The following is a 104,822-nucleotide window of genomic DNA, read 5'->3' as shown; positions in this document are numbered from 1 at the left end:
GTACATGTAATAAAATGAAAAGAAAACCGAAGTAGATAAAACCTACCAAAACAAACCAAAAATGCTGCTCTTTCCTCAGTTCAAGCCATGTTTTTTGGCCCATCTGGCACTTAAAGCCACCTTTACACTTCCACAACCCAAGGTCATGTGAGCGAGATTATATCTCAGGATGAAAATGAACAGCTTCAGACTGCAAAAGCTAGATTAAACCATTTGACATTCGCTTCATCCCCGTCCTGTCAACATGAAACACAGCAGCAAGCAGGCCCTTTCTGGCAATAGAGCCCATTTATTTTATCACTAACCCACCACATGCTTCAGTTCCTGTCCAGGTTTCTTATATTAACGCTGATGTTCTCTCATAGCTTGATCACATTCAGCTTTAGCGTCGTGGTGGGACACTCAGTGACTGATAGCTGACCACATTAGTGTTCATACAGCTTGGACCATCACTAGTTTTACCTCTATGACTGCAGCCAACTAGTTTTAAAAGCAGTTACCTTGTACCCAATCAGAATTGTAATACAGAGCACAAATTGCAGTAGATGTAGGAAAAATGCATCCAAAAAGCTGGGTAGGAGGATCCAGCCTCTCAGACTGGCTACTTTAAAACATCAGCTGCAGCAACAGAGAAAACCATTTGTAGATTCTCACCAAGTAATTCATTAGAGCATGTAGCTCACAACTAACGAGCAATACTCTACTAGATTTACAATATCTGAAGCCTAAGCATACATGATACCAAAACAATGAGCTTGTGACTGTACCACGGTAACTAAATTTCTGTATTACCTTGCCACAAAGCCTGACACCATCCCCCCTGGCCAAAATGCTAATATAGGCAAAAGCTAGCAGGCTGACAGTGAGTCTTACATATCTTTTCTTTCCCTGACCAGGTGGGAATCTTCCCTTTTTTCAGCAAGCAGCTAGAATAGATGTGACTGCTCTGATCTGAGAAAAGGTAAAGGAGGAATTCTGTTCATATCAGGGGCATCGGGGGGTGGGGCAGAGCGGGACACAAACTGTCACAGCCAGCACCATCTCATTTTGCAATCTCCCTGGCATAGGTTCCGGCATTCCAGCAGCCAGATTAACACCTCCCACCCCACATTAACCTACACACTCCTCTATTTACCACCCCAGAAAACCATTACGCCTTTGCACAACAGGTTTAATAGTAGCACAACTGCAAAGGATACAACAATACCGAAGAGAAGCATCAGTACTGTGAAAGATACAAGAAACGTGTTCCAAAGTTTAACAACATGGTAGGCAATGCAAGTCTAAAAAGTAAGACACATTGTAATAAAAATTTAGGGACACAGAAATACAAGTGGACTCTTCATGTCTGAAGCTGCAAGTACCAAGTGAAACAAAAAATTTCTTTCCCTGGCAACTCTATCAGAAATCCCATGTCGCCCAAAACTTCAGCACTAAATCCCAACTTTCAATGCTTTGTTCTAACCGCTCACCCCAGCCAGGACCTCTCCACGTGCCTCCTCCAGAGCACACAGAGCATCGCAGTGCTCAGCTCAACAAGAGTGAAGAGAAAGTCACGACTGACACTGTAAAATGTTTGTTCCACATATGGCTGGAGCTCACACTTCATCAGTGCCTGTTCCTAAACGACGTGTTTATTGGCTGCTTTTGACACTAGCTGGCTCACACCTGCCTAACCATATTGCAAGCAACACGACTAACCCAACAGCACTTTGGTTCCAAGAAATTCCACATTCCATGTAATTTACTTATCTGGTGAAAAATCATACAGTGGTATAACCCTTTCTAAGGCTTCCATAGCAAATGAGATGTCTGCTGAGGTCTGTACTGTTGCTAATCAAACACTAATGGCTGACACCACTGGATGTTGATACAAGCCTGTAAGTCTCCCTCCCACTCGCCAGGTCAGTGGGCCCAAAGGGACACTCTCTGTGGGCAGTCACAGGCCTTTCACAGGCAGAACACCTTGGGAACTCAGATATTTTTTTCCTAGTGTAATTTATTGCCAGTTAACACCAACTTCCAATCACTCGAGCGCTGGGAGGGTGGGAGAGCATAAACACCTCCATGATCAGCTCTCCACCCCCTTTCTAGTCTCAACTTCTCATGGGTCAAGGGCCAGTTACAGCCAGCCCATCCCACTGCCCTGTCGAGGTAATGGATGAGGGAGGCGGTTGGGGTTGCATGATAACAGCCTCATCTGCTGTTCTTTCCTTTTCACCGGTTTTCCATTGCCACCCTGTGTCTTTATGTCTCCAACTCAGTGGTGCATTCACAGTCACTGTTCCTTAGATGTGCCCTCACCCTGGCATGGGGTGCCCACGGACCCCTCCTTCGGCGTGGGTCATCTCCTTCCAAGAGCAGCCACGCTCTCAGTGTGGTCCCTCTGGCCCCTCGCAGCTGCTGCTCTCGCCCAAAGGCATCAGTGCTGGTGGCCACGGGCTGCCCGTACCCACCTGCCAGCGAGGCAGCCCACAGCCCCCCACTGTCCACACACAGCGACCAGCTGCTCTGCATCACACAGCTTAGAAAAAAAAAGGCAATTCAGTCTACCCTTGCTCTTACACCACTAGATAAGTCAAAATATTGAAATAATATTAAAGTAGAACAGCACTAATACTTTAGCAGTCTTTGATATAGAATTGTGGAAAATCCTCTTTTGATTTACTTCGGATTTGTTTATCTGTTCTAGATTTGGGGTATTTTTCCCCCTGCAGATTTCCATTTGTTTTAGCATATATACCAAAACTGGACTGCTATTGCTATGCAAATTGTTTCATTCAGATTTCTTTTTATAGTTGCTTTTGTTTCAAAGGCTTGCATAACTTGCTAAGGAACTCATGCTTTAAAAATACACATACTGAAAACAAATTAACATTTTCTGCAGGAAGTTTCAAATAACTCTACAAAGGGCAGCTAAAAAGGAAAAAATCAATTATCCTTTTAAGTGTTGTATCAGAAGCGAGACTTTTTAAGTTACTTGAAGGGTATAATGGAGGGGTTTGTTCAGACAGAGAATGCAATTTCAAACACAATGCAATTTCAGCACAAAAGTATCCTTGGTTCCAACTATGCACTTTCCTGAAAAGAGACTTTATTTTGGGCACACAGATACACGTACATTCTGCTTTTCCAAAGAAGCTTCATTAACGCCCACACTGAACTGCATCATCAATGTCCTGCTTTGGCCTTCAAAGCTCCAGCCTCAGAGCAGCACTTGGACACAACATGTGCCCCGCAGCCGCACCACAGGCTGTCCATGATGGTGCTGCATGTTCTGCAGTGCAGAGCCTGAAACTGGGGAGGTGAATGTGGCAGGCAAGACATCACACCCAGACATGGCATACGGGCACTGAGTTGGGTTTGTATGACAAAGAATTGGTCTTCATTAACATTAGCCACATCAATTTTTATTTCTGGCCAACTTGTATCACAAACTCTGAAGTTACTTATTGTAGCAATGGATGTTTGGAAAGAGTCCTGCCAAAGATGGACTGATGAAGCAGAAGTTTTTAATGTTGTCTAAACTCATGTTAAGAGGGCTCTTTACAGAGCCACTGCGTTTTCCCCTATACCTCCACTGTAAATCCCTTATCTCTCGGGCCAGAGTGTCCTGGGAAGATGTCCCAAGGTGTTTCCATTGGTCGCTTGTTAACCCCTCCCTTATTGGCTGTGAACCCCTCACCTTGATTGTGACCCCTCACCTGTGATTGGTCCCCAAGGGCTATATAAGCCCCCTCCCACAATTAAACCTCCTCTTTCGTCCTCTCTCCCCTGGTGGTCTGGTGAGTGCTCCGTCTTGGGGTCCAGGGGCCACGTGGTGGGGGGAGGGTGGGAGAGCATACTCCTTCCAGGTTATGGACTAAAACGAGGCCTGAAGGATCTCCCCTTCCCAAATATCCACCGTTAACTTATATTGGGAATTCTTTTCAAACACATGAAAAGCACAGAGGAGGTGTTGGCACTGAAATTCTTCACTTACTTCCATCTGACTGTAGCAGGAGAATGTACTTTTCATCTCTGAACTACCAATGCCTTCTACCATATTCTTTTAATGATGTGGCTAGTAGTAACCAGCCAAGAAAATTCTGAAATGAATTATTTCTACAGCTTCAGGATACGATGAAAAGTGCTTGAAAAAATCTAGAATCTCCTTGATATTTTATCATTCAAGACAGCAACATTATCATTAAGAGTGCAATATTCTGAAAAGACAGTGGTGGTTTTAACAGTTTTGCACACCAAATTTCACCAAAAGTCATGGAAAATGAGACATGTTTTTTACTCCTAGAAAAACACAACCAAGGGAAAGATTTCTTGGTTCAAACACTGAATGACAGAGTCTTTGTAACTTCCACAAATTTTGTGTCTGTATTATTGGGATGTTTATTCCATGCACTAGTTTAATCAGAGAGCAAGGTTAAACAACAAGCAGCAATGCAGGGGCAGACAATTTCTATTAGCCTAATATCCCGTTTTTCGACTGAAGAATTCAAATCAAGGGCATCCTTGCCCCATACAGGCATCCATACTCCCCAAAGCAACTCCTCCCTCAATTAACAGTCAATACGTCACAAGTGTTATGTCATTTTCACAAGCTGAAAACCTAGAAAAGTGGAAACAACAAAGCATTAAGTTGAGTGAGTTCATAGAAAAGACAAAAAGCAGAGCTGCTGAATGTCCCAAATAAAGCAATGAGGTGTGCGAAAATGCCAGAAGGTAAGAAACTGTAAACTGGAGTAAGAAATTCAAGTATGCTGCTTTAATGTACTCTTCTCTTGAGCTTAGACTCCCTACAGGGAAAAAAAAGGCATTTAAAACAACCACCCATCCACTGTATCCATGAATAAACAGAGACTCCTAAGGGGAAGAAATACACAGAAAACTCAGGAGACCTGGTGCAGAAACCCAGTTGATATCAAGGGAAGATCTCAAATTCTCATGTTCCAAATCACATCCTCCAGTTTCCACAGGCAGCAAAGGAACACTAGGCTCCTTTTACCTGGTGTTAGTAAAAGAGTAACTGCTCTTCTATCCACACACCACAGCAGATCATAGAGTGGAAGACTTGTAGACATCCAATGAAGAGAACAGAAAAAACCCCAGTGCTCGAGGAGCCAGTTATACTAAAGCAGACTATTATAAACATACATCACAAATAGGGTGAAGCTGATGATGCAGAAAGTAATTCATAGGTATATGCCACAGGACATAGACAACCAAGCAGGAATCTGCCTGTCTTCACCACTTCCATCTTTCCCCCCTTGTCTTCCTGAAGCAGACCATTTTGTAAACTGTAGATAGATGCCCAATCAGACTAGATATTAGAGGTGCCTTGCTAGCTAAATTTTAGCTGCCTGCATAGAGACATAAGCTACTTATCAACTCCAGGGCTACAAATTTGCTAGGCAATGTAAAAAAAACCCTTGTAGTCAAAGCCAAGCAGTTGACTTTCAAAATAATGTAAATAATTCAAAATCATACAGACTAACACTTTGACCAGTGACATGGGAGTGCTGCATATATTTAAAAGTTTATGAATAGACAAGAAATAAGAGTCTTGTAACTTCTTGTTGTTGTCAACCCAGTATCAGTTGGTAAGGCATAAGTTATCAAGAATAACTTATGATTTGCCTTCAGTGCTGTACTCCGTTTGTATTATCAATACCAAACCTCATTTTTACTTCTTTCACCACGAGACTGTACAAAATTTAAATTTGTAACCCTGGTGCCCCTAACCCTTTCCTTGGCCATAACCTAAACTATAAATCACAGAACACTTCTTAAGCAAATTCCAGCCATCAAACCTAGACATGCAAACTCTGCTGTGTGATCCCTGAATTTAGCTCTTTCTGATGCTGTTCATAATCCTAACCTAATCTCATCCTGGAGAAAAACATACACCATTATTTTCTTCTGACACGACAGGCTTGCAGACACTGAAAAATCAGCCACTAAAACTTTCCAAGTCTTAAACTCATGCTTAATTCTATGGGGAATAGTTGACAAGACATCCATAACCCTCTCAAGCAAAGCAGAACATCATCTCCACAGAAAAGTCATCACAATTTTGGTTATTTCTCCTTCCTTCCATGTTGACTGAAGCTCTTTCTTCACTCCATCTGTACCTTATTTCCAAACCAAGAATACCAAGTCAGATATCCTTCCTCAGTCTCAAAGAAATGCTCAGCTTGAAAGAAAATGTATTGCCCCATAACTGGAGGAGTTATTTTAGAACCATTTCAACATTATTAGTGCCCATGTTCTGACAAGGAAAGGAAAATTCCATTCAGAGATCAAAAAATTAACTGTGTAATTTGGAAGCTATTTGTTTCTTAGAAAACAGTCAGCTGAATAGTCCTGCAAGTGCAGGAGTAAAATCACCAGAAATGTGAAGCACCGAAGTGCTGAACCCTTAGGTATGTAACTATTGACTCTTGTATATCCAGCTCACACAAGGCAGTTTCTAGCTGCTTTTGAGACCATGCACTAGACATGCATTAGAAATATAATCTTCAATTTTGTATTTTTTAAAAAATCATGTAAATTACCCCTTTCCGTACATGGACATAAAAGCACTCGTTTTTGTATGTAAATAGCAGCAAGACTACTAGTCAAATAGTCAGTCTTCCTAACGGGCTCCTTGAACACAAAGTTGATTATTTCCTTTATGATATATTCTAATACCTCAATCACCAGCAGACTTTTCTTTTTTTTTTTTTTCTGGTAAGCTGGCTTTTTGCAGCAAGCTGTCAGCTATGACATGAAACTCGTGTATGTATGAAAACAGGACTACACATTGTAACTGACCAAAGGCAATGCACAATATTGCAGGAAATAAAGTCATTCATATGTGATGACATGACTTTATCACTTTTTTATAATAATTAAGTTGCTCAAACAGTAAGATCAGGCTATACAGAATGAATAAACAGGTGCAGTTTTGCAGGATGAGGCTGTCATGCAGGTATTTTACAGCTATTCAGTTTGGAAGGTGTAGACTACATACATGTTTTCTACTTTTTCCAGTTAAACATTTCTTTTTCTTTTTGCTTCTCCATACAAGAACCAGAAGAATTTAACATAAGGAAAATATTAACAGTCCTGTCCTCCCAACCAATGGAGCAGCAGCCTATGAGCTACTCAAATCACATTTTAAAAAGTCAAGCATTAATGAAAACAATGCCCAAAAGTAATTAAAATACTATTTTACAACCAAGGTAGTATTTTGACACTTCTGGAAGAGAAATCAGAACTATGAAAAGTCACCACTGAATTTGTATGGTAAATATGATGCTAACTATTCAAGTCATCAACACACAGAAACACAAAAGCTGTGCTGAAGAACTGTTACCATTGACTCCAAGAGGAAGCAGATTAGGATCATGGTTTGAAATACCAGACTGGTTTTTGACTGCAACAGAAACTAAATTTAGACCCAGTTACATAAAAAATACTAATAGCCTTAACACTTTTAATCAGCATAAGAGGTTTAGAGATACACAAATGATTTCAAGTCTGTTGACTAGTTTTATAGTGCTTTTGCAATATTGTGCATTAGTAAAATCAGGGAGATTATGAAAGAAATACTGAAGCATAATAAAATTACATAAAACATTTTGAAAAGCAGGCTATATAGAGTGACTCCAAATGTTGATTCTGATAGAAATTTCACCAGAATACATCATAAACATAACTTCTCTTTAGTTTCCTGCAGCATGGATGCTAATCTAACCAGGTAATGCAACCCGAGTACCTGGTAGGTTCAGAAAATAGGTTGGACTCTTCACAAATGCAGTATTAACTTGTGTGATCCTACAAAGGGCAAAGAATAAAACCCTTACTATCTTCATACTGCTGCAAACTGCTGATCCATAGCTCGCACAACAGCACAAAGCAATCTGGCAGGCTTTCAAATGCCAAGTCTGGCACGATGACGGGCAATATGCTCTGCCAGCTGTGCAACTCCTTCAGGAGCTGCAAAACGGCAGAAAAAATAATTCCCTGATGATTTTAAGGACAGTTCACTGTTATGTCTTGGAGAGCACCTGCCAATAATTTATGAAGTAAAGATTACATCATGCTCGGACCTTTTTCTCCATGGAAGCTAAACAAGTTCTCTGAAAACAATAGGAAACACCACAATATTGTTCTAATACAAGTAATTACTTGGATAAGCTATACCTGTTGCCCCAGGCACGTGGTAAAATTACAAAATAGGTGACAATGTTATCACACATGCCATCTCACACTTTTTTATAAGTAAACATTTTCAGGTTCACATATTGAAGCATATGCAACAGGCTAGTTAGTTAAATGTGGGTAATCTTTTTTTTTTTTTTTGCTGACCAGTTCATAGCAGTCTCATCAGAAAGCATTCCCTAGAAGCCTGTTCCTATCATGGTGTACTAAGCAGATACAGAAATTGAACAGTCTGACAGTGCTACCAAGTTTTAGTGATGATTAAGTTCTATCTACATCCCATTTTTTCCTTTCAAGGATCTTTCAAAATCATCCTGTACAAGTTTCCTGTACAATTTGAGCGTTATCGCTGATACAAGGACATATTAGCTACCCACTTCAGAATTATTTCTGAGAAACACTGGTAGTAACAGCAGAGATAAGCATACTCTAAAACTTATCCAGATGGACTTAAAAGAGAAAAAAACCCACACTTTGAAGCAACTAGCGTAAAATACACCTTAAGGCAAGTGTTATTACTGATACCTGGCCAGTCACGTTTTTGTGCTTTCTACAAAAATATAAACGTGGAGAGGAAGCAGTAGTTTCTCCAGATTAGGTTAACTGCAATGGCTTTACTTAAAACTACAACCTTAAACCCCAATAGAAGTCTAGATTCCAACCTCTGAGCTATTAATAATTTTTTCTTTGCTAGCACTTGTTCCAGTGATTTAAACTGCCTCACTCCAAATAACAGTTCTTGTTCTGATTCACAGAGCTGTAAACCAGTCAAGCAAATGACTGTGCTGTGTGTCACAGTCTAGAACCGGTGAGACAACTAAACGAGATTTCTCCCAGACAAGACAACCAAATTAAGTGACAACTTTAAGAAGGCATTGATGAAACCACCAGCTTGAGAAACAGCAACTCCAAGAGTAGTTGCTTAACAATGGTGTTGCTAAGAGTTCACTCTTCATAACTGACACTTAAATATTCCTATAAACTAATTAGCCACAAAGGAAAAAATAATTTTGGTTGTATCTAAAAATAAAAACCTTCAACATTTTGGAGACGGAGTTGTTATTTACTTGCAGAAGTTCTGATATTGTTATTGACATTAAATATTATGGTTTATTTTCTACTTTTTAAATACCAGGAAGGGCATGATAGCCTCTACTAAACAACACAGACTCTTTTCATTGGTTTCCCCATGTAATCTTCCAAAGTCAATTCTACAAAAACTGGTATTAGCCTTTGAACCAAGTTTGACAGAAAGCTTGTGGTTTGACCACCATTGCGAATTTCTTTAAGAGTGTTTGTCAAAAGCAGCTTTTAGGGAAGTTTTTATCACTTCCGAAAAACTACACTGAAAATGAAAACTCCTTAAGAAAAGCCTACACAACTGAAATAATGTATTTGCTCATTATCAAAATTGGTGACTTCCAGATTGCACTTACAAACTATACTTTTTGGCAGATGCTTAGCTCATTATCATTCAGCTACTGAACCACAGATCCAGCTTGTATCACCTAAGAGGATTATGCAACAACAGGCAGGTTATTACTGCTTAAAGCTCATATAGCAAACTTGCTTCGTCCTAATGTTCAGAGTTTCTGTGGATCCTTCTCTTCCAGGAAAACAGTTACAGGGCTTATTGGAAGTTCTACTAAAAAATGCAGGAGTGAGGTTAGGTTTTTTTTACTTCCTATCACAGTGGTAATACATAACCTATCACAGACAGTAAAGTCTGAAGTGCACTGCATGAAGCAATCTAGTTCTTCCATATCTTTGTATCTATGCTCCTCTTCTACCAAGGTGAGGAATTGTTACTGAGTTGAAAGGATCAGTTCACTTACCACTGAACTGCAACCACTGCTCAGAACTCCTCTGCCAGAAAACACTAAGACAGCCTTAATGACACAGAATTAAGAATTTTACTAACGTAGTTAATTAGTGTAGTTGATCTGAAACTACCTGCTTTTTCATGCCTTGGTTAATACTGGTCAAAGCAGTGTGATGTACACTAACAGTTCACCACATGTACTGCTTAGCATGCAGGGAGGATGCCATTTTAGACCACGCAAACCATTCAACAAAATATTTGCCCTTCTGGTAAACTTAATGGAAATGAGTTTCTACAAAAGCCGGTGTTGTTATAAAGTTGTGTTTCAACTTTACTGGAAATAATATAAGTACTCTTAAAGATTAATACTGTTCGCTCCAACTCTGGCTAACTACCCTGTTCTGTACTTGCAGGAAACAAGGCCCTCAAGAGACTCCCAAAATAAATGCTAGTTATGCAGGATGGACATGAGCTGGCACTGTACTCTTGCAGCACAGAGTACTTTCTTGCAGAAAGCCAACTGTATCCCAGGCTACATCCAAAGCGAGGCCAGAAGGTTGAGGGAGGGGATTCTACCCCTCTACTCTGCTCTGGTGAGACCCCTCCTGGAGTGCTGCATCCAGCTCTGGGGTCCCCAGAATAGGAAGGACATTGACCTGTTGGAGCGAGTCCAGAGAAGGGCTGTGAAGATGATCAGGGGGCTGGAGCATTTCTCCTATGAAGACAGGCTGAAAGAGTTGGGGTGGTTCAGCCTGGGGAAGAGAAGGCTCTGGGGAGACCTTAGAGCACCTTCTAGTACCTAAAGGGTGCCTACAAGAGAGCTGGAGAGAAGCTTTTTACAAGGGCATGTAGGAATAGGACAATGAGGAATGGCTTCAACCTGAAAGAGGGCAGGTTTAGATGAAATATTAGGAAGAAATTTTCCCTACAAATGATGTGATGTACTGGAACAGGTAGCCCAGAGAAGTTGTGGATGCCCCATCCCTGGAACTGTTCAAGGCCAGGTTGCCTGGGACTTTGAGCAACCAGGACTAATGAAAGGTGTCCCTGTCCATGGCAGGGAGGCTGGAATGAGATGATTTTTAAGGTCCCTTCCAATCCAAACCAATCTGTGATTCTATGAAATTTTGATCTCTGTATCGTATGTTATCCAATCGGAAAAAGTCTCAAGCAAAGACAAGACTTAGGACTGTTTGAAGTATTTTTAAAAATATATTTCAACAAGCAATTTTATAGATCCTTTGATCTAGTTTCATTATGCCATTTTGAACTACCACTGATTTCTTATGGAGTTTTCTGACCTAAGATTCTGTTTACTGGAAAAATCTCTTTATCAGATTTGACTGCGAGAACACCTTCCCCCAACACCCTCTTTTTAAAACCATGAAAACATCTGTAAAAGCCATGAAACAGAGTATCATACAGCATTCAGATCCTCAGTTAGCTGTTTTGCTCATACTTGAGCCTTTTCCTCAGTGATGGCACTAATTTGGGGTTCTCTGTCAGCAAACACAATTTAGTGACTGATAACACTAAAATTTGTTGATCTTAGCTTAACTTGTATCAATAGGTTAGAAAACCACACAAAACTGATAGAAAGGTTTATGATCACACTGCACTGTCTTTGTCCTTTTCTTAAAAACAGCACTATTTTTAGTTCGATTTTCTAAGGGTTTTTTTCTTTATTAGCATATTCTGTGCAGGCATGTGTTATCTCTTCCCATCCTAAGCCCTTAAGTTAAAAGTCCTAAGGCCAATATGATTATGTACAAAGGAACTCACTTTATAAAAGTTCATTAGCATCAGTAACAATAGTAATACAATAGTATTCACCAACAAGTATCCAACATCATGTAGATTTACATAACTTTGCTACAAAACCAGAGCATTTCTACAAACTTCTGGCTGTCAATACAAGGCAAATAACCATTTTTCTAGACTGTTAAGGAAAAAAACGCACTATTGAGCCATTTAGTCATTCCTAGCCAAGATTTTCTTTGTGTAACAAAATACATTCTCACTCAGCATTACAAGTTTTTTACAGTTTTAATATATTGTTCTAGCAGATGGGGTTTTTTTGTTCAACATGGTCTTCAGTTTTAAGTTACTATTTCAAACAGGATAAGTACTCTGTAGATCAGATAGAAAACTTTTGTCAAGAATGAATTGCAAAGTAAATTATCCTTCCACTGAGCCCACATGGCTATTTTTTGCCACTTTTTCCAAAGGTTTTATTTAAACATACACAACAAGAACACATTGCTGTTTTATGTGAAAAGCAAGCAACCCTCCACTGCCAAAGCTGGTGTTTCACACATGGACAGGGGAAAAAAGAATTAAATAAACTCTTGAGAGGCCATTTGTTTGCATAAGTTAATGTCTGAGAAATTAATACACTCAAAACTGTGCTCATCTTCACCTAAAAAGTAAGGTCAATTCTCAGCATCAGCAGGTCCAGTAAGTCTCACTGTCAATTAGAATGGAACATGGCAAAAAACCATTAAATACATCACATGAACTCAAGATTTCAAGATAAAGGATCTTCCTGAACTAGACTCATGGCACTCTGAACGAACAGCAGTGCATGGATAAAGGCTCTAGACTTTGAAAAGTATTAAAAACAGAACTCAGAAACTATTTTATAGTTGCATAATATTGCAAAAGCTAGGAGTTAGCAAATTCTGTGAGTTTGTACAGAAGTTATTCTGAAACACAATTACTGGATTTTAAACTGACTGAAAATATTATTCAATCTTCTTAGAGATTACTCTCCTAAGTAATTTTTTCATCCTGCAGATTAATACTTTACATAGAATACAAAATGCAGTTTGAGAACAAATCAGTAAGATGGAGCAGATACAACATTAAGATGGAGCCAGATTACCACTAGGGGAAAGTTTAGGTAGTCTAGCTTTAAGTGGGCTACTAATAACGTACTTCAACTAACCTCCATTTAAAAAAAAAAAGGACTGTTCTCTAAATCAAACTTGTTAAAAAAAACCAAACAACCCAAAACAAAAACAACCACATAGAAAACAAAATGAACAAAACCCATACTTGCCTATCTTATCTTATTTTAGAACAAAAGAATGACTTTTACATATTTTGTATTCTTTGGCAGGGAATCTATGAAACCAGAACACGTCCTGACAAACTGAACCTTTGCTGAGAAGTGTTCATAGTCGTAAACTCATTTATAATGTGTTATGTGGGAGATGCCAAGTCGCAACAATTTGAAAATCAACAACATGGAATGTACCAACAGATTTATGAAGGAAAACTGCAGCAGTTATTTACACGTTCAGGGTAGCTAACTGCTCTTTATGAATTAGGTTTCCCTGTATAAATTAGAAAACTACAAAATGTCAGAACTGGGAGAAATCTCCATTTTCTGTAAAAGTTCAAGTGAAAACACCTTTGCAGCACTTTCCTTAGACAATTGCGTATTGCTCGTATAAAAGGTCTCTTATCCTATAGAAGTCCTGACAGAGACAGCCTTCCAATCCAATGCGTCCTGTTTCAGTCTGCAACAAAAGACATGTTTTATTATCTTTACACTGAGAAACTTAATTTTCATTTAGAATATTATTTACCAAAGAGTTTAAGACACAGAACACCTACCCTGCGAACAGCCACCAGATTGTTGCACACAAGCACTCCTCCCACAAATTCAGCTTGTATACCTTCTCGCAAGAGAACCTGCTTGAAGTCAGACAGTCTTGGCTCATTCATAAACACAGACTGATGTCCAAGAACCTTGAAAACAACACAAACGATTTTAATACTTCTATTAATACCTTCCATTTTTACAAAGATCTCATTATTGCGTAGGCAGCAGTGCGGCCTAGACTACACGACTAAAAATTACTGAAGACAAATGGAAAGCTGACAATGAAGATCTCTCTTCCAAGTCATGCCCTGCCAGGACCAGAGCTGCAGTAAGCTGTACTGCTGATCAGTGCATACTTCTGTGATGATTGTCATGAATCTGAACAGACTTTGGAGTTGTCTCCATAATCATCTAGCTCCTAGAAAAGACTACACTTGGGACTGCGAAACAGTATCTTAAAAAGCAACTCTAGGATTAAAAAGCATTGGAATCATTCAACAAAAAGATAAAATGACATCTCCTCACACGCAAAGTATTTTAAGAGCAAAGACAAATTTATAGAAAAGCTAAATTCAATGAACTCTCAAATCATTACTGTAGAAGCAGATGTATCAATGTCAAAGATACATACCTCAAGTATATAAAGTATTTTCCACACCATCAACAAAACATAATAAAATCCAGAAGTGACTAAACACCAAATAATATGCTAATTAAAATCTTTCCTTCATAAATAGATGGCAGTGTATGCTAGGCACTGTTAGTGATGTGAAAGACCATCCTCACTGATAAGCATTAAAATCTGAACAGAGAACAGCACCAGGTTTAACAAAGAGAAAACCAAACACGAAAACCCAGTTTCAGTTAGGCTTCCAGTTGAGTTAACATCAGTATCCACTTCTAAGCACTAGAAAAACACAAATGAATGCAGAGCTCTTCATAAAAGAAATTCAGATCAGCATCATTTCTGTACCTCATGAGGTGGCAGAGGTTCCAAAGTAGGGATGATTTCACTCTCCTCACACATCTCCTTGTCATCGTCACCAAAGAGGCTTTTCATGGCCTTCTGCTGTGCAATCACACTCGAGTCTGAAGAAGGCACGTCCACTTGCATCTCTAAGTCTTCGTCTTCCCTCAACTCTCCCTCTTCCAAAATAACTCCTGTATCCACTTTTGAAACCCGCATATCCAGAACACCATCTATCCAAGCCAACTCAGCATCCTTGGCTTTACAGAATTGAAGGGAGCTGACAAGAGAGTCTTTTAACCTGACCTGGGTTGCACAAAAATAAAAGCAGCAGAGATCAGTACCTTTCTTGTCTTTGTTAAAATATAAAAGAATATATATGACTGCAAGCCTGAGCTAAATTACAGCAAGAGCAATAATTTCCTTTTAAAAAAACAGAAACCTTTTTTTGCAGTCATAGAGTTCCTTAGTTGGTCTTAGCAAATCCGTGAAAAGTTTCTATAGATACATTTAGGTTATTGAAGAGCAGTTCCAAATTTCAACCCTCCAAAAAATGATAATTAATATTTTATTGTAAGAAAGGATTTGGTAAATATCAGACTTTAGAGTGACCTTACTCTGACTCCTCTGGTGCACTCTAGGACTTTAAGCCCTACTCTTAGAGACTGTTCTCCACATAAGGCGGCACACGATTCCCATAGTGGAATCAAGGCTGCAACTGTTTGAAAGATACAGCAACTATCTAGCCATCTGCAGCACAGTCCACTCAAAAAACACTGCAATTCTGATGCTTCACTCATATCTATTATTTTCAAATTCAATGTCTCCACTGTACTTCTCCTGTGTCATTTCTAACACACTAGTAATTCCCATAGCTTTAAAAAAACCCCAAAAAACCCATCAACAACTAACAGACAAAATGCAGAAAACAAACTGTTTCAAGTCTGAATTTTCTGCTTCCAACAGGGTAAGAGATTTTTCTCTCGAAAGAAGCAAAAGTACCTTTTTCAACAATTCCACCAGTGTTTTTCTATCAACTTTAAAAGGATAAAGGAATAAAGGACTAATGCAAAAAGTTCCTCTGGAGACACTTCCCTCTAAACAATTTCAAAAACTGAACTGGGACCACACACAATTTTTACAAAACTCACACAAGTTATCCAAGTTTCCTCATTTAGGACTCAATATATTGTATTTAATTGTCATGGCTAGCACAGAGCAATACATTATCACAACCTCACTTTTCAAGTTTCATCATATAAGCTGTTTTTTGAGGGTATGAGTGTCTTATTTATTTTTATTGTTAACTTGCTCCTAACTTTACATATTTATTCTTAGGTACTGTTTAAGTATGAAGGATTTTTTTTCTCTTTGCTCTCTAAGGCTCCCTTTCAGATTTCAAAGAGAATCCTGGATTGCAACTAGTATACAACGGTACTCTAAATAAAGGCATTATAAATTTATTAATACTTCAATAAACTGATGTTCCCATGGACACCAGCCTTGCCTTTTGCACTACATGTAAAGACACACTGATCGCACGTTTAAGCTTTCAAACACTAATGAATAATAAGCATCAGAAGAACGTTTACCTAGAACACAGAAAAACACTAATGCCTTGATCACACAAAACCAATTGTACACACAGGTAGTTCCTCCTCTCCTTTTCCAAGGAAGTGAGGGCCAAATCGGAGTCTGCCAATACAGCTCTACTACAATCCACAGCAGTCACACAGCCAGCAAATTCCAGTACCTTACCTGGTAAATGTGAGTTTCGCTGGTTGCATCTACAGTTTCATGAAGTTTGGGCATGTAAACTTTAATATCTTTTCCACCAAAAGCTCTGCAACATTCTGCAAGGTCCTGACTGGCCTCAGGTGGTCCATGGACAATGACCAGTTGTCTTGGTTTCATTTGGTTAATAATTTTTTTAATTGAGTCCCCATCTGAGCGTCCTTCATAGTCAATGTATGTAACTCTGGCTCTAGTTTGAATTAAAAATCATTATTTTTTAGTTTAAAAGATTAAACCTTTGAGTGCTCCAAAATACTTAGTCTAAAGACAGAAGATATTTTTAAACTATTCTACATCAGCAAAAGCTGTCAGCGCAAGGTACATAATAGATGAGTAAAATACAGAATTGTGAAATATCAGCATGTATTGTGTATTTAACACTATAAATTCAAAAAATTCAATCACAGAGTTATCCAGAACATGAGATAAGCACATTTGAATATGTTACCCTTTTAACAAAATATGTTTTAGTATCTATGCTTACATACTATTGTATCATTTGTTCTACCTCTTCCAGTTGTCTCCATCAGACAAACCAAATTTCTTAAGAGTGGGAAACCGTAAGAGTCCATCCTGTGCTCCCAGAAAGACTAGTAAAAAACTTGGCTCAGGGAAAAAACAATCAAAAAGCAAGTCCTTTCCCACTTTCTTAAATCCAAGCTATCCTTTTACCCAGTTCACACTGTACCCATGCCACGATTCTAGCAGAACGGACAAGAACAGTCACTCACTTAATTTCCATGGATTCTGTTGCAGAAATACATTTTGTAGGAACATCTGATAAATCCTGGTCCATAGGCTCCTCTCCATTTGTCAAACCAGACTCTAATTTGCTTTTTTCTTCTTCTGTTGCTTGAAGTTCTGGAACTAGAAAATCCTCAGGTCTAGAGAATGAAAGGCATTTTGCTTTTAATAGTCTTAGAGTAAAACCAAAGCACTATATAATATAAAAACAAACAATGCTGACTACTCCTACTGAGATTTTTTATAACTGTTATTGCCAACAATTTTATTAAGCTTGCCTTCACTATTTCCATACTTGAACAGGGCTCATTTGGGAAATATCAACTTCCTATCTTAAAAAAGAACTTTAATAACTTGGGAAATACTAGCAAGTCAAGAATTTCTAGCAAGTATTCCTTATGCAGAGAGGACAAATATCACTAGATTTTTTGAGGACGAACAGTGTTTTTTCCCCTTATACATTTATCAACATATGTGTAATTTAAAGCAGAAAAAAGTCAGGTTAAAAAAATTTTAAATCTTCTGTGTTATACAATTAAAAAAAAGGCCTGGAGTGAAAATACATCCTAAGAGGTGTGAACACAGATCAAGGATCAGCACTCTGCAGCTTCAATCCTATCATAAGCTTCCTGTGAGGCTTAGCAGTTGGAAAGAGTATATAACAGTGCTGCAAAAGAGACAAAGTGATGATTTTTTTTAATTATTTCTCTTTTTTAATTATTTCATAGCTACTACATGTTAGTATACATTGTCACCACACACTTGATAATCTCGCCGTATTCATCCCATTTAATTCTTTCTTCAGGGGCTGGAAACATTGGATAAGATTTCTTTGCCTGTTTGAAGAAGCTTCCTTTTCGGCTACCTTCGCCTTTCATCATCAAATCGTGTTTGGTTTTATGTACAGTTGGCTGATCAATATCCTCTTCAGCATCACTCTCATCACTGGAATCGATATCTGCCCTGAAATGACATTCCAAAAAAAAACCAAGTCTAGCACTTCTTTTTTAATTCGGGTTTCATATTACGTAAACACACTGACTGGAAAACAACAGCTGACATAACACTAACCCAGACCAAGGGCAGTTTATGTATCGGAGAGAGAGCTCACAGTCAAAGGGCAGATGAAACAGGCCTATCAGAACAACAGACTGAAGACAACCACAACCCTCAGTGTCCCCAGACAAGTCTACTAAAACTATAATTTTTATTTATCCCTGTAAACAGTATAAGGAGCAGAATGATCACACAGAAATCCCAACTCGAATCGCACCAGCAGAATGCAAGAACACCAAATACACTTACTCTTTAGACTGCTCTAACTTCTTAGCTGCTTCTTTCTTTAGCTTCTCCTTTTCTAGGTAATCTTCAAGTTCTTTTCCTTCCAACTTGACACGTTTTCTCAACTTCAGATAGAATTAAAATTAATGTTATTGTGAGTAGCTGACATGATTTTAATACTTCTCCTACATACTGCTGCTAAGAATATTTGTACTTAGGTACCAAGGGCAAGTACAACTTGTATGTCACATACAAGACACGATTATGCAAATGTGCAGCACATCAGCAAGGGAACATTGTGATATTATCAATCAACAAAGTCTACGTTAACAGAAAAGCATTTCTAAAAATATTAAAATCAATTAAGCGTTACAAAAAGTTCTTGAAACACCTTCAGGAAATCTCTCTCCAATAAGTGAAGGCAAATACTCTGAGATGACCAGTGGTTTTTAATTTTTCTATCAGTAACATCAAACCAGAAGAACCTGGCAAAGTCATACTAGTTGGCAAAACAATGGTAAGTTTTTTTTCTTGTTTTCTGAAAATCAAATTAGAATATAGGTCACTTTGAATTAAACTAAATTCTAGTAATAATCTAACACTGTAATTCAATGCTTCCAGTCAAATCTAAATCTAAAATAAAGCTGCTTCATCAGGATTGAAATTATCACTGCAATCTCAGGGGACTCTCACAAATCAACAACATCTACCAGAGTAGATACAGGTATATAAATTATTGAAAACAAGAACAAAAATTGTGTTATAATTTCTACAGTTTACTTAGTTTCCTAATCCTGGTGGGATATATTATACTAATTTGACTTGGTTCTCCCCTCATCCAAACCAGGACTATTTTCCAGCAAGATTAATCCATCGTATATGGCGATCTGTACATCAACTGCAAGCAGATTTTTTCTATTATAACAAAAACAGGAAGGGAAGTGTTGCCTAAAGATAAATATGTAGAAGGAACTTCATGCTCAGTTCAATGGACTATTAATTTTGCCACACCACCAAAAATTTCCCAATATGAGACATATTTTTATGTACGTTTATCCACAACTGATTAAATATGCACCAAGACTGGTTTCAGATTTCTCTCCATCACTAGACGTGTTCTCAGATCAAAAACGAAACTTAAGCTCAGTTTTGCCCATATTCCCCCAGATGGCCAACAATAAAAAACTTTGAGACATAGAGACAATTCTTACCTCAATATCTATAACTTTTTCAGAGGGATTATCAATCAGGAATCGTGCTAATGTTCCAGGTGTAGTGCGGTAAGTTAAAATTATAGAGTTTTTGGAATCCTGGCACCACTGAATGAAAAGATCTCTAGAAAACCCACACTCCAAGTCAGGCTGACTGGCAAGAACAACTTTTGGACTAGGCACTCGAGCCAGATCAGACAGACTGTGACATAAGGAGAGATGGCGGAACTGAAAAGGGTTGTTTCTCTTGTCTTCAAAGCACCTCATCAACTTGTCACTCATCCACTCAACCTAAAATATGTAGTAACAAAACGTTATCTGTAAGAATACAAGTTCTACAGTTAATGTACAAACACGATGTGAAGTACAGGATGCAATATGCTCATGATTACACCAATGCTTCTCAGTAACTATAGAAATAATGCTAAGCATAAACAACATCTACAAATACTCTACAACAAACAAATACTTTAAGTCCTCCTTTTTAACAGCTATAAACTTGCTAACAAGTCTTGTGATAAAAAGAGAAACAAGTATCAACAAACCCATAGCCATGACTGGACTGTTATTTGATCAAAAGAATTGAGACACAAATATGCGCTACAGAATAAAGACACTCCCCCAGTATTTTGCCATTTTTTACTGTTAAAAAGCTTTTACATACACATTCCATTCCTCTTCATAGTTGCATTTCAAAACCAAAACAAACCTGTGACTTAGAGAATTCCACTACATTGTAGCTGACATTATTCAGAAGTGCTAGAGAGTAGACTCCCAACCCTGCATCTTTTGTTCTCCAGATCTGATCAAGGAGCTGAGCAAGTTCCAGAACTCTGCCTGCTGTATCCACGGCTATCAATACATTTCCATCACCTCGTAATGTCTCCAAAACATTAGCTGAGAAGAATTAAAAACAAAATAAAAGCCTACTTATACTTTGAACCAAAGTTAGAATGTTTGTGGTGTAGCTTGGGGTTTTTTGTTTGTTATACCACTCTAGCAATCATAATCAAAAGCATACTCAACACAGAAATAAACTGAACTTCAAAAGACATCCAAAGCCACATTTCCATCAAAATTAAAGGGAGCTGGAGCTTTCTCTATCTGAAGATCTCACTGCCTTGATACTTTTTCTTTCCATTTTTTTTTTTTATTAAAAAAGTCAGTAAAATGGAGTTTAAAAAAAGAATATGCTGAGGAAGGTAATTTAAAAATCCCTGAAGTGATTTACCAATACTGGGTAAAATGTACTGCTTTCAAATATGGTTCATTGTTTTTAGGAAAACATTTAACTCACAGGATCAGTACCATCAGAAAAGAGTAATTCAAAATTTGTCAAATTTTGATAAGGGTTCTTAGTTTAGATGCTGATGAATTTTGCACAGAAAAATAAACTGCAGTGGCTAATAAACCACATTACTGCTATTTTTCAAGCCCAAACAATACATACTCAGCAGCTGTTCATCCCTTTGCTTCCTCCTGGGTTGCACATAAGTAGCATTAAATGAATCTGTAATAAGCAACGAAGGCCTGCTCAACATTTCCAAGGAACATCCGTTCAGATGGCTGTGGAAAAAAGGCAATAATCTCACTTTTTGCATTTCTACTTTATGAGAAAAAATAAGACAGCTAGCTTCCAGATATTTGCATGTACAGAAATCAAACTCCTCAGCTGCTGAATGCTTCCTGCTTCAAACTTACAAAAAAAAAAAAAGTTAATGGAATAAAGAAACCCAGAGCTAATGTTTGTTTCAAACCAATTAATTTGGATGCAAGCAAAATTAGTGGTCTTACTAGAACTGGAAATGCACTTCTGCTTCCATACCTCTTTATCACACACTAAATGATGAATACCTAACATAATATATAAGAAACATTGCTATCTTGAACTTACATCTCCCTCTTGTGGTTGAAATCAACTGCGTAAACAATTTCTTCCTCTCCATCCTTGACAATCTTCCAAATTGTGCCCCCTATCATGTGACCAGCTGGCAATGGTGTGATTGACAAACCATGTCCTTTGCCTACAAAAGTTTTCAGTATTTTAGATACATTACATGTATTGAAACCCATTACTCCGAACAAGAGAGATAGTAACTTTAAACAACTGAATACCTAAATTATTAGTCAGACAAAAAAGTCAACTGAAGTATGAAAAAGCAGTAATATCTGTCCTTGCCATCTAACCAGTAACTTCAAAATTTGTTGCAATTCACTTCTCTGTTTCCTCCAGAATAAAGAAACTAAAGTGAAGATCACTTCCTCCCTTCACCTCCCACCAATACTCAAGGCACTGCAGAGCTGCTGTGACTACAGACCTAAACAACAGTAGATTATATGGCAAACATATCACATGAAAGCAAGTGCCCTGGTGAAACTCAGATCCCTCTCTGGAGCAACACTGAATGTTTACTGTATCATTCAATGTTGAGGTACTTAGAGAAACTTATATAAATTATACAAACTAGAAGTTTTCCAGAATGACAAACACACAAGTCAAACCATATCAGGAAAGGTGTTCAGGTGCTGTAGTCAGGGATTACAGAACTTTTCAGCACCTGATGCATTTTTTTAATGTGCTGTTGTTCCTTGTCACTGATACTAGCCTACATCTTTGTCAGATTAAAACTAGACCACCCATGACCATTACTCACTGACTGCTGCATGAAATGCACAGTAATAGTTAATAATTAAACATAATCTTCTCAAATATCTCCATTGAGTCTTTTCAAATCATCTCCATTAAATATGAAAAAAGTTAGTTGTTTAAAAAAAGTTAGACACTAAAATTACTCTTTAGATGTAAAAATTGGCAGCACAGACATAGCCTTGCTACAAATATCTTGAAAAGAGGCCAGCACTCTTTCAAGGATAACATCCTATTTTTATTTTTCAAAGAACAAATTAAGTATTTTGGCAAGCACCATTCCATGAACTGTGAGATACTGCATTTCAGAGATAAAGTGCTGGTGGTCAGCTTGTATGTGTCCCTGTTCAAGAAGAGGGTTTCCATTTCATTCTGATCTTTACATTCAATAAAAGTGAAAAGCTGCTGATTCTCCAGCTGCCACAGTTCCCAGGAATCAACTACACTGAGTACAGTTGAGTCAGTGAAGACTCCTCATTAAATCAACCACATGCTGTAATTTCATCTCTGCAACATATCCCTGCTCTAGAAAGCTTTCCTCTGTGTTACTGGTTATGAAAAGTTCTGAGGTATCTACCACTAGACATAAGTAAACGCTTTTGACAGACAGGAGCAAATTCCAAGAAAAGTTACAAAAACATAAAAGAGAAACAAATGTCTCCCAACATGCTTTGACAGGATCTCCTCCACATTAAGTGAAAATTATACCCATTTCTACATATAATTACTGAGGCAAACATTCAGCTGATACAGACCAAGAGAGGGCTAACTCAATCAGCACTGCAAGATACATATTGCAGAACTTACTGCCTTTAAAAATGTTACTTTAACTCTTAACAACTCTGTTGCCTTTAAATAAAAGTAATTTCTTGAGGCTTTGGTGACAACTTTACCTTTCAAATTCACAATCTGAGAAAACTTCAGCTGCTGTATCTTATCAAAGGCTGCATCTACATCATCCAATGTAAAGAGTGTGAAATCTTCAGTATTATGGCGGGACTAAAATAAAAAAGAGGTACAGAGCATTCAAACACTCCACTATATCAAAGATGTTGTGTATGAAAGTATCAACTTAAATGTACCTGGTAGAGATCATACATAAACATCTGTCCCATTTTATATACAGGAATAGTTGCATAAATGGCACAATTCAACCCCATTTTTCCAACTGCATATGGAAGTGCACCAAGGTGTAGAGGATCGGGATGAGAAAGAAGAACAGCATCAACCTGGTGTACATGCCTATAAAGAAAAGGACAACAAAAGCCATTGAAAGGATTTCCATATGGCGTTATATACCTCCTATAAGAGCTATTTAGAGAATACATATACAGTCTGAATGCCAAACAACAAAACTGAAACCCTTCAAGGCTTGAAAAAGCTTCAAAAATCATAATTAAAAGTTATGGGTATTTCCTAACGTTCAAGTACTTAAAAGTGCAAGTGATTTTTGAAAACATAACTTCAAAGTCTGAAAGATCTAAGTTTCACATCAAATTCCTAATTAAAAAGACCTTAATATATATGTGGATACTAGAAAGTAAATTTACTGAGAGACCAAAAACATTTTCAGTGCAGGTGTGCTACAAATTGTTTATACACCTAAAAACAGACCACAACTTATCTTCTGATAAGAAAGACCAACTAAAAGGACCAAAGACACAACAATTCTTAAATTGATAAGGATCAAACCAAAATCTATTTCTTTAAAAAAAGGTCAAATATATCATTTAAGAAAAGTGGTACATCATTTGGGAGGATTTTATGAATTTTAAAAACAGATTCTTTCTTTCTTGTAAAGTGTTGCATAAAATAAGAACTCATATTAATAACTTTCTGCATTTCATAACTGAAAAACTTGAGGGCATAAAACATATGTAACAAATGAAAATACAACTTGACTTGAAAGCTTTTTATTCCCTTGTATAGTAACTCGGGCACATACATTCTTCTCGATGGCTGTTATGAAAAAGTGAATTTTATCTAATTGCTTCTCAGATAATCAAAAAATTTTATAAATTATCCTTAGCACCTAATAATGCTCCATTAAAAGACTTCAAACACTGCAAGACTGTCAACGCTAGAAAAGTGAATCTACAAAACCAGCATCATAAAGCTCAGTTTTTAATTTCAGTCCTAACTTGGTAATCAGCAAAGCTCCTTGGTGCACATCTGTAGAAGTTCAGTACTAAAGTCTAGATAGGTTTTCGTTTGTCGGCTGTTTTATTCCCTTTGCAGGGCTGGAGAACTGACAGAAGCCGTTTTCCTGACTGTCTGTTCAACTGAAACAAAAGGCAAGAGTCGAACCACTGTGTATTCAGCCTACACACGCTTAGGCTTCTTCCATTTAAAACTTAGTTAACCATTCTAAATCAGTTTAGAGCCAAGGTCAGTCTCCCATAAACTCTGCTGTGTCACATTTAGGAAAAAAACCAAAACATCCAAGCCAAAACAAGCACAGAACAGTTTAAGAATTACAGTTAATAGATGTAACTAATTGGACAAGAAAAAATCCCAAGTTTTTACTGGAAAGGCTTCAGCAGCGTAATTTCTTTCACATAAAACACACGTCAAACAAAAAATAAAAGAACAATTTTGGATTTAACACCACATACACATATCATTGCATGGAATTTTGAAAACGTTCAAGACAGGTCAAGGCCTATTAAAAAAAAAAAGGTGTATGAACTGAACTACTTACTTCCTCAGAGAATCAATAATATCCATAGAAAAGTTTTCATCCCAGCCACAGTCCAAAAGAAAACGAAATTCATCTACTTGCAACAGATAACAAAGGGCAGATTCCTCCTGCACCCCTGAAAGTGTAGTTAACTTGATAATCGATGTCATTTTCCTCTCCAAGTGTTTAATCTCCAAAAGAAGTAATCTGAAGAGGGCAGAACAAAATGTCTCATTTACTAACACAAAGAAAAAAGTCTATTTACTTAGATCTAGCTTCATATGTTCCTGAAAATATGCAGGGTAATGGTGTTAACAGCGTTCAATACAGCTGCTGGATACCAACTAAGTCTCAAATAGTAACGTTCGACCGTTATAGGTCTTCTGTTATAGAAAGAGGGTTTGTTGTTTGGGTTTGTTTTTTTTACAATATATAACTGTACAAAGCTTTAAAAAAAACAAACAAAAACGATCGCTAGAAGTAGCGCAGTTAAGAGCAGCTTCCCGCGGCCGGACGGGGGCACTCGGAGATGGCGCATCCAGGGCTGCGACCCCTCCAAAGCCCCGAGCAGGGACACAGAGCCCGCGCTCCGCATGGGGGTCCGAGGCTCCACCGCCCGCCGGGCCCCGTCCTCCAGGCCGGGCCTGACGGGGCGAGTTTCGCCGGGTGGGAACGGCGTTTCGTGTGCGAGCCCTGCGCCCACTGCAGTCGGTGAAGAAGAGGACGAGGAGGAAGCGGAGGACGAGAAGGAACAGCCGCTACCTGAGGCGCTCAGCCCGGCCCGGCACGCACCATACCCGCCGCCATCTTGCGGAAGGCGGGGAGGACGGGGCAGGCAGGCGGAAGAGTGGCGAGCGGCACCATCGCGAGCCCGCCGGGGGGGGGAAACGTGCCCCCCCGCCCCTACGCGGCCCATGGTCGCTCCCGGCCCGCCCGTTCCCAGTGCCCTTGGTGCGGCCGCAGCGGGGCCCGGCGGCGCGAGCGGCGGTAACGGCGGGGTCGCGCGGGGGGCAGGAGCGCTGGGGGTGGTTCTGTGGGACCGATGTCACACTTCCGCGGGAGCCCCTCGCTCCCTCCCCAGCCCCTTCGGCCGGAACACGGCGCCTCAGCCTAGGAGCTTTATGACGCTCTCGCACCTGCGGCCAGGGCCGTGCGGGAGCGGTCAGGGTCCCAGGCGGGCGGGGGCAACGGAGGCCGGGCGGTGGCGGGGCCCTGTCGCGGGGGAGCGCGGCCCAGGCCGCTCCCAGGGCCGGGGCCGGGGCCGGTGCGGGGGTAGTGCCTCTCGCCCGCTCCGCAGAGGGTGGGTGCACTGCCGCCCCACAGCGGGAGCGGCGGCGCCGGTGTCCGACCGCGGGGCCCGGCTCTGGGGGACACTGCTGTGGTGTTGAGCTTAACTCCCTAACGTGGAAGGGCTTGGTTGGGTTGGAAAGGTTTGCTGTGCCTGTTTATTCTGAAGAAGAAAAGACTGAGAGGGGGTCTCGTTAGTGCATATAAATATCACAAAGGCGGGTGCCAAGTGCATGGTGACAGACTCTTTTCAGTGGTGCCCAGCGACAGGACAAGGAGCAGTGGCCATAAACTGAAACACAAGAAGTTCCACCTCAACATGAGGAAGAACTTTATGTTAAGTTTGGCAGAACTTAACGGGCAGCCCGGGGAGGTCATGGAGTCTCTCTCTTTGGAAGCATTCCATACCCACCTGGACACGTTCCTGTGTCACCTGCTCTGGGTGACCCTGCCTTGGCAGGCAGGTTGGACTCGATGATCTCCAGAGGTCCCTTCCAACCCTGACGATTCTGTGATTTTAGAAATGTCCTTTCTTATCTGTCAGCTCCCTGCTGAATGTGCAGCTTGTCTTTCAGTCTTGATACAGGTAATAAGGCATCCATCTACAGGAGTTTAAATTATAGATGTCTTTGTTTTACACGGATGTGTTCTGTTTTACAGAACAGCAAACTTGTGTTTTACAGAACAGCAAACGGGTAGATGGCTCTTTAAAAATGGAACTATTTCATCAGGGATAGATAACTTAAAAGAGATGTTCTATTTCTCTCTCTGTTTTAGGATGAAATCCTCTTTCCCAGGGTGAAGAGTTAATTAGGATTATTTCTAGGAAACATAGGTATGGGTTTGAGAACAGCACATGTCTCTTAGGAAGTGTGTGATGGCCTTCATGTTTATTATGTGGTTGTAGAATCCTAGTAAGTGAGAGTAAAGGTGCCAAGTACGCAACAGTTTCCATGTGCAGATTTATTAGTAATTCTTACCCGTTATGCTTTTCTTTCTAGCAGTCATGGTGAATTTACCACAAGTTGTGCGTGATCACTGGGTCCACATCTTTGTTCCCTTGGGATTTGTGATTGGATGCTATTTGGACAGATGGAATGATGAAAAACTGTCAACCTTCAGAAACAAGAGCTTATTATATAGAAGGTCTGCTTTATGATGCTTCTTAAATATATATATGTAGTTATTTTGCAAAGTGCTTCTCTGTTCTTTTTGAGAGTTTTAAGTATGACTGAAAACCCCAACAGTCAAAATATTAAAGGAAAGAAATCCCTAAAAATTTCATCAAGCATTCATGAAGTGTTTTAGGTCACTAAATTGGGTGTTTAGGAAAGAAAGGATTATTAGCTGCTATATATTTCCTAGTCATGAAATGTGTAAAACACTATTTTCTCTCTCTCTAAAAGTTCAGTGGGACACACTGTGCTTGAATTTTAGTTTTCTGTCTTAAATTATCACATCACTTTTTAACTAAATACTTGTATAAATGTATGTTATTTAAAAATAATAACCAAGGTTTTCAAAATTAACTTCTTTTGGCAACTGCTGTATCTTCACTGAATGATGTGATTATATTATCATCATCATGGCTAGGCTTCACAAACGAAGATTTGGGAAGGGCTCTACCCGCATTTGCTACAAGCGTGCTGGTGGCTAAAAAGGCCAATACGAGATAGACAAGTCCGGTTGGAAAAGGCACAGCAGAAGGACTCCTTAGGTGGTATATTCTGCAAGACATGATTCTTTCTGTGTTGTCTTTTCTCCTCGAGAGTGACCCTGCGTGCGTTCTCAAAAGAAGCAGCAGCGTTATAGATGGTGTGTCTCCAGACCTTCCGATTGGAGGCCAGAGTAGACCAGTTATGTTGATCAATATGGCAAAGGCTGAGATGTTGTTTCAGGGAGTCCTTGTATCTTCTCTTCGGGGCTCCTCTCATGCAGCAGCCGGTGGCAAGTTCACCATAAAGCAGGATCTTAGGGAGGCGGTGGTCCTTCATCCTTGAGACGTGCCCTGCCCAGCGCAGCTGTGTTCTCAGCAACATGGCCCCAATACTTGTGACTGCTGCCTGCTCTAGAACAGATGTATTAGTCCCATTGTAATTATAATATACTGACGAGTTTGAGTTTACTGGCTGTGACTTCTCAGGGAGAATTTAGATTAGAGAACTTCAGGCATTGCCTCATTTATGTCAGTTCTAATTCTGTATTAGATCATAGGGTTAACAAAACGAGAAAAAAAATCGTGTTGCATAGTATGGATTAATAATAGGAATGTTAACAGTTTGCAGATGATTTTTTTTTCAACTCTGGTCTCACCTAAATTTTTGAGTAAGAAAGAAAACTTATGACACAGTCCACCCCACAGGTACCTTAGTACTTGTCTTACAGCAGTTGCTGTGAACTTGGGATGCTGTTTAAGCATCTTGCAAAAATACCCTCTGATTTCACACCTACCTCTCTTCCCACTAAAGTAATGAATTATTGTATTTAAAAGAAATAGAATTTTTCATTATGGGTCCGATTAAAAGTGTGTTAACTCCTTAGAGGTCAGGTGTTCTGTGCTACCATTTAAATGAATGGAAATAAGAGGACTCTGTTCAAGCTTTGGAAAGAAACAAGGAAGTTTATCAGTATTGAAAGATTTTTAACTGACAACTATTGCAAGGAAAGTTGAATTTATACATATGTCTCAAAATTAAGCTATTGTAGAAAAATTAATTACATTTATTAGTAACTATTCTATCAAAAAAATCCTAATTTTAGTCTCTTCCCTCTGTTTTTCTTATTTCTACACAGGGAGTTGAAGCCTGGTGAAGAAGTGACATGGAGATAAGAGCTGCCGATGAAATGGAAGACATTTTTGTTTGATTTATCATCTTATCTCACATGTTGAAAGAACAGGATTATGGTTTTTACCCTGAGAGCATACCACAGAAAAGGACACCTGCAATTACTCAGTGCTAGTTTAATTTCCAATGTTACTTTTTGAAGTTGATTTAATTACATGAATAATAGATGTCCAGGAATTCCACTAGTCCATAAGTGTTGAGAACATTTTGTCCTGTACTCTGGAAGTGAGACAGAAGAGTTATGTAATAAAGAAAAACTATGCAAAAATACTTTATGCTGTTATTTATCTGTATGGTATGGAATCCGTGTATTAAAATGGATTTTATATGGCCAGCTGCCTGGCACCTTCCATCAGCAGCGGCTCATCCCCTAATTTATGAACTAGCCATCAAGGGAATACTTCACATAGACCCAGAATGTGGGTTGGCAGTTACTTGGGTTTTTTAATTGAATGTGGACAAGTTTCTTTTCGGATTTCCTCTGTAGGCTTCTTTAGAACAGTGGCAAGTGGGTACTGGGGCTTTGAGACGGGAATGGGAAGGTGTGAGGGATGGGCAGCTGGTGAGCACAAGGAACCGGCGGCGCTGAGCCCTGGGACATAGGGGGAGCAGGCGTTCCCGGGGCAGCAGGGGATCGAGGTTCCCGGAGGCCCGGGGCGGTGTAGGACACGCCAATGGATGGGCGGGACGGGCGGTGCATGTGGGCCTCCCGCCGCGCGGGGGCGCTCGTGGCCCGTGACCCGCCCGCCGGCCTCCCGCCCGGCAGGGGGCGCCCCCGCGGCGGCGGGGAGGGCACGGCGGGCCGTGCGCGGATGGGCGGTGGCGCGGGGCGCCGTGATTGGGCGGTCGGGTCACGTGGGGCGGGGGCTGCGGGCTGGCTCAGTAAACATGGAGTCGATCTTCCACGAGCGGGTGAGTGCGGGACGGAGCGGGGGCCGGGTGGGACCCGCTACCTCCGCACGGCCGGGCTGGACACACCGCCCGCGGCTGTGTGTGAGTGAGTAGCTGCCGGGCTGGGCGCCGGGCAGCTCCCTGTGCCCCCTGCCCGGCACCTTCCGGTGGCAGCGGCTCGTCCCCTCCGCTCTATGGGGACCCGCGGCCCTCCCGCGCGGCGGTGCCGGTGCCTGGGCCCGTTCTGGCTGGACCGTACCGGTTCTGCGGTAAAGGGAATGTCGTTACTGCAGATCAGAATGAGTCAGGGCTGACCCCCATCGGCCCCTTTGGCGCGGGGACCGCCCTTCTGGGGGCTGTAGAAATGGACCTCAGGTGCTGGAAGGTGCGGGCTGCACCTGCTTGTGTTTCTTGAGGGAGAGCTCCCATGGCTAAAAAATGAGTCTGAAGGTGAGCGGGGCTGTCTCTGTGCCCTCAGACCCATCTCTTCACCGAGCCTGGCTTGTCTGAGGTTGTGTAGTGAGCAGGAAGAGAGAGAACTGTTAAAGAAATCCTGATTCATATACTGTGCTTCTGTGTGCTGATGAATAGTATTTCCTGTTGTGGATGAGAAATGCTTCTATGAACTGCTGGGATTTTTCTAGGTTCCCAAATATGAACTTCTCCTGTTTAAATGCTGTTCAAATATAATTGTCTTTTTTCATGTACTTTGCCAGTGTCTCTTCAGCTTTATTGTGTTAATCTTCACACTAGTTCTGTTACATTGTTCTCATGTGTAATGGTTGGTTTATTTAGGAAATTAAACAAAACAGTGGTATAACTTCCTTAAAAAAATAAAACTACTGGTCTGAAGTACATAGAAACTGAGGAGTGTTCTTTAAAACTCGGTTTGGGTTGCAAAATTTGGCAAGTGCTGTGGTGTTAAGCAGCTGCTGTTCAGAGGATAAGTGTTGGATTTCAGCCATTATGGCCCCTGCTACAATGACCTTGAGTTTCAGTCCAGATTTGAAGATAGTTTAAGAGAAGTGTACCCTTCTCTTATCTATCCTTCCCTATCACATAATGAAATGATAACTTTTCTTAATGACTAAGTTGTTTTCTAGTTTAATAACAAAACTCTGCTGAAATTGAAGTGACAGAGCATAATACATTCAAAGTTACAAGATGATAGTATTTTTTAGTTGCTACAGGTTTTGGGGAAGGGGAAGTGTACAATCTTGGGTCTCCCACATGTGAAACATAACTGCTCCCTGGTTAGTTACCCAGTTAAAAAGTTCCACCTTAATGCCTGTTTTAAATTGGAATACCTCATGTTTTCATCCTGTTATTCTATGGAAAATGTAACTGAATCTCTGCCTTTTTTTCTTAAGGGGTATTTCCCCCCCTGCCGTTAACTGCTGTCAATATACTTTGAAGTGCTGCATATACAGGCACGTTTGAATCTGCACACCTCAGGTGTTTCCATCAAAAGGCAGGAGAAACATGGTATTTATAAAGGAAATTTAACAAAATAAGGAAGTAAGCAATGCGTCACTTTTAAGACTGAGATGACAGCTGCAGAAAGTAGGATTTAAGGATGGTGCTTCAGGAGCCCCCATCTTAGAAGTTTGTCCTTTCCTTAATAAGATATGTGATTGAGAAGACTGAAAGCAGGGCAGCAGTTTGTATCAGGAGAGGTTTCAACAGGAGGATTTCAGGTTAGGGGAAGTGAAATGTTCTCTGCACAAAACAACAGAAGTTGATGTCTGTAAAAATCGTATGATCGGTTTTCTGCATTTTGCACTTGATATGTATAACATTTCCATATGAAAATTAAGGTTTATTATTTTTAAGCTAAAACTGTACAAATACAGAAAAGTCCTTTTAGTGAAATTAAGATGTAAGTCTGTAGAACAACTAATTTTTAGAGGTATTTTGTTATGTCTAATGGAGAAACCTGTGATTGTTGGGCAGGTTCTGCTGTTACAGTTTGTCATATGACCAGCAGTAGGGATGTGGTCCAGAGGGACAGGAGCTGGTGTTCAGTCTTGAGTTTCTTGTTACAGGAGGGGCGTGAGCCAAGAGGAGGTTTCTGGATTTCATTGAAGCCTGGCTGTACAGCCAGTCTGGTTTTAATAACTCATTGCTCAATTAAGTGATGAAGCCCTTGGAAGATTCTGTAATCTGGAGTAAAGGGAAATTTCGAGGATTCTCCTTCAAGGGAGATCATGAGAGTGTTCTACGTGGGATTTGTGTGAAGCTTTCATGGAAGTTTAAAGAATATTCCTCAGAGGCATTCTCTTGTATTCTCAGTTTCTATGTGTCTGGCATGAGGGAGGGGTGTTCTGTATTTTTGTTAAGGGGTTCTGGTTTTATTCTTAATAGAGGACATGGACATTAGAGTTCTTAATGTAAATAAAAGTGAAGAGTGATTAAAGAGAAAAGCAGGATTTTAAAACTGATGCTACTTGTCTTGCACTTGGAGTTTAGTTATTTGTAAAAAGAGAAAGGTTGCTTTTGCATGCGAAACTCTAATTTGGTTGTTTTGTGTTGTTTTGTTGGGTTTTTTTTGACATGGCAGTAATTTATCTGCACGTAGGAAAATAATGGAGCCTGACACGCATTCATTCCAATTAGATATTTTTTATTTTGTCCTACAAAATCATGACTGACACTTCTAATTGACTTACTTTAAATTTGTGTTGACATTCTAAAAATGTTACATTACATTTCTATTATCTGCAATGCACTGGATATGTAATAAAGTATCTAAAACATTTTTTATTTAAATGGTTTATCAACAAAATATATTTTCATTGTTTAATATGCTGAATTCAAGAAGTTTTTTTCTTGTCCTCTCGTCATTGTCATCAGGGTTCTAGAACTAGTGGAGCTTCTTTTACCTACTTCCTATATATAAATTTCACAGAGAAAATGAGCTTTACTGCTCCTCCAGCTCCAAATCACTTCCTCAGCGATAATGCAGAGAGCAGATTTCAACAGCCACACCTGTCAGGGAAGAAAAGTTAAAAAAGAATGAGTGCCTGTTAACAGAAAACATTAGTTACTGAGAAGTAGAAATCTAAACTGTTTTGTTTTCATGTGGTGGTGATTTGGAAGAGGACAGAATCCATTGGTTGCAGAGTCCCTGTGTGATTCAGTTGGATCATTGGCAATTTTTATGGTGTTTTCAAAAACATTTTATACATGAAATTAATTTCCTTTGAGGAAAGTGTGCCTGTTCATTTTTTGTTTGGTTGGTTTTTTCCATAAAGTTGATGGGAGGGTTGTATTCTATAGCTTGCAGTGTAATACCTTCAAGGAATACGCGGTATTCTGGATGAGTAGGGAGGGCAGAAAGTTTGCCAGAATGAAATGGTTGAGTCATTTTGCAGAGTTTATGTAAACCTGATTTTCTTGTTGTCTTTGGTATTTTATTCTCTTCCAATATTAGCAAGAAGGCTCATTGTGTGCTCAACACTGTCTGAATAATTTGCTGCAAGGGGAATACTTTAGTCCTGTGGAGTTATCCTCTATTGCACAGCAGTTGGATGAGGAAGAAAGGATGAGAATGGCAGAGGGAGGAGTATCTAGCGAAGAATATAGAACATTTTTACAGGTAAAATCATCTTAATTTGGGGTTGCTTGTATTTGCCTGAAATGTAATATTGTTTAGCACAGACCTGCTGTTTTTGCTAAGCTGGACATGGTTCATTTTCTAGTGCTGAAAGCTCTTAAATTTATAGTCCTTTTCATTCATGCATCTTAGATTTGGGATTTTCAAATGTTATTAGCACAATAATTCTACAGAAAGCTACATTCATCTTACAAGTAGGAAAGGTCAAAGATGGCAAGGAGGATCGGTGATTAGCCTTTTGTTTTTGTAATCCAGTGTCAGATAGGAACAGAAGTGCCCATGCCTGTCTGCCCTTTAAGCACTGAGCATTTCTAATTTAAAGGTTTGAGTTTTAAATTAATATGCCTATTTGGGGCATTGTAATCAGCCTTACCCACAAGGACATAACAAGTTGTTGCTTTAATAATATGCAGTTACATTTATTTTCAAAACTCAATTATTTTTGACCTTGTATGCTTACACCATTTTTCTCTTTTCTCCCTCCCAATCTCACATTGAGCAGCAGCCTTCTGTAAATATGGATGATAGTGGATTCTTCTCAATTCAAGTAAGCACAGCTCTCTTCTTACACAATTTTCTGTTTATGCAGTATATGTTCTCTCATATAATTTAAATGGCATTGAGCTTTTTCGTCTAGTTGCCAATTTATGGGCTTAATGGGATTAAGTGCTGGACTTCCAAATCTTCAGAGTGTTTTCCATTAAGAGCAGTGACTTGCAGTTCTTCAGTTCATGGGCCCTTAAACACATAGAAGCATGGAACTGTGAAATGACACCTGCTGGCAATGAGCTTGATTTCTAAGCTGCTTCTTATGGGCACTTTAGGTGTAAACATTGGCTCCCATGGACAACAGGTGGAAAAGCAGAATTGAGATTGCTTTCTCAAATGATAGACTCTAAAGCTCTTGACAGCGATTACAGGGTTATCACAGTGATCTGCAGAAAGCATCTGCATTCCAGTTTTTATAACTCACTCCAGATGCTTCAGAGCTGGTTTTATTATTTTTCTGTTTGGTTGGGTTTTTTTAAGGGCCGTAGTGGAAAAGTAATCAATAATAAATACTTTAACCAGAAAAACAATAAAAAAGGTTTTGAACACCAAACTGGGGCTTGTGTCTAGACTAGAGCTGTAGGCAATGCTTTGCACCTTTGGCTGTCTCCCAGGCTTTCAGAGGTGTTTTTCCATGTTACAGAATCCCTCAAGAGCCTGTCTTCATTATGGTAAGACAGGGCTGTTTTTCTGTTCAGTGAAAAACCATTTAGTTTGGCTTTCCTTGTCTTCTTGATTGTGTTGCTTCAGTATAGAAGCTGAAAAAAATATGCTTCCCCATTCTACTTTTTTGTCCTGTCATTGCTTTTCTCACTTGCTGCACAGTTGGCTTTCTGAAAGCAAGTTGAATTGTTAATTTAAAATTTCTTAAAGCATTATTTCGTGTAGCCTTAAAGAGTTACTGTAAAAGAGTTTGTGCTCAGTTCAGTGCCTGATTGATCCCATGACAATCCAGTAGTACAGAATTTCCAATAGTTACTGTGGAGAAAGATTGAGTTTGTACTGGGGAGGGAGGGCAGAGCAGTGCATTGAGAGCAGAGATGACAACTACTCAAATGTGTGTGGGAGGTGAAGTTACAGCTTTGTTTTTGATTTAACACATCTCAGTTAAATCCTAGTTTTGTTACTTTCCCTTAGATAAGGTGTAAGTGTTATGTTTGCATGCAAGTTCATGACAGCTGCATTTTACATAATGTGATTCCTAGGTTTCCTTTCTATGTTTTGAAATCTAAGTTTTACAAAAACAGTGTAGTTGTTTATAGTAGCTAAGGTGGTTGCATTGCTCAAATTTTGATGGTTTGACTCATGAAAGGTCCTATTTTTTGACAGGTTATAAGCAATGCCTTGAAAGTGTGGGGTTTAGAACTAATCCTCTTCAACAGCCCAGAGTATCAGAGGCTTGGGATCGACCCTATGTAAGACTTCTTTAGCACCCTGCTTTCATTTTACTGTAAAAAATACTTAATTTATGATTTAAATCCTTTAAAATTACCATTTCAAACTCTGTTGCATTCTGATGTTTGTATTATCCCTTGGGGTTTTGTTTTATTTTTTTGGGGGGTACATATGAGCATCTGTCCTCTGTGCCTTCATGATGTCTTAGTATCTCTGATATCACAGGTATATGGAAATTTCAGTGATGTTGACAACTTCCTAAATGTTATAAAAGCAGTTTAAGTATTCTGTAATGTAGCATCAACAGTTGTATTCCTGAAATTTTATTATATAAATTTGAATCAGTGGTTGCAAAGAACTTAAGCATTAACCTGTATTCTGATTTTAGAGTATTTAATTTTATTTATACCTTTTGTTTTTCTTTTTACAGAAATGAAAAATCATTTATTTGTAATTATAAGGAACACTGGTTTACAGTTCGAAAGTTAGGAAAACAGGTGACTGTCTTTTTTTATTTAAATATTGACTTCAGAATGGGTGTGGAAAAGTGGTTGCGAGTAGATCATGTGTTGGCCTTTTGCAAGCTTTTGCTGCAGTTTGCTTTAATAGTATGCCATATTAAAAAAAAATAATTAAATGTTTGTTTTATCACAAAAATGCCAGGCAGCTCATTATAACTGGTAGCCTGGGGAAAGACCAGCAATTCCCTAGTGAACCTGTCCTTTAGGGAGATGCAGCTCTGGTAGAAGCTCTGTGATATTTAAGCTAGGTTGTTGGGTTTTTTTCTGTGTGAAAAATAGCAGAAAAAATTGTATGGGGGAGGAGCAGGGAGTCCTAGACAAGGATTAGGATCCCTATAGAATGCAAACTTTATTTTAATGAACTACATTATTGACAAGAGGTATAAGAAAAAATTCAAAGTTCAAATGAATTAATATTTATAATTGCTAGTATTTAAGAGTATCCTTTAGAATGAGGTTGGGGAAAGTAGAATCACAACTTTGTACTATTTCGGAAAACTTTATGAAAGAATTGTATTCTAATCAGGAAATAGTTATTGAAGGTAAGGGATGGCCATACAAATATTATCTGGTACATATATAATAATAAATATCCACGTCCCTTGCAACATCAATGCAGCATCTCATTTCAGTGGCCAGTCATCCTTCTGGATCATACTTCATAAGCTTTTATGCAACATAAGCTGGTTTGGTGTTTTTTTTTTTTCAGGTGGCTTTTTTCATAGAAAATGTTAATGGAAAACAGCCTTTAGATTCTGTAATAGTGGGGCAGGAGTCTCTTTGCCCATTTGGATCATTTTTGCAAGTGCTGACTACCTATGTTGTCATCCAGATTAAAAAAAAATAGAGAAAAATTACCTATGAGAAAGCAAACTAAAGCAGAACAGTAGAGTTCAGTTTAAAAGTATGGCTAATGCTTATAGGCAATTTTTGTTTATTTGATATCAAAAAGGATGGTCTCTTAAAATTATGGGAATGCTCCTTATTATATATACAGCCATATTGGGTGGAATTTTGTGAGAGAGCATTCTAACCTGAAACATCCTAAGTTGGAGGGGGTATATGTTTTGCTTGTAACCATATGAAGACAACACTGGATAATGAAAAAAGATAGAGAAAATTGGTTGACTTGGATTTATTTAACCTGCTTCTCTTCTGTTACAGTTAAAGCAAAATTAGTTTACCAAAAGTTTCTCCTCCATATTCCCTTTTAAAAGTTTCTGTAGTCTGTACATCGTATTTTTTTCGTAACTTTTTATTCCCCAGTTCTACACTGTTGGTCTTCTTACTCTTTCCCAGTGGCAAAGGGTGTTTTTGGCTAATTAAGTATTGCCAGACAGAGTGGTAGATAGTCACTTATAGTATGAGTCTGGCTGCAGGTGTATGACTGCATATGTGGAAGTTTGGTTAGATCAATGCATTTTTTGTGAGAATGAAGATGGAATTCTCTTTCTGCTATCTCAAATGGTGCTTCCTGGTTAAAATTAGATAATATTGAATGAGTAAGGTGTTAAAAAAGATTCTTCGGTTTCATTGCAATATATGTGGGGGTTTAAGGGTAGAATATTTTATTGCCCATGTCGAATATATTTTCTGTCTAGAAGTTTTATATAATATTGTTTCTCTCTTGAAGTATTATAAATTACTAGTTATCTTCTTCGGGAAACTAGAAATGATCTGTGTATATTTATATCAAGTGTCCCCTGTTGTAATACAGTGCTATACTGTCAGCATATTAAATCTGAGTTAATTGTTCTTAATTTTTAAATTTAAAAATAATCTCAGGGGTAAACAATAGTTTCCCGCATCACCAGCTATTAAAGGCAGAATGTTTAATGAAAGTATTTAATGGAAATAATTTAACATATATTTACGGTATCTATTAATTTCCTAACACACAGCATTAACTTATGAAGGGTTTCTTACTTCATTAGTCTAGCTTTAAAAGTAGGATTAAGCAGAATTTTACAGTGATGCCTGAAATAAATCAAAATACAATGGTAGAAGAATTTATCTGTTTTAATCTGTTTGCCTGGTACCAGTATTCAGTAATGGGAGAGAGCATGCAGTAATTTCCACTCTTCAGATCTCCTGTTAGCTGAAGAGTATTTGAAGATAACCTTTAGCAGTATAGGTATTGTGCTTCAAAAGAATTTTATTTGATAATTTATGTTACTAGATTTATTTGGATATTCCATCATAGAAAATTACCACAATGTACAGAAATGAATTATTGAGTAATCTTTATGCTAATTTGTCTTCTCAACCTCTTTTTTTCTTTAATTACAGTGGTTTAACTTGAACTCTCTCTTGATGGGTCCAGAACTAATATCAGACACATATCTTGCACTTTTCTTGGCTCAATTACAGCAGGAAGGTAATAGAAACTTGCAGATGTTAAATAGTAACTTGCAGATGTTAAATGTCATTAATTAAAAGTAGGTAGTAATTATTATTTCTTAGAACTTACGCATTCAGTCAACTACCCTTAGTTTTAGGATTGAAATAGTGAAATAACTCAAGTCTTTATAGTGAAAGGTAGAGTCTTACGTTGTAATAAATGGCACATCATTGTGTTCCATGTAGTGTGCATTTTAGAGTGTTTATATCTGCACCTTAATGCCATGGACTTATGATTTCTTTTTCTCAGGTTATTCCATATTTGTAGTAAAAGGAGACCTGCCAGACTGTGAGGCTGATCAGCTACTGCAGATGATTCGGGTACAGCAGATGCAGAGACCAAAACTAATTGGAGAAGAGGCAGCACAGTCAAGAGATCAGAGGTAAGGTAAATAGAGATTTCATTTTATTAATGTTCAGTATGATTGGTTTCCATGATTAATGCCACATGGAGACAACCCCCTTGAATAATCAGAATTACCTTTAGTGCATCGTTTACTGCTTTTGCACACAGTAAGAGCAAGTTGGTAGACAAGAAATGGTTTATTTTTAAATGGTGTATTTTTAAGTGGGTAAAAACTGCCTTAATAAGGATTTGAGTTTTCCCATGTGCATAAGGATATTATAGTGCAGATTTTTAACTTCGTGATTAAAATGTGTTAGCAAATCCTACCAAACTACGGTGAATAGTAATTAACCTGTAATTAAGACTAGCTTGTGCATTCTGTCATAAGTAGAAAACAACAAGAAACTCAAATGTGAATTTCACATCATATAAATCATACACCATTTTCTTTTGGAATAATTTCATTCCAGTGTTGTGGTGCTGCTCAGTTTTCATGCATTTTGCTAATATAAAACATCCTTGAAAACGTATAAAGTACTACTTCTGCAATAATTTTATTAAATTTTCATAGTGAATAAATTGCATATTGATAAAAAGGGTTAAGATTTTTCAGAGGAATTCATTATTATTTCTTCCCCTTTGTAAAGTTAAACTGGTGTTGTAAATTGATGGAATAATTGGCAGCAACGTGGAAAGTGTGTACAGTTTACAGAGGATCTTTTGCTTTAGTGTGGTCTTCAAAGCTTCCTGAGAAGGAGACCACATACTCTATTTTCTGCTGTTGTAACTGTTTAAATAGCAGTAGGTTTGAACAGCATGTATTATGGCTTTTTGTAGGATTATAATTTCTGAAGATTTTCCTATCTAACAGCTTCTTGTCAACATGTGCATGACTTTAGAGTCGCAGTGTGCTGTGAATGAGTGTTTAAGGTTGCTTTACAGCTGCTTGCAGCTCTTTTGTGCTTTTTCATGTAGAAAGTAAAATACTTGTTTATGTAACAGACTTTCACAATAGAAACATTTTTTCTAAAGTTAAAAAACCCCAGAGTTAAATCAGCAGAAAATAGTAATTTTAAACCTCACTCTAAAATATAATATAACTTCTGTCTGAATTTTGCTGTAAACATGTGAATTTCACAGGCTACCCAGAAGTGATGTGGACCAAGCAATAGAAGTTAACCATCCTTTTGATGGAACAGGCATGTTAGATGAAGATGAAGAGAATTTTCAGAGAGCCCTGGCTCTAAGTAGGCAGGAAATTGATATGGAGGATGAAGAAGCTGATCTTCGCAGAGCCATTCAGCTCAGCATGCAAGGTGCAGTGTTCATCTAAATTTCTCTGCTAGTGTTTGTGTTGCTTATGCTTTAGGCAGCTACTGGAATCAGTTTGTCAGGCACTTTCCAGCATGCATCAAGCTCTCTGGAAAGATTGGGTTTGAGGCATGGAAGGGTGATCCAGAATTTCCTGTAGCTATCTTTGTTCTGCTTTTTGAAAAGTTATAACTTTCACGTTCCATTGATCATTAGGAAGGAAGAACAAATTGGCTAAGGGTGGCAGGAGGGAAGGGAAACAGTCCTAAGGTGAGGAGGAGAGACAGTACCAAGGGAAGTTGGTCTAGGTGCTTATTTCTCCAACAAGTTTCTTTCTTCCTCTCAAGTTTGAAGACATTTCTTAAGTTGTATGTCATTTACTAACTTCATTTTACTGTAATGAGTAGGATATGGCATGTTCTGGTTTTAGGTAGTCGTCGAAGTGAGGTCTCAGGCTCATTACCGCAGAACGTTCCTCAGTCGTCTCACAGCAGTCAGACAGAATCCCTTTCTTCAGAAGAACTGCGAAGGAGAAGACAAGCGTATTTTGAAAAGTAAAGTATTTGTTAGAAAACTGCATGTGGAAGTACATGTCATATTTTTCAGTGCTTTTGGGGTGTGGATGGATTTCTTACCGAGGTCCAGCTTGACTTTTCTCTCTTAACATGATTTCTTAACAGTACCTAAATTTTACTATTCTCAGGTGGTTCCAATGAAGAAACCTGTAAATAAGAGGGGGTTTGTTACTAATGCAACAGCAGTCTTGTGAAGAAAGAAAATACACATGCTATAGAAGTATTTTAAATGAAATCCTATACATTTCTGTAATTATCTTCCTGACAAAAAATACTACTTCTTTAAGACTTTGCTTCTGGTAGTGATGCTTCTCATGTGCATCATGTGAAAGCACTGTAGATATTTTATGTTGCTGTTATGGTGTACTTTCTTAATACATAGCTGTGTTATTGTTGTAGCTTTTCCTTATCTGTCTTCTAGTGATGGAGGAAATAAAGACCAGGGAGAAATACTATGGATGGGAGGAGTTAGACTTCGCGGGGTAGGATAACAATGCAGAACTTCCCAATGGTGGGAAAATAGTAATGTGGCTTGGACTATAATATTGTGAAGATAGGTGTCTGAAGGTTAGCAGGGTGAAATGATGCAAGAGATTTTAAGTACAGAGATTTGATTGTACCAAACAGCTTCTACCTCTGATTCTTGGCCTTCCTTACAATGAAATGAACTTGACTCAAGTGTCATACTGGTGTTAATCTTAGTCTCTTACAAATTTATGACACTTTCAGACAGCAACAACAGCTACAGCAGCAAGATCAGATGCCAAACCTACATGATAAGGCAACTCTTAGTTCAAGCACTCAAGAAGCTGACCCAGGTATTGTTTTTTGCAGTTACATCCAACACTGAAATATTTGTCTTTTTCCCCTTTGTGTTGTGCTGTTTCCTAACCTTCCATGTCTGCCAACTTCCTCACTCCAGCAGCCATTCAGACTGTCACAGCCATTACTTTTTTGGCAGTGAAGGAAAGGATCGCTTTCCTGAAAAGCCTGTTCCTCTTTGAATCTCAAAATCCTGTTTCAAAGTGAAGAGCATTGCTATTAGATCACTTGAGTTCTGGCTTTGCTTTTTGTTGTTTTGTTTGTCTTCAGCATTACAAATTGGAATCCTTGACAGGATTTGTGCCAATTATTTGTTTCCTAAATTACTTTTAAAGTTGTATGACCACTTGGGTTAATATCTGACAAAATTACTGGAACCAGTTTTCAGTAGAACATAAACGTAGACCTTACCAGTATTAGGTATTGGTGATCCAAAATTGATGTGTATTATGTGTTACAAACAGACTGTTGTCGGTGGAAAACTAAGTTCACAATGTTCAATGATTTTAAAAACAAAACCAACTTTTTGGGTGGGGTGGGAAAAGGTGGGTGTGGACAAAAGGAACAACAAAAGTATTTAACTACAGTTAAGAACTAGCTCTGTGAATTTATTACAGCTTATACACATTTATTGTCTTTAGGAGGTGATATGAGTGAAGAAGACATGCTTCAAGCAGCCATGAATATGTCTCTGGAATCTGTTAAAAACCACTTGAATTCAGAAGAGGAGAAATGACATAATTTTTTTCCCCTCTTATTGTCAAAACGCTAAGTCTCCATTAAAATTCTACTGTGTGAATGTTGCACAAGCAGGGTTCATTTCAGAGTTCTGGAAGCAGGAATGAAAGGGGGGCTGCTGGAGGTCAGAGTTTAGAGGGAATCGGCAAATATGAAAAAGATCACACTAATTTAGAAAACTGTAGCACTCCTACTACCAAACATCTGCTCAAAGTAGTAGTGTTAAAATTACTGAACTATTCACATGAACAAAGTCAGGCGAGAATAGCATCTGTAACTTACATATAAAAAGCAAGTTTAAATTGTTTTGAAGAATTCTGTAGAATATATAAATGGTGCCAAAACCAGCATCTACTGATTTCCTTCAGTACTAATGGAAAAAGAGATACAAGTAATAAGTTGTGCTCATAAATTATTATGTTCCTTTTAATAAATCACTCTAAAATGGGGAAAATAATTAAGTTCTGTTAATCTTAAATTTATTTTGTGAGCTCTGAGTTGATTAGAACAGGGTGCTAATAACGCCAAGGTGATGGGTTCAATCCCTGTATGGGCCATTCACTTTAGGAGGTGGATTTGAGGATCCTTGTGGGTCCCTTCCAACTCAGAATATTCTGTGATTCTGAATGACTTAATATCAACTTTCTGATCCTGCTGTCCACTTTTGAAATGACCCATTCTGTGGGAGAAACAAGAATCCATAAATTTCATACTTACAATTAAAGATAAAATCTTTAGTGGATTGTTGATTATAATGTTACTCATGAATCTTTCAGTGATTTCTGACTTCCTAGCACTTTCTGGTTTTACTTTTAATTCTAACTGTAAAATTTTAGATCCATTTTGGTTTTTGGCAGATAACTTGCCTTATTTGGTTTGGTGAGGTTTTTTATAAATTTTTGTTTGTTATGTTCTTTCTTGTTAAGCCACTGTCTTTACTACAAAAGTAGCACACAATCAATTGGATTGAACAGGTTTTCTTTTCTACCTCTTCCAGAGTCTTTTTTTTCCCCTTCTTCAAGCTCAAACCTTCATTTTGGCCTTTCAGTATGAAAGAGCTGTAACTGAATCTAGGAGAAAGGAGGAGGGGATATAGGTGCCATAAAGTCAGTGCCACACACAAGGTGCATTCCTGCAATCTGAAATGACCCCTGTGCAAGTAGCTCTTTTAAGAATGAATATTTATGCCTGTGTGGATGTTCTTTCTGAAATGCTTTTTATGAGTGTCTGTCAGAATGTTGCAGTTTTTTCAGGAATGGCCTTTATTCACGCACCTTACAAATTTTTATCATGCTGTTTCTGATCCTGAGAAAAATTGGGGAGCAAAGTATGTGAGATATCTTATGCTATTGGTTGTAAGACATTTGTTTTGATATCCAGGATGAATGTGTAAAAGGGTGACCAAACCTGGCTTGGAACTTCAGTGCAACAAAAGAGATATGTTTCATTTTCCTAAATGGTGCTTGAAATACAAATTCTGTTTACATATAAATTATATGGAAATATGTTGTAGATAGAGTATATAAGCTGTAGTCCAATTAAAGCATTAACAGTTAGCACAGGCATTCTAAGAATCATTCAAAGATAACCCCAAATTTCTTTATCAAAATATTCTTAAGTTACATCATTGCACAAAAGTAACATTTAATTAAAATTAGTATGAAATGAATAGTAGCTAGATGGAAATATACATTCAGCATCAAGTAGTACTGTACATGAAAGGGCTCTTACCTCTCAGTAAAGATTTGTTTACAGCAATGGTTTCCTGATAGCTTAGGCTATTATTATATTATACATAACTGGGCTAAATTCTGTTTTCCTTACGTATGTGCTGAATTTTCACCAATGTCACCAGAATCAGGTATGTGTAAGACAATATGGATTTTGACATGAGACTTTTAAAAAACTGATTTTTGTCTTTTTAAAATAATTCTATTATACGCATTATAATTATTTGTAATGTCTCAAATTAATATAGTTAAACAATGGCTTTAAAAGTACATGTATGCATATGCCATTTTGAAATGCTGTATTTTTCAGGATATACTTTTCTGCTTTCAGTTTAAAATTTCTATTAAACTGAAAGCAGGAAAGGTATCTCTAAAGCACTGAATTATTTCTTTGCTCATCTGTACATTAATTGCGGCTTTAATTTCCCTTTTTTTGTTGTGCCATAAACTGATTCTGAAATAAGACTAATTTTTATAAATAGGTATAGACTGGCAATCTGATGCCAATACTTGGACCTTGGACCTTTTATCCTCTATTATAAGAATATAATAAAAATGTAATATTTCTATAACTCTAGCAGCCCTGGATTAAAAAAAAAATCTAAGCCCCTTGAATGGCATTAACTGTAACCCAGGCTGAATACATGTTTTTATAATCTCTGAAACATGGAGGTTTGCCTTTGAACTTTAATGTCACATTGTAAGTCACTTCATCACCCAAATCTTTTAATATGGAAGGAATATAAAGTAACGATGCCTGAAAAGCGCAACTGAGAGAGTCATTACAGGGCTGATGACATTCCTTTCTGTGTAGAAATATTGTCATTCAACAAATACCAGTTTGATTTTCAGCGGAATGTCAAGTTTAATGATGAAGGCATATCTGTCTAGTCAAGCAGTTGAGAGAGCAGTTTAAGCTCATCTGTTAATTCTGAGTCCTGTCACTGGAAAAGACCTGCAAGAGACCAACCATTAACCCAGCACTGCCAAGTCCTCCACTAAACTTAATGTCCCTAAGTACCACATCCACACCTCTTCTAAAAAGCTCCAGGAATGGGGGCTGAACCACTTACTTGTGCAGCCTGTTCCAATGCTGGACAACCCTTTCAGTGAAGAAATATTTCCTGATACCCAAACTAAACCGCCACTGGTGCAGCTTGAGGCTCTTTCCTCTCAAGTTGTCACTTGTAACGTGGGAGATAAGACTGCAACCATCTCACTACAGCCTCCTTCCAGGAGTTGTAGAGAGTGACAAGATCTCCTCTGTGCCTCTCCATTGCACAAGGAAAAGAATAATAGTAATTGCTGACAGTACATATTTTATAACTCAGGCCTCAACTTCACCTGCCAAGAAGCGGTCAATAAAACAGTGATGTCATTTTTTGGTGTGCATTCTTTCAGTGATAAACAGTTCTCACTGTGGCTTAACTATGCTTATGTTTACTAATTTAGAGCCTACTCCCAGTGTTATCTACTCTGTCATGTTGAAGGGTTGGGGTTTTTTCCCACGTTATAGCTTTAGGCCAAAGTCCATTCTAAGGGAGCAGACATAGATTTTTTTTTTTAATTATGATATAATATTTGAGGGAATTTCAGGCTTCATTCATCCAACAGTTTTACTGTTTTGCAGTAAAGGGTCCATGTGACATAATTTATGGTTTGCTGACAGTAGAAATCAGGGGGAATGAGTAATACTTACGTTAAATATGTTCCAGAATTAGTTCTGTAAGTGTAATTCTATAAACTGCTTTCACGGTCTTATGAGGGCAGGAGGAGAAAGAGTTGTAATGCAGTCATGCTTGCATGCAATTCTTGTTAGGCACAGCAGGTATGAATATGAGTTGCTTAAATGCTTACATTTTTCTAGACTTGAAACTAATCTAATATCTGACTTGCTTACTCCAACATTTGGGCTCCCGATACCCTTCAGAGAACTTCAGCAAGTTTAAATTTAATTTTCAGCCAAGGTACACATCTTACTTTTCATACTTTATTACTTTGCAGACTGCTTAAAAATAACCAATACAAATTTAAATCTATGATGTGTTTTAATGTTGGGCTATTGTTTCTATTACAGACTTACAAAGTGGTAGGGGGGTAAAATGGCTTCTGCAGGTGTCTAGTAAACAATTCTGTTTCTGTATCTCAGACAAATACTATCATTTGCAAGCTGCTTTGTTTTATTACAAAACTGACAGGCTTTTAAAAATGAACAAGAACATGTTACAGTTTTAAAACGTATGTGAAATTTTCTAAAATTAATTACTCTTTCAAATAATGATGAAAACATCCAAATGGTGTGCTTTGTACTGAAAAACCCAGTAGAGGGGGATGGGATAGGAGAACTCTAGAACTCAGACTTATACAGAAATAGTATTGTGCAATTCATGTTACCAGCATGTCACTTTTAAAGGAATCAAAGTAGGAATCCAAGGAAAAGAAAAATTGATGTGGAAACTGTCTTCAAGGGCGTAGACAGAAAATTTTGTTGTGCACTTAGTAAGCCATTACTGTCTTGCATAAAAACAAATTTAACTCCTGGTAAATCTTGATAGTTACTCACAAATCATTACCCTAAAAAAAGAGGAAAGAAAGTCTAACCAGTAATACGTATATACCTGTTCCCTCCCCACACAGAATCAGTTGTTCAAGTGAGAATACTACTCGATACATTCAAAGTTGCTAGATCCAAATATTTAGTTCTTCAGTTTCAAGGTGGTTGTAGCTTTGTGTTATATCCAGGTTTTCATCTTAAAAGCATGAGCTGTTTTGCAATAAACCTTTTTAACCTGTATACACACATTTTGCCTTATTTGCATTTCAGACATGGAGGGAATGCTGTAGTATTTAACCTGCCATAGTCATCTCCTTCCCCAATCACTGTTCTTCAGAAAGTTAGTACATGTGACTTTTCAACTGCTTTTACCAAATCAAAATACTTTCACTTTATTTTCTTTGTTAAGAAAAGCAAATAATTGTAACTACACTTTGCTTTTAATCCCCTCCGTCCTCAGTATAGCCACTGTGGGAATTCAGGAGGGGACTTATAAAAGAGTTTGAACAGAAAGGGATGTAATATTTAAATGCCACTGTGCAAAAAAAAAAGAGAGAAAAACCTTGATACTGTCTTTAAAGCATGCAAGCATTGATAAAATTTTATTTTTTGCTACATGAAATCCCCTGTGTACAAATCAGTGTAGAGGATTTTGTAAGGGATTAATTTTTTTCATCTCTTGCCTAATAGTTGTGTATTTTAGAAATCTTATTTCAGTAATAGTTTTTTTTTTTTTTGGTCAAGACTCTGTTTTCAGTATCATGTCCTTGGCTCTGGATTCCTGTATAATTTTTGTCTATTTTGTGTATATAAAGCATAGAATACTGAAAAGATTAAAAAGGGAAAGTGGAAATGCTTTGTCATTGTTTTGACTGGAAAATGGCAGCGCTGTTCGATATTTTGAAAATGCTCTCCAAATAGGCATGAATATATATGGTTGTATTTGATATCACTTTTTTAAATAAATATGATTATAGCTTCTAATGTTTCTCACTTGACTCATGTATTTGTATACTTGCTTTCCCTTATATGCTGATTGGGCACAGGATCATCAAACATTGAAATTTCATCTCAGGTATCAGTGGGCTTTGCACCACATGTGTGTATGCACATCAGCAGAGAGGTAGTTTTCTGTTGCCCGTAACTGACATTTCATCATCTCTGATGTCTTTGCATCTGTTGACACTCTCAAATTTATGTAAAGACACTCCTGTTAGGGAAGAAAGTTGGTGCCCATTATAGTTACGTTACATCTTTAAAAATTATATGCTTTCTGATTTTAAAGTAAGCTACTTTTTCCTGGTTTGATGCCAGAATACACGTTCTTTTTGTGACACAAATGCACTGTTTTTGTAGCTTAGTCAATCCACAGAGTACACTGGATTGTTTCTGTGTACCCTTATCAAAAGTGGATGAAGTCAGCTAAAAAAATTAGTTGTGATGCTAAACAGTCCATTTCTAATTTTTCGAGACCAGTAATTAAAAAGAGTGGGACAAAAAGGCCTGTGTGCTACTTTATTGTCTACTTGCCATACTTGGTACTTAATTGTGAAATTAACCACAGTAAAAGACATTTTTATCATCCTTAAGTATTTTAAAAGTCTGAAGGACACCTGTGATCTTAGTTGAAAAATATTAACAGTTTCCCATAAAAATTAATTAGCCAACCACTACTGGAAAAGATGACACATCTTTACTGTCTTGTGGGCCCAGATGGGTTTTGTTGAACCACGCTCTTTTGAGCATTGTAAACTTTCCATCTTCATTAAACCCAATGCTGTAAATTAATAAAACTGATAAAGATACGTGTTTACATTTCATGCTATATCACAGCACTGAGCCAGCTGCCCTGTATTTTATTTCCAGTATTGGCAATTTTTTTGTATCACTATTGTTCCGACTGATTTAATACTGCATTTTCTGTAACAGTCCGAATACTCCTTGTAGTCCCAAGTAATTTTAAATACCTCATTCGATCAAAACCAAAAAGAACTTCGTAATGGACCAATGTTGGGGTTGTGGCTCGAAATCCAAGCAAGTATCCATTCCATTTACACGCGAAGCAGCGGGGTCTTCAGGAACTTGTGTGTTTTGTAAAAACACATATTCAAACACAAATTGTCTCTGTTCACGTAGCACTCGGACACTGATTTGCTATTGGCATAGGGCCCAGGTCAGTCCCGAGGGGCGGGTTCGCGTTAATCACACGGGCTGTCACCAATCTCGTTAATCGCGACGCACCACCATCCACCGCCTCCTGGCCCCTCCCGCCGCTCCGCCACTGTCCCGGCATCCTCCGCCGCCGCTTACGCCATATCCGCCCCCGCGGAGGCGCTCTAGTCCGAGCCGCCGCTCTCTATGGTGTTTAGGAGGGGTGTCATGGCGGCCGTTGAGGTGGCAGCGGCTGGAGCCGCCGGCAGGAGCCGCTGAGCCGCGACGGGACGAGCCGAGCTGTGCCGGGAGGATGCGCGCGGCGCCGGCGGAGGAGTCGCCGATCCCGGTGTGCTGAGCCCGCAATAAGAGCCGCGACCCACCCCAGCGAGGAGAAGGGAGGCGGAGGCGGCCCCTCGGCCCGCGGGAAGCGGCCGCAGGGCCCGGCCGGCGGGGCCAACCGAGGGCCGGAGCGCTCGGAGCAGCGATGGCGTCGTGGCTGGGCGGGCTGGGCTCGGGGCTGGGCCAGTCCCTGGGGCAGGTGGGCGACAGCCTGTCCTCGCTCACCGGGCAGATCTCCAGCTTCACCAAGGACATCCTGCTGGAGGGCGCCGAGGAAGTGGGCGGTAAGGGGGGCTCGGAGCTGCGGGGCGGGCCTGGTTCCGCCAGGGAGCCTTTCCTCCGGCTGCCGGGCTCCTCTGGGACCCGCCGGCCGGGAGGAGCTGGTTCCAGCTTGGTGCCTTTCAGGAGGGCTGCCGGCTTTGCTGCTTTTGTTTTCGTTTTTGTTCTGCCCCTGTGACCTCAGGATATGGAGAATAAACAAACATATTCCCTGGCTGTAATAGCATAAGTGAACCTGTTCTAGGCTTATTATTCGGAAGTTTCTAATTGTGTGAAGTGTTGTGTTGATCTGTAATGAAAGCACCCAGACAAACACTCTTCTTCCATTCTGCTTGCTTAGTTTATCTAACCCCCCCCAGCTGATTAGCTGCTTTTTGACTGGTTTCATGAAACTGTCGAGTTGTAGCAGTACAGAGGTTATTTTGCCACTGGTGTGATCTAAGTCTGACGTGTCACTCAGGCAAAGGTCCAGTGTTTCTGGTAGTTTTGTTTATATTTCAGTTGGGCCCAGACAAACCTGTCAGGTTCTACAACTCTCCTACAGCCAAGTAGGAGAACATGGCCCGTGTTTTATAGGGATTAGAGACTAGAACGATTTATGTTTAAACCAGAAAGAACAAAAAAGCCAAGACATCAGTGTAAGATATTCAGTAAAGCAATAGTAAATCTAGCCTAGAATATAGTATTTTCCTTATATTTTTAATAATGAGTTTTGTTACAAATTTTTAATACTTTTTTTCTCTTAGGCAGTTCTATAATGTAATAAATAATAATAATAATAATGGCCAGTCTTCGCGAACGAAGATCTGGGGAAAGGTCTTTTACCTTTCCAGCCTGCGCAATGGATTTTTTAGGTGAGACACAGCCTGCGCTGAACTGAGCCCACCCTTTAATCCTAAGGTTCATCTGCCGGGGCCAAGCAAGCTTGGACAATGGCAGTGAGGTCCTCAGGACGTAGGTTTGTTTAGAGTGACCTTCTCATAGATGGATGGCCTCACAGGGCTAACGGGCTCCATCTGCCCGGGGGGACTGGGATTTGAACCTGGGTCGCAGCGGTGAGAGTCCCGCATGCTAACCACTAGGCCACCAGGGGTCCCCAATGTAATAAATATCAGTAGGTTAATACCCCTAGTATTGTTTATCTTCTTGTAACTATAAATTATTTTCAAAACTAGCTTTCTCAAATTGATGGTAAGAATAGCAACCACAAAGAACAGCTAAGACTTCTGAATAGTCCTCTTAAATGTGTGATTAAGCAATTCTACTTCGTTTGCAACCTCTCATCTATGAAGCATTATGAAAGTATATTGTGAAAGTGTGTATTGTATAAATCTTGTTGGCAAGCTGATACTACATGTCTCATGGATGAGTTTTTTGGTAATACAGGTAAAACGCTCAGAAGAGAGAAATTTATTCTTAAAAATGTGAAATTATCTTTTTTTTTTTTCACTTTTCTGAAAGACTTGCTTAGAATTGTTCTAAATTTCACAATCCATATTAGTTTAGTTTGGAAACTTAGCTCCTGAACTACGCAGTCACCTGGCGTGTTTGTTTTGCTTTTATAAAAGATAAATTGTGATTTCAGTTCACATATTTGTGCATGAGTTTGTGCAAAGAGATGTACTGATGCTCAGTAGTTACTTCCAGGTATACTTCATTGCTAGATACTGCTGAGAACAAGTTTGGTGTCCTAAAAATTTCAGATTAATAGATTTGTATGGGTTGCTGGACTTGAGGGTGTAAAAAATGTGGTGGCATTCAAGTACTCATCTGTAGAGACTTTAAAGTACTTTGTGGCCTAAAGAACACTTTTTAAATAGTTCCTTACTTTCCTTTTTGTAATTTCCTAGTTTCTAAAAGTTCCCTAATTTTTAGTATTATCCCTTACATTCAGTGCTTTGACTACCATGAGAACTGAGAACGTTGTTTGTGCATTATAGACTTTGACATCTTTGTTTCATAGTTTTTATGGGTAGATTGTTGCCTCTGCAGTGCTTGAGTTGCATCAGTTTTAAATAGCACATAGGAAATTATGAAATTCAGTATTTACCTGGAAATTATGTTTATTTCAAAATTTGAAAAATTGTCAGGATTGCTTTATAGTCAATTCAGGATGATTTCTCATTGGTAAAATGAAATGTGGTATTTCTGTCCATTAAAAGTGGGACATGGGATCAGTTAACATAGTTTGAGGAAGGTTGATCATTAAACTGTATCCAGGGATGTGCTTTTTGTATGGGATAAACTGGGATGGTAGATGTGTTACCTTTGTAAATGAAAGTGAGTCTTATGGGTTTTGTTGGTTTTTTTTCCTGAAGGTTTAGTCACTGCTGTGTGCATTTAATGGAACTAATTCTTGTTTTGAAACTTCACAAGATATTACAAAGGAACACACAAGTGTCATGTCAGGGGCAAAGTCGTAAATGAGAAACAGATTCAGGAACACAAAATAGTCAAGTAAAATGTTTTCATTTCCCTTATTTTAAAGCTGAAATCTATTCTAATGTGTTAGGGTTTTGATTTGACTTAAAGCCTAGATATGAGTTAACTAAATTTGGTTCGGAAAGACTATCTGACAAATAATTCTGTCGGTGTTCTTATAAAAACAACCTTTGTTGTTTACCTAGGCATGAACATTAAAGCAGCGTAAAGTAACATATGTATTAATAACTGTTCTTAACTGCTGTCTACTTAACAGATTAAAAGGATTTTAATAAAAATGAAAATTTTCACTTTCTTTCAGATGCAGCAACAGAACTCCACGTGTCCAATTCTAGACTCAGAGAAATAGAAAGTATTAATGCAGCACAAAAGTTTGAAGTAAGAAGCTTTGGAACACTATTGTAATTAAAAGCACTACATAACATTTGTTTCGTATAAAGGTGAAATATTGCACTGAAATTGCTTGTCCCTGGGTAAATCTAGAAACCAGGGTGATTGTGATATTAGAATGTGACTCTTTGTGACAAACTGCCATCACAGTCAGGGAGATACATTGTTTTACTGGAGTATGCATGTGGTGCAAGTTTTCACCTTTTATTGCATCCCTGACTATACCTGCCTGTCATGTGGACTTGGACTGCAACAATAGACTGAAAAGCTTGAAAATGCAAAAATTCTTTAAGTTTTCATACGTTTTAGCTCTAGGTCAAGTTTCATATATGACCACAAGTACAAGCAGATGTAGAATGTCTGCTGGTGCAGGGCAGTGTGTCTTTTGCAGCAGCTTCAGGCACAGGGTGGGTGTGTTTCCTGGTGATGTTCTCTCTCTGTGTTGCCCTACCCTGTGGTCATTCTGACATAGCCATGGCTCCTCCTGGTCTTCCAAAACTGTTTACAAATCCCATGTGCCCTTGTGGAAAGTGGCTTTCTGCGCTCTTACAGGACTTGGCCTTGTGGCTTTATTTATGTCTCTAAACCAACAACTTTCTTTTATGTCTTCAGTTCTCAAGAGCACTGTGAAGTTAATGTAGTATTTTGGGGACATAACTGTTCCTGCTTTTCCTTTTTCTAGTTTCTTGCCAGCTGCTGTTGGAGAGAGAACACTGGATATTAGCTCCAATTTGTGCTTTATGGCCATTCTTAAATTCCACCTGTAAATCTTCCTAAGATGTAATTCAGTCCTGATTTTCTTTTTATTCTTGCCATTTACCTCTGGTCATCACAAAACTTTTATCTGAAAGTGAGCCAGAGTCCATGCCATATAAAAACAGAAAGCTTGGACGTGAACCTGATTTTTGGGCCCACACCCGGATATTGCTGTTACTGTGTTTTTTGAATGAAATAACACGAGAAATCTGTACGATTTGTTTCTTTACTCTTCATTACCCTTGTGCTTTTCTGATTCTTTAAGAACTGTGCTGAGCTTACCAATGTTAATTTCTTATTTTTGCTAGAATGATAGACTGAGAAAAGTCTGTAGTGACTTAGAAGAAAAGCATGAAGCAGCAGAGTTGCAAATAAAGCAGTTATCTATAGAGTACCGCAATCAGCTTCAACAGAAAGAGGTAGGATACAGAGTAAAATATCTCAGTACATATGTCCAATATTTATCTGTTGTGGTGTTTAAGTTCTTTGTTATAGTATCTCTTCTCTTCCAGTAGAAATACTGGTCACACCTACGGTTTCTTGTTTTGTTAATGTCAACTAAGACATATATTTCATTGAGTCATGTAATGTAAGCAGAGCTGTCACGAGACAGTTGAGATGAGAAAACACTCTGGGAATGTCGTGCAGCTGTCACAATTTCTGTTGTTTCTGGGATTGCTGTGAGAAATGACACTCAACTGCTTTGTATTTCTGATTCAGTTACCTTTAAAGAAGGCAACAGGAGCAAATTCTTATTTGAAGCAGTTATTTTGTCTGTAGATATCATTATTTATCTTAACATACACAATTAAAGGGAACAGAGCTAGCTTTCCAAATTTGTAAGATGTCCCTCTGTGATGGAAACACCAGCTTTATAACCTACTGTGTAACATGAGATTTCATAGCCTTTTAAATTAAGAAAGTTGCCAGTATGCCTAGAGGTACACAAATGTAGTTTTATTTCTGCTTTATTCATAAATGCATGTGAGAGCTCAAGGAAGCAGAATGAGATGTATAAAATTCTGCTTCTTAAATACAATAAAAGAGTTTTTATGAGAAAATTGCGTGCAGCTAATTTCACTCTCTTGCAAATATGTAGATTTTCAATACACTGAGTTATTAAAAGAAGTAAAATGTAATAAAAATAACTGGGGAGGCGTCATGTATTGCCTGACTTTCATGTCTGAATACCCTCTTTATATATTTAAATTTTTTTATAACCTGTTAGCCTGAGTCTTGTTATAGTACTTGTGTACCTTGGCTGCTAAAAAAAATATACGTGTCCTTTATAACGCATGAGCTAAGACTTTATTTCTCCACTATGAGAGCGTTTGGGCTTTTTGTTCTTTTTTTTTCTTTTCTTTTTTCTTTTTTTTTTTTTTTTGTGAAAGTGATCAGTAATTTGTGCTGGGGGGGAGTTGTTTGGTTTATATTTCATAACGCCCCAAAGAGTAAAGTAAACTGTATTTTGATATTCTTCTTATTCAAACAGTGCATTTTATTTTGTATATTCAGGTGGAAATCAGCCATCTAAAAGCCAGACAGAATGTGCTACAGGAACAACTGCAGAAAGTACAGACAGCTGCTCAGACTGCACAGTTAGGAGCTGGTGTTTTACCACCAGCTACTGCCTCAGCTTCCTATGTTCCAGGGGTCAGACATTCCTCAGGTTTTGAAGGAGATGACATGGACTTTGGAGATATAATCTGGTCACAACAAGAAATAAACAGACTGTCCAATGAAGTTTCAAGGCTCGAATCTGAGGTTGACCACTGGAAGCAGATTGCAGTGGTGAGTGGTTTTTCCTCTACTTTGCCCTTCCCTCTCCCTTCCAAGTTATATCATTTCCATTGCATTTGGTGGTTTTGGAGTGGATGTTTTAAGAGTTCATACTGAAAAATTTCCAGAAGCAGTATATTTCAATGGAAAAGCTGAAACCTCTTGCTGACACGTGACAGGGGACACATTGAGTGACTAACTTCCATATGCTTTTTTGTGATGCTTTTATGCATGATTTGTCAAGTTAGGTAAAGGGTTTCATGACCATTTGCCTAGAATGCTGCTTCAGGGTTTCGTTTTTGTGCAACTTTTCAAAAAAAATTTTCCTTCTTCCTGGCTATGATATTGATGTTATATTGATAGCACAGTACTGTTCAAAGTAATAGTTGGATACTTGCATACTGTTTTTACTTGCTCTTCTCTCAGTCCTTGATATGTCAGTTTTAATTTATGGTCTGTTGAGACAAGAAAGAGTATAATCTTTCAAGCTGTTGGTGATGTGGATCACCATTTTTCAAGGTATAGCCTGATTTCAGAGGTATGCTTTTCCCATGTGGAAATACTCAAAATTAAGCAACCCTGTTGTCTTATTACGTGCAATAATACCTCACACTCCAAACTTTTACACATATGCATGTAATAATAAAAATCCATGGAAAATTAAAATGTTTCCATTATAATGTTTTTTTAAAAAATCAAAATTACTGTGGATTTTGGTTTTGCTTCATGTTAGCTTTGTTGTTTTGTACTTTTGACTATCAATAGAGGAAGCACTTACATGAAAAATACACATATTTATCATAATTTTCATTTGGAAATGTGGTTTTTCTTTTTTCAGTCCTCAAAAGTGCAAGGCACAAATGATGCTGAACAAAGTGAAATATACCAACTACAGAATATTGTTAAGGTAAGATGACAAACTCATCTTCTCTGAAGCCTTTATTCTTCATGGTTTTGCATATGGTCACATGACTTGTAAATATTTTAATTACCACTAGCACTTACATGATTAAAAATGCACGTGGGCATGTAATAGCACAGCAATATTTCAGTCAGCAGTACAATATTTAAAAACAGTTACTCTGAGAAAGGGTGTTTGTATGATTTAATACAGTATGTAAGCTTGAAAAAATTACATTGGTATTTATGAGAGCAAATCACTTTGTGAAGCTGTTGATGAGTTATGAAACTGAAACAGAAAATAATTTCTCCTTTCTTAGAAACATCTTGCCTTTTTTGAAGATGCAAAATACGAATTTGCTGTCATCCCTGAAAGTTACTGGAAATATGTCCTAGTGTATCCACTTTCTTTGTAACACCTGTGATCTCTGTACATTGGTTTAATATTTGCTGTTGTGTAGAGCATACTATTTGTAAAAACATAATTTTTAAAGGAATTTCATTTAACGTTTAAAAAATCCAGATCAACAAAAATCAAGAAACTTGATGTGTCCTGTGAGAGATTCTTTTAATAAATCCTTTAATTTGACTGGGGAAAACATCTTACTTTTTATTACATTGTTTTTTCATAAGATGCTGTCCTATATTTTGCCATTTTGTTTCTCTAATGATATTTTTTAGGAGCTCAAACAGAATTTAAGTCAAGAAATAGATGAACATCAGCATGAACTGTCAGTATTGCAGGATGCACACAGACAAAAGTTAGTAGAGATAAGTCGTCGACACAGAGAAGAACTGAGTGAATATGAAGAGCGAATTGAAGAGCTTGAGAACCGATTGCAGCAAGGTCTTTGTTACCCCATGCTTTCTTTTTCATTTCATGTAGAGTGAATTTTGGTTGTGCATTGAATATGCATGTAGCAGTGTAGTGGATATCAAATACGCGATGTTTAGGAATTTGAATTTCAATTTCACTTCCTGTTTAAGATACTTGTGTCCTGTCCTGCATCTTATATTCACTCTGGTTGGCATGAACATTGGAATGATAGCATTTCATCTCTGACATATATCAGTCTGGGGGGTCATTTTCTATACATATTAGTCATTGTGCTCTAAATTATACACTTTCTAGGTTTTTTTTCAACTTACATTGAATATAGTTGTGGATGAGACATATAGAATTGAAGATAAGAAAATATCAGCACATGACTTTTATGAGAAGTACTCTGTGCCAATTGGGTTACTTTGGAAAGCTCAAGGATTGAGTAGTGAGACACTGGAACAGGTTGCCCAGAGAAGTTGAGGATGCCTCATCTCTGGAAGTGCTCAAGGCCAGGTTGAATAGGGCCCTGAGCAACCTGATCTAGTGGGTGCAACCCTGCCCGTGACACAGGTGTTGAAACTGGATGATCTTTAAAGTCCCTTCCAACACAAACCAAACTATGATTGCTGTAAGGACCACTCCTTAGTCTGTGGTGGGACTAGAACGTAGGAGAAGCTCATTAGTTCCCACAGAGAACTTTTTGTTGTCTTGTAGGTATTTCATATTCCCTAAAAATACTCATGTCAGGTAGGTTTCCTCTAGGGGCTTTGCACAAATATATAAGATTTGCTTGTAAACCTCTACTTTATTATCTGTTAAAACTTGGACTTCTTAAAGAGTATATACTCTCCTGGAATGAGAGATCCATTCCCTTCCTGGTAAGAAGAGAAGTATTCTCACAGCCTCTTTACTTCTAAGATAGTACTGATAAGGAATTTATTTCTAAAATCAGATGCCTGTTAAGATGTAATTGTTTTTTACTCCATGCACATACACCAGCAGACCTAATTTAATGAAGTCAAAGGCAGAAATCCCTTTTTTATTGCATTACCAGTTATCTGCAAAATAAATACTGCCCATGCTTTTGAGGAAGTACAGTATTTTATATTTTTGTTTAGTTCATTCTGTCTGACATCATAATAGGGACTGGGGCAGGGACAAGTGAAGTGAATTCACAAGCAGTGTGCTTTCATTTAATTTTTCTGTTCACTCTTGATGATGCCTTTTTGTACATTCTAACTTACTAGGAAATTACAGAGGATTGTACAGAAATATGGATGTCATGATAGTATGATGGATCTGTAAAAACGTTATTTCTGAAAAATGTTTTTCTTCAGGTGGAAAAATTTTGTGCATCATTTAGCAAATCATTTGTAGCAAATTTTTCTCTATAGCAACCATTTGGCAAACCTTTGAAATTTAATTAAATTATAAATAGATTTTGCATCAATTTGAATTAGGTGGCATTTGATAAATTGTTCTTAGAAAATTGAGGGATTCCAAGTCCTGATAAATTACCTTCTGTCATCTCCTCACCAAGAGAGGTGGGGATCAAGTATATTCTAAATAAATTGTGAACAAAATATGTCTTGCAACCCTTACCTTTTAAAATTATTTTGAGCCAGGCATATCTAAGTATTCAAGAAGCTACTTAACAAACTAGTAACATGTATAGCACAGCCTCAAATGTTAAACCTATTTAAGTAAACTTTCTGTTGATGATGATCATATCTTCATTTTAGGCTATTTCCCTCTGTCAGGAGAAGAGGTGGAAGAAGAGACTTAAGTAAAAGATCTAGAGTGATGGTTTTGGTTAATATTGCAAACAATCTCTTTTGCCTTTTAGATGGTGTGAGCACTGATGCCATGGATGACTCTAAAATTACTGAACAGAAAAGAAATGCTCAGAGTCTACAAGGAGGAAAAGCAGAAGAGTTGCAGGTTGAGGATGAAATAAGAGAGTTAAATCACGAATTGTCTTCTGCCAAAGCAGAAAACAAAAATCTTCTGAAAGAGCAAGAATTGGCAAAGCTAGAAAAAATTCAACTAGCACAAGATTATGAAAAACTTAAATATGAGTTTAGCGTGCTTCAAAGATCTGTGGCAGAGCAAGGTGCTCTCTTGAATGAACAGGAGAAGCTCCAGTCAAAGACATCATTACCACAAGATGTTGTCAGACTACAGCAAGCATTATCGGGTACTAAGATGATGATTTTTTAATTAATGTTTTTTATTTTTAGTATATTTTCACAGGTTTTCACTTTTAAAACTCAATATTTTATAAATTTGGAACAGAATATGAGAATATGTACCTTTTAAATGTTGCTGCTTTAGAAAAGCATTATCTATTGAAGTAAGGCTAAGCAGGAGATGTAGTTAGGGCTATCATGATTATCACAGGGGTTTCTGATAGGGTAAGTAATCATGTCTGCCAACTGTTTGGTAGGGGTTTTTTTTCTTTAAAAGTAAGTAAGCCTCAATAGCAGTTGTTTGTTTAAATTCTGAAAGTACTTCTGTTGTGTGTATAAAGGCACTCAGTTGCTAATATCTTCTCCTTAAGGAAACACTGTCACGTGCCAGTTCAAGAAATATATATGTAGGTAGAAAATACTTTAATATTGCATAACTGATAAGCTGCAGTACCAAAGTCCTCCTAATGTGGAATCAGTTGTAAAAGTAATGCGCTGCTTTGCGGTAGTGACTGTTGGTGCATTTGACAGCACTTGTGCATGTCATCACAAAATGCTGTGAAAAAATTCTCTTCAGAGCAGCAGAGTTCTGTAGGGGCAAGGTGGGAGAATGATTTGGTTTTATCATTGTTTGAAAAGTAGTAAAATTATGTATTTTATTTCATTTTCTTTTATAGAAGCGGAAAACGAAATAGCAAGACTTTCCAGTTTAAATCAGGTAAAGCAGTTTCTAAGTTAGGCCAACAGAAAAGTTCCCAACAGTAGTAACTGATGGAAAACACGTATTTTGGCACTATATGGGAGTTTTTTGAGCATTCACACTTCTACATAAATAACATTGTAATGTAAAAGGAAATAATTGTTGTTTTATTCTATATTTGCACATGGAATTGATGGAAAGAATACATTTTGATTTGTGAAACTCCACAGAGTTCTATGTATCTCGTTGTTTCTTAGACAGCTGTAACATATATTTTTAAAGTATTAATAGTACATTCTGTAAAATGTGTCATTTTCTACTTCTGCTTTAGGATGTTTCAGTTTTGACACTTATCAGTTGTAAAATATCTCTCTTTTTCTATATAGTAGTGTAATAATACTACATTCCGTCTTGCTGATGAAGTTAAGCAGTGGAACACGCTTAATTTTTGTCATGGTTGACTTGGTCCTTTATAAACTCTCAGACTTGAGAGATTTGGTTTAGTTTGCTTTGTATCCAAAGTATCTTTCAACTGAGGTCTTCTGTGTTTTGCATGCATTCAGGGGTTCCCATAGCGTTTTTCATAATGATATTATTCAGGTGCCCTTGATTAAAACTTCCTGTCTCCCCATGCAGTATTCCACATTTAGGGTGTCTCATGCAGATATGGTAGTTGATTATCCCAGCTGTCAATCCATATCTCAGAGGAGGATATAATTTCTTACCGTACCGTGGCTTTTTGTGCGGAAGTTTATAAACTGCACTCCTAAAGGAAGTGATGAGGAAATAAGTGTGTATGTATGAATGGTACAGACAAATAATTCACAATGAAGAATTTTTAACTGGGGTAGTATTCATATAGGCTTACAAATTCTAACATGAAAATGCATGCTTTGTTTTTAGTTGAGGAGGGGAAAGGAAACAATCTCAAATCAAAACAGTTCATAAATTTCACCAAGATAAAGTCTAATATTTATAATTTTTTTTTTTGTCTTGAGGGACTTGAGAAGGAACTGATGAGTGCACAACATAAACATGAGAATATTCTTTCTCCGAATACAGAGGATCAGAATTCAGAATTAAATCAGTTAAGACAAGATTTGGAAAGGAAAGAACATGAATTAGATGAAAGCATTGCGGAAAGAGAAACATTAATAGCGGAGTTGGAAGAACTAGATAAGCAGAATCAAGAAGCTACTCAGGTAATAAATAATGCAACTAATTATTAAACTGCTAAATAAATGTTTAACATTTATTTATGTGAGTTTATCTTTTAAGTTGATCTTTGAACATAGATAGCAGGGAAATAAGTTATCCTCTGAGGCTTAAAAAAATATTGGAACTAGTGTTTCTCCATATCTACCATCTCAGTGCAAAATTCTGAAGTGCAAGGAACCCCCTTGTTATGGACAAAGAAATAGTACAGCATGTCAGCTATCTATAACAGATGTTACTTTACAAAGTCCAGTTAAATAGTACCTGATTTTTCATTGCAAGATTTCTGGTGGAATTTAACCTGCTAATATTCTGATCTGTCTGAATTATATGAATGATTTTTTTAAACTTTTTTCCTTTCATAGTTTTTAATTATGTTGAATATTTAAGTTACTGAATTACAAGTTCTTTATAATGCAAGCATTTGTGGAGTAAAAAAGGTCACCAATTATATGTAATCAGAATTAAATTATACTTTTTTGTTACAGTTCTTATATATTTGACCTGTAAACTTAAGAGTTGCAAGCTATCTGTTTTCAAGATTGGTTTACTACATGGAATTGAACATTTAAAGTTTTTCCTGTGAAATGAATCCAAGCAAATCTTGTTTAAAAATAAGCTCAAACAAGAAGTTGAAAATAGAATGTACAGCTATTTTAAATGTAGTGCCGCCCTTTTTTTAAGCACTGAGTATTTGCTGCATTCGAACTGCCTTGACAAATTCTGACAGTTCTTAATTTTTAGGTAGTCTTTTTTTTATTTTCTTTCATCAGGTGGTTAGATTTCTTTTAGGGGAGATTTTTTTTTTTGTGAAGTGTAATCTGTCCGTATTTGATACTTGGTTTTAGTTAACTTAGCATTGACTAGTTGATACTACTTGCTAACTTACATTGGCAACTAAGAAACATTTTTGGTTTTTCTCAATTTTTTTATTGTTTAGAGGATGAAAATGAAATGCATAGTTCATCTAGTTGTCCTGTCTTAATTAATTCTTTTGTTTATGTTCATTTCAGCATATGATTACACTGAAAGAGCAGCTCTCAAAACAACACACAGAAACTGATAGTATCATCAAACAGCTGAAATTTGACGTTGATTCTGAAAGAAAGAAAGTATCAGAATTAGAAATTGAGAAAATGAAAATTACTAAAGAGTTAGATAGTCAGAAAGAAAAACTAAGCCAATGTTCATATGCACTTAATGATTTGCATATAACTAAGCAGCAGCTACAAGATAATATTAAAAATCTTCAGGAACAATTAAGGAAAGCCCAAGACTATAATTCACATAGTAAAAAAGAAATTGGAGAGTTGCAGCATAGACTAAAAGAAAGAGAGGAGGAACTTCATGTATCCTTGAGCAAGTTAACAGAAAAAAGTAATGAGGAATCTAACTATGCTTGTCAAGGTCTGATTCTGAAAGAAAGAGAAGTAGAAATTGCAAAATTACAGAATGACATTTCAGAAAATAAACAAGTAAATGAACACTTAGAGAAGTCTCTGTCTGATCTCAGAACAGAAAATGGAAAGCTCATAGCAACCATTGAAGAACTAAAACAGGAGTTAAGTGATGCCGTTTCTGAGAAAAATAAAGTTTACTTGGAAAAAGACACTGTTGTGGAGGCTTTGAAAATGGAAAAAAGACAGTTAGAGAGCGAATTAAACCAGACAGAGAAGAGGCTTTTGGAACAAGCACATAAGTATAAGCAAACTATTGAGGAATTAACAAATGCCCGCAGTATGGATACCACTGCACTGCAGCTTGAACATGAGCGCCTGGTTAAGCTCCATCAAGAGAAAGACTTCGAGATTGCTGAACTTAAGAGTAGCATTGAGCAGATGGAAGCTGACCATCAGGAAACAAAAGAGATGTTGACTACTAGCTTAGGTGGGCAAAAGCAGTTGACAGATCTCTTAAAAGAGAAAGAGGTATTTATTGAAAAATACAAAAATGAAGCCTTACAGGTGAAGCAGGAACTTGAGGAATATATGAAAGTGTCAAAAAAGCAGGATGTCTTCAAACAGAACTTGGAGGAAAAAGACAGAAGTCTTGCAGTCATGAAGGAAGAAAATAATCATTTGAAAGAAGAAATTGAACGCCTTAAGGACCAGCAAAGTAGATCCACGCCTGTGGTGGAGCCTAAAACTTTAGATATTATTATTGAACTTGAAAGTGAGGTAACACAGTTAAAAATGATTAGGAATAATCTTGAAGAAGAAATAGAAGTTCACAAAAAGACAATCGAAGATCAGAATCAAACAACAGTGAAACTTCAGCAGTCGTTGCAGGAGCAGCGAAAAGAAATAGATGAGTCCAGATTTCAGTGTGAGCAAATGAATGTCACACATGAAAGACTCTTTTTAGAGAAAGATGAGGAAATTAAAAATTTGCAGAAAACAATTGAACAAATTAAAACTCAGTTGCACAAAGAGAGACAGATTATTCAGACTGATTCTTCTGATCTTTTTCAGGAAACCAAAGTTCAGACTCTTAATGGAGAAAATGGAAATGAAAAACATGACTTATCTAAAGCTGAAATTGAAAGATTGGTAAAAGGTATAAAAGAAAGGGAGATGGAGATTAAGCTTCTAAATGAAAAGAATGTTTCTCTAAGTCAGCAGATTGATCAGTTGTCTAAGGATGAAGTTGGGAAACTTACTCGGATCATTCAAGAGAAGGATTTAGAAATACAAGCTCTCAATGCTAGAGTTTCCTCAGCTTCCTATAGACAGGATGTTCTTGGTCTTCAGCAGCAGCTGCAAGCTTATATTAGGGAAAGAGAACAAGTATTAGCAGTTCTAAGTGAAAAGACAAGAGAAAACAGTCAGTTAAAAACAGAGTATCGTAACATCATGGACATGGTTGCTGCTAAAGAAGCAGCTTTGGTGAGGTTGCAAGAGGAGAATAAAAAGTTATCTAACAGATCTGAAAACAGCAGTCAAGACATGTCTAGAGAAACTATTCAGAATTTATCCCGTATCATTCGCGAAAAAGATATCGAAATAGATGCTCTAAGTCAAAAATGCCAAACCTTATTGACTGTCTTGCAGACATCCAGCACAGGTGCTGATAACGGGTCAGGAGGTGTGAACAGTAACCAGTTTGAGGAACTTCTACAAGAACGTGATAAACTAAAACAGCAAGTAAAGAAAATGGAAGAGTGGAAACAACAAGTAATAACCACAGTTCAGAACATGCAGCATGAGTCAGCTCATCTCCAAGAAGAGTTACACAAGCTTCAAGCACAAATTTCAGTTGAAAGTGATAGTACTTCAAAGCTGCAGGTAGATTATAATGGCTTGATTCAGAGTTATGAACAGAACGAGAAAAAGCTGAAAAGTTTTAGTCAGGAATTAGCACAAGTTCAGCACAGCATAGGACAGCTTTATAACACCAAGGATCTTCTCCTGAGTAAACTTGATTTGGTAACACCATCTCTGGCAGCAGCTTCCACCATTTCACAACTTTCAAGTGTTCAATACAGTCCTCCTGAAGTACTCAGTGATGAGTGTAAACTCCTTCAAGATGAGTTGGAACAACTGAAAAAAAAGTTGCAAGAAAAAGAGTCAACTATTAGGACTCTTCAGGAAAACAATCAGCGATTATCTGATTCTGTTGCTACAGCATCAGAGATTGAAAGAAAGAGTCAAGAAGGGACTGAGTCAGAGATGAGGCAGATCAAAGAAAAACATGATGTCTTGCAGAAATCACTTAGGGAAAAAGACATATTAATTAAATCTAAAAGTGATCAGTTACTTTCTGTGAGTGAAAATCTTAGTAACAAAGAAAATGAAAATGAGCTTTTGAAGCAAGCTGTGACTAATCTAAAAGAAAGAAATTTAATTTTAGAAATGGATATTCGAAAACTGAAAGAAGAAAATGAAAACATAGTTGCAAGGTGTAGGGAAAAAGAAACAGAATTCCGCGCACTTCAGGAAACTAATATGCAATTTTCAATGATGCTGAAAGAGAAAGAGTTTGAGTCTCACTCAATGAAGGAAAAAGCTCTTGCTTTTGAGAAGCTGTTGAAAGAGAAGGAACAGGTATGTCCATTCATATTTATGACTATCTTTTAAAATTAGTCATACGGTAATGTATTTTTGTGTACATGTAGCCCTCAAGTGTTTGCCTGAAATATGTTTGTGAGTCCTTACTGCATTACATTCACCAAAAATCCTCCCTCTGCAAAATTAAAAAATATAAAAATCAGCAGGTGAGTGGTTTACAGTGTTATCTGTTAATTGTGCAACCATAAAGTATGTTTTTCATTTATTTGGAAATTGCTTATTTACTGAACAGCTGCTTAATATTTTACTTTGGCCCCATTCATGAAGTGTGATTTTTTTACTGAATTTATGGTGCTCAAACTTCTGCAGAGCTAGCCAGCACAACTAATTTTCCAATGTACTTTCCTCTAGTGTTTGTTATTCCAATGGGATTGCTTTACAACATCTCAGTGAGATGAATGGGGCGACTCCACTTAAAAAAAAAAAAGATAGGACACACTGATTTAATAGTTTCTTCTCAACAATTTGACATATGGAAAAATTGATACTTTGAAAAAAGTTTGTATTCAGAGAAAAGTTGCAGTGGCTTATTAATTACCATATATGTAATTTGAAGAAGAATTTTTTTTAAAAGAGCAAGAAATTAAGTGGCATCATTGCTACACCATGTTGTATGAACTGCTGCTGGAGTTAATGTATGAATTGGCACTTCTCTTTGAGAAGTAGGCGTTAAGTACAGTGCAAATACAGTCTTCCTGTATTTTTGACAAATACTTGACAGCAGAACTCCAGGGTGCAGATATTTTTGGTTTGCTCTTAGGTTCTGAAAGTGAGTGTGGCCTAGTGGGCAGTTTTTTCTGGTAATTAATCCTAAACAGATAATTTTTTTCTTTCCTCTGTACTGCCCAGGTCTCTTTGTCATGGTGGATCTGGTTGCCATTTGTCAGTCTTGTCCTACAGTTCTATGACTCGATGCATGCTGTGCTTATTCTCCCTGTTGTCCTTGGCAACCCCATTTCATTTTACAAGGTTATGAGCATTACCCATTGTCAGAGAGTGGTATTTATACAAACTCTTTCTGAGTAACTTGGCATTAATTTTTCTCCTGCACTGTAAGTATAAGAAAAAAAGGCATAGAGTCATAGAATTGGTTGAGTTGGAAGGGTGTTTAAAGATAATCTTGTTCCAATCCCCCTGCCATGGACAGGGACACCTTCCACTAGACCAAGTTGCTCAAAGTCCCTGTTGTGGGGCTGTTGTGGTGTCTCACCACCCTCACATCTATCTCTGAAGCATTTTCAAACTAACAGCTATGCTATATTTGCAGTGTAAAGTATTTGGAAAAACAAAATATGAATTACATTTAACAGTGTGTGTCTTTTTTAAATTTATAATTTAGTAAGTCTCAACTTTGCCATAATACATGTGAAAAACTAGGATTTTTTTTTTTTTAAAGAAGTTTGACTTAGGACAGATGTTTAGCTCCATTTGCTCATGGCAAAGGCTTCTTAGGAAATACTGTAAAATTGTGATGAAAAGGTTTATTGTCTCAAAAGTGCAGTTAAATTGTGAAAAATAGCTTTGAGACTTCTTATGTTCAACAGTCTTGCCCATATAAAATACGCTAATATTTTACAAATTGACAGTGTTACTATTTTGGGGTTTTTTATTCTAACTCATGAAAATGTGCAGTGTCTGGCTGGGTTCTTTGTGTTGCATGTCATTGGCCTGCACCCTTCCACTCTCCGGTGAAAAGGCTTCTGGTTTCAGTAGCGTGGAACGTTTGTCTGCACATTTTTATTGCACAAATCGGAGAAGTTCCTGTTACACACTTTGTGTTTGCCATGCAGAACCAGGAAAAGTAATAGTCAAGTAGTTTTGTGTTTTGTGTGTCTGCATGTGTCAAAAGATAGCGTGACATAAAAAGAAGATTTGCCTGAAAGTTCATGGTTCTACTGCAAGAAGAATTTTACTATATTTAGTTTGACTAATAAAAGCTAATAATTGAAGTGCTTAAGTATGAGTAATAAAACCAAAGATTGGTTTACTTCTGTCCAACATACTCGATAAAAATAACTGCTTTCAAAGCAATATATGAAACCAAGTGAAGGAGCAGGCTGAAAAGAAAAGTTTTGAATAACTGAAATTCATTCACATGTACATGTGAATTCTGTAACTGACATAGTCACACTTCTTTATATGCTAGTGTAAACTTGTAGGAAATTTTTTTATTCATGGAAAGTTGACACATGAAAATGTGATGGACATTACTGTGATTCATTGAAGGCTAATCTTTGGAAGTGAGGTCACCTTATGGTTTGTTTTCAAAGATTTCTTTGTGTGTTTAGTCTTCTTAAGTTCAGACAAGTTAACTTACCTAGGATTTACTAGTGCGTGGCCTAAGAAATGAGTATCACAGTTAACAGATTCCAGACACTGGGGGGAAAAGTGAAATTTTCAAGTATCAGGTGTCTGAGACACTTTGTACATAATATATGTCCCTTAATTTAAGAGAGCTGGTATCTGTTCACAGCAGTCAGTTAAGGCAATGCCCTGTATAGTGTCTCCTAGCAACAGCTTTTACTTTGTCATGTAACATGTGAATGAAATAACTTCAAAATAATATTTTTCCTGAATGTTTTTCTGTGTTGTAAGGCCATAGATGTCCTGCCCTTTTCCTTGTTAGATCGGTAGCGTCTTTACACTCTTCAGAGCAAAGATGATGTCTCTTTTGGTAAAACTGTTGGCCATGTTTGAAATGTTTGTTTGTGTCTTCAACAGGGCAAGACAGGAGAATTGAATCAGCTGTTAAATGAAGTTAAGTCAATGCAGGAAAAGGCTGTTACTTTTCAGCAAGAGAGAGACCAAGTCATGGTAGCACTCAAACAGAAGCAAATGGAGAGCAGTGCCCTGCAGAGTGAGGTACATCACTAAATAATTTACGGTTGCAAGAAATAAAGAGTAAGAAATTCCATCTGTGGTATTTTCTGCATTATTTTTAGTAGCACTCACTAGTTAAAAGGTGTTAAAATCGATAACACACGTCCATTGAAGCACATTGCATGTGTATGTTTGCTTACATTATTTTTATGGAAAGTGATAGTACAGGCAACTTAAGGTGTGTTGTACACAGGTGCAGCATCTGCATGAGAAAGAGCAGCGCCTGAATCAGGAGCTGGAGAGGTTACGAAATCACCTTTTAGAAATGGAAGATTCCTACACGAGAGAAGCTTTGGCTGCAGAAGACAGAGAGGTCAAGCTAAGAAAGAAGGTTTTGATTTTGGAGGAAAAACTCGTCTCCTCATCTACTGCGGTGGAAAATGCCAGGTAGCCTTTTAAATATCCTAGTTAGCTAGACTGATGGCTCTGTTTGGCCAAATTGCCATTCCACAACATTCTAAGCACTTGAGAAAATAAAACTCTCATCTGGGAGGCTAGAGCCAGTCATGTGTTCTTGTTTATTTGCCATAAACATGTTTTTCAGCCAGGACAATGAAACACCAAGTATTTAAATTACTCAATGCTTATCTTTACTGCTTTATTATTTTATTTAAACAAATGTTGGCTACTTTAGGCAAAAGAATTCTTTTTTCATGTTATTACAGTTGTCGAAATGAAAAAGTTTTTTTAATTAAAAAATATGTATGTAGCTGCAGTCTTTTTTTTTCTTTAAGTGTCAAAGATGGATTCTGCTCTTAACTTTCTCAGTAAAGAGATTTCTGAGTTGAGCAGAATTCATTGCGAAAAATTGTGGAGAAAGTGGAAGTATTGGGAGATGGTTTTGTGAAATCAGTATTACTTAATTCTTCATAAATTTTTCAAATACCTTTTAAGAAATACTGCCTATTTCCAACCTGATATGCCACTCTCTAAAAAGACTGGCATAGGAGGGGATCAGGTTCATAATATTTCTGCATGATGGAAAGGTAAATGAGATGTTCCGTTGTTAGTATGGAGCAACATCTACAGATACTTTTTTTCTTTTCCTAATGCATTTCAAACAAAAGCAGTTGTTTGGGTGTGGGGTTTTTTTGATTGTCACAATCTTATTGACAGACTTACCAAAAAAACCCCCAATCTAACAACAGATTTTAAGTAGGTTTTTTGTTCATTTGTTTTTAAAGAGGGATCAGGGAAAAAATGCCTTCAATTTTAGAAGTTGAGCTGAAAAATTCATGCGGAGCTGTTTCTGCTGGGATTTAATTTCCTCTGTGATAACTTCTATTGTTGCCTTCCTAAATAATGTATTTTATTTTCATTAAGTCATCAGGCTAACCTGCAAGTTGAATCTTTGCAAGAGCAGTTAAACCTGGTTACCAAGCAGAGAGATGAAACTGTGATGCAGCTGACCATCTCCCAGGACCAAGTGAAGCAGTATGCACTGTCTCTGGCCAACCTGCAGATGGTACTAGAGCAGTTTCAACAGGGTAAGGTTTGTCAAGAAATAGCAAAGATTGCAACAAGCATTTTCCATCTGGGATAGTTAACATATTTTGATGCTTTTGCAACAGTAGTTCCCTGGTTTCCTCTTGGTAGCCTGAATTTCAGAATCTGTTGTCTTTTAAAAAACTTATAAAAACAATTCTGGCCCTGTGAAAGCTGATGATCAGTATCCCATTTATAAAATGTTAATTCCACCTCTACCTTATGAACACCAGATATGATAATGCTGAGGTTTTGCAAATTGCATATCCTAAAAAGAGTTAAATGTTGTTAATTAAGGGGTTTTTTTGTTTCATTTTGTATTTTTAACCCTTTAGAAGAAAAAGCTATGTATTCAGCAGAGCTGGAGAGACACCAAAAACAGAGTGCAGAATGGAAGAAAAAAGCAGAAAACCTAGAAGAAAAAGTTGTATCACTGCAGGTGGGTTGAATAATGAAACTGAACCCTAAGAAACTGAATGCTAGGTCTTGACTGAACAAGCTAAGTACCATTCCTCTGCTGACCATCCATTTTCAGAAGATGTTTACAATCCAGTTATTCAAAAGAACAAGTGATTGAAGTCTCTGCATGTGTTACGTTTGATGTGTGTTGTATTAATGTCATTGTGATGGTGATCTCTCTTGCTTCTCTTTTTGTCCCTTTCTTACCCTCTATTTAGGAAAGTTTAGAAGAGGCAAATGCTGCCCTGGATGCAGCATCCAGGCTTACTGAGCAGCTTGATATCAAAGAGGAGCAGATTGAAGAGCTTAAGAAAGAAGGTAACTACATTTATTTATTTCTGCTTAAAACGTTTCAGGCAGCTGAGGAGACAATATAGTATTCCTAGAAACTTACCAAAATTCATATACTATGAGGAAAAGAGTAATTCTTTGCCACATTTTGAGGACTTCCTTGTTTATAAAGCAGATATGAAAAAGTATGTTTACCTTCTGTTAGGGATCTTTCTCAAAAGAAAGCCTGTAAATACCAAACCCCTTGATTTAGCTCTGTTAGTGTGTTTTTTACAAGTCTGTGGAATACCAAATGTTGTCAGATCTTCCAAAGTAGTTAACTACCATATTTGACATAGACATAGGAATACAGTGAGATAAAGAGTGTGCAATTGGTAAGAGAGGGAACAGCTCTTGCACAGATGTGACTGTCATCTCAGCTGGATGCAGTGGTAACTCTTGCTCTGAACATATACAACTAATTATTGCTATTCATTTTTAAATTATAATTAGTCTTACTCTTGAAATAAGTGATGTTTTCTTGAAGCTTATAATCAGATGGTTGGTGTGAAATATCACTTGGAAGTCTTCTCCAGCAAGAACCCTACAAAAACATATGACTTTTTCACTACATATTTGAATGTGTACTTACTTAAATTTAATTTAGTGTCTAAGTGCAATCTGGCATCCAAGTGGACATCATAGGAGTGCTCCCCGAGTTCAAATTAAATTTCAAGCTACTACATGAATGTACAACTACTGATTATTTTTTAATTGACTGATCTGTCTATCTGTCTCACTGCAGACATTTACAGCAAAAATTCATAGACACTCTGGATTGAAATTAACTTTGGAATAGGCAAATATGGCACTCTTAAATGGGAAGCTCTTCATTACTGTTTAATTTTGATTGCAAACCCTTGCACATAAAAGCAGGAGAGGTTTGAACTCAGAGAGAAAACTAAACCTCAGTATTTTATCAAACTGTGTTGTATTGCCAAGCAATTTACTTGATAAAAAAATTTAAAACGAGATTGTTGCATAAAGGAAACAGCACTTTATTGTTGTTGTAGAATAAATCATAATTTTTATGGGAAAAAAAAGACACCACTTCATTTTCTCTATTTACACAAGAAAACATATAATGTCTTATTGAAAATTGGCCAAATACATTCCCAGACACAGTTTTGTTGGCCAAATCTTTTGAAGGATTTCTTTATGGATTCTTTTGGCAGGAGAAGTGATTTTAGTGGAAAAGTATAAGATGTACCAGATGCAGTTTTCTGGATTGCCATAAATGGTTAACAAATTATTGGAGACTGTTGTAAATGTCTGGTTTACAGCAGTCCATACTGAATTTTGGCTCAGGTCTTTTTTGTTACTAAGGCTTTTCATATACCCAAAGTACGTGTTTAAGTCCTTTTTAGCTGTAAGATTCTATTTTAGTAGGAAATGTTTCATTTAAGAAATACATTTAATGATAGAGTTGCATAGTCACTGTGGATGGAATATAGCTATGTAGTGGTCCTTAAAAGTTGACCCTCTTTCATATAAATCTTTTTGACAGGAAAAAATAAAAAACAGCAGTAACATTTCATTTAAACTATTAATACTTTCATTTTAAAATTCATCACGTGAATAAAACTTGAAAAAGCAACACACTATGGTCTTGCTTTGTAGAGAAATAGCAACAGTGTAAGATTTAATTGAAATTCGTTTTCAAATGCTCTTTGTTTATCTATTTGTGGCATTAGTAGTTTAACTTTTTTTATTCCCTTTTACTCTATGGAGATCGAAATAATTCAGCTTCTATGTATGCTCCTGCAACTCATATCATTCTATAATTATATTATCAATGTTTTCCTTCAATTATTTGGGTCCTATTTAAGCATATTTACAAAGTAGCATAATTTTAAGTAAATTTAAACCGTGAAACCACGGATTAACTCTCCTGTGCCTCACCCTGGTATTTTGAGAAAGGAGTGCTGAAGAGCAGTGACACTATTGGAATGGATTTCAATGCATATGGATGTGGTTGTTACAAGATAATATTGTTATAAAATATATTTTTTTTTGGTTTTTAACTTGCTTTGAATAAGGAGCTTACTCTGTGTGTTCCCAGCACGACACTGATTAGTTCATTCTATTCTATACTGTACAAAATTCATATTTGTGAAGTCAAATGTTTGTGTAAAGATGTGGAGTATTTGAACAGGGCATATTAGGTTGTATCCATTTCACAGCTTGGCTCTTTGATGTGTATAAATACAAAATCTCAATGTGGATTCTCATGGAATTATTGGTGTTAATTGAGAACCATGTTCTGTCAACATAGTTGTGGCATGCACTTACTAATGATTGAAAGTTGTGGAAACGAGAGTGGAATGTTTTTCCTGCATCCCAGATGATTTGAAGGGTGTAAAAATTCATAAAAGTCACTTTTCTTACAAAGATGTGGAGGCTTTTTAGAAATTAACTACAAGATAGATAAAAGTATCTTTTGTTGTTGTTTTTAATTAAGTAATTTTAATTAACATGAGCCCAAGAAGTATTAAAATAGTAGGAAAATTAAATTGATCAGCAGTTTTCCCATTTGGATTTGGATATAAGCATTCAGTCTTATTGGAAAAAAAGTTGATCATGTCAGCTTATACAAATGTAGGATAGAGTTGGTCTTCACATGGACAGTCCATGTTATATTTGTCAAGCTTTTGTGTGTGAATAAGGCTTACTTGTACTTTTATTAGGAAAACAGTGTCTTCAGAGGTAGTATCTTGCCAAACCCTTGTTTGGTGAGAAATTACATTTTTGCTGTCTTGAGGTGAAGCCATTTGGAGTTTATCTTCTAAGAATTCTTTGTACCTTGTATGTAATTATTTGCTTTCTTGTCTGAGAACTTGTGTCATGGTTTGAGACTGCCAATTAAATCCTTCATTTGAAGATTTAAGGGAGATAAGTTTTTCTAGCAAATTACTCTGGGTTTTGTACAAACTGTGCAAACTTGAACAACAGATACTTCTACCCAGTTTCTAATATATCTGCATTTTTATAAAGAGAAAATCTTTTGTCTTGTTTCCTTTACAGTCAGAATGCTGTAAAATATTTATGGCAAATAAAACTTTTAGGAGAATTTTTTTCTTTATTATGAGCTTTACTTTTATGAGCTTCGTGGGAAGTCCAGAAGAAGCCTGAGTTACTGACACAATATGATTGGGGTAATTGGGTGTATTTGAGTTAACAAGTAATTTATGTTAGTGGAGTTGTAGAATTGTAGAGAAGTTGATGCTGTGAAATTGTTGGGCAACAGTGAATATAACGATATCATGCCATGGCTCCTTTTAAAGAAATGGGTTATTACATTTGTATCTCCCTTATTAAAGACTCTGATGCATGAGGCTCAAGTGTGTAGACAGTAGACAGGTCCTTAATAGAGGACAGGAGTTTCAGAAAGCTGAAAAATTACAGCACTGATGAATGCAGAATCTAAACTTCTCTCTTACTCTGCTAATAGTTCCTGTTTCATGTTTCTGATGAGGAAAAATAGAGTGTTTGTCTAGGCTAGGAAGGTCATTATCAGTGTTGTGATATCTAAATGAACAGATTTCATTGCAGCCACTACAGAACAGCATCAGAACTTAGATTCAGCATTGAAAAGGAGACCGAAAATGCATGCAGTGACTCCTAGCATGCTCCTAGACAAGTTCACATTCATTAATGTTTAATACTGGCCTATTCACTCTGTTTGCAGGCCGTGATGCCTGACTAAAGTGTTTGCCATTTTCCTCTCAGTTGTCTTTGGTTCATGGTAACTTGGCATTTCATCTCTCCCATTTTTAACTAAGTGTCTTTGTTCCCAGAAGTGTGGGTAATCTTGCATATATCTGCCTTGCTTGCCAATATGCTGAATGGTGAAGCACAGCGCTGGTTCTGGGGTGCATTAGTGTGTCCCAGCATGCTGTTTTCAGAGCTTGCATCAGTAACAGGAGTGGGAAAGGTCCTAACAGAAGAGACCCACAAGTTGCTGATGTTGCTCTGCTAGCCAGTTGCCCAAGAGTTTCTTTCCAGTTCCATATTTTTTACATAGAACAGAGCAGTTCATCAGATCTTCTGCAATGGGTTTAGTTTCTGTGTGTTGCTGTACTTTAGCATTATCATTCCCAAAATTTTAGCTTATGGTTTCAAATAATAATGACTTACTAAGTCGACGCTTTTTATTAAAAAAAAATCAAATCGATTTTATGGTTTTGCTTTCTGTTTAAAAGCACCATAACAAGATTAGCATAAAAGCACCATAACAATTTTATTACAGAAGTGTAGTGCTATTGGTAAATTTCACAACAGTGTTTCAAAGTTTGAATTTTTGTTTATTTGCTGTGACGTAACAGGTGAGATCAGAAAAGAAATGCTAGAAGATGTACAAAATAAACTAATGAACCTTATGAACAGCACAGAAGGAAAAGTGGACAAGTAAGTCTTTAATGAAAGATTTGCTATAAGTTTTTGGGTTTTATTCCTCTGAATGTACAGATATGTTACTAATACAGTTGAAAGAGTAGTGCAGAACTGGACTTTTGTATGTGATCTTATAATTATACTGTCATTATTTTGACATTTTTCAATTGCTTGGTGGTTGTAAATAGTCATTTGCTCTCCTGAATCAAGATCTTAGAATAAACATTTTCCCTGGTACAGAAGTACATCAAAGCTTGCTCATGTACCGTTTGGTCTCACCTCACTGCCTACAGTATTGCTGAATACTGTCCAAGTTGACACGTACTGTGTAAGAAGTGTGATAACTTGTGGGAGGAGGAAGTGGGTGAGGTACTTTTTTAGTTCTTTGTATTTGATTTGTTTATTTGGATTATTACAAATTAAGCAAAAGTATGAAGAATAAATGCATCAATATTATGGTATCAGCTGTTACATGACAGGAGATTGTATAACAGGCTTCCTTTGTTCTGCAGGCTCCTGATGAGAAATCTCTTTATTGGACACTTTCATACTCCAAAAAATAAACGTCTTGAAGTGTTAAGGTTAATGGGAAGTATCTTGGGAATAAAAAAGGAAGAACTCGATCAGGTAATACTTTGCAGAAAACCAGGCTTCCTTATTTCTTTGTAGTATCCTTACCTGAAAATAGAATTACTTGCTGCTAAACTAAATGTGACTGTCCCTGCACTTCTTGGGGGGGAAGTATTTTTTTTTGGTTTCTTATCTCATGTTTTTTCATGTGGGACATGCTGATCTTAATGGAATCTTTTGATAACATCATTTTAATAGAGTAGATCTCATTTTGATGAGGAATGCTAATGCAGAAAGGGAGGGGTTTAACTTTTGTGCTGGTACGTACAATAGCTGTAATATATCAGTTACAGAAAATTAAGCCAGTTATATATGTACCAGTAGTTATTGTGAAGAATGTGAGGCTTATAATTTTAAATAAAGATCCAGGTTTTTATACTGCCAGTCTTTGGGAGGCAGAGAATGTAGTTTTGACAGTTATTTTAGTTTTTATGTATCTGTAGGATTCTCACATAGTGTTATTGAATAAGTATAACGAGCTGCACTTCTTTTACCTACTGCTTTATATTTTTTGTTTCCTAACTTTGTTTTTTTAAAATACTTTTCTAGTTATTATCTGAAGAACAAAGAGGAGTTACGAGATGGGTGACTGGCTGGCTTGGTGGAGGAGCTGGGTCAAAGAGTGTTCCCACTACACCTTTGAGGCCAACTCAGCAGAACATTTTTAATAGTGTAAGAATTAATTGTGCATTCTTTTTGATTGGAAAAATGGGGCAGTTGCATATTAATGCTGATGTTTGGTTCGTCAGTGTATTGAGCTTAATTTACTGATGCTGCTGTATCTTGCATTATTTGTTTTGTGCAGCTGCTTTGGCAAAAGGTTTTTTCCTGAACGAAGTAAATATGTAGACATTGCAAATCTTTACAATACTAAGTCTTGGGCTAATGGAGAAAACAATTACTGTTCCACTGGTTCCTGTGATCACTGACTCCTTACAGTATGGACTTTATCTTGGAAACTTAACAGTACTGGAACTTAAATACATGTTGAGTCTGGAATTCTGCAATACTCAACAGTATAGAAGACATTGTATTTTGATGACTGTGTTCCCATATGTCCTTTAAATTTAATTTGAAAAGCTTTTTCAGCTGCTGCAGCTAGTGCCTCTTGCTTACAGCATATAAAGTTGATATTTTAAGTTTTCAAATACAGTAAAGCAACAGATCTCATAGCATAATCCATGGGAGCATTTTATGAAACTTTCCATTTTGCAGACCAATAAATAATGCACTGTGGGATTGGGGTTTTTGGATTAACTTCAGTTTTTTGCTCAATTGAGCTAGGAATGTTAAGAATTGATTGCTGTAAATCATCTTGAAGTGTAGGGATTGGTTTTTGCCCTGTAAAATAGTGCAGGCATGTAGGCTGCCAGAGGACTGTGGTCTGATTAACTATAGATATAAAAGAGGAAAATTGGTGCTTTTTTACATATAGTACAGGCTTTACTAAGTAAAATTTTATCTTGCGATGCTACTGACACCTTAATCATTCCATGCTTCCTTTATTCAAGAGTCTCTGTGAAATAAAGCATGCAATGGGCTTTAAGAGAAGTGTTTGGACTTTATGTGTTTCTGGATAAGTGACTGGTTGTGCAAAGAAAATGGAAATACTGTGATGTCAGTAGCAGTGTGGATTTCTTGAAACAATTGGCTTAAATCAATAATGGAACCATGGTGGAAATATATATATTACCTTTAGAGTTTATCAGTTTTACATAAATCCCACTTAGTGAACAAACTGTGTATTTTGAAAATAAATTTCATTGTCACTCAGTAAGGATTACTTAGTACTAAGTACCAGTACAAAATTGATTGGAGGTTGTTGACAGCTTTTTAGTTCATGAATGTATGTATTTTTGACTTAGTGCTTTTCACCAGAGCATCAGTGAAATATAGTAACCAGTAGCTTCTTGCAGTCTTTTTCAGAATTGTTCGTGAAATTCCTTGAAACTGAATCTCGCCCAGGCCTTCCCCCGCCCAAGCTCTCTGTTCATGATATGAAACCTTTAGGACCAGCAGGAACTGGTAAAACTAGCAATACTCCATCCAAGAGTCAAATGCAAGGTAACATTGGAATCTTTTCACAGAATTTAAATAACTAAAGGTAGAATTTTCAAGGGGATTTTAATGATTCTGTGCTTCCTCCCTTGTGAAATATGAATTTGATTTATTCTCCCACAACCATTTCCTACTTTCTCTTTTTTTTTTCAATTCTTTTCCCATCTCTCCTTCCCACTGCTTCTATACCCCACTTTCTAAAATCTCAATACAGAAGATTAGAGGGACCAAATTGTCTTTGATATGAAAAGGCTTTAACGGCACCTGTCAGAGCCAAACAGATGCTGTGCAGACAACTTTGTATGGTGTGTCAGTGAACCCACTCCTGATTTCCAGCATCCCTGTTTGATCAGCTTTGTGTCGAAGCGAGTGAAGAATGCAAGTAATACAACCTTGTAGTGTCTCTCTTTTTTGTAAAACCTGGTTGTTCAGAGAGGACCGAAATAAAATCAGTTAAGTGTATGGCCTTGTATGATATCTCTGTAAGCTGTGCCAGAGTGTTGACTTTGAGTTTCCTAAGGCAGAGAACACGTAGGCTTATATTATGCATGCTAGTGCACTTCTGTGTAAGTAATTTAAGATCCCCATCTTCAGTTTAACTAGTCCAGTTTGTAGTTAATTGTTTTACATGCATTTAAGACTTCATCTTAATATAGGCCTGCTGATTTGCAGAAGCTTGTTTTGTTTGAAACTTTCTACTGTAAACTTGAATGAAAAAAAAAAACCAAACAAACCCCTACATATATATATCTACAGACAGAGATGCTAAAAAATCCTCTTTCAAGTCACCTAAAGTAGTTGGATGTTACAAAGTGTAAATGTCTACTCCAAAATACCAGTTTATCTTTGAAAGCTGTAGTTATTTATTTAAATAAACCTAAATTAAGTTTGATTTTATAAATTCTTTTTTTATTGTAATATAGCAGTAATATAATAGGTGAAGTATCTGTTTTACTTGGCAAAAAAAAAACTTCCTTGTGTGGAACCAATAAATTGTGACTCACTGTCTATGATGTTTATGTGTGGGGGTTTTCTTGGGGCTGACCCTGGGTAAGCTGTGCCAGTGCACCATGTGGTGGGAAACCTACCTGTGCACTGTATTGTAGTGCATGTGCAGGGGCCCTGTGCCTTTACATAGTGCTGGAGCCAGCGTGACAGATACTTCATGTCTGACACTGCATATGAGAAGTGAACTACAAAGGGTGTTCATGTTGCCTGTCAGAGATATGTGGATTTTTTTATTTTTTTTTTTTTGGGTAGCCTGAGGTGTTTTGGAATTTCAGTGGTGGACTCGGCAGTGCTGGGTTAACAGCTGGACTTGATCTTAAGGGTCTTGTCCAACCTAAACGATTCTATGGTTCTATGAGAGAAGACAGGGAGATTGAAAGTCTTTGAGAGTGTTTGCAGTCCACAGCAAGGAGATTTTCAAGGACTGTCATGTTGCAAAAGTGATAGGCAATTTTAGAACTTTCTGTGAACAAATACTGTAAAATTGGGTAGATTCTAACAAAGTACTTTCATTGTTAGTTTAGTTTTTTTGTTGTTTTTTACATTCCAGATTCTGCAGTCTCGGCAGTGGGCAGAAGACCAGATGCAAATCCATTTTTAGCACCTCGATCTGCAGCCGTGCCTCTCATAACACCAGCTAGTACTTCTGGACATCTGCTTATGAAACCTATTTCTGATGCATTGCCTACTTTTACACCACTGCCAGTGTCCCCTGATGCCAGTGCTGGTGCTGTATTAAAGGACCTTCTAAAACAATAGATGATCTTGTATCAGTATGATGATAGTAGCACTTTAAGGAAAATGAGAACACTATGCTGTATATAATTTATCACAATGAGGCCTTCTGTAAAAAGTCATGTACTTGATTGCAATTGTACCTTGCTTTTCTTTTAATTGCAAATTTGTCAGTGCTTGGAAATTCTAATGGTGGTATGAATAACTGCCTTCTCTATAGTAGGCATTCATTTTGGGCATGGGTTAAATATTTAACTGAGAAAAATCTGTCTTGTTGCTAGATTGTCACAAGACGGATTTTTAAACCTTTGTTATGTTGAGTTGTTTCAGTTATGCATAGACAGCATTAACCCTTTGCTGTTGATATCTGTTTTACCATTGAAACAATCTGCTACTGGCAGTGAGCGTTCAAGAACCAGAATTGAAAACAAAAATATGTAAAACACCTCCTTCAGCAGAAATTGATCTGAGGTGTTCAATTAATGACACAAACTTCAAACAATAAGATGGTGAACATGTAGGGATTGATCACTGAGCAGCTGCAGTCTTCCCACACGTGATTTATGGTATTTACTTAATGTACATTAGGACAGGTATCTCTTATTTACAGGTCTGATTGCATTTGGGGGCAATTTGAGGCACATCAGCGTCTTTGCACAATGATTTTATATATCCCCCCAGAATAATAGCTGTTTTCAGCAGTCAAACCCATCAGCACCAAGGAGTTAACTGTGGAAATGAGGGCTTCATGAGATACGCATGTGATGAGGAGTGGGTGATTTAGCAAAAGATAGTTCACATATATAAAGTCACTGTACTCCAGTGGTCCAAGGTGTATATATGAGAGACTTTTTATGTCACAAGACTTTGTAGATTCCAGTATAGGCTTAAAGCTTGAACACATGTATAGAATTAAAAGGGAAGAAGATGCTTGCCTGTCTCAAATGTGTAAATAGGTCTTTGTAAGACCAAGGCCAAAGGCAATTATTCTGTAAATTTTGCTGTGATAACTTGTACACTTTGGCAGGTGAAGAGTGAAGTTACATACTAACAGATAAAAGTCACCTTCATAGTGAGTCTGAGATAAAACATCTTCAGTTTAAAATGTGTAATTTCTAAATCTTTTATATACCATTCCTTGTTAGTCAGTGTTAAGATAACTGTTGTGGAAGTTCTATATTAGAACTGTCAATCTTCTTCATTTTCATTTAAGATCTTGCGTTAAATTGTTGTAAGAGTTATATTTAAATAAAACTAATTACTGAAACTTGTACAGAATCAACAAAATGCAAGAAATCTTTGCATTTATTTATATAGAGGTCAAATAGTGAATTCCTTCTGTTGCCTTGAAACCTAGCAAAGTTTTTTTTAATTATTGTATTTAAGAGCTGTTTGAGTCCCTTTTCTCTGGTATAGTAATGTTTCATGGAAGACTTACGCAGATTTTTAAGTGGATTGACCATACTGGATTTTGATTTTTAAATTTTTTACTCCATTATGGACAGTTTGGCAGTTTGATTTCCAAAAGGGTAGCAGCCACACATTTACCAAAGTAAATTCTGCATTATGTAATAAATGTAATGAGAATTTAAAATTACCTCAGCTGAGAGCATTGCAATTGAGTACTTCAAATGTACATCTTTGTTTAAACTGGGCTGGCATAGGTACCTTTTTTTTCCTGTAGCAATTTTAAAAGTGAAATCAGATGGCTTCTGTGCAATCTCTCTTGTTGTTGTAGTCATGTCTGTTTAATGATATATAGCTGCTTCACAATAAAATTGCCTTTTGGTGAGCCAAAGCAGAAGGAAATGTTTAGTTTTTAAAAATTATGTGACTTACATGTTATAAATTAGAAATGGAGTCATGCTGCTCACTATTCTCTGGGTATACTAACTAAGCAGTTCTTTTTTTGCTCAATTTTTTTTCTTTTAACTGCAGAGAGCCTAATGTGTACACATTTCTCTTTCAGGAAGCTTTATAAATGCCAATAAAGAAAACATAGTAAGACCATTTGTTTCTGCATGCTGTAAATCCCTTCCATTTATACAAGAAGCTATGAGTTTGGAGAGGGAAATCTAATGCTAAGCAAAGTACAGAAGAAATTCAGAGTTCCTCATAAGCTTCTTCAGGGAGAAGAAAATCCTCTACAGGAGATACACAAGAGGCTTCAGTCCTCAAGTCCTAGGAGGTGAGGTCTGTTGAACTGCGGAGGAAATCCCCAGGGCTTAGAGGTTTCTGTTCTAAGGCTTATTCTGCAGTTACATTGGTGGAGTTTGTTGCTTTGTTAGAAATCAGCTGGCCTCTGTGTTCTAGGCAGTACTTCTTTCTTAAAATGTTTCACAGACCATTATAAACCTTCAAGCTTTGTTTTGATTGAAAGATTAGTGGATATATTTTTTCCTCTAATTTTTCTTTTGTGCTTACTTTGTGCTTGATAACTGTTCTGTATATATTTGCTTTACCGGTTTCCCACATGTACATATGTGACTCATATAGTCTGTCCTGTTAATTGTGTGGGCCTTTCACACAGCAGCACAAGGAAAACATTATCTGGAATTTATGAGCAAGGTGCAGTAGTTGAAGATTTTTGTTATTCTCTTTCCTATTGCTTTTGCAAGGGGAAGAAAAAGTGTCTGGTCCTCCTAGTTTTGGTCTAACAAGCTGTCAGTTATCTTTAGTGGTAAGGTAACAGAATTCTAGTGCAGGGATTCATTTTGCAAACTTGATATAAGGGAGGAAAATGAGGGTTAGGATTTTCTGTTCTTCTCTTTAGACTTCCTTTTTTTTTGCTGTTCTTTGCTTATCCTGCATTATGTGCAAAGAGAAGGAAGTAACTGGTTGGTCTAATTGTTACTGTAGAAGAATGTACAGCGTGTGGTTTGGGGGTTTATGGTTTTTTATTTTGTTTTTAATTAAACTCTGCTGCATTAAACCAGTTAGTCACAGTGATATAATGTAATACATTATAGTGACCAGTGGACAAATAACACTTTTTTACCTAATGCCGCTCTCCAGCCTGCATTTTATTATTGTTTCTTATTTTTATGCTTGACCCATTTTCCATAAATAGTTAATAGTAAGGCAGGCGACTTGGACTATGCATAGGAGTGACTGATGGCTAAGTGGAAGAGACCGAATGGAAGATTATTGCCTTGTAAGTATTTCACAGTATCACATACCTCATGAAAGCTTTTCAGTTAATTAATATCTTCTTACTTATGGTTTTGATGGTTTTATTGCCATATTATCATATGAAAGTTCAAGAATAATTTTCTCAACTCAAAACACAAGGCTGCAGCTTTGTTTTCAAAAATAGAAGCTGTGGCTTGAGCTTATCCTTATCTAAGATCATGGAGAAAGAATCCTTCACATCCTTGTGTTTTGATTTCTACTGGGAGACACAATTTGGCCATTTTCTGAAGTGACTGACAGACTTTGGATCATATTGCACAGAGCTAGTCTTCCTCAAACCATCAATCTGCTATCAAATTAGAACTATTGCCCTTTGAATTATGTAGAAATGAGGGTATTAATGTATCTTTTTTTTTCCTATGATCCTAAAACCTGTACAATCTTGGATTGTGGTTCTAATGCCCAGGCAGCTGGAATATACCCAGGAAGGAAACTTGTGTGTACACAGAAGTCCTTAGTCTTCTGTGTTCAGCTTCTAGTTCAGTGTATTTTCATGGAATCAGAATGGTTTAAGTTGGAAGAGACCTTTAAAGATCATCTTGTTCCGACCTTCTGCCAGGGGCAGGGAAACCTTCTACCAGACCAGGGTGCCAAAGTCCTATCCAACTCAGCCTTGAATACTTCGAGGGATGGGGCAGCCACAGCTTCTCTGGGCGGTCTGTTCCGATGTCTCACTACCCTCACAGGCAAAAATTTATTTCTAATATCTAACCTAACCCTACCCTGTTTTAGTTTAGAGCCATTACCCCTTGTCCTATCACTGTGATATCCAGTTTTGCTTTGGCAAGACCCAGCTGATCTTGGGGCTTACAGTCTCTGCTCTGAAGGAACATCTGTGGAATATATTCCCGAATAGTCTTGGGTATTTTTGTGGTTCATTGGCAAGTACATGCAGAGTCAGTGAATACAGAGGAGTTGATGTTTCACTAAGACATGAAAACGACTCAAACTGTCAAGTGGGACAGCACACAGGAGTGAAACCCTGCTATAATGTTCATACAGGGCATGTATTTGAGTAGATCAATCACGTGTGTATTTTAGGGACTGTATGGTTATTGTGTGAGTTAAACTTCAACCTAATCTACTGAAACACAGAGATAGTGCTCACTTCCTGCGAGGGAGAAGATGAAATATATTTGCCAGCATTCACACTCCTTTACTGAACTCTAACTAAAATGTGCATCTGACAGCAGAAAATTTGAAGGGTTTTTTTCCCCCCCAAAAAAAGGTGTTCTTTGCCACCAAGTCTAGAAAATGTCTTTCTGAATGTACTTTGCCATTTGTGAGAATCCTGACAAAATAAAAAATTCCTAAAATTGTTTAGTGTGTGCAAAGTCAGGATTGTCTTCCTGTAACAGCAGTAATTAAATAAATAAAATACTGTATGTCTTGCATCAAAAGCTCCTCAGCTTTGCTTTTGTCAGTACATTTGCCCCTGCTGAAGTGCGTGAGACAGGCTGTGGTCTTCTTCTTATCCCCAGAGAAATACATCTACATACTCAATATTCACTTTTTAACAGCCCTGACTATGCCTCAGGCTCTGAGAAGACCATTCTTGTTACTGAGGAGGCAGGGCTGCAGTTTAGTCTTGGTGCTTCATATGGCTGCTGATATTGTCAGCAGCAGAGAGTTTTGCATGTGTACCAGATGGGAATTGTATTAAAGAATGACTGAAAGCAATTGTGTGCAGTGTTTGACAGGGAACGCACTAGAAATCATATTTCACCATAGCTCAATCTAGTTTTTAATACTTGAAATTAACCATTTGCTTTAATGAGGGAACCATTTAAAAAATAACAATCTGTGGGAAAAGTGGAAAAATATATGAGTCATGGTCAACTATATTAGAGGTTTTTGGCAATGATTGACAGAGTTCAGAATCCCTGTCACATGTGGCATTGCAGCTGACAGACTACAGATCAATAGTATCAAGGAAACAAACTATTTATACCTATTTTTTGTGTTTGTTAAATAAGTGAGCAAGTCTGACCAACAGCCTAGAATGCTGTTCTGTCTCCCCTAGTGTAGAGGAAGCCAAACTTCTCAGAGAGCTGCCTGGATACTGTTTGAATACCAGCCAGTATCATGAAGGTAAAGGTAATCCTGACAGGACTGTGTGGTTAACCCTAAGGTTTTCATTTTCAACATTAGATGCTGCCTGCATTGCCCCCCAGTGAATTTCCAGGTGGTCATGCAAGGTGGATTGAACTGCAGCATGACCAGGTTACAGATTTGAGGCATCTAGGAACTATTAATTTCATATAATTTATGGAATAGTAACTAGTACCCAGCAGTGTGGTACAGCTACTTAATATCTAATGTTTGTTGACAGAATGGTCCAAGGGATTAGAAGAAGGAAGCGTGTAACACACTCCAAGTGGTGCATATTTTGTCGCGTGGCAACTTTCTATGAAGGCAGCTCTATCAGGCGGGCAAAGTCAGATAGTTTATTTTGAGCTAGTAAAAGCAGACCAGTGGTAGCTCCTGACTCCCTAGAATGGGAAATGCTGTTAAACACAACCCTCTGAGAGCAGAAAGTGAAGAGTTATAATTTTTCAAATCCAAATTGTTGTAAATGAGGGAGCAGGGAACTAAGGACATGCTAAGGTTTAAAAAATTTGACCTTTTGAGGCTGCCTAGAGAGTCAGAAGCCCATTTTAACTTTGTCAGAGGCAGCTGGATTTATAGAACTACATAAAGGTACCCTGATTTACACAACTTGTATACCCTGAATCCATGAGTTTCTGAACGTTGTGTAGTGTTATCAGTAAAAATATATTTAACCTAAGCAACAAAGTGCCAACTGGATGTAAATAGAGTAATAAGAGGTAGTAGCAGTTTTGAGCAAATCAGAGGAGTTGGAGAAGAATATTAGCTCCTAAATGGGAGCATGTATAATGCAAACATTATTTCACAGAGTCAATTAGGTTGAAAAGACCTGAGATCATCAAGTCCAACTTGACCATGGCACTAAGTGCCACATCCAGTCATTTCTTGAACAACTCCAAGGATGGTGACTCCACCACCTCCCTGGGCAGTCCATTCCAATGTTTAACAACCCATTATGTGAAGAAATTCCTCCTGATGTCCAACCTAAACCTCCTCTGGCACAGGCTGAGGCCATTTCCTGTTGTCCTGTTGCTAGTTGCCTGGGAGAAGAGGCCAGCACCCACTTGCCTACAACCTCCTTTCAGGCAGTTGTAGAGAGTGATGAGGTCACTTTCTCAGAATAAGTAAAGACCATGAGAGTGATCCCAAACAGTGTTGGGTGCAGGTGTCCAAGAAACTACAAAGGAAGGGAAAAAAGGGATTCAGATTTCAGCTTGTCATGGGGGAAGCCAACCACGTGAAATGTTGGTTGCACAATTAACCTTTATCTTAAAATGTTTTCCCATCTCCTGCAGCAGTTTTCTCTATTGCTATAAGGTATTAAAGTACTTCAGCAATGCTTTTGTTTGTAGTAGAAGGGTGTTTTCAGAATTACAAGCAAATCACCAAGTTGATTTCTCGTTCATCCATAGGTTTTGGTTTACAGGCTGTGCCATGGCTCCAACACTAGATTGTAGCAGGAGGAAAAATACAGTAAAGAAAGTGGCTTGAATGGTAGACTGGAGTACTGAAAAATAGTCATCAAAACTGAAACTTTTTCTGGAAGTAGAATTGGAAAATATTTAGACTGCACGTTGCTCTGTGCTCAAGTAGTGGGTGCCAATAAAAATGAAGGCAAACAGAAGACTGCCTTATTTTTGACAATAGGAGCAGGAACAGATGTGTTTAACAGTTTTCAGCTAACTTAGAGGAGGCTTATTATGAAACTACAAAAATTTGAGGAGTATGGGATTCTAAAGAAAATGAATGAGTCATAACTAGGCTTGCCAGATCTATCTGGACCCAAATGCAGACTGAATAGCACATTGTCTGCAGAGTGCTCAGGAGGAAGGACCTGCAGAGTGCCACTGCAGGCAAAGGTCTTGCAGGTGGTACCTCTGTCCCTCCTGGACTCCGAACAGAACAGTGACTATGGTGTGCTTCCTGGAACCTGCCAAGTAGGCAGGGCTGGGGATTCAGTGAGCCTGCTGCGTTCTGGATGTGATGGTACTGATGCTTTAATAGTCAGATGCTTTGCAGGCAACCTGAAGTTTGCACTGCCCTGGCCAAATGTGACTAGGCAGTCTACTTCGTGAGAGAAAAGATTTTCATTTGAAACTGAAATGGAATAGGGAAACATCAGAAATCACTGCAATTGATCAAAACCGGAAGGGCCAACCCTCCAGTTGTGGAGCTATGAAGGAAACTGGTGAGAGGCCAAACTGAGACATAATTGAGCCTGTGACTCACAGGAAGAAGGTTACGTACTCTATCTCAGTGACGCGGTCTTTGTGCTTAGCACCAAGTCCCCCAGTTACCCAGGGTACTGATGCATCTGTCTGCTGCCAAAAATAGAGTGCAGAGGAGAGGCAATGGGCTTAACGCTGAGAAAAAAGGAGTTTGACTTACCTTCTTGGGTAATTCCTTCTTTCTTTCCCCCTCCTTAGCCTTCTAAAGGTATCTCAGCAGAACTCGTAATGGTTCCCTCCATGTTCCAGTGCGAAGACCCCTCGGAGTTTCAGCCACACCTAACTCAGCTTCAGTGCCCATTCCATGGTCCCTTTCTGGGGTTACCAAGGGTGGCTACAAAGGCTGTAGCTGAAATTATAAACTTAGAAAGAAGTGGCAACTATTATACACAAATTCCCAAGTTTTGCTGAAAAAAAATCATGTTTGCTATTTACATGTGCCAGTTAGGAGTTGGCTGGAGCCACTTTCAATTGCATGGAGTGAGTAAATGTAAGACTAAATCCGTATACCACGAAGCAGAGCTAGTTTTCTGAGATATGTAGTTCTTAAGGATAGTCTCATAGAAAATCTATGCCTAAAAGATCAACACTAAGTCTCCTGTGCAGGGCTACTGATTTCCTAATAAATTGGATTTAGCATTCTGTATTTTATTAACCATTATATGAAAAACTATAAAATACGGTACTGTATTTGGTACATTCTGTTCTTCTAGCACTGAGGCAATTTTGCGAGATATTGCACTTCAGATAAATAATTCAGCTGTTACATACTGTCATATTTAATTCAGTTAACAACAATTTCTAAATGTCAAGTGAGTTCTGACAAATTGTTATTCTTCGTTTTCTTGATTTGTTCTACAGCCTCTCCTGCTGGCACTTCAATTTAGACATCTCCTCCCAAGTAGGTTTTTTTTTTGGTTTTTTTTCTTCTTTCTTTTTCTTTTTTTTTAATTCCACTATGAGAATCTCTTGAAGTTTCTCTAGCAAATGCAGATAAAGAACAATCACTTAATCTTCTACAGTGATTTTATCTTTTTTAAGCTCTATTTTTATACCTTGTTTGTCTGTTGGCTTTGCAGACTGCTTGGCAGTTTTCCTGCTCTCGGTGTGTCTGAAAAAGAATTTATTATTAGCTTTTATGCTTCTTATGATTTGTTTCTCAAACTTTCTTGGCCTGAGTTTCTGTTTTTCACATTTAACCTGTCAGAGTTTCTGTTCCTTTCTGTTTTCTTTAGCTGGCACAACTTCAGCTTCTTGAATTTTGCTCTGAAACAGTCGACAAAATGGGGACTGATTGATTTATCAGGCTCTGGCTTTGGGCTCTGTTAACAGTACAAGTGCCTCTGTTGGAAGAAGGGTTCAGTTCCACTAACCTTTCACATGGCTGCTTCAGGTTCTGGTACCCCATGGCAGCCGAACGGAGGGAGCCCTGGGAACAGCCAGGCTCTACAGGGGGAACTCCTGGTACTCCTGCTGCGGCAACCAGTGCAACTCAGAGCACAGGCCAGCAGATTTAAAGAAGAAAAAAAAAAAGAAACACTGTGTTGTAAACTGCATCCTTTTGCAAGACTTTTTAAGCACTGCAGCACACACAGAGCAAAACCAGCAAACAGGAGTACATCCCTCTCGTTGGAACTGCTACCTTCAGCACTCTAAATCACTGCCTTACAGCAGCCCTTGTTGCTGCAGAGTGAATAATGAGTCTGAAAACAGACTACACACGTCATGTTTACCACACAGTTTCATAGCCAATTTATTTCCAAACAGCATGGTTAGCTTACAAAAGTAAGCAGGTAGTTTGTGAACTGGTGTAACACCAGCTGTGGGAATAAGTAAATTAAGTGTAGTAGTCTTTAAGTCGAAGAAAGGTTTATAAATGTCTCCTGGAGTTAGGAAAGCAGTTGAGTAAATACAAAGCAGTCAAAATTATCCCTTTCCTCATAGGGAAACTTTTTGATACTCCTATATTTGTCTAACATATAACCCTGGAAATCTTAAGTTAAGGAAGAGACTAAAAAATGCGAACGTCTTTGCCAAGTGTCTTATTGGAAAAAGAGACCACAAGTCTCTGGTTATGTGTGCATCTATAGGAGTGAAACATGTTTAGAAAGGGAATGGTTTCCACCACTTGAAAAGAGAGAAGCTCTGGAAGAGAGGGCTGATGTCAAATTTTTTCTACTCTGGATTCATCAGCAGGGTTCTGGCAGGTGCCCTTACAAAAATAGTACACATACTTGTGAACACTCAGACATCCCTGTTGAGAGATGGCATTTCCACAGCTTGTTTGGGTTTGTTCATAACCTGAAGTGTTTTAATGAAAAACACAGAATATGCTTGATGCTACAGAGGGTGATGTTTTGCTCTGGATAAAAACAGAGTGAATGGCCAGAGGAGACTAAAAGGGAGAAAGGATGCTCAACTAAATCTGGAAAAAACAAACAAACAAACAACCAAACCAAAACTAACCCAAATACAAAAACTATCCAAAATATAAATTCTGTGTGATGGAATTAAAGTAGCTGGGAGATGCAGAAGCACAGGTGAAGCTGGTGTTTTACTGGCATTCATGCCCCAGCAGACAGGGAACACTGCCAGGTTAACCAGGAAAGGTGAACCACTCTCTCCAGGCAACTGCTCCAAGGTACCACCTGATGCTGCTGTGCCAGATGTGCCCAATGTGCACAGTGCTGTGCTTGGGTTGGTAAAGGGCTTGGGAAACTGCAAAAGACACTGATGTCTCAAGGCATTTAAGCATAAAATAAATCAGTCCTGATTATATTTAAGGGCGGTTTTAGTACATACTTTGAACTGTCTGGTCATAATTGGAGACCAGTGGTTTATGTATCCCCGGCACTCGCAAAGACTAAATGTTGGCTTGCTCCAACAGTGAAACAGACTTTAGTCTTGGTCCAGGAGTACTAGCAGTTTTAGGTCTTTATTTATGGAAGGTCATTATTAGCTGAAACTGGCCATAAAGATTTTATGCTTGCTATTAAAAGGGGCTGGTAAACATTTTGTCACAAGATTAAAGATCATTGTTTTCAACCACATTGTCTAGACCGTTTGACAAAAATGCAGAGGAGAAAAGGCCACAGCCCTGTTTATGTACATGTCAATCTTATAAAACAAACAAAACCAAACTAAAATATCTGTCTAGTTTCAGGCAAAATGTGAACTGCAATAACCAGAGCTATGCTCAAGGATGAGATTCAACAGTAAAGCAAGTAAAAGTATGAACAGTGGCCAGGACACCATGTTCTCAGATAGAGGAACCAAGGGGAATATATAAGTTCTCAAGTATGTTTTTTGTCTTTGGGTAGAGGATGATGTTCCATATACTCTTTACAGGAAAATAGTTTTAAAAGCATAAATATTGGTCCTTTAAGGATTGAAAACTCAAGAACGTTACAGGCTATTGCAAATTACTAATAATAGGAAGGGACCTGCTGAGAGTTGTCGCATGCACCAAAATGCTGAGAAAGACTCTGTATTTTTCCTGAGAAAGTTATAAAAAGCTTTTAGTTTACTTGCTTATCTTACTTTTATTGGGTTAAAAAAACACTAGACAATACTAAAGCATTCTTTCAAGTATATCAAGTATATTGTTCTTTTTTTTTTTGCCTCAAGCATCTTCCTAGACTGTCCTAGAAAGCACTACAGCTAAACCGGTGATCATGAACATCAAACCTGATCTCACTAAAGGTAATATACCTGAAATAGCTTTGTCCTACAGCAGATGCAGTTCACTGGGCAGAGTTTTAACTGTTTGGGTTTTGGTATGCACCTGCTAGATCCTACTATTCCTCATCTAATGAAATGATTAATATGTTTTCAAAGCAATAAAGTCAAGTCACATCTTAGTCCGTGTTTAGCATTGTTAGATTTCATAATGGATCCAGTGGTGCCTGGGTTTTCCACTGATAACTTTTATCCTAAAGGAAGTTGTGCTGTTAACCAGTATCAGAGTGACCACAGACCTGTAAAGAGAGTAACAGGTGTAAGATTGTTGGGGTTTAACACCAACTGAAACCAGGACAAAGATGTAGAGTTAGATAAAGTAGAACAAAGACTTAAAGTGTTGTAGTTGGGCACTATGTGATTCCATCTGCTACAACACTGCAATGGTGCTCAGCTCACTGCTCTTTCGGAGCAGTGCTATCAGTGGTACCATCATCCCAAAGGAACATACATCTCAGACACACAGGAGGGAAGGAAGGGATGCCATATTGGCTCTTTTTTCCATGGGTATCTCACACAGGTGGTAACGGCAGCACAACAGGAACTGTTACACTTTCTCCTTCCTAAAAACAATATTGTGAGTTGCAGATCAACACACCACAGCATCTCAGGGACTGCACATTCCCAGTACATTTTAATTATCACTAGTGAAGTTTTTACAGTTACATACTATGTTAATTTTCACTGTTAATTCTTGCTTGTGTTATGTTTGGCTAGGAAAGGAAAATATATGTGGGACTGTGCTTTTGAGTTTCTGGTCTGACCCATCTGGAACAGTTTATTGAATCATTCTGTTATGAGATAGTGATTACAATGCATACACTGAATGATACAGACCTCAACTGATAATCTAAGGTAGTCTGTCTTTGAAAAATTATAGGGAACCCTCCCCAGACACCAGGAATTTGCAACTGAGCTTCTTCCCTGGAAGGTGGAAGAAATGAGCCCTTGTCTTTCTCAGGCAGAATTAGGGTTTGAGGCCAAGTTTCCCATAGGCTTGGTGCTATTCATGTGGCAGTAGGGTGAGATGTGTGGATTTCAAACCTCTGCCTGTCATGTGTTATATCAACATGTGATGATATAAAAAGCTTGATTATTTGGCAGTCTCCAAGAACACTTAGATCAATCTCTCAGCCAAGGCAAAAGCCCAACTTGTGAATCTCCTGGACCTTAGATGCTATCAAAATGCAGTTGTTCCTGCAAGTGCCCAGAAGTTGTGCTCTGAGTGTTTTACCATTTTTGCTGCTAAAAAAATTTGGTTCCATAAGATTTGGTAGGAGCAAAATTAATGTTTTTAGCATCTAAATCTCGGACATACAGGGTCTTAAAGTGTCAGTTATTGGCAAATTCCTTTAATGAATTTAGGTCTGTGTGGCTGGGTAAAAGATGTCTGTGACTTGGCACTTAGGATGACTTTGGGCTCACAGACCTACTACCACACAGATTTGTGTGGTTTGACTCTTTCAGTGTTTTGACAGTGTTCTTGAGAATGTTCAGAGAGGGTGGACTTTGAAAAATGACAAGAACATCCAAGAAGGGTGTTTGATAGGTGTAGTTCTGGAGAAATGTAAGAACAATATCAGAATTTAAAAAGGAGATAAAATGTCGTAAAAGTTGGAAACTGATGACTTGTTTTTGTGAGGCAGATTTTCTGTTCAGGAGTGCTGAGTGTAATTAACTCTTCTTAAGTTCCCTGACCTATTTACAGCTTTTGTCTTAGCATTCAGAATATATCAGATTATGTTCTCCAGTGCTAGGGTTCCCATTCATCTGATGCTGTGTATTATCTGCAGGAGCATGGCTCAATTCATACATTCAGTCATCTCGTCCAAGGAGGGTGGTGTTAAAGCTATACAACGCAGTTTATGTGCCCCTTATGATTATATATTACACAATTTTCAAAACTCCAGTCTTAAAAGTAATTGGAGATATAGCTTCAGCCTTAACTATGCACAAAGCAAACTTTTAAGAACATAGTTATTTAACAGAACCCCATTTTATACTGGGGACAGTTCTGCACCTCTTCATGAAGACAAAGAAAGTGTCAAGCTAATCTAAATAAAATAATGGGTTTTATAACGAAGGATAGTTGAGAACATTAAAGTGAGAGTACCACTACACCTGAAATTTAGCTACTATCTTAAGCATAAATGGTGAAGGTGTCAGCACATTGAATTATCCATTTTTATAGGATGAACAAAGGAGGTTTATGTGCCACAAATTCTTCCTTTATGCAACTCAATAGCAAAGGGAGTCGTCAGAAGGCTGTGGCTGCATCTCATCGTTCTGTGTCTGATGGTAGTTACAGAAAGGTACTGCAGAAACTCCACTTAGCCATAACTTCAAGTCCTTTTATTTTGGAAAAAAAACAGTCACCATGCTGTAAACCAGCCCAAGTTGTGGTTTGGTACACTTTTTATACTCTGTTTTTTATCCACTCCAGCTGTCAGATGGAGACAGGAAAAATCAAAACATTTGTACAGTATTTCTTCTTAAGGGAGCCCCTTAGGTGGTCAGATCTGGATTAACCTCCTGTCTCCAGGGCTGGATTACCTCTGCCAGTTGGCTGATGAATCAGAACTCTGAGGCAACAATTTGTGAGCAGACTGGTGCTGCACTCATACAGTGATTCTGGCATGTGTACAATGATTTTACCATGTGATGGTAGAAAAATTCAGTGGATTAGCAAGTGAAGTATCATGATATGAAGCTTTTCATCCACGTGGCTGGATGCTCAGAGCATCTGCTTTGCTGTAAAGCTGTTTCTCATGGTTTCAATACATCTTCACACAGTTAGAATAAAGTAAGCACTGCTAGTCTCAGACCTGTTAGCTCTCCAGATTACTAAGTGTATTGAGAAACACTGGTCTTGTGGGGCAATGAGAATACTCACTGTCAACATTTTGGCGCAATGAAAATCTACCCTGTCTTTTCTTGCTATCATCTCTTGCCTGCTTTCTGACCCATGACAAAATTCCTCTCACAACGTGCCCAGCAGCTTCTTCAGAAGTCCCTTGTGTGAGTTTTTGCTTTTGGGAAGTTTATTTATAATAAGTAAAGTCATTCTTGTTTATCTGCCAATGAATTAACACTGAATAATTCTAGGTGAGAGTTTTAACTTTTAATGCAATGCAAGTGATGCAAACAAGTCACTGAGAGAGAAACGGTCAGAAATGGCACTGAGCCTCTGGTGCTGTCATTTTTGAAAGGTAATTTGTACAATTACAGCCATTTAACATGGTACAGAGCTCCTGGACTTCCCATTGGCTCTAATACAACTTGTGGGACCTCAGCAACCCTGAAGCAACTCAGTTTTTATATCTCAAGCTGGATGTCCATGCTTGGAGGCTAGTTTTATTAATATCTTTTATATCAACTATACTTCTCTGTTTCTTAATCTGTTACAGCGAGATGTATGATAATAGTTTCAGGTTTCTTAGAAATAAGGGGTTTTCTCAAATGGCAGACTCAAAAGAAAGTCAAAGTAGTTGTTTAATTTCCATGTCTGTATTTAATTTCAGTGTTCATCTTTGGATCTAGCATAATCTTTGCAGCATCTGATTGCTTACCTCTCACATCCCATAAATGTTCTGCTTGACCTACTAAAGCTCTGCCTGTGGCAAAGTTGCAAAACACCTGAAAAAGTACTTTATTTCCTTCTTCTTCAATCATAACTGGAGATCTGCAAGTTATGCTTTTCCTGAGAAATATTTTATATCATAAACTGCTCCCTTAAGCATGGGGTCAGTTTAAAAAGGGCCAGTGTTTGCAGACAAGCCATTTGTTTTCCTTTGAACGTTTAATTTGTTTATTCCTGTTTTCAAATAATCCCCAAGCAATATAGTTCCTGTAGCTGTGATCATCATGAATTCGAGTTATTCACCTCCCAGAGGGTCAGACCTTTCATCAGTATGCCATTGGCACAGAGCAGCGAGTGTTGCATATTCATTGTCCAGGACACCGGCTAGAGGGCCTCCAAAAAGCCTGACTTTTTTTTTGTTCTCAGAGCAAGGAAAACAATCCCTTCCCTTCTCCAGTCCCTTGATAAGGGTTTCTGTCCAATAATGGTGCTCTCTGCTCTGAGGCACATTTAACTGTGAAGTTTGCAGTGGGAGAGGCTTTCCTTCAAGCTGTTAGTGTTTTATCCTGGCAGGCTCCTCGAGGTTGTTGTGAGGAGTCTAGCCAGTTGGTGAGCTTTGTAATCTAAACCAGCTGTCCCAGGCTGAGGCCCCCATTTGCATTGTTTAACATACTTAGAAAATGAAGTGTTCATTTTTAACATTCCTCCTCCAATTGGTTTAATGCTGAATTACAGAAGAGAACTAAGCAAAACCAGGTGCTTTCTCTGTATTCTCTCCAGTGTCTGAGGAGGTACAGACGGCTCCCGATCCTCTCCATTACTTGCCATTTCATTCTTTGGACTATAAATGACAGAGGAACTGAAGTGCTAGCAAAGGGTAATGTTTGGAAAAACTTTCTAGTTATTCATCAGCACAGACTCTGGGTTTTTTCCACCTTTCCCCAACGGTTTTGGACATGCAAGGATTAAGAAGGTAAGTGGTATGCATGAAACTTCTTTACTTACTGACGGGAAACCTACTTGTGGAAAATAGCTGTGGCAGGGATTCGGTATGCCAATCCACTTGCTAAAGCCATTTGCAAGGAGACGGGATCTCAGTGGTCAGAGGTGGGGAAAGACGATCTGCCTGTTACTAAAGCTGTGCTGTCTCTGATGAGTTCCTTCTTGATCTGTGCTTACACTCTGCGCATCCGCGGGAGTGCTGAACTGCGACAGCAAATGATCCCACTGGCTACAGTGATTGATTTAAGCTAATTAGTTACTATTGCAGAAGTTTAAAATAGTTTAAAATATTTTGCCTGCTGGGCAAGCTACTGTGACCAGCTGCATATAGTGTTGAGAGGTCGTGCTGCATGTCTGCTAATAATTCTTGAGGGGATTTGAGATCTAAATTAACAAGCAAATTGAGATGATGGTTGCAGACAGAACAAGAGGCAGTAAGGTCATCCCCCCACACCAAGACGAAACTATGTGTCACCTTGTAATAGCAGAAACTAAAGACTATCTAAAAACATTTGAGTTTTGTCTGCCGAGTTTTATAGGGGATTTTTTTAGTGTGCACTGTCCTGCAGCAATGTGCAGCATAGCTCAGTTGCTAGGTGTGTCAGCCTTCAGCTGCAACCTGTTGTACTCCAACCCAGTGCTGTTCTGCTATATGCAAAGTGAGTATTCATTCCTTGTAGCACTGCACACTGTAAGATCTCTTCAAAAAATTTGAGGAATCAATAAATTAAGTGCAAGCTTAAATGGATGACATTGTAGTTTGAATGCTTTGCATCAGACTCTAAGGGAAACTCTGCAGAATTTGCCTTTCCTTGTCACTCAAAGCTGCCAACAAGCGCAATTTGTCTTCACAGCACTATGAAAAACCGTTTTAGGGTTTATGTTTACTTTTCAGAGCTTGTCCCCATCTTCTCATTTAAAACAAATTTGTTCTAATGTGTCAGTCATTGTTTGTGTGTGGTTTCATCTGATGCATTTGTAGGTCTTGCTCAACACTCAGTTTGCATTGGAAATCAGAGGCAGCTCTAAGAGAGAAAGTTGGCAGCTCACTTAGGTAGTAGAACTAAAGCCACCTAAAATATCCCCTGCTTCCTGTACTGGTTTTGTGGGAATATATTGTATACAATTGCCATTCAGAACTACAGTCCAAGATAAGCAAGGTGTGGGTCTAATATTATTGAGAAGTTTTATATAAGGCAGCAGGAAAACACTGAAATCCATAGTACTTAGAAAAAAATAACTTCTGACTGTCACTTCATGTTTTTCTGTCTGTTAATAAATACTTGGAGGTGGAAGGTTACTTGACCAGAATTTTTATGCTCCAGGTAAGGAACTCCAGGTAAGGAGCTCCAAAAATAACTGTAGAACTCTGTTAGCAAGGGATCCTTTTCTTTTAGTTGTGGTGGAGAGACCCAGTAGGTCCCACTAGATGCGCAGATGATATAGCTGGGGAAGGGTCCATTGAAGATAACAGCTTCTAGTAGCTGGTGATCTGGCACAGTGTGTCTACTTCCAGAGCAAGGTATTCTCAAGACGGAGTAAAGGGACAGGATCTGGTCCCACAAAAATGGGTTAATCTCAGATACAGTCTCCTGGGGCCGGAATGCGGTTTAGCGGTTACAGCAACTGGCTTGGATTCAGGACCTCCTGCATGACATGTCTGCAGCCCTTCCAACGCCCCACTCTGGGAGCTTAGGCAGGGCCTGTGCTCTGGTTTACCCATCTGTGAAATGTGCACAATGTGCAGGAAAAAAATCCATATTCCCAAAAGAAAGGTGTCAGAGAGGGGCAAAAATGCTTTATTCAATATTGCACACTTCATTCATTTAACAGCTGCTGCATGGGGTGTCATAAAAATTAGATTAGTCCATAGACATATATAGTCAGATTCCAATCCCAGTTGCATAAAACTATAGTAAAATTAGTTACTCTGAGATCTGAATCTGGCCCACTGTTGTATTACTCCTTCTCCAGAGGCCAAAATTAATGTTAGCAGACTGTGTAATACACTGAAGTGTCAGTAGAAATGAATTTGTCCATGTGTATTTAATTCTATGTAATAAGCCTGGATATCAGAAGGTTTTCAGCTTATTTTCTATGTACATTACAGGATACTGACTGCTTTCACACTGGCTGTCTGCCTTTCAAGCCCTGGAAAAGCACAGGTGAGAGGTGCACGCAGAGATGTATGTACTGTTTTGCACTGAAGCACTATATGGCATGAAACTTCACTGGCTAGCAGGTGGATAGGAAGCTCTGTGGTCTGGGGTTTACATGAAAAGGAAGTTGTGTGGTCTAAAGGTTTAGAGGGGAGAACTTGGAGCCAGCGGGATTATGGACTTGCACATGGATTGAGCTTATTGACTCATCCTTGCTAGCTCAGCAAAATATCCCTGTAGAAACCTGGACCTCACTGAAAACCTATTCTGCCTCTAGACTGAACAGCCACAGGAAATAAGAAAAGCTATCCCACGAGAGCAGGGACCACTCAGTTCTGTTGTGGGAAACATCCACACTTGGAAAATTCATTCATATAAATAGGCATTTTCTGTGTATAGTGGGATCTTGTCTTAAGACTGTTTTATTTTAGACTGTGGTACTGAATGACTGTATCCTATTTTTTGTTTTCCTTTATGCCTTAAACCATTTCTGTTCAAGAGGCAGGACTTTTGAGGGTGGATGGAAGTAAAGCAGTCCAGTTCTTGAAATAACAGAAGCATTAGTTCTTTGTGGGCTTGGGCTCTGTGTGGGCTTTAAATTAGGAAAAACAGTTCCCAAAGGCACATTAAGTTTGGATTTCTAGTTGATAATCCAGATATACTCAGTGTCCAGAGCTGTATTTCTAAATATCTTTGCCAAAAGTCTCTGAAATGTAGTTGTTTTTGTTCTATTACATTGAAAATTTCCTGCACATGGCATGCTTATTGATATTTTTGTGAACATTGGATCTGTATGGGAAATGCTTTTCATACCCCTGGGGAATTTTTGAGATATCTTTAAGGGTTTGTTTTTATAATTTAAAAAATATTGTTTTCATTGCAATTTTTATAAAAACATCTTGTAATATAAATTGATTTTTGAAGTCCAAGCAAAAAGCAACTTGAAACTGAAATGACAGCAATGTGTTCTTTCTGAAGATATTAAAACTGGTAATTTCAACAATATTGGAATCTTTTCTAGAATAAAGTTCTAGAAAATTGTTGAAACCAGTTCTACAGTAGTTTTGGTGCTTCATTTATTGTCCAAAAGAAAATAATTTTGTTAAAAACTGTATCAACTTTTCCAGCTAACCTAGGTGTAGTGTATGTGCCACAGCGCAAAAAGGAGAACAAAAGAGTAGGTACATTCTTTAAAATGGGTGATTATACATTCTCCCATGAGAATATCTTGGCTTTCCACAACATGATACCAAAACATCTTGGAATGCCAAAATAAATGAAAGCAGAATTCCTTCATACTTGTTTGACACTTCTAGCAGTGGCTTTGTGTATTCACATATGCAAGTGGTGGGTGCAGTCCAAACAGTGCCATGTGTTTCACGTCATGTCCCGTCCCTAATGATCCAATTCCACTGACTCACACCTCTAACCCCTTGTCTCCCATCTAGAACTTACTACTTTTCCTTTCATGAACTGCGTACTTTACTCTTCCACTGATTTCTTCCATAACGTCCAAAACTAAGTGTCTTTATCATTCAGAAACAAAAGAATCTTGAACACACTCCATCCCTCTGCCCTCTGATTACTTCAGTGGTTCCTGGGTTTTGGATATCTCTTGCTTACATTTCTTAGTGCAACCTATTTACTGGCAGGATCCTTTGCTTGGCCTCTTGCTAAATAGCTAGAGGCCCATTCAAAATTTAGGGAGAGCAGGGAACCATTTTAATGGGGTTTGAGACAACCATCACCAGGACTCTCATTGGTTTAGAAATGCTGAGGGTCACAGAGGAGATGCTGAAGACTCAAGGCTGCAGCCCTGATAAAGACCAGCACCACAGAATAGGAAGGAACAAGGCTTTCAGTAACCTTGCATACCTGGAACATGTGTCATCTAAAGATTTATACTCTAAAAATTAGAAGGTTTGGTGTAAAGGAAAAGACTTATTTTTATTAAGCTTGTTATGTTTTAACTGTGATCCCATATCAGTCAATGGCTAATGTGCTGTGTGCTGAATGGGCTGTCTGGGGAGTTTTAAAGCCTGTTAGAGAGGTAGCAAGTACCTTTTAGCTGAAACCCCCTATTCTGGCAGAAACATGAGCCCAAACTAGAAGACTGTAACTTCTATGTTAACAACTGGTATGGAGCCCATAACACCTTGCACATTGGGGACCCCAGGAAGAGGAACAGCCTGACACTGTCACCACCTGAGAGAACCCCCTCCTGAGCTAAGGGGCTGGCACATGTGCTGAGGCCTCAGGTTCATGCCTTGCTGACTGTCCTTTGGGGAAGTGATTTTTGATGTACTGTATAGTGCTGAACAATTGTACTGATCATAATAATCCAGATGAGCATTTGACTCTGTAACCCTCTCATTTCACAGTCACTGAGTGTCCTTCTTTCTCTCATTTTAGCAACAATGCACTAATGGGTTTGACCTGGACCGTGCCTCTGGGCAATGCATAGGTAGGACTTTAATTAAATCAATACATTTAAATTTGGGTTCAGAAGTCCTGAATTTATTGAGTTAAAATTGTGGTGCTCTTCATGTGTTTTGTTAAAAAGTTCTTGCTCTGTGTGTTTGTATATTTGTATATATAAAAATATGTATATATATAAATATGTGTCTTTACATAGCACAAGTATATACTGATCTTTGACATTGTTGAGATACTAACAGGCTGTCAGTGCTACTCAAATAGCAATGATGCATTTTGATAGGAGCTCAGTCTAGTTGCCAAAGGACAAGGATTGTTCACCCTCCTTCTCTTTCTCTTTCAAACTCAGGACTTACTGTCTTTGTTGGCAGTTTCCACCTGCAGGCTTGGATAAAGTCTTCTACTGCTCAGCATTGACATTCCAAGTAAATTGAGTTGAGGCAGCATAGGGAAACCAAACCCACACATTGTCCAATAGCATCTTTTTATCAATGGCGTTCAGTCTCTAGGGCACCTTCTTCTACGTGCACTAAAGTCACTCGAACACAAAGGGGAAATCCCACAGCAGACTGCTTGCCCTGTCATAACCTATTGCTTCTGTGCCCAGAGAACCAGATGGATGCTGTTTGACTAAACCAGTTGTATCTTTCTAAATTTGATTTGGCAACAATCTCAATCAAAGCAAGAAAGAGGCCTGAACTGCATCCCCAGATCTGAACATCCCTAACTTTTTCTGTGGGAAGGAGCTTTAAAGTTCCAAATCAGGATCCAAGTTTCACAGCTGGGCAAACCAAACCACCAGTGTTTGAAATCCTGATCTGCATGTTGTGGTTTGGACAGACCCTCTAGCAGGAACAGGCAGTAGCATGCTGCAGCCATGTGTAAATCAATATTTAAAGCAAACTGCTATGGAATAGCAAAGCAGGCTTTCTCCTCTTCCTTTATCCTCTAATAGTGAAGTAAAATCAGTAGATCACAGGATATATTGAATATATGGGATGTTTCCTGTTTTAGTATAATGTAACTTCAAAGTGAGACTCCACCAAGGAAGGATTAGCTTTTTTGATAGAGAATATAAATTTTTTTCACAAGGTTTTGAGAAAAATATGTTAACTTTTTTTTTTATAGGTTCCATTAAAGAGCAATCACTCTTTTAACTTTTGCAATTTAATTCCAGATGTTGATGAATGTCGGACTATTCCTGAGGCCTGCAGAGGAGATATGGTGTGTGTCAACCAGAACGGTGGCTATTTATGCGTACCCCGAACAAACCCAGTGTATCGATCACCATATCTGAATCCTTATTCAAATATTTATCCACCGCCCCCAGCACCAGGCCCTGTTCCGAACTACCCCACTGTTACAAGACCTCTGATTTGTCGATTTGGTTTCCAGTTGGATGAAAACAATCAGTGTGCTGGTAAGCAGTAGAAATCTTTATTACATATTTTCATTTATACTAAAGCTTGTCTGACATTGCAGAAGCAATTGTCCTGCAGTTGTCCTTTAGTTATTGCAGCAGTCAAGCTCAGTATTTTGAAGTACAGCTAAATTTTTTTTAAAGGATATGAGCTGTATGTTTCATATGGTCATCATTCAATGTAAGTTAAAATATTATTTAGTCCCAATTTTTAATCAGGACAGCCACTTTCATGAGAGAAGTAATGTTTTTATGAGATAAACAACTATCCAATGGCAGGTGATTTGTCAGTGCATCAAAGGCATCACAGAATATGCTGAGTTGGAAAGGACCCACAAGGATCATTGAGTCCAGCCCTTAGCCCTGCACAGGACCATCTCCAAGAGTCACACCATGTGCCTGAGAGTATCATCCAAATGCTTCTTTAACAGGCTTGATGCTGTGACCACTGCCCTGGGGAGCCTGTTCCAGTGCCCAACCACCCTCTGGGTGAAGAACCTCTTTCTAATATCCAACCTAAATCTCCCCTGACACAACTTCAGGCCATTCCCTCAGTCCTGTCACTGGTCAGCACAGAGAAGAGATCAGTGCCTGCCCCTCCTCTTCCCCTCATGAGGAAATTGTAACTGCAATGAGGTCTCTCCTCAGTCTCCTCTTCTCCAAGCTGAACAGACCAAGTGGCCTCAGCCACTCCTCACATGACTTCCCCTCAAGGCCCTTCACCATCTTCGTTGCCCTCCTTTGGACACTCTCCAATAGCTTAATATCTTTCTTATATTGTGGTGCCCAAAACTGCCCCAATATTCAAGGTGAGGCTGCCCCAATGCAGAGCAGAGCGGGACAATCCCCTCCCTTGACCGGCTGGTGATGCTGTGCCTGATGCCCCCCCGGACACAGTTGGCCCTCCTGGCTGCCAGGGCACTGCTGACTCATATTCAATTTGCCACTGACCAGGACCCCTAGGTCCCTTTCCATGACACTGCTTTCCAGCATCTCATTCCCCGGTCTGTACGAACACCCAGGGTTGCCCAATTCCAGGTGCAGAATCTGGCAGTTCCCCTTGTTGAACTTCAAGTGTTTGGTGATTGCCCAGTCCTGTAATTTGTCAAGGTCTCTCTCCAGGCCCTCCCTGCCTTTGAGGAAGTCAACAGGTTCTCCAAGTTTTGAGTCATCTGCAAACTCGCTGAGTGTCCCTTCCAGTCCTGCATCCAAGTCATTTATGAAGATGTTGAAGAGTGCAGGGCCCAAGATGGAGCCCTGCAGAGCCCCACTAGTGACAGATCGCCAGTCTGATGTTTCCCTATTCACTATTACCTGTGCTTGACCTGTGAGCCAATTGCACACCAACCACATGGTGTGGTTATCCAGCTGTGGGCCAGACATTTTGTCCAGGATACTGTGAGATACATATCAAAAGGTTTACTGAAATCCAAAAAGATTACATCAGCTGGCTTCCCCTGATCAGCTAGGTAGACTACATTGTCACAGAAGGAAATCAGTTTTGATAAGCAGGACTTTCCCCTCATGAAGCCCTGCTGGCTGTAACCAGTGACAGCATTGTCTTTCAGGTGTTTTTCAATGCCTCCCAGAATAATCTTCTCCATAACTACCAGGCACTGAAGTGAGACTGACAGGCCTGTAGTTTCCAGGGTCCAACCTTCTTGCCCTTCTTGAAAATCAGGACAACATTCGCCAGCTTCCAGTCAACTGGGACCTCCCTGAATTTGAGAGAGGGTTTGTGATGACATCGGCCAGCTCTTTGAGAATTCTTGGATGAATCCCATCAGGCCTCATAGATTTGTAGGGATCCAACTTGAGCAGCAGATCCTGCACAATTTCAGGGTCAACTGGAAGCTGATCATTCTTGCAGTCAGTCCGTGAGAGAGAAGATGGTTCTCCATTTGAAGGGTTAGGTGGAGCCTGAGGAAATCTTGATTCAGCTCTTGATGTGAGCCGGTCTCTGACAAGAAAAAAAAACCAAAATAAAGAAGCTATGAGCTTTCAATAAAGGATTTTTCCTGTCTTTAGACTAAGGAACTGCATTTAATTCAGAACTGCTGCAGAAAAACTCAAAAGCTAAAACTGACTTGTCTTTTGGGCCTATTCTGCCCTATTGTCTGAATTTTCTGGCAGGACTTGGTTGCAGATTCTATACTTTCTTTGTTTCCTTAATGAGGAGACCACAAGAGCTTCACAGGAGCTTAGAGAATCTAGATGTAAATTTTTCTCTATTTGAATCATTGTCCTCATTATGTTCCAAGGTGGGAAAACCATATTTTCTAACCAGCACTCATAGTAATACTGGCTGAAAAATTTAAAAATCAAAACAAAAACAAACAAAAAACCAAACCTCTGTTTTTTTAATGAGGAATTTTTAAATCCTGGGATAACTGAAGAGTTTGCTGTAAAAATAGCATTTTTACCACCTAGTCCTTTGAAAATTGCCTCTAGTCCTTTTCATCTTAGCAAATTGATCAACCTCACTTATTTTATCCACTGATTTGTAGATTTCCAGGAGTGTTTTCAAAGTGTTTTGCTCACTTTGCTGTAGATCAATCAGAAAATGGGGCTGGTAGTGGAAAAGTGATGAAATGAAAGTGGAAATAAAATCCCTGAATTATACTGTGTCTGGCCTGTTCCATGCAAACTATACTAAGCAAGACAGGTGGATGTAGGAAATTTTTCAGTGAGCATCCCAGCCTGAAAAGGGCACACATGTCCCTATCCATGCTGGCAGAAATGTGAGGACTAATATTTTCTTCAGTCAGGGCTGTTCACTTCTGTCCCTTTAACTTTCAAATATTTGGGATTTAATTGTGAGAAAAGTTTGGTGATGAGAAACATTAACAAGAATGGTTGGGAAAGGACAGGCTGCCATTTGAGTACCACAGCAAGCTGGGAGAAGAGTTTGAAAGTCTACATCAGTTTTGAATTTCGGCAGATGATGTATCATGTTTGTGTTGAAGGAAGAAAAACAAAACTTAAAGAAAACAAGACCTGTCAGGGGTCTCTTCTGGGGTTAGATTTCATTTTTCATTTAGTGAAATTCTCTGGAGACATTCACTGTCTTGATGCAGTATTTATTTTTGTATCTGTGTGCCTTTTGTGTCTGTGTGCCCTGGGATGGAAAGTGTGGTCACCAAAAAATTGATTCAAGTCCATGTCTCACTGTGGTGGTGGTGATAGAAAGGCCTTATCCCCTGTTTCCAGGACTCCTGGTGCAGTTAACAGGGTCATGTGCAGTTTCATGCTTGAAGGCCTTGGAGACAAGACACCAGGGAACCTTGACAGGGTCCTCAGGAGCAACCAGAATTTTACCCGAGTCATTCAAGAAAGTCTGAATCAAGGGAATCATGGCTCCATTTTATTATGAGCTCATTACAAGCATTTCTCATGTTATTGGTATTTCAGTTGCTCTGTGCCTACCTGCTTGTCAGCATTCAGCATGCTCTTAGGACACAAAGCACTTCAAGGGCTAATTTTGTGGGGGAATGGTTGAAAAGAGAGAACTATAAGTTATTTTGCCTAGTATCTGATCCACTATGTAACTTACAGGTTTGTTGTGTTGGTGTTCAGGCACCACCTTCCAGCACCTTCTTTCCACATAAAATTAGTTGTAGGTATTTCCATTAGAGATTATTAGACTTCCTGCTATTGACTGCAGGGGAACCAGAGTTATTCTCTCGCCAGTGTTTCTGAGCAATCTCCAGTTTTTAACAGAGTACACATTTCTGTCTGGTCAGATATGGGGTTACGTCTGGGCCACATTTTCTATTGCTAGGCCAACAGAAATCTTTACTTTCCCTTTAAACTTCAGTAAAAACAGCTTATTAAACACAGGAAACTTCTCTGGGAGATGAGGAGATTTGCAGCCTCGGCTTTGAAGCACTGAGCTTGTTCAAGAGACTTCCAAAGAGAAACAGGACAAAAATTTGATCTGCAAGCTGTCTGAGATTTAACAAGTACTTTTTTTTTTTTCCCTACCTCCTCACAAAATATAAGGAAGCTGCGACAGGGTCGCTTTGTCCCAGTCTGGCACCTGGCCTGCCTGCCAAGGCCTCACATCCCATGGCTCTTAGGGGAATATGCGCTCCTGGTTGTTCACATTACATTCTCCTTGTTGGGATGATATGTTTCAACTCAGAAAAAAAAGAAATATAATCCATTATTCTCCTTTTCAAGCTTTTTTTGGCCTCATCTTTTCTGGCTTGAATGGTCATAGGCAGGAGTTAGGTGTCCACGATCCTTCCCTATCCTGGTCACCACTCAGTTTTACCAAGACTCTCTCATCTCCAGATCTCATCCTTTTTGGCCTTTTCTGACCCAGGTGCCTCTCAAAGACACCTGTCAGTGACTTTGCCCACTCCAGTGTTCTCTGTGTGCTGCAGAAGTAGCTGTAGGCATTTGTG

The 104,822-nt window shown here is 38.2% G+C and overlaps 5 protein-coding genes across 9 annotated transcripts in view; 4 read left to right on the top strand and 1 right to left on the bottom strand.

The window, feature by feature from the left end:
* Positions 1–11,802: 11,802 nt before the first annotated feature.
* On the bottom strand, positions 11,803–25,823 carry CPSF2 (cleavage and polyadenylation specific factor 2). The gene is made up of 15 exons (XM_027673625.1): positions 25,721–25,823; positions 24,980–25,165; positions 23,361–23,520; positions 23,172–23,277; positions 21,526–21,655; positions 21,082–21,197; positions 20,341–20,528; positions 19,632–19,922; positions 18,445–18,545; positions 17,902–18,102; positions 17,127–17,279; positions 16,360–16,585; positions 14,608–14,907; positions 13,646–13,780; positions 11,803–13,548 (listed from the first exon to the last, which is right to left on the bottom strand). Exons 2-15 carry the CDS (start codon positions 25,126–25,128, stop codon positions 13,456–13,458), a joined length of 2,349 nt encoding a protein of 782 aa, XP_027529426.1. The 5' UTR covers positions 25,129–25,165; positions 25,721–25,823; the 3' UTR covers positions 11,803–13,455.
* Positions 25,824–25,836: 13 nt separating this feature from the next.
* NDUFB1 (NADH:ubiquinone oxidoreductase subunit B1) lies at positions 25,837–29,361 on the top strand. 2 transcript variants are annotated; one of them, XM_027673660.1, is made up of 3 exons: positions 25,837–25,945; positions 27,247–27,391; positions 29,039–29,361. In XM_027673660.1, the coding sequence occupies exons 1-3, from the start codon at positions 25,873–25,875 to the stop codon at positions 29,073–29,075; spliced, it is 255 nt and encodes an 84-aa protein (XP_027529461.1). In that variant the 5' UTR covers positions 25,837–25,872; the 3' UTR covers positions 29,076–29,361. The 2 variants fall into 2 exon arrangements, with proteins under 2 accessions (XP_027529461.1, XP_027529469.1); XM_027673668.1 differs by having other exon boundaries at positions 25,921–25,945; positions 27,250–27,391.
* Positions 29,362–29,892: 531 nt separating this feature from the next.
* ATXN3 (ataxin 3) lies at positions 29,893–47,523 on the top strand. Of its 3 annotated transcripts, none has more exons than XM_027673634.1 (11): positions 29,893–30,003; positions 33,416–33,580; positions 34,101–34,145; positions 35,477–35,562; positions 35,973–36,039; positions 38,353–38,440; positions 38,714–38,846; positions 39,950–40,125; positions 40,551–40,674; positions 41,425–41,513; positions 42,159–47,523. In XM_027673634.1, the coding sequence occupies exons 1-11, from the start codon at positions 29,980–29,982 to the stop codon at positions 42,251–42,253; spliced, it is 1,092 nt and encodes a 363-aa protein (XP_027529435.1). In that variant the 5' UTR covers positions 29,893–29,979; the 3' UTR covers positions 42,254–47,523. The 3 variants fall into 3 exon arrangements, with proteins under 3 accessions (XP_027529435.1, XP_027529443.1, XP_027529450.1); XM_027673642.1 differs by lacking the exon at positions 29,893–30,003 and adding an exon at positions 30,233–30,432; XM_027673649.1 differs by lacking the exon at positions 29,893–30,003 and adding an exon at positions 30,237–30,357.
* Positions 47,524–48,880: 1,357 nt separating this feature from the next.
* TRIP11 (thyroid hormone receptor interactor 11) lies at positions 48,881–82,958 on the top strand. 2 transcript variants are annotated; one of them, XM_027673612.1, is made up of 20 exons: positions 48,881–49,316; positions 52,055–52,131; positions 53,208–53,318; positions 54,415–54,690; positions 55,517–55,585; positions 56,260–56,425; positions 58,248–58,598; positions 59,268–59,308; positions 60,289–60,492; positions 61,519–64,548; positions 67,294–67,434; positions 67,646–67,839; positions 68,776–68,939; positions 69,273–69,376; positions 69,615–69,714; positions 74,052–74,133; positions 74,631–74,745; positions 75,298–75,420; positions 76,665–76,812; positions 78,339–78,536. In XM_027673612.1, the coding sequence occupies exons 1-20, from the start codon at positions 49,178–49,180 to the stop codon at positions 78,413–78,415; spliced, it is 5,712 nt and encodes a 1,903-aa protein (XP_027529413.1). In that variant the 5' UTR covers positions 48,881–49,177; the 3' UTR covers positions 78,416–78,536. The 2 variants fall into 2 exon arrangements, with proteins under 2 accessions (XP_027529413.1, XP_027529403.1); XM_027673602.1 differs by having other exon boundaries at positions 48,882–49,316; positions 78,365–82,958.
* Positions 82,959–93,926: 10,968 nt separating this feature from the next.
* The window catches only part of FBLN5 (fibulin 5), a 48,726-nt gene continuing 37,830 nt past the window's right edge, over positions 93,927–104,822 (top strand). The window contains exons 1-4 of the mRNA XM_027673593.1: positions 93,927–94,369; positions 96,509–96,563; positions 98,970–99,021; positions 100,171–100,413. Coding sequence (XP_027529394.1) covers positions 94,353–94,369; positions 96,509–96,563; positions 98,970–99,021; positions 100,171–100,413 — 367 coding nt within the window. The 5' untranslated portion in view covers positions 93,927–94,352. The remainder of the gene's footprint in view (positions 94,370–96,508; positions 96,564–98,969; positions 99,022–100,170; positions 100,414–104,822) is intronic.

This window comes from Neopelma chrysocephalum, unplaced genomic scaffold (assembly GCF_003984885.1).
Source record: "Neopelma chrysocephalum unplaced genomic scaffold, ASM398488v2 Primary Assembly neopelma1_24, whole genome shotgun sequence".
In the NCBI taxonomy this organism is placed as follows: domain Eukaryota; kingdom Metazoa; phylum Chordata; class Aves; order Passeriformes; family Pipridae; genus Neopelma; species Neopelma chrysocephalum.
This window is presented reverse-complemented; position numbering and strand designations above follow the sequence as displayed.

Bases quoted from the DNA above. Each gene is read 5' to 3' on its own strand.
- CPSF2 (XM_027673625.1), bottom strand. From the start codon at position 25,128: ATGACATCGATTATCAAGTTAACTACACTTTCAGGGGTGCAGGAGGAA. The intron at 23,278-23,360 runs GTACATTTAAGT...TTTTTATTTTAG, and splicing joins TTATGTATGATCTCTACCAG to TCCCGCCATAATACTGAAGA. The intron at 13,549-13,645 runs GTAGGTGTTCTG...CTTTTGTTGCAG, and splicing joins ATCTGGTGGCTGTTCGCAGG to ACTGAAACAGGACGCATTGG.
- NDUFB1 (XM_027673660.1), top strand. From the start codon at position 25,873: ATGGTCGCTCCCGGCCCGCCCGTTCCCAGTGCCCTTGGTGCGGCCGCA. The intron at 25,946-27,246 runs GTAACGGCGGGG...TTTTCTTTCTAG, and splicing joins GCCCGGCGGCGCGAGCGGCG to CAGTCATGGTGAATTTACCA. The intron at 27,392-29,038 runs GTCTGCTTTATG...ATTTCTACACAG, and splicing joins AAGAGCTTATTATATAGAAG to GGAGTTGAAGCCTGGTGAAG.
- ATXN3 (XM_027673634.1), top strand. From the start codon at position 29,980: ATGGAGTCGATCTTCCACGAGCGG. The intron at 30,004-33,415 runs GTGAGTGCGGGA...TTCCAATATTAG, and splicing joins AGTCGATCTTCCACGAGCGG to CAAGAAGGCTCATTGTGTGC. The intron at 41,514-42,158 runs GTATTGTTTTTT...TATTGTCTTTAG, and splicing joins CACTCAAGAAGCTGACCCAG to GAGGTGATATGAGTGAAGAA.
- TRIP11 (XM_027673602.1), top strand. From the start codon at position 49,178: ATGGCGTCGTGGCTGGGCGGGCTGGGCTCGGGGCTGGGCCAGTCCCTG. The intron at 49,317-52,054 runs GTAAGGGGGGCT...ACTTTCTTTCAG, and splicing joins GGGCGCCGAGGAAGTGGGCG to ATGCAGCAACAGAACTCCAC. The intron at 68,940-69,272 runs GTAAGGTTTGTC...TTAACCCTTTAG, and splicing joins ACTAGAGCAGTTTCAACAGG to AAGAAAAAGCTATGTATTCA.